Source organism: Pituophis catenifer, unplaced genomic scaffold (genome assembly GCF_029215685.1).
Source record: "Pituophis catenifer annectens isolate HBS135680 unplaced genomic scaffold, rPitCat1.0.hap2 SCAF_3, whole genome shotgun sequence".
In the NCBI taxonomy this organism is placed as follows: domain Eukaryota; kingdom Metazoa; phylum Chordata; class Lepidosauria; order Squamata; family Colubridae; genus Pituophis; species Pituophis catenifer.
In genome coordinates this window covers 77,073,078-77,217,256 of record NW_027256883.1, presented here as the reverse complement: position 1 = coordinate 77,217,256, position 144,179 = coordinate 77,073,078, and the positions used below count along the sequence as shown (strand labels likewise).

The following is a 144,179-nucleotide window of genomic DNA, read 5'->3' as shown; positions in this document are numbered from 1 at the left end:
TTGGGTGGACTTGATATGAACTTTGTGTATTCCTTGGCTTTGGTCTACAGGCTTATCTAGAAAGCATGATCCCTCAGCAGAGGCCATGATATATGATGAAATACTGGAATTTAGGGTTATTTTTGTTGAAGAATCTAGTTAGGGGATGTAACAGAACCAAGTACCTTGAATATGAAGTCTTCACATGGCAACATTTTATATAAGCATCATTTAGGACTGTGATGGTAAACCTATGGAGGAGGCACGCAGGGCCCTCTGTGCGGGCACACACGCCATCGCCAGGTGCTCTTCTGGTTTCTGGTGCACGCATGTGCACCGGCCACCTGGTCTTTGCATGTGCCAGAGCCCTAGAAACCCTAAGACCAGCTGCTCTTTGGATTTCTAGTGCTCCGGCACACGTGAAGACCAGCTGGCCAGCATGCGCCAGAAACCAGAAGACAAGGTGGTCGGCACCCGCATACGAACCAGCCAGCTGGTTTTTGAGTTTCTGGGTTCTGGTGCCTGCCAAGAGCAGATGGATGTCATGAATGCATGCGCCAGAAACCAGAAGACAAAGTAGCCAGCACACACATGTGCATATTCTGCCCCAGCTCCAGATTCCCAAGGATTGTGACACACACCAACGGTCCTTATCAAAGTTATAATGTGCCAAGAATAAACAAAGTCCGGCAAAGGTTGGCAACCAGCCCAGAAAACAAGATACGATAAGACACTCACTCTCCAGAATGCTCTGTAATAATTACACGTTGTTTCCAGCAAGAAATTACTAACTGTGTGACTTAAATAGGCTAAGGGAGTGGCCAATTATCCTCAAGCCTTACTCTCGAGGAGACCTCCTCCTCCTGAGTAGCCACTCCTGCCTTTTGGCAGCCCTGCGTGCTCGAGAATTGAGGAGAGGCTCCTCCACTTCGCTCTCTCCACTTGAAGGAGCATCTGGAGGTTCTGAAGGCCCTGGCTGAGTCTCTGCCTCTGGCACCACATCCTCTTCAGCCTCCATGCTGTCCGACATGAGTGCCGGCTGCGCAGGCTGCTGGCGCGAATCCACACCAGTCTCCTCGTCGTCGGGATCAGTCACGATCTGCGCAGTCTGCTGGCAGGCCACAACAGTGCACCAGCCAGCTGGTCTTTGAATTTCCAGTGCTCTGGCATGCGTGAAGACCAGCTGGCTGGCACACATGCACGTGCCAGAAACCAAAAGACACCGGTGTGCACCGGTCAGCTGGTCTTTGAGTTTTTGGGGCTCCAGCGCACGCGCATCAGGAGTGGGTTTCAAAAATTTTTACTACTGGTTTTGTGGGCATGGCTTGGTGGGCGTGGCATGGCTTGGTGGGTGTGATTTGGTGGGCGTGGCAGGGGAAGGATACTGTAAAATCTCCATTCCCTCCCCAATCCAGGGGAAGGTTACTGCAAAATCCCCATTTCCTCCCGATCAGCTGGGACTTAGGAGGCAGAGAATAGATGGGGGCGGGGCCAGTCAGAATTTTTACTACTGATTCTCCGAACTACTCAAAATTTCCACTATCAGTTCTCCAGAACTGGTCAGAACCTGCTGAAACCCACCTCTGACACGCATGCACATGCGCACACAGACGTTCTGGTTTGGGCACTCGCCATCATGGATTTAGGGCTACCAATCTGAACTGCAAAAAAAAAGAAATCCCTAATCCCTAAACTGTAACCTAGTTTACACAGCTTTATTCTAAGAGCAGTAAGCAAACTGAGATTATCTTGAGTACTATAACTATACTCACTTGTTTGTTTGTTTGTTTTTACCTTGAGGGTCACCAGCAACTGTTTTCTTTTTCTTGCCTTTCCTCACATCCATGCATTTGTTTTTCTCTGTACTGGAAAAGTGAGAGGAAAAAAACCCCAAACAGTGTTTATGTCTATAATGCAATACAATGGCAATATACTGAACTCAAAATAGAAAAAAAACAGAGATGAAAAGAAAACAAAATATGCTGTTCAGCCTGGGAAAGATAGATGGGAGAGAAAAAAACTGTGATCAAAAAGCCATCTGCATGCTAATCTGAACGTTTTTCTAGTAAAACAAACATAAGAGAAGACGGAGGAGGGGAGTTGGAAACCCACATTGAAAAGCTAACAGGATCTGTGAACCAAAATAATTACAAGCAGGGAAACACTGACAAGTGAGAAGTAAAGGAAGGAACAGATTGGATTGGCATGCTCTTCTTCACAACGCTGGGAACATGCATTCAGCAGTGTGACTGTTATAATTGGGGCAGATAACAAATCTGGCAAAATATTTAAACCTGTCTTCTAACAAACCGATAAACTGTTAAAAGTTCTGTCAACATTGTGAAAGGGAAGGGCACTTGGGTCTGAAGTCTTGGGTTTGATTGCCAAGCTTTGTAATCGGGTTACTTTGTGTGTGTGTGCTGTGACATCCTACCTATTCTTTTCTGCTTCTCCCATTTGACTTGAGGGTTGTTTGAATAGAAGGCAGGGTGATTATTATTCTAACCAGGTTCCCTGAAACAAATCTTCAGAGAATACCTCACTCTGAAAATGCACATGATATTGAAATGAATATTTCTGAAGATTGTACTAGCTACAGAGTTGTGCAGATGCAGTAGAATTTACTTATATTATTGGAATGCCGTCATGTAATTACAAGATACTCTTCTAAAAAGAGCAACTGCACCTAACTGCACATAAATGGTTCAAGGATCTATGAAACCAACTTTAGAATGGGGAAGAATGGATGAAGATGTATTCAGAGCTAACTATGGATTGTTAACATCAGCCATTCATGAAAAAAATAAATAAATACAAGGCCAAGTAGTTCAACTAAGGAGCCCTAATGGCACAGTGCAATATTACAGGCAAATTCTGCCCGCAGCCTGGAGTTTGATCCTGATCGGGCTCAAGGTTGACTCCAGCCTTCTGAGGTTGGTAAAATGAGGACCCACATTGTTGGGGGCAATATGCAAATAATGCTTCCACATTGTAAAATGCTCAGAGAGTATATGTGTTACTCTGCCTTTCATCTATTCAGATAATGAGACAGTTGACTATTGTTAAGAAAAGAATTTGAAGAGCATAACATGAACATCTGCAGCCATTGGTCCTTCTAGTTCAGTATTGCTTCACCTTAACTGGAAACAGCTTGGTTGCAAGCAGAGAAGATGTCTCGCTCAGCTAGCTGACATTTATTTTAACCCATAAAACTTAATTTTGGATTTTTCAGTGTTTTATCATTGCATTACTACTGTATTGTTCTCTGGGTGTAGAGACTATATCGCTGAACCAGAAATTATTCCCTAGGGGTTTTGAGTTACTTCTAAAAAAAAAAAAAAACTGTACAGCAAAGGAACTAAAATTATTAAGTATTTAATATATTAACATCTTTAGCAAACATAATCCACTCTGATCAGTGTTTATAGCTTGATACTTCATTACAAAGGTAGACAATGAGTTAAACCCAATATTGTTCTTGAATTTATTATGCTGCTAAAACATGGAATTTTTACTGATATGCCAGTTCTGGGATGAAGACTTCTGGATATCACAGGTGATATAAAAATACAAACAATTCTAGTTTTTGCTGCCATCTTTTGCAGAAATGTAAAATCCAAGTTCTAAACTCTCAAACATACTATTTAGTGTTCAGATATCAAAATGTTTGTTTATTCATGTCAAAAGCATCACAATTAAAATAAGGCATATTATAGGACATCAAATTTAAAATATAAAATACCAGATTAAAATATGACAAGCATTTAAAAAGTTAAACAGATCTTGCCCAGAAACTAGCAACATTAATTGCATATTGTCACACTGCCATGAAGTCTCAAGTGTACATTGATCAGGACACAAAGGGCAGGTATCAGGGGTGAAATCCAGCAGGTTCTGACAGGTTCTGGAAAACCGGTAGTGGAAATTTTGAGTAGTTTAGAGAACTGGCAAATGCCACCTCTGGCTGGCCCCAGAGTGGGGTGGCAATGGAGATTTTGCAATATCCTTCCCCCAGAGTGGGAAAGGAATGGGGATTTTGCAGTATCCTTCCCCTGGAGTGGGGTGGGAATGGAGATTTTGCAGTATCCTTCCCCTGCCAAGCCTGCCAAGCCACGCCTACCAAGACACACCACGCCCACCAAGCCACACCCATAGAACCGGTAGTAAAAAAAATTGGATTTCACCACTGGGTTGGACATAACTGCCCTTTATCCTTATTCTTTTTAGACTATAATCAATAGATTATGCTGAAGTTTGCCAGTGAAAGTCTATTTAGTAGATTTAAATATTCTTCTTTAGTAGATTTAAATATTCTTCTTTAACAAGACTTTTATTTAAGCTAAAAAAAGAAATTTTAAATGCAGCAGTGATGGAATACATGTAATCATTATCTCTCCTACCAAATACCAAACATCAAGAAAACAGGGGAAGATAAACAGAGTCAAAGAAAGAAAAATCCAACACTTACATCTTTAGCTTTCATTCCTACTCAATACAACCTTGTTAACCTGAATCTGTTGCTTATTTACAACAAGGAGGGTTGCAGACAGTGGTAGAAGAAGTTAGGAAACCTGGATGGAAAAATGGGGTTATTGGTGTATATCTTTAATATCTAGATACTAGATATTATTTTATTCGTGTTTCCCCGAAAATAAGACTCCATCTTTTTTTCTTTTTTTTTCTTTTTTTTTTTTTTTTTTGAACCATGAAATAAGCACTTGGCCTTATTGCCATGCACTCAAAAGCCCGATTGGGCTTATTATCAGGGGATGTCTTATTTTGAGGGAAACAGGGCACATCTCCCATGCATACTTGTGACCACGTGTGTATATCAGGGTTTGAGAAACAGACAAATCTACCAAAGAAAATAATAGGCTCATAAAAAAGAGATTGTGTTTTGCAATTTTGTTGCCTTGCAAATATGTTCATTTGTCTTATGTTAATCACACTGATTTGCCAACATAATAATTTCAATTTACCTGATTGTTATGACAATCTATCAACCTCAAAGCTTAATTTAAATCATGTTCTCAATAGACTCCTCTTGTTAAAAAAAAAAAAGCAAATATAATCCACCGTTAAGATTAAACATAGCAAAAATGTTGAAGTTTTACAGAAACGAGGGACATTTGTTTGAGCCACCTTTGGCAAATAATTATATTGTTAGTTAATTTATAAGTAAATGGACATTTATATGTAGTCTCTGATTCAAACAACATATGCTGTTTGTAAAGTTAGACATGTTTTTTTTTTAATCCCTTGAAATTACATTCTCCACCAAAGCTGAACATTTCTCAAGTCAAAAAGTAGACATTACATGCAGTGGTGGGTTGCCCCTGGTTTGGACCAGTTCTATAGAACCAGTAGTAAAACTGGAGGGAGGCTCTGCCCACTGACCCCAACGTCATCAGAACGCTTCTGCGCATGCACAAAAGCTTCTGCACATGCGCACGGCCCCGTTGCAAACCAGTAGTAAAGGTAAGTAGAACCCACCTCTGATTACATGTCAGTATTAATTTTCAGAAGTGCACAATTGGACATAAGCTTGTTTAACTGAAATGGTTAATTGGCCTGGTATTCTCTGGCAGGAAAGAAAGGGAAGAGATAAAAATTTCAGTCCAACTCAGTTTTCTGGTCCTAGTTAAATTGTGTGAAGGTTTGTGTATGCCTCTTTTTTTTTTTAAGTAAAAGTTATTTTACGCATTGTCAGAAGCCACAAAATGAACTCTATCTGCATTACATGTCACACTTTTAAAACAAAAACAAAACAGTAACCATCATCTGAGATTGTTGGTTGAAGGCTGACACTTGTTTTTCTTACATCCTGAAATTATTATGTGAAATGAATGTGTATTTTCTAGTTCCTGGCTTTTGAAAAGGCAACAAATAGATTGCCACTGTCAACTCTGAGGTTTATATTAAGTATGCAAAACAGCTATTCAAGTTTGGAGCTCCCTCAAGTGGATACTTATTCTGTCTAGTGAAAATGAACGTTTATTTCCTGAAAAATTTCATATACAAAAGAAATGCAGAACTACAATATGTAATCTAATTTCCCCCTTGCCCCCTCTGCCTCATTTTACCACTTTCTTTAAAATGGATCCCATGGTACTGTGCACATGGATTTGTGGCCTCATGCAAATATGCCCTCCATATATTTTTTTTAGATGAAAAGAGTGGGAGAAAGGGGAGAAAAAGACAGGCGTTAAAGAGGATTAGGAAATTATTCTTACCACCTGTAAGAATAGATTTGCTGCATCAATTCAGTGCCCACCATCATGTCCAACACTGTGTCTCCTACAGCAATCAGCCATATGGTTGGAATTCAGAAGCTGTAAATGAGTTCAAAACCAATTCTTTAGCCAATTGGTAGCCTGAGATTCTTTCCTGCTGACAGAAGGGAAGGGAAGGGAAGGGAAGGGAAGGGAAGGGGAAGGGAAGGGAAGGGAAGGTTTCTAATAACATTTTGTGGAAGGGTGATTTCTGTAAAATAGATCTTTAACTCAAAGGTGGTTTTTCAAAAGGCAACTGGATTTTCTGGTTTTTCTTTGAAGATGTTTCGCTTCTCATCCAAGTAGCTTCCTCAGCACTTTTGGGACATCCATGACCTGAATGACTGAGAATCTCCATAGACAATAGATCCTTAAGTTAAATTGAATCTAAACATATAACAAAATAATGCAGTTTTCCAAAACTATTTAATCACTTAGGTTGGAGCAAGGTAGAATGCACCCCAATTAATCCCCACCCCCATTATTTACATACATATATACATGCATGTACATACACAAAGACATACACACACACACACACACACACACACACACACACAGTAGGGAGAAGCCTATTCTTACTATTATTCATTTTATTCAATCCCTTCCTTTTTCTTTTATCCATAGTGAGAACAGTTTATTTTGATCCTTCCTAGTTGTAATTAATTACTGGTCTATTACACATGCCATCTCATCTTTTCATGGCTATATTCCATACCAGATTTAAATACTGAAAGCTTTGTGAAACGTTCCACATATCCCCCCGTAAAATAGCCTTTCCTGCATCAGTACTTTACCGACCCATCTGACTGGCCCATTAAGAGAAATGTTATTACTCTTCTCAATATATTCTCCCCAGGCAAGAGTTGCACTGTCCTATCATTGAGAATACAGCTATGTTCCTGGGGTTCTGCCAGATTTGGGAGCACCTGTGCCATTCAGCTTGCATTGGGGTGGGAAGTTTTTTACTGTTGCAAATTCTCATTTTATTGCACCTCCCAGCTCCTCCTGAGTTCTTCATCCTCACTGCTGAAGCTAAGGTGTCATGGCATCTTCCCATCATTTAACCAGAAAGCTACTCCCTTCTATCCCATCAAAGCAGCAGCTGGATTTATCTTTGCCCATCATCCTCTGTCTAACCCTCTGTTTAGAATAATTCCAGCAGGTTTTTGGAAGTTTTTGGATTCCTTCGATAATGAGTTTTTCTCACCCTGTCTCTTTGGATTTATTTTGTCACCTTACTGCCTGTGTATAATTTACCATCTATGCTGTTCTACAGCTTCCTGCAATCTGATAAAATGTGGAATAGAAACGTTTAATATGCAATAAGCAAAATAATATACATTTAACAGCCAGGCAAAATAATTTTGAAGGTTTTCTATTTCTACTGAAATCTACTAATAGATAGATTAAAACTAATTCTCCGGTAACATCAAACTGCAAACTAGGGCATACAAAACCTTTGCCAGACCAATTCTCGAATACAGGTCGTCGGCCTGGAATCCACACTGTATATCAGACATTAATACAATTGAACGGGTCCAGAGGTATTTCACGAGAACAGTACTCCACTCCTCTGCTCACAATAGAATACCTTATGCCACCAGGCTTGAAATTTTGGGCTTGGACAACCTCGAACTACGCCGCCTATGGTCTGACCTAAGTATAGTACACAAAATTGTCTGCTACAATGTCCTACCTGTCAATGACTACTTCAGTTTTAACCACAATAATACATAGGCAAACAATAGATACAAACTCAAGGTAAACCACTCTAAACTTGATTGTAGAAAATACGACTTCAGCAACAATTTCAATGCCTGAAATGCTCTACCCAACCTGTTGTTACATCCTGAAACCCCCATAGTTTCAACCTTAAACTGTCTATGGTGGACCTCACCCCATTCCTAAGAGGTCCGTAAGGGGGCGTGCATAAGAGCACCAGTGTGCCTACCATCCCTGTCCCACTGTCCCATTTATTTGTACTCATTACCTGTGCTCATGTCCATGTTTATACTTATACCTGTTATCTCATACATGTTTGACAAACTAAATAAAATAAAATAAAAATAAATAATAAATAATTGTTTTCTTAAATAAAGACTGAGGAAGGAGTGAGAAAATGCATTAGTAATGTACACAGCTTGAGAGCCAGTTTGGTGTAGTGGTTAAGGTACCAGGCTAGAAAGTGGGAGACCATGAATTCTAGCCCCATTTGATTCTCATGGGTGATCTTGAGATGTCATTCTGTGTCAGCCCTAGGAAGCAGGCAATGGCAAACTATTTCTGAGACCTTGCCAAGGAAACCACAGGGTTTCTTTAATCCGTATAATTGCCAGAAATAAAATAAAAAAAAAATGACTCGAAGGCACACAGAAAAAATGTAGGCAATCTTTTACTCAATAGAGTAAAAATCACTCTTGAATAAAATACTTTCTGAACATCTTTTCAATTCCTACATTTCAATTACAATTGCAATTACAATTCAATTACAATTACAATTTTATCTATTCTTAAATTTGCATCTTGTGACCCAGATATCTCTGGGTTAGTATTATGGTTATGCAAAGAAGTTCTGGTTTGGATTTACTGTTATATATCCTCTAGTATGACACTGACTTTACATTTTAAGGAAGAATGCAGAAAATAAAAAATTAAATAGAAAACACCCACACATAACAGAATTAGTCGAGTGAGCGGGTGCACCAGAAATATCTTCTGTGGTATCAGATGCCAAAAATGACATCTAACATTTAAGCATCATAAATCTTGAAATAAATTTTTCTTTCGTATAGCAATCACTGTCAAGCTTTTCTTTAAGAATGAAACATCAAATATAGCAAGATAGCTTCCCTCCCCTCAAAAGCCCAACAGTTTGGTAGATGTTTTTGTATTGAAAGAAAAACATAAATGTTCTCAAATTTCTTCCCGCTCCCTAGCAATTCTATTGCTAAAAGGAAACAGAAGGAGCTGCAGTTAAAACACAGTTGGAGTCTACTGGACTGGCAAAATCTGATTTAAGACTAGGAAAAATAGACTTTTTGTGCTTAGCTATAAAATTATTTGAATTGATCTTGGAATATATATATATATATGTATGTATGTATGTATGTATGTATGTATGTATGTATGTATGTATGAACGTACATACATACATACATACATACATACATACATACATACATACTATATAATTTCTTAGTTTTCTTGACCCCCAACTATGGGATGTTTTCATTTCCCTTATAGTCAGTGAATGATGTAGGCCTGAAGGATCATGCTCTGCATTTCTTTGCTGCAGAGCAGTGTCAAACTCAAGGCCCGGGGGCAGGATCCGCAGGGTGTTCAGATCTGGCCCACACGGCTGGCCTAGAAACAGCAAAGGACAGACCCATGGTGCCTCTGCCAAAAAAAAATGGGGCTGGGGGGGCATGTGCGCCCCCCCCAGGGCTCCATTTTAACTGGCAGAGGGCTATAAAAACAAAGGGAGAAACGTTTCCCTTTTTGCATTTGAGCATGAAAGAAGGAACAGGAAAGTAGAAAGGGATAGAGGAAAGAAAAAGAAAAAGAAGAAAAGAGGGGAAGAGAGCAAGGAAGGAAAAATAAGGAAAGAGGGGAAGGAAGAAGAAAGGAGAATGAAAAGGGAAGGAAAAAGAAAAGGAAGGAAGGAAGGAAGGAAGGAAGGAAGGAAGGAAGGAAGGAAGGAAGGAAGGAAGGAAGGGAATTGAGTTTGACACCCCTGCTGTAGAGCATTAGACAGTATATAGTATTCTAAGTAGGATTGTCTCATGAATCGTAGAAAGCTATGATGGAGATTTAGAAGCAATAATCTCTCAAAGAATGCCTTGCTTAATGATGTGCTACTCTCACTTACTATAGGCAATAAGGATAAGAGTCTATCTCAACCTTAAAAGAGAACAACTCCTCTGACTTAGAAAGCATCTTCATCAAGGTAATGCTTTGCCCTTGAAGTGCATTTCTGACCACTAGTCCAATTTATGGTGATAAGGACCTCTCTGCCCTATTCCAGTTCAACTGAATCCTTCTACTTAAAAAAGAATTGTATGGAATTCATGGAGTATATTTTTAAGGCTACCAAGTCTGGATTGCTAGAATCCAGTTGTCTACCAGATCATCGCAAATAGGATTTACTGTCTGTCTGGGCTGCCATCTAATGATTGTCTGAATTTGTGTAGAATAGACATGATAGCTTTAGTTTACTTCTCATAAATGGATATAAGATTGCAACTATGGAGCAATAAAGTTTATTGAAGTCTAGATACCAGAATGGTACAGGGATTATAAAAAAAATGCAAAGGGGTTTCCCATTCTACAATATCCAGCTTTTATCTCTAAAACCCTAAAAATACGATTCTCTGCCAAACGAGAGGACATGTACCCTCAAAAATATATTCTTTAAATGTACCTTTAAAAATTTAAGTGCACTTTTTAAAGGCTTGCTGATTTTCTGCATATATAAGGGTCTAAGAGCTCATCCTAAATCTCCTTTAAATCCCCCATTTGTTAAGTCTAATAAACTAGCCTAAGGTGAAATCATTTGTGCTTGTTAAGCAGTTGCTTGTAATACTAAAGCCCTGTCATTCTGAAGATGTTCAGGTGATATTTTTGGCACAATGTCATTAATAATATTTCATGGTGCAGGTCTATATTCTGTAGGTGTACTCAAGGATAAGCTCCATTCCAGCAGTATTGCTCTCCAGGTAAATGAGAAAAGAAATATGATTTAAGGTAAAGGTAAAGGTTCCCCTCACACATACGTGCTAGTCGTTCCCCACTCTAGGGGAATGTTACAAAGCCGAAGAGCCAGCGCTGTCCGAAGATATCTCCATGGTCATGTGGCTGGCATGACTAAATGCCAAAGGCGTATGGAACGCTGTTACCTTCCCACCAGAGGTGGTCCCTATTTTTCTACTTGCATTTTTATGTGCTTTCGAACTGCTAAGTTGGCAGAAGCTGGGACAAGTAATGGGAGCTCACCCCGTTACGCAGTGCTAGGGATTCGAACTGCTGAACTGCCGACCTTTCAATCGACAAGCTCAGCGTCTTAGCCACTGAGCTACCGTGTCCCTTAAATATGATTTATAACAGCTCTAATATAAGAACAGTTCTCCAAAGTTTTGGCCTACTAAGAGATATGGCTAGCAAAGTTGATAGAAGTTTTTTGTTATCTTCTCTAGAATGGGGCTGTTCTGCTTTTGCAGCATTTTTCTTTCAAGAACGCAGATATGAAATCTTTCTCTGTGATATCCTCATAAATGAAATAGTAATCTCTGAAATATTTGCACCTTGGTGAATCAGTCTTCCTCTTTATATCTCCCTCTTTGGGCCAGACCGTAGGAGAACAGATCTGTTTCTGCACTTCATTTTCAGAATAAATTGATGCAGAAATGTAGTGTAAACTAGTACCCTCCAGAGATATCCATACATAAAGATACATAAACCTCAATATAGCTAGTAGTCCAAGGTTTTAGAAAAATTATTATGTCCATGGTTATTTACTTATACTATTAAAGTGTAAACCGAAGTGTGTCTTCTATTTAGAATTTCTTCTGGGCCTTTTTATATATAAATAGTATTAATTAAAGCAGGAACATTTCCTCTGAGTTCCTTTTTCTTCTTTCAGGAACAGATGTATTTGTGCACATTTCCAAATATCATCTCGATGGCCTGAGAAAATGTTTTTATACAAATCAATTCTCCCTTGGTTCGTTAGCAAAACTCTTTCTTTCTGTTTTTGTATGTAATGAATAAATAAAAGTGACAGGAATGTGACAGCAAACAAGTAGCAGCTTTACCATTGTGGAAATAGATGTGTTGATAATAAATCAAGCTTGCACCAATCAAATTCTTTTTGGGAACCATTTTTCCATTTATATTAACTCCAGGAAAAGTGCACAGTTAACATTAGTCACAGAAAAGCATTTTGGTATCCATTTTCAGTGTTTTTAAAAAAATCATTCCATGTTAAGTTTCTCATTCACTTGTGTCCTTATTAAAGGTCTGTCATTCTAACAATCTTTACAGAATTATTTTTCTCTATTAGGGTTTTTTTTTTATTGTGCCTTCTCGATTTTCAGCTTCGCATCTCTTAACAAATTATTGCATCGATAAATCTTTGTGATCCTTTACCTTCAGCTTTCAACCCTGAGTCTTTCCTTAATTATTTTTCTTTCCACAACATTTTCATCCTCTTTCTCCAGGTATTAAGTATCTCCCTACTCTATTGCATTTTTAACTCATCTGTCATCCCTTTTTCATTTTACCAACATCTCTTTGCATCCAAATTTCACAACCTCTTCGTTTTTGTTTTTTCTTCATTTTCACACTAAAATCACTGGGTCCCTTACACCCTTTCACCCATTTGTTCATACAGTATTGAAACATTTCAGGTCTTTCTGTACCTCCAACCTCTATTACTCTCATTTATTGGTGAATCACTCCCAGGAACACCACATGAGACAAGGACTGTGTGCTGATGTTTCACCAGCAATGCGTAGATTTTATTACTCACTATTATATTTGATTGAATTTGCCCAAGGTTATGTCTCTTTTTACTTGCCTAGACTTAACCTTATTTTACCAATTTCATGACTGTGTCCCTAAGGTTAGAGATACTGTTTTGAATGACTGTGCCTGTACTGCTTTAATTGTTGTTAGCAAACTAGTTAGGACTTCCTTGCTCAGTCATAACTTCAGATGATTTGTGAAGAAAATCAAAACGCATCTGTGGAATAGTCGAGAACTGCCTACTAGTCAATATCAAAAAAAAAAATAGTCCAAATGGACAGGCCTCCTAATTCAGTGTTAGAGTACAGATAGTCCTCGACTTATGACCACAATTCAGTCCAAAATTTCTCTTGCTAATTGAGGCATTTGTTAAGTTTTGTCCCAATGTATGACCTTCCTTGATACAGTTGTTGCTAAGTGTTGTTATGTGAATCACTGCAATTGTTAAGTTGGTAACATGCTCGTTTAGTGCTCACAAAAGAGGATCACATGACCAGTGGTGGATTTCAAAAAATTTTACTATCGGTTCTGTGGGTGTGGCTTGGTGGGCGTGGCATGGCTTGGTGGGTGTGGCAGGGGAAGGATACTGTAAAATCTCCATTCTGCCCCCAATCCAGGGGAAGGATACTGCAAAATCCCGATTTCCTCCCAATCAGCTAGGACTTGGGAGGCAGAGAATAGATGGGGGCGGGGCCAGTCATAATTTTTACTACTGGTTCTCCGAACTACTCAAAATTTCCACTACCGGTTCTCCAGAACTGATCAGAACCTGCTGAAACCCACCTCTGCACATGACCCTGGGACACTGCAACTGTCATAAAAATGAGCCAGTTGTCAAGCATTTGAATTTTGATCACATGACGCTGGAGATGTTGCAACAGTCATAAGTGTGAAAAACGGTCATACGTCGTACTTTTTTCAATGCTGTTGTACCTTTGAATGGTCACTAAATGAACATTTGTAAGTTGAAGACCATTTGTAGGGTAGGGCTAAGGTTGCAGTAACATGCTAATGATATATGATATTTATTTGTTAAATTTCTATGGCCACTCATCTCACTTGCAAGCAGCTCCCACACAGAACCTGCAAGGATTTGAAAGTCAAACCAGCATTGAATTATGGGAGTTATAATCTTTCACTTCTTGATCAGTGACTGGTCAAGAAAGGCTAAGCTAGATGATGCAGGAGTTATGGTGTCCTTAATTCAACACATGGTATTCTGCCATAAACTTCAACTGAGAAAAAGTACGGAGAGCTATTTTCAAAAAAGCTACCTAGTGGATTTTCTGGCTCAGAGATACTTTTTAAAAAGGTGAAATATAATCATGTACGTAAGTAAAACAATTCTGCTGCGACTCAAGTGCATCTCTGCTTCAAAGCTGTATAATTGCTACCTTCCTCATTTGCTTTTCTCTCTCTCTCTCTCTCTCTCTCTCTCTCTCTCTCTCTCTCTCTCTCTCTCTCTCTCTCTCTCGACTTGAACAAGTAGGGAAATTAGCAATAAACACGAGGAGGATGCACACGTGAGCACAAACGCTGCTGAAAAATAACCCTTTTAAGCATCTCTGCCTCGTTGGCTCCAATTAACCTAAGTATTTTTTATAGGTTGCCGCTAGCTGCAATCAGTCATGTTTTCCTCAGTTGGAACTAATAATAATAATAATAAAATCCATCATTATTGTAACTTCGCACAAACATATGTATTATTTTTCCTTTTTCCTGAAGTATTTTAAACTTCCATTTACCAATGAGAACTTGAGAAGAAAAGTAGCTCAATTTTCTGTCGCGTTCACTTGATCCTTCATTGTAATCAGGGGTGTGTGGGCCAGGCAAGGTCATGAACTGTAGCTATGTTTGTCCCTGTATGAAATCGCCTATTTCCAGTGCCATTAAGTACTCAGCAGCTTCCCTCTTCTTTGCCCCACTGTTTTTAATCTGCTGGAGCACTTCAGAAGTAGTGCTCCAGTTGTGGACGCCTTTCAGAGATTACTGCTTTCCAGAGAACCAGTCAACTTGCAGCCACCATCTTTTAGAAGGCACAGCAGGGCTTAGCTTTAAAGCTTTCTGACCAAACTCCTGCCTCAAAGAAACTAGGATGGCAATCTTACAAATAGCATTGCCTTTCGTCCCTTTCCTGTCATAGATTTGTTGGCTTTTTATGGGCTGAAGATTACATAAATAAGCAAAAAAAAAAAAAAAAAAGAGTGGAATTTTACTCATTTACCAAAACGGTTGATGTAATGCCTCCTTTGCACAGATATGCCTCTTGGCATATGGAGTATTATAATGAGAGATAAAAGACCTCTTTAGAAGGGATGAAATCCAGCAGGTTCTAACAGGTTCTGGAGAACTGGTAGCAGAAATTTTGAGCAGTTCAGAGAATCGGTAGCGGAAATTTTGAGTAGTTCAGAGAATCGGCAAATACTACCTCTGGCTGGCCCCAGAGTGGGGTGGGAATGGAGATTTTGCAATATCCTTCCCCCAGGAATGGGGAAGGAATGGGGATTTTGCAGTATCCTTCCCCTGGAGTGGGGTAGGAATGGAGATTTTGTAGCATCCTTCCCCTGGAGTGGGGTGGGAATGGAGATTTTACAGTATCCTTCCCCTGCCATGCCCACCAAGCCACACCACGCCCACCACACCACACCACGCCCACCAAGCCACGCCCACAGAACCAGTAGTAAAAAAAATTGGATTTCACCACTGCTCTTCAGGGCCCAACTCCATCAGTCCTTCCTGAATCCTGCAAGCTTTTTTGTGGAGAATATTAGAACCGTGGTGGTACAGTGGTTAGAATGCAATATTGCACGCTAACTCTGCTCGTACTGCCAGGAGTTCAATTCCTTCAATCCTGACCAGCTCAAGGTTGACTCAGCCTTCCATCCATTCAAGGTTTTTAAAATGTTGTTAAAGGTTGTTAAAAACAAAAGATTGTTGGGGTCATTACACTGACTCTGTAAAAGACTTAAAGAGGGCTGTAAAGCACCGTGAAGCGATATATAAGTCTTAAGTGCTATTGCTATTGCTAATATTGCACTGAAAAACAGAATTACATGTGGTGCATGACACAACGGTTGTCTTATTTTCCAAAATTAAGCATTTGATCACAGAAGAAATGATCCAAGACATTCATCCACATTAAATAAAATGCAACAGCAAGATTCAACTAATCCAGTTGATTCCCATTTTTAGGAATGGATGATTGCTGCCTTGTCCATCTTAGCACGAAAATCTCTAGAGCTGGCCCCGTTAACATAGAGTTACTTTAAAATATTCACCTCTACTTTACACAAAAGATAACCAGTTGGCAGGATGAACTTAGTGTTAAGTCTTACATTGTACCTGCAACTGACACTCTTAGCACATAATAATTCCCAGGTGAATGTGTAAAGTGCTTATACAGAAAAGCCATTGCCTTTGAAGTAATGACAGTTGATACGAAATGTCTGTACATAATATGATTTATGAATCATATATATTACTGAAATTTGAATGGCTCTGCATTCTACTTTAGAGGAGAATCCTTCAGCTTTCACTGAAAGGCTGCCAGACTATAATCCTCTACTGAAGATGTCCTATATTTAAAGGGTTGTCTATTCCAATCCAGAATTTAAAAGTTTGGTTTTTTTTAAGGCAGAAAGAAGTCTTGAAGTTTTCCACTAACAACTGACTAACTAACATTAACAGTAGTGTCCAACAACAGACACATTGCAGGAAGAAATGTCACCTGGACATAACAAACTATGATGACATATGTTGCATTTCTATTAGAGAGATTTCTTCTAAATTTATATCTAGATAATAAATAAGTTTAGAAAACTGTTGCACACAGAGAGCGATTAAGATGCAAAAATAAAAATGCCAATTTCACTAATTTTCACATTTTAAAAATGTTTTTTCCATGAAGAAAGTTGTACATATGTATTAAGCATTCTCGTTTCTTAATAATAAAAAGAAAAGAAAAGAAAAAGTAATTCTCACTCATTTGCACCAGCCAAATTCAGTAAGCATTTCCAGTGGGAAAAAAGCCACACTTGTCAGCCCTTCAGCTTTTAACAATAGGAAAAAAAGGGAGAATGGGGAAGAGGAGAATAAAAGATGGTAACTCTAATTTAACATCACAAGCATCATGTAACATATATTCAAATACAGAATTTAAAAGCTCAGGATATGAGCTTTTGCTTAATTGGATGGATCTGTTTTTCTTGGTCCCATTCACAAATTGATTTAAGACAGGTGGGGGGAAGGGAGAAAGAAAGAAAGAGAGAGAGAGAGAGAGAGAGAGAGAGAGAGAGAGAGAGAGAGAGAGAGAGAGGGAGGGAGGGAGGGAGGGAGGGAGAGAGAGCTATCTCTTTGAGTATTTTCATAGATCTTGAGAATCTATCTCCAGATGTTGATCATTAAAGACAAAGAAATCGCTTTTGAAACAGTACATTGATTTATTTTTAATTAGCTGATAACCCGGAGTTGCCCGGGTATTTATTTATACCAATCCCGTATTAGACAGGAAGAGCAACTTCACCCTGAGCCCTGATTTCAGAAGAATTAAATTGGTTAAAAATGTTTTCTCTGTGCCCCCAAAAGCGTCAAGTAAAATGATACCACCTTGTTGTTTTGCTAGCTGATCCATGATCATTTCATATGCGTTTTTCTGATCTTGATTTAGAAGTGGCTTCTTGTCTGCGATATATGCACTAAGCTGTTCAAAGTTGTAGTTCTTTTCTCGTATGTAATCTGTGTGAAGTATGTCGTGTCGGTCTCATAGTGGTGCAGGCAGGCTGAGTTGCAGTAATGTTTTATTGATCATGGCCATACATTTGTCCTCAAGAATAATCAAAGCCTTGTTGAAAATGTCCGGACCAAACGTAATTTCTAATGTTTGATTTTCCCTCTACCAGAGGGAGCTCCCTTGTGGAGTATTGTGAAGCCATTACCATGGCAACTCCACTATACTATACAGTAGAAGCCATTTTAAGGCAGTCCAGTAGAAGCCATTTTAAGGCACAACAGGCTGTATCTTAACAGAACACACTCCGAGGGATGTTAGGGGTGTCTTACCCCCACAGTATTTCTTTCCAAAGAGTAAGTCATCTGTGTACCAAGCTTGATTGAAATTGCTAGGTTGGTAAAAGATTACCCAACAAAGCATTCTGCCAGCACCAGATTTGAAACAGTAACGGCTGTTGCTATTAAAGAATCCTTGCACAGGCCTGATGATGGCAGATGAGATTCTGCTGAAACGTTGCTAAGATACTCTCAATCTTACACGGGAAAAGACCTGAATACATCAAGACTTGCATATCTGTACCCATGAAAATCTACGAAAACAAATATATATATGGCTGTTTGTATGTATGTATGTATGTTCCAGCATAACTCTGGAACACCTCAAGCAATTTCAATCAAGCTTGGTAAAAGATTGCCAACCTAATCCAAAAAGAAACCCCCACTAAAATCCAAGACAGAGAACAAGAAAACGGCAAAGCCCTCCTCCCATACATAAAAGGCACCACAGACAAAATCAGCAAGATCCTCCACAAACACAACATCAAGACAGCATTCTGCACAAACCGAAAAATATCCACCATCCTAAGAAACCCCAAAGACAAAATTGAGTTAGAAAATCAAGGAGTATATGAAATCCCATGCACTGCCTGCCCCACCACATACATCGGACAAACCAACAGAAGAATAAGTGCACGCATTGAAGAACACAAGAACTCAGTCAGAAAAGAGGAACCAACTTCTTCCTTGGTCCAACACCTCAAAGCCACAGGACATGATATTGACTTTAAAAAGACCAGAACTATCGCCAAAACTTTAACAACAGAATAATCAGAGAAGCCATCGAGATAGAAAAACGTCCACACAGCATGAATAAACGAGATGATACCTCCCGCCTACCAGCCATTTGGAAACCCGCCCTTATTGACAAACGAGTCCCTAACACAAAGATTGACACCAGACCCACACTCACGAGAGCCACACAGGATGCAACCACCACATATCCACGCAGAAAGCAGACTCAAACCCACACTAATGATGAGACACGACCCCGGACCAGAAGCCAGACCACAGCTGCATCATTAGCCACTTTAAACCCAATCCATATATGAAGCAGACTGACACCCACCATGAAGAGTTGGCACGGCCACGAACACGAAGCCAAACAGCAACACAGCTCACCAGCTCAAATCCCCCTGCTACTCAGACTAACCAGAGCACAACCAAGCCCCCACCTAAACAGAACACACACCCAGCCAATCAGAACACAGCCAACCCCCCATCCAATCAGAGCACAGCCAAACCCCCAACCAATCAGAACACACCTCCGCCCAATCAGAACACAGCCAAGCTCCCACCCAATCAGTTCACACCCCCACTGGCAGTTAAAAGGAAGAAACAGCTGCGATCACACACATTGCTCCTAGAAGCACGAAGCCGAGAACATCAGCCTGAAGATGACGAATGAGACTTCGTCGAATATATATATATATATATATATATATATATATATATATATATATATATATATATATATATGTTTTCTCAGGTTTTCGCGGGTGTTTGTATGTAGGTCTTTGGTTAGAAGACCTGAATAACCAAAGACCTACATATATATATACTGGCTATCTTATTAATGGACATTAATAGGCTTAGATTCACCAGTTAAATTCACCAGGTAAGGTGTTGTAATTGAAAAGACAACTTACATTTTGTCTCTTCCGTTTCAAAGTATACACCCATCCAAGTGCATCCATATCCAACAGTAGCATTTTGCTCTATACTTTAAGATGATAAAAATGACCACCTGAGTCATCCTGACTTAACCCTCTTTCCATAAAAGTGAGGCCAAAGTGAGTTCTGAACAGCTGTCAAGGAAGGCCCGGTGGTCTTCACTGTCTCGATGTTGTGTCTCCAACACAATTAAGAGATCATTTGCCTTTGAATATAAATCTAGTAGATCAAATCAGTTAGGGAAGCGTGATTCCCAACTTGATTTGAAGGGAAGGGAACTGTACTGGTTTTAAGCAATAAGAATTTTAAAAACATTTTGTGAAAAGATGTCAGTCTATCCCACCCTTTTAGGTTCAGGATGCTATTTCATAAGAGGAAGGAATGTGGAATGAATTATTTAACTCAAACATCTCCTTTTGAAAGAGAAATATGTATTACCAGGCTTTGAGGTTCTCAGGGCTTCTTCTCTGGCAGAAGGAAAAAGCTCCTGACAACTGCAAGGGAGATGTAACCAAAGAGCCCCCCCCTTTTTTTTTTTAAAGTAGAGTGACTGTTTCTGTCAATTGTTTTTCATGAAGTGACTGTAGTGTCAACTGATTTCTTTTCCTCCAACTGCAGATCATAATCCCCACATTTAAAGCAATTTGGATGAGTGACAAATTTGGAGAATAATGCCACCTTGTATTTTTTTTTTCCCAGAGGCTTTTATAGCAAATTTGTACAGGGAGCAAAAATACCTGGGTAAACAGGAGGGGAAAAAAGTGAGAAGGTAAATTGCAGGCATATCTATGCAGCATCTTGTGACAGCCCACATTCTCCTGCAGAATTGTGGATTTGATTTTATGTCGATGCATCAAGATGGTTGATGGGTGAACCAATTGTATTCTATTCTATACTTTTCCCCCCTTCTCTGTTATTGAAGTGTCTGCCTATAACAGGCACTAATAGCAAACTATAGCAGCCCACAGCACATCCAATAGTTCTCAACTGTAATCTTCAGTCACTCAGTGTAGAAGTTTGCTTTTGGTGACAACGGATACTGCTTAAAGAAATAAGTTAAAGCTTCAGAGGGTTTACTCAGCCTTGCCTGCAAAGTTCAGATTTTTCACATTCAGCCTATACTTTGGGGTTAATTTAAATTTCAGTTTAAAAAGGAGACAAGGTTGGTGAAATGCTACTGTAGTTAAAGGAAATAGCAACAGCACTTAGACTGATATACCACTTCATAGTGCTTTACAGCCCTCTCAAAGCGGTTTACAGAGTCGGCATATTGCCCCCGACAATCTGGGTCCTCATTTTACCAACCTTAGAAGAATGGAAGGCTGAGTCAATCTTGGCAGTCACCAGTCACCTCAATACTGCATTCTAACCACTGCACCATCATGGCTCTTAGATGGTGGATGGCTGGCTAGATAGGTTTGAGTGATCAATTTCCAGTTGTTGGCTTAAAAAATTTAGACAGCCACTAGATGGTAGCAGAGAGACAGACTTTTATCCATCTGTTTGCTGCCATTATTATATTATAGAATTACATGTTAGGGAACTGATATCCATGTTTAGTGCAGTAAACGCTGATATTTTCTTAATTTTACCAAGTTGCTTCTTTATTAGAATCACTTTCTACACAGACAGGTACTGCATCTGTACTAATGTACCATATAAGTAAAATATAGCATATTATAATCTATTGCTATTAAGACAGTATCACTTGGCTGTCAATAAGCTAGAGTACATTCCATGCCATCCCTCCTGACAACTCATATCTGGTTTTCCTTGTTATATTCTTTCCACCTTATTGGTGGTGTCACCCTCAAGTTTCCCTTACTCCTTACTTTTCAGTTTGTCAATTCTCAATATAAGTGGATTCTCATCCTATGCCTGTGTCTGAATAGGTGGCTCAGTGGCTAAGACACTGTCGATCAGAAAGGTATGCAGTTCGGTGGTTCAAATCCCTAGTACAGGTCTCCTGCATGAGAAGGGGGTTGGACTAGATGACCTCCAAGGTCCCTCCCAACTCTGTTACTGTCTGTGTCCCTGAAAATCCTCCAGACAGATACACAGCGTCTACGCCCTTCTTGCTCCACTAAAAAATTTTATAGTTAGAAAAGGATATACTATAGAAATTGTTTTATTTTTACCATGTATGTGGTGTGTTGGTTCTTTTACTCGCCAATAAAATATGCAGATTGTGGGATCATTATCTTTCTTATTTCTTAGTGATAGAAAGGAAAATATCAGGTAAAAACTGTTGGCTGCAACAGTAATTAGTAAGCAGCTACAGTATATTAAAGCAAGAATGCTTTCTTGCTTTAATATACTGTAGCTGCTTCCAGAAGCATAAACCCAGAGGATTCTGGGAGAGGAAGTTTGAGACTTCCTTCCTTTCAGTCTATGGTGTTATCCTTGTTGCTTCTATCACAGATTGATCGATGATGTTCCATCAAATTTATTTATTTATTTATTTATTTAATTGGACTTATATTCCGCCCTATCTCCACAGGACTCAGGGCAGCTCACAATAATAAACAAAAACAAACAAACCGTTAAAACAAAGTCCATAATAAAATTGACAAAGAAATCCAATAAAACCCCATTAAATTCTGTTAAAAACCCCATCAGTCTAGGGCGGCTAGGTGAAATAGCCACGTTTTCAGCCCACGGCGGAAGGAGCGAAGGTCGGGGGCCACCCAGAGCTCCAGAGGGAGTTGATTCCAAAGGGTGGGTGCGCCTACAGAGAAAGCTCTCTCCCTGGGGATCACCAGCCGACATTGTCTGGCCAACGGCACCCTGAGTAGGCCCTCCCTGTGAGAGCGCACTGGGCGATGGGAAGCTGTTGCTGGCTGCAGATGGTCCGCCAAATATCCCGGGCCTAAGTGTTAACTCCTTGTGACCATGTAGATTTTCTCCATGACATTCTATTAACAGTCCACCCATCACCAATGTAATGGAGTCCATGCTCTTTGCTGCTGTTCGTCCTTTTCTCCTCTTTCTTTTTTCCTTTCCCAGCATTAGAGCTGTTGCCGGAGATTCACAAGAGAGGCTTTTAAGCTATACTAATAAACTTGATTATTCTGCTTAAATTGTCACCATTAAACAACCAAAACAGTATTTCAGCAAAAAGAGCGTGTATTTCTAAATTGTTAACTACAAATGTTTTTGTTTTTTTTAAAGAAAAAATTAAATAGGCAATTTCAGCTAAGTCATATCTTGGGTGAGTTATGCAACTAATGAAATCTTCTTTGCCCATCTGTTTATGTAGTCATTTGTAGGGAGTGGGGAATGCAAGCTTTCTTGCTTTTAAGTGCCCAAATTCTTTCTCAGTTTAGAATAAATTATATAAAATAATGGGGAGGGAGTTGAAATATCTCTCTGTACCTGAAGAAGAATCTAATGCCATCTGACACAGAATAGTGACTTACTGTAAGTAGCTGTTGAATTTAAATGCTTTGAAATATTCCTAGCTTTTTAAATTGTATATATTTATATATCACAAGTATAGTCAACCAACAACATCCAATCAGTTAATTCCAAAAATTAAATTATGTTGAAATACCATAAATATTATAAAATCATAAAGCAATATATAATCACATAGTAAAAATAAATAAATAAATTCTGGTGTCAGCATTGAAAGGTCAGATAATTAATTACAATGAAGCTCTTGTGGTAGAAGAGCTACTGTAAGTTGTAACAGAAAGTTTCTGAATTCTTCTAATTAATCAATAAATTTAAGAGGAAGATATTTGGAGAAGGGGATTCCAATAGATTTTATCTTCTGTGATCAGTGGAGAGCACTTCAACTAAGTTCATCAGAATGGTGCAAATATATTACACTCATTTTTTTGTTTTTATTCCTTTATCATTTTCCCAGGCACCATATCAATTGAACTACTTTTTCTTCCTTGTATTTATTCCATCCTATACATCCTGTATTTGTTGGCTTTCAACTCTGACCTTTTATCCAGAGAAGTTAAGAGCTCAATTAGATATGAAGGTGGATTTGAAGCTCCCCTTAGTCCTATTAGCTTGTAAACATGGAACATCTAATATAACAGAGTTGGAAGGAATTTTGGAGATCTTCTAGTCCCACACCCTGCTGAAGCAGGAGACCCAATACCATTTCAGACAAATCGTTGTCCAATCTCTTCTTAAACACAATTGTGCACCCACAACTTCTGGAGGCAAGTGGTTCCACTGGTTAATTGTTCTTAATGTCTGGAAAGTTCTCCTTAGCTCTAAGTTGGTTCACTCCTTGATTAGTTTCCACCCATTGCTTTTTGTCCTGTCTTCAGGTGCTTTGGAGAAAAGGTTGACCAGTTCTTTGTGGCAGCCCATTAAATATTGGAACACTGCCATCATGTCACCCCTCGCCCTTCTTTTCATTAGACTAGAAATGGTTGAATTAGAAATAGAAATGGATTGTCATTTTCAACAGTAGCTGCTGTGAAGACTTGAATGCCAAAGTCCCTTCCTCCTCTTCTCCAACTCTTGGAGAATCACAACAACAACAGCAACAACCCAATTTATTTTTCCACTCAATCCAATATTTATTCCCACCTGGGAAAAGACAGCTTTGTACTACATTCAAAAATACTGGATCACAACAGAAGGTGCATGGAATCCTGGAAAGGCACATATTCTTACAGTACGTGTGACTTCCTTCACCACTTTGCCCAAATAAATCTCCTTATGCTGGAAATACATATCAAGGGAGCCACACCTTCCCACTTCTTTCAAGGAAGGAGTTTCCTCCATGACCTCTGTCCTTGCACTCCTATCCCTACATGCAGACTACACACCCTTTGGCAGCTTTTTGAAATAAGCAAGCAGATTTGCTTTGATTGTATTATATGCAAATGACAGCTGAAGACTTGCATTCTAAGCATTAATTCAGAATTCTATGCAAACAAACCAAGCCACATAAAGGAATAGGATTAGAGCACACATACATAAATGTGTATGATGAAGTGGCAGTTTATCACTGACAGTACCTAGAAGAGCATCTCATTTATGCCTTAACTGTCAACAGATTAAAGGTAGTTTAGTCAATTAAGTGACTTTTAAAAATAGATTAATCAAATACTGAACTGAGAAAATAAATATTGCAGCAGCATTAACGCATGATATATATTGCTTTAAGATTAATAGAGGCAATTTTTAGCCATCGTTAATGTGGATAGATCAGTTGTCAAGAATTTTTTTTCTTAAAAACGTATCAAAACTTACTTTTTAGCTGCATGTGAATAAGGTGTATTTTGTATATAAAAAGAGAATAAATAGGGTTATTAAAAATATACAGTCCCTGACTTACAACCATTCAGTCTTACGACTATTGAAGTTAATAATGGCACGGAAAATGGTGGCTTACGGCTAATCTTTGCACTTATGACCATCGCAGATCTCCATGGTCATGTGATCAGGATTCAGATGCATGGCAACTGGCATGTATTTACAGTGGTTGTAGCATCCTGAGATCATGTGATCATCATTTGCCACCTTCCCCGCTAGCTTCTGACACATAAAGTCAATGGGGTAAACTAGATTCATTTCATAAAGCGTGATTCACTCAACTGTGGCAAAAATAGTTCTAAAATTGGGTGTGACTCACTTAAAACCTCCTTGCTTAGCAGTGGAAATTCTTCTTAGCACCTCTACCATGGTTTATTTTGATGTATTAATTTAGATTTGCATAAAATGCTGTAAATTTTTAAATTTAATCAAACATTTTATAATGGGCTATCCTAGTCATAGTGAAGATCACATGATTGGCTAAGAATTGTGATGATGTGGAGTGTTCTTGAATGTTCACACTACTCAGACAAGTCTATGATAATGTTTTAGTTCGATTTCTATGAAATGAAGGAAGAGAATTGCATTAGAGGTGTCTAGCTTTAAAACGTCACATGACTTGGATCCACAGATTAGGCAAAGCCAAAATAAGATTTATTTTAATTCGGGTAAACCTAATCTGTGAATATAGATTTCTAAAATGGGACTTCATGTTACCTGTTTAGTGAGCCATTATTGCATGTTCTACAAACCATATTTGTGGAACTCTTTCATGATACTGTTGAGTGTTATGAGAGCTGAAATCTAGGAAGCTTATACAATAAACTTAGTCTACAGTTAACTATAACAATATCAGCAAAATCTGGATTGGATGGAGCTTCCAAAAACCCTAGTCTTATCTCTCCCTCCTTTTGTTTATAAAAGACTCATTGTGGACAATTGCAATAGTAAGTGCTATTTTGGGGAAGCTATTTTGTTTTTTGTTTCTTTTTTTTATTAGGCAGCAGTTCTTCAGAGGCATAGCTATCAACTCTTGAAGAAGGTACAATATGATGGCAAACTGTAGGAGTTCACATCCTCAGTCAAATTATTTCAAATTACATGGAGTCATATATAAAACACCATTTGTGTATTTCAGTTTCTTGTAATCTAGAAGCCTGAGGGGAATTTTCAGTTTCGGATACGTTATAATTTGCATTTAACCAAAAGTTTATGCCACTGAATACAGATATAGATCAAGATTTGTCCCAAACTTTGTGAATTCTTTCTATTATTTTTAATATATCTCAAGCTTCACATTAAGAGAAAATTGAATTGCAAATAACTGGATTGATGTTTGTTCCCTCATTAACATACATGTGTCTGGGTGATATCTGGATGTAAACTTTTTCATATGTCCACTGTGGTAGATTTTGGAGTTTTGTAACATCAGGAGTTTTCATATCATAATCCAGTAGGAAGAAGAGACCCAAAAGTTTAACTCTAAAAAATTCATCGGTTACCTAATCGCTTGAGTCTTATCATACCCATGCTATGCCATCTCAACTGCAACCAGCTTGTGCTGTCTTTCTCTTTAAATGAATGATTTATCAGTTCCTAGAAGCAAACTTGGTGAGGAGACAACCCCTGTCTTTATATTTCAATTATTCTTCACTTCGATTGTCTTTCACAGCTTTTGTTCCAGTCTCTCTTTCTTTCCACTGATCTTTGATCTACTTTGATGCCTGATTTGTTCTCCCATAAAATTGGATTTGATTAATGAATGGCAGCTCATTTTGGCATAAGTATATTCATAGGAATTGGAGGAGATGATGTAAAAAAAATGTTAAAATGGCAGTCAGAGCATCACGGTTTAAGCCCTGCCCCATTTAAACATACTTGTGATGCAGATACAAGAGTGATCCTTGCTCCGTCTGCCATCTTGCTGATTTTGACCCACCCTTTCACCTCAATGTCCCACAGCATAAAAATATGGAATGGTACATCAATATATTTAAGTCCTCCTTTTCTGAATTATTAATTATATCTCATTAATTGAAGCTTCACACCCATGCATGGGTTTGGAATGAAGTCATTCAGCTCCTTATTAACAGAGGCTTCCCTATCGCTCTTAGCATGAAATAAATGTCGATACAGGCTAGCGATCTTTTGAAATCTGCAAAATTTGCAATGACCTTGAAGAAAAACCAACCCTGCCTTTCTGCACACTTGAACCTCGACAACTGCACACTTGAACCTCGGCCTGCTTTTGTATGTGTCTTTTAATGTCTCACTAAGAGCGACGTTATGCTTCTAAAATTCAGAAGCTCCCAGTGTCTGAAATTGTTCTTTATTTCCTGGTTCATTCTGAATTGCATTTGCCTCCCACTGCTTTTCTTAATTGAATCAAATGCAGAGGATAACAATAACTACGATGATGTTAAGGTGGGGTGAAGACTTAAGGGACAACATGAAATACAATTAATTGAAAGAGAATATATGACTCATCTTCTCTGTAGTCTCTAAATTGAAGTGTGATCATGCCAGCTCACTAGTACAAGAGACAGGAAAGAATTGTTTACTGTGAAGCTCCTTAAATATCTGCTATATTTCTGTTTATGGAAAAAAAAGGGGGGGTAGCAAACAGTTGGGTCCATGTTGAGCAGGCTTTGATGTCCCATCTTCCTCCACGTTTGAGATGTTTTCCTTTCTTGTTTGAGATTTTCCAAATCTCTTAACAATCATTCCTACAGTGGGGGGGACATTATTCTCAGCTGGAAGGCTGCCATTTGTAGCTCAGCATTCCCTTGAAAAGCCAGACCCTTTTAACTATAACCTTTTATTTTTGAAACTTTGTTACTGAATAAATAATCTACAAAATCCTTTGATAAGAACATGAAAAGGGCTCGATTCAGCAGATCAAACATCCTCTTCTCTAAAGTGTCCAATAAATATCTCTGGGGAAGATATGGGTGCAATAACCCCTTGTAGTTTCTCAGCAATTAGTACTGAGAGCCATACCCAGCTTGGCACTTGCAGATATCTATAACCATCACGTCCAGTAGCCACTGACAGGATCACTCGTGAATCTGTCTAATCCTTTCTTAAACCTTAAAGAAACTGGGGATCACTATCACCTTTTTCAGAACCAAATTTAATTTATGATAAATTCAAACATTGCCTCATCTTCTCATTGTCTTTTGGCTACATAGGGTTTGCTTTATGAATAGTTTATGGTGGAGTGGTTTTATTTTTCATCTTGTGTATTACATTACTATCTGGGCATGTAAAACATGTTATATTCTTGACCTGCAAGAGGCTATTCTATTTTTTGTTTATTTTGGAGTGGAAAGGCTAAATAAACAGAATTAATTTTCTTTCAGGATTGATCTTGCTGCTCAGATACAAAGGATGGAGGATTTGGGGCTCGTATCTTCTTTTAGGAAATAAGATTTGTAAGAATTATATTGCTGGTAGAATGCAATTATTTCAGGTTATTGGATCATAATGACCTTTGTTTATTTGAGTTTATGTCCAAATAATACAATATTTTAGTCTAGAATATGGGCAGTCTAATTTGGCCACAGCAATTTCCAGTTCCAAAAATACATTCCTTTTTTCATGAAGTGCAATTTTTTTCCTCACATGACTTCTTATCCCAGGAGTTTCTGCAGACATTCATCTTGCACATCTAAAAAGTGTAGCAGTGACACTAGTTTCTGGTGTCTCACACTCCCTGCTCCTATGTTGTGTTTTACAATGAGTCTTGCTTGGCAACCGCAGTTCCCAGCACTGTTTTATTTCTTTTCTGTTCCTGCAAAGGGGAGTGACGATGCTGGATTTCTTCTGGCTCACATCTTGTGGAAGACATTGGTTAAACCATAAAAATGACCGGAGATATTTCAAAACATTTTACACTCATGCTGGGAAGAGTCGTTTATGCAAACCGAATAATTTAAGAACCACTTTCCAGCTAGCACATCTGTCTTTCAGTGGGTAGACCTAATTTTAATGCTAATTAATTTTGGAGTTTTGTTCCATTTGAAATATTCCCCTCTATTAATAAGTTTTTGGTGACTACAAAATACCATGTCGCCTCTATTGTTTTAATTATTATAAGTTTATGCATCCTATGCATATACAGCTGATTATATGACCTCAGATAAACTTGTTTGTTTGCTGACTAAATCTTAGTTCAGATACTGAAGCAGTTCTGCTCAAATTAATTGAGCCATGAGACACATTTAATTCCCAAACCTACTGCATGAATGTTATCGTTTAATTGATTTCGGGAGGGAGGGAGGGAGGGAGGGAGGGAGGGAGGGAGGAAGGAAGGAAGGAAGGAAGGAAGGAAGGAAGGAAATTTTAGTCACTTAGCTAATGCTAAAATAGGAATGCAGAGAGAGCATAGAAATGGTTTATTCCCCAGAAACATATAGATTGTATGTAGGTCAGTGGTGGGTTTCTACCAGTTTGCCCCAGTTCAGGTGAACCGGTAGTGGCGGAGGCAGAAGGCTCCGCCCACCTTCCTAGACATCATCACGGACGCTCTGCACATGCAAAGAAGCGCCACGCACGAGCGAAGCAAGCGTGCACATGTACTCCCGGTTCCGAACCAATAGCGGAGGTAAGAGGAACCCACTACTGATGTAGGTGCCAGGGAAGATGGGGGGGTTGTCTCCCCGCCCTCTTTCCCACTTCCCTCTGGTCCTTGTGGCCAATATGCTGACAGCAAAGTGAGCAACCAATGGTAACTTTGGAAAGAAGCCCAAAATTTGAAATCTCTTAATAGCTAGTGAAAGAAGGAGAAGCGGGAAACATGGATAGCTCTTGATGAGTTAGGGCTGGCTGGGGGGTGTTGGCAGTCAATGGGGAAATTGCACTGGTCTATCTTATATATGAAAAGAAGTTGTCTAGTTTTTCCTAAGACTTAACCTCCATTCTGCTTAATGTAAAAAAATCTTAGTTAATCTTTTGACATTCCTCCCTTCATTTCAAAATGTGCTAGCAAAATGTGGTAAAGATTGCAGGAATGATATATTGAGGATATACTATTAATCTGACAGCCAGTTTGGTATAGTGGTTAAGGCACCAGGCTAGAAGCCAGAAGACTGCGAGTTCTACTCCCGCCATAGGCATGAAAGCTGATTGGGTGACTTTGTGGCAGTCATTCTCTCTTTTCAGCCCAACCCACCTCACAGGATTGTTGTTGTGGAGAAAGTAGGAAGAGGAAAGAGAAGTTCACTGCCTTGAGTTATTTATAAAAATAATAAAGGTGGGATATAAATAAATAAACAATTTGTGTAACCAAGGAAATTACATCACAAATCAAACATCTGTCTATGTAACACAATTGCTTTTCAGAGTATCTGGCTGATGAAATGCTTAATGACAAATTAAATACTTTCAAGCCCTTCTAAATGGAATTAGCAAGATTAGTTTGGGACTTTCTCCAGACAGCTTGTGTTGGTTTGTAGCTAAGTGGTGACCTCTTTTTCGTTTAGAAAGTCTGATTTATCCAGTTGTGTTATGTTTGGATACAATAAAATGAAGCAAGCCACAGAGTGTTTATTTAGATTTATAGCTTGCCTTGGCCCCAAGGGCTCAAAGCAAGTTATTGCTAACATCTATCATATATAGATTGAATTTCACAGCATAAAAACATTATGCATTTCATCCCTCATGTAGTCCTCCTCTTCCACATGTATATTGAAAGGGCAGAAGGCAGCTCTATCCCTTCAAAGGTTTAAATCATAAATGCTGAAGAGAATTATCTTGTCAATTCTCATTCATTTCTTATTTACCAAGATTGACCTTGGGTCCCTAATCCAACCATCCTCTAGCATCATCAACCTATGTATTGCTGTAAGTGTAATAATTCCTTGGTGTTGGGGGAACCATTCTGTTTTATCCCATAAATTTGTGCAGCAAGAAGATGGTCAAATGTAACATACTGATAATAAGAAAGTAAGTGAGCACATTCACACCAAACCAGAATATCTAGTTTGATTTTTTTTTTTACTTTTTCTTCTTCTTAAGAGATAAAAAATATGTGTATTAATGGTGCAAAAGCAGATATATGGGTTAGTAACTCTTCATCCTTTCTCTTTTCTGCAGGTTTGACTCCATTTTTCTAATCTGTGATCTTAAGAGCTGCTTAAAGTAATTAATAATAATAGTGACATTTAGAATTAAAACAAAATAAATTGATAATGTTAAGCTTTAAAACATAATTTAAATAATCCTCTACCTAGAAGAATGGCAGAAAGACAGTTGGGAGAATAGGTAATTAGTTTCAAATTATCTTCTGAAATGCTGATGGCTACAACCGGAAAAGCCAACTGGGAAAGCAAATGAGATGCCATTTTCTGGAAGATTCACCTAAAGCTTTCAGGATAGGCTTCCAAAATTGGAGGAAGTTAAGTTTACTAAGGACCAATATTGGCAAATCGTGAAATAAATTCTGGTAACTGAAATAGTCTGTTATTGTCCTTTGGTTCAGATCCTGTTAGATTTTGTCTTTTTATGGCTCTGGGGAAAAAGTACAATGTGTAAGTTTATATACAATTGTCAAGTCTGAACCTTGAAATCAAGCCCACAAACATATATTCTAGCGATGAATTAAGCTAATTTCTGTAAAAATGTGTACTTCATGTGTTACATGAAGAAAACCAATGATTTAAATGGCAAGTAAGTAATTTTAAACCCCAAGAAATGTGAACTCCAGATGACCAGCAGATGGCAAAATGTTATTGAAAACGCTAATGTTTTGCTGCCATCTACTGGTCATCTGGATTTTGGAACCCACAACATGGTAAATTTAGAAATAAGACTGAGATTGTTTCAGTGGCATTGATATTAAAGACATTTCCTTCAGAATGTGCAATTTTTTTATTGCTTTAGAAAGACAATGATAAAAGTAGCTGGAATTATGTACAGGTCTGGCTAGTCATAGCATGTTTTCAATAATGAAAAGAGAAATGATCTCATTCTCTTAGTTCCATCTCATTCCTGATACCTGAAATGGCCTCAGTGACTTTTCTTTGTCAGAGGAAGAAGGGCCTGATTTAACCAGTGGTCAGCTTCAATAGCCAGCAAGGGATTTCTCACCTGAAGCAGAAATAAGCAGCTGGAGCAGACTGAGATAATGAGGGGAAAGATCCTAAGACTTGCCTAGCCCAGGAAGCACCAGGAACTTTGAAGGACAAAACAAAGGCAATATGGTCAGCTACATGGCAAGCAAGAATGACAGCACACATAACTGAGTCATTCCCTTATCTATTTACTTTGCTGACCATTGGAAATAATTCTCCCACCTTGTAGCTGTTTTGATGTATCCTTGCTCTGTCTCAGATTCTAGGACAGTGATGGCTAACCTTTTTGCCATCGCGTGCCAAAAGCGGGGGGAATGGGGGGGTCACATATGTATGTGCCCACACCCATAATTCAATGTCCCCTGCACTCCCCCCACTTTTGGCACGCGATGGCAAAAAGGTTACCAGTGGGCCCGGTAGGCCCGTTTTTTTGCCCTCCCCAGGCTCCAGAGGCTTTCTTGGTCTTCCCCACCCCCGGAGACCCTCTGGAGGCCGGAAATGGGCCATTTCCTGACTTCTGGTCGGCCCAGAAACCCGAAAATCAGCTGGCAGGCACACGCATGCATGCTGGAGCTGAGCTAAGGCAACGCTCACGTGCCCACAGATATGACTCCACGTGCCACATGTGGCATGCATCCCATAGGTTCTCTATCATAGTTCTAGGATTTACAACTCGTGTCAGCTTGTCTCACCCCTTTTTCCTGAACTTGCATGCCATTGGATAGTTGCCTTTCACACTTGCTTCTTGTTTCTTATGGCTGCCTCTGGACTGGACTTTGGGAGCTTCTGGCTCTGGATCTTTGAAGTCTCAACTTTAGCATTATTTGTATTGACACTGTTGGTGCTTCACCTTGGCTACCAAGCAAGATGTCACCTTCTCTGCTTTCCTCCTGAAACCTGAATGTGACTGCACACAGCCCAGCTTTCTACCTGCCTTCTTAGCTGAATTTCAATCCTATCCAGTTATAAATTGCCACAGTGTGATTGCTCGATGTAGCCAAGAACATTATTTACTTACTTACCTGTTTGCTTGCTTACTTACTTACTTATATCTAGCGTAAGTGTCATTGGATACGAGATGAGCAGCAACTAAACAAAGAAATCAATAAATACTGCCTTTAATATTTATCATTATTATCACAATTCTTGGCAGTGCTATCATCTGTTATTCTCTGGGGTGGAGTCACATAGGCTATGCTAGCTACAGGGTTCAATCCTTGCTGCACCCTTGAAGGGATTTTCTGGTGCCCCTTCACCACTGCTGGGCTTTGAGAAACTGCAGCTGGTGCTGCACACAAACTGAATCAGGCGGCCTTTTATTCAGTCTCCCCAAAATCATTGCAATTTCTTGTATCTTTTGTTTAATGAAAAAGGTATAAATTTCAGCATACTTACGATGTAGCGCATCAAAGCAGTAAACATTGCAGTTAAGGTGTCAGAGATCAGGCTGTTTCAGATTGGAAAGCCTAAGTGGTCATGGACTGTTGGATGACTTTGGGGCACTCTCTTCCTTAGCTCAAGCTATTTCACAGCCTACTGCAGGGATAAAATGAGATAAAACCACATTCTACCAGATCTGGGGTGTAGAAATATAGATGAGCACCAAATGGCATCAAAGAGTTTAGAATAGAATAGAATAGAATAGAATAGAATAGAATAGAATAGAATAGAATAGAATAGAATAGAATAGAATAGGAATATAAATTTTACTACGGTCATCGATCAGCAATAGACATACAATAAATTAAAAATAACACTGACATTAATCATGAATAATAACATCCCTGTTATGAAAATACATGATCTAAAACCATTAGGGTCACTCTCTAATTTACATGAGTGGAGAGCCGATAAGTATGTGAGTAAATGTATTTTTCCAAAAATTGTTATAGATATCTCCAAAAAATTGGCACCAGTTGATATCTATAATTCTGTAACAAATTTTTTTCTTGTGGACATTGCAGCGACACAGAATTTTGCCACTGCACGTGTGGTAGCTGGGTTTGAGTCTTGGAGGAGAAATCCTACATAAAAATTGTCTGTCCTCCCTGGCCAAAGAGTTATAAAAACATTACATTTCCCTCTTATCTCACATTCATTTGGATTTTTACAGCCCTTATTTGATAGTTGACAAAAGAACTCCATGAACAGCATCACCTTGAGTTTGCAGGAGAAAGGCAAGATACTACACAGATAGTCCTCAACTCACGACCGCAACTGAGCTCATTTTTTTTTAATTTGATTTATATTTGTTAAGCTGAGACATTTGTTAAGTCAGTTTTGCCCCATTTTACAGCCTTTCTTGTCACAGTTGTTTAGTGAATCACTGCAGTTGATAAGCTAGTAACACGGTTGTAAAGTGAATCTGGCTTCCTCCATTGGCTTTGATTGTTAGAAAGTAGCAAAAGGAGATCACGGGACACACCAATGGTCGTAAGTATGAACCAGTTGCCAAACCTCTGAATTTTTGGATACCTGATCATGGGGATGCTGTAAAAGTCACAACTGTGAAACATGGTCATAAGTCACTTTTCTCAGCGCCATTGTAACTGAACAGTCACTACCGGTAAGTCAAGAATTATCTGTATACATACAGTTATATTGCCTTTAAAAATCTTGGGCAAAGAAGACAATGAACAGAATGACACTGTCACATCACCTAGCCAAGCTGGCTCAGGAATTTTGGGAGTTGAAGTCCACAGGTTGTAAAAGAGCTACATTTGCCCACCCCTGACCTAGGGCTTCACATAATAGTATGATTCCTGAGTGGAAAAAAAAATTGTGGCCAACACTTTTGTAAAATGAAGTAAGTGTCGAGAGTCAAGTAACCCCTCGACACAACGCCAGCATGAACACCCAAGCGAGGGGGCTCCGAAACAAGTTCATCAACAAAACACGGTGGAGGGGGTGTGTCGTGCCTAGACTTGCTCACACGGTGATATTAGGTGGTGGGCGGTATATGGAAAGGGGGGGAATCAGCGGTTAGTGGTCTGACGCTTAGCATTTCGGTCGGGGAGCTGTGGATGACGTCTTGAAGCTGCACCCGATGCTGACTCCTCGAGCACAACCATGGAGCTGCAGATGACATCATGATCTTGTGCAGCTGAGAGGAAATAGAACAAGCGGCAGATTCAAAACTGTGCAGCTGTGGAGGATATAGGGTGGTGAAAGCCACTCTATAAAACTACGCTAGCGGACTAAGCAAGCGTCTCCGACTTTGCTCTGGATGAGGCTTCAGCGCCTACTGTAAACCACCGCGTAAACTACAATTAAACCGGGTTTTGGAGAAATTTCCTTGTGCGTATGTGGTGTTTGCCCAGCGAAGCACAGGTGATTCCAGAGGGGCTGACAGTAAGAATAGGCTGTAGGTCGAGACTTAGGTCCGAAATAGAGAAGTCAGTATTTTTCCTGTCACGGTTCTAAACAAAATCATTCTCTGTTGATCCTTCTAAAAGATGACTTGATCAGTTACTTTTCCTTTGACCAAATACTTCTATGACCGTGACTACCTTGTGATGACACAAGGTATATTTCTCACCACGTTGCAGCTCCTGCATTGAATTTCATGTGCCATTGGGTTTGAAAAATTTGCATATATAGCTTGAATCTAATTACAGAAATACAAAAAAAAAAAACCCTCTGGAAACTTATATAAAATCAATCCCATGCCAGAAAAACAGCTATCATCAAAAGTATGGCAAGGGGAGGAGGGGAATAGCAATTGCAAAGAGTAATATGCTGGCAGCAGCATATTTGCTCCAACCTTTCTGCTAAAGATTTTCTCATTATACTTTAATGAGGTTTGGTGGAAGAAACAAAAGATCAATCCTATAAATTAAGGGCTTAAAAGCTAGTTTAAGGAGGGAGGAGAAGGAGTTATCGTCTATTGCAATTTATTTTGGTGGGGTAGAGTGGGTTGCCATTTCCATTCCACTGTGAGCCTTATGCTCCCCTCCCCCACCCCAAAATGGAGTTGGAGCAGGCAGGAGGAAAATGGTTCAAAAAGTATTAACTTTTATTTTAAGGGAAGTAATGCCAGTGTTAAACTGTGGCTGACAATGCCGTGGTAATAAGGAGAGATGTGGTACTTGAAATTTAACTCTTATCACACTACAGGTAGTCCTTGGCTTATAACAGTTCATTTAGTGACCTTTCAAAGTTACAATGGCATTGAAAAAAGTGATTCATGACCATTTATCACACTTACGACCGTTGACACATTTCCATGGTCATGTGATTAAAATTCAGAAGCTTGGCAACTGACTCATATTTATGACAATTGCAGTATTCCGGGGTCAGGCAATCTTTTGTGACTTTCTGGCAAGCAAAGTCAATGGGGAAGACTGATTCACTTAACAACCCTTTACCACATTAATAACTGAATAACTTAACAAACGTGGCAAGAAAGGTTGTAAAACTGGGCAAAATTCACTTATTTATTTATTTATTTTTATTTTATTTTATTTATTAGATTTTTATACCGCCCCCTCTCCCGAAGGACTCGGGGCGGTGAACAGCCAAAATTAAAAAACATACAATATAAACATTAAAATACGTTTAAAACAGAATTAAATCCAAAATGGCTCCCCAATTTAAAACGCCTTACCCATGCCCCTATAAATAAGATGAATTTAAAATTTAAAAATTTAAAATTTCCACATTTAAAAAGGGGGAAGGTTTAGGCCAGGCCAGCTTGATAAAATAGAAAAGTCTTAAGCGCGCGACGGAAGGTGTGCAGATCCGGGATCCTACGTATCTCCGGGGGGAGCTCGTTCCAAATTGTAGGTGCCCCCACAGAGAAGGCTCTCCCCCTAGGGGCCGACAGCCGACATTGTTTGGCCGACGGCACCCGGAGGAGCCCCTCTCTATGGGAGCGTACTGGCCGGTGGGAGGCTATTGGTGGTAGCAGGCGGTCCCGTAAATAACCAGGTCCTAAGCCATGGAGCGCTTTAAAGGTGATAATCAGAACCTTGAAGCGCACTCGGAAGACCACCGGGAGCCAGTGCAGCTCGCGCAGGAGAGGTGTTACATGGGAACTCCATGTCGCTCCCATCACCACCCGCGCGGCCACACTCTGTGCCAGTTGGAGCCTCCGAGTGCACCTCAAGGGGAGCCCCATGTAGAGAGCATTGCAATAGTCCAGACGAGAAGTAACGAGGGCATGAGTGACTGTGTGTAGGGAGTCCCAATCTAGATAGGGATGCAACTGGCGGATCAGGCGAACCTGATGAAAAATCCTCCCGGACACGGCCGTCACATGCTCCTCTAACGACAGCCGTGAATCCAGGAGGACACCCAGGTTGCGAGCCCTATCCGTGGGGGCCAATGATTCGCCCCCAATAGTCAGCGATGGCACTAGCTGACTATATCGGGACGTCGGAAACCACAGCCACTCGGTCTTGGATGGATTGAGCCTGAGCCTGTTCCTCCCCATCCAGATCCGTAGGGCCTCCAGGCACTGGGACATCACTTCAAGGGCATCGTTTGGGTGGTCCGGGGTGGAGATGTACAGCTGGGTGTCATCTGCGTACTGATGGTACTTCACCCCGAAACCACGGATGATCTCGCCCAGCGGCTTTACATAAATGTTGAACAAAAGGGGCGAGAGGACCTTTTGGCACCCCACATATGAGGGGCCTCGGGGTCGACCTCTGCCCCCAGACTGCGACCGGTCAGAGAGAAAGGAGGAGAACCACCTTAATACGGTGCCTCCCACCCCCAACTCTTCCAACCAGTGCAGCATGATACCATGGTCGATGGTATCAAAAGCCGCTGAGAGATCTAACAGGACCAGGACAGAGGAGCAGCCCCTGTCCCGAGCCCTCCAGAGATCATCAACCAATGCGACCAATGCCGTTTCCATGCTGTACCCAGGCCTGAAACCTGACTGGAACGGATCCAGATACGATGCTTCATCCAGGTACTGGGGAAGCTGTCCCGCAACCACACTCTCAACAACCTTCGCCACAAAACGAAGGTTGGAGACTGGACGATAATTAGCCAATATTGCCGGGTCCAGGGAAGGCTTCTTGAGGAGGGGCCTCACCACCGCCTCCTTAAGGGCGGCGGGGAAGACACCCTCACCCAATGAAGCATTTATAATCCCCTGGAGCCAGCCTCGCGTCACCTCCCGGGAAGCCAGCACTAACCAGGAGGGACACGGGTCCAACAAACATGTGGTCACGTTCAATCTACCCAGAATCCTGTCCTCGTCATCTGGGGTCACAGGATCAAACTCATCCCAGATAACAGTCTCAAGACCTGCCTCCGTCACTCTCGCTGGATCTACCCAGTCAGAGTCCAGACCTTCCCAAATCTGAGTGATTTTGTCATACAGATACTGAACAAAGTCCTCGGCTCTTCCCTCCAAGACAAATATCTCACTTAGCAACAGAAATTTTGGGGTCAATTGTGATCATAAATTGAGGATTACCTGTATAGCTGGAAACTCAGAATTACTGAAGGGCTGTTTTTACCCATTTGTGTGACTCCTAATATCCTGTGATGAGGAGTGAATTTGGGCAAACAGGAGTAAGAGCCGCAGATTAGACAATGGTGGACAAGTCGTAACTGAGTCCACAGAAGCAATGGGGGGCGGGGCATAACAAACCTCTCAGAAGGGACCCATCCACTTGAGAGGGGGAAAGATCTACTTTCAGAATTGTAAGATTCTGTTAATGTAACCTTATAGCAGGGGTGCTATTCAGCAGCTTTTGACAGGTTCTGGAGAACCAGTAGCGGAAATTTTGAATAATTCAGAGAACCGGCAAATACCACCTCTGGCTAGCCCCAGAGTGGGGTGGGAATGGAGATTTTGCAATATCCTTCCCCCAGGAGTGGGGAGAGAATGGGGATTTTACAGTATCCTTCCCCTGGAATGGAGTGGGAATGGAGATTTTGCAGTATTTTTCCCCTGCCATGCCCACCAAGCCAGGCCCACTAAGCCACACCATGCCCACCAAGCCACGCCCACAAAACAGGTAGTAAAAAAAATTGAATTCCACCACTGCCTTATAGTAAAATCAGAGTTAGCACTTCTTGGGGTGCTTCTTGTCTGGATTACCACGTGAGGCTGACAACTATCTTTCAATTGAAATATATGTCTCCTCCCTCACCTTTTCAGCCCAATAAACTAGGGAGGGTCCCTTTTCACATTGTCTCACATCCTGGACATAAACTGTTTCAACTTCTCCCCTCAGGATGCCGCTAAAGGGCATTGCATGCCAAACAGCTAGACACAAAGGTAGTATCCCCCCCCTCTGTGCCATTACTCTGCTAAACCCTAACTCCCACAGCACTTTCTTATGCCTAAAGATATTTACCCATGTAGTAGGGCTGTATTGCTATTATCATTCTCATCTTCTCTTCTTCCTTCTCCTATTGGTATCTTATGATTTATCACTTGTTTGTTTGTATCTTATGCTTTATGAGCTATGATCAGAGGTGGTATTCAACTGGTTCTGACCAGTTCTGGTGAACCAATAGCAGAAATTTTGAGTAGTTCGGAGAACCAGCAAATACCACCTCTGGCTGGCCCCTCCCCTGATCTATTTGCTGCCTCCCGAGTCCCACCTGATTGACTCCCAGCTGATCAGCTGGGTCTTCTTTTGTTGCCTGCACAGGAGAATGGAGCTGGAAAGCCAGTTAGTGGAGTGGGGAGGGAATGGAGATTTTGCAGTATCCTTCCCCTGCCACACCCATCAAGCCATACCCACAGAACCGGTAGTAAAAAAAAATTGAATCCCACCACTGTCTATGATCTATTACTTTGTTGTTTGTATGTACACTTGAGAGCCTATGCACCAGAGACAAATTCCTTGTGTGTCCAATCAGACTTGGCCAATAAGAGCTCTGGTAGCGCAGCAGACTAAAGCACTGTTATTAACATCAGCTGCCTGCAATTACTGCAAGTTCAAATCTCACCAGGCTCAAGATTGACTCAGCCTTCCATCCTTTCTAAGGTAGGTAAAATGAGGACCCAGATTGTGGGGGCAATAAGCTGACTTTGTATAAAATATACAAAAGTATGAAGGCTATTGCTTAACGCATTGTAAGCCGCTCTGAGTCTTCGGAGAAGGGCGGCATATAAATCAAAAATAAATAAATAAATAAATAAATAAATAAATAAATAAATAAATAAATAAATAAATGAATGAATGAATGAATGAATGAATGAATGAATGAATAAATAATAAATAAATAAATAAATAAAGAATTCCATTCTGAAACATTTGCCATGTCCCCATTTCTTCTGGGGACACAGTTGCAACTTGTTTGACCCTTCTATAACCTGCAGTTCTTCCCCCCGTGTCCCAAGACTGTTTCCACAAAGTATTCCATAATCATAAAATTCTAAAGTTCCCTGGATCCCTCGACACATAGTGTGTGGTCACAATTGCTTTCCTAGCAGCTTCCCTCTTCTGAATAATATTTAATTAATACATTTGAATCTCAAAAGCAGAGGTAGACTTCTTTTTAATGGCCAAAAGCTAAGCTCCTGGAAATCAAGGGCTCCAGTGGATGAGACATGGGCAATGCATGTTTTTTCCAATTTCTCTCGCTCCATGAGTCCTGGACATAAAAGATAGTTTGCACATATCTTGTAGTACCAGATTACCTGGGCTACAAATAGTAGACTGTAACTCGTACTGTTTTCCGTTGAACAAAAGAGATATTCTCTTGAAATGCCACATGCCGTTTTTAGAAAAGAAACCCCCGTAATAGCATTGTACAAGCAGAATGAATAAAGGCCTGATGAGATCTGGAACAATAAATAAGTTGACATCTCCTTTTTGAGGCCTTCCACCTCCATATCCCTAACTTTAATGCAACCTACCGTTAAAAGGGAGGAAAATGCATATGTCAGTTATCTGTCTGATTGTCATCCCACGCTCCAAACAAAACTAGTAAATTATACACTAGCTACAGTCACAAATCTCCACACATTTGATAATAACATCTCTATATTTAAGTGGATTTAAAGTTCTTAAGCATGATATTAGCCTCAATCTTTTGAGCTTACTGTAGCTCTTGAGTTACGGCTGGGGAATATTAGCTTATTCAGTAAATCCTAAAGCCCCTGAAATGGTAGACTAGTAAAAAGTGGTATTAAGTAAGCATCAAGATTTTAATATAAAAGTGCCTCTCTGTAGAAGTCAAGATGGGTGAAGGTGGGGGGGGGGGACAGAGGGGGGAGGGGGAGGGAGAGAATATCTAGTGGGGAGTAAAATTTTGAAAATGATAGTGTTCTTCAGATAGTAAATAATTATCATGACCTTTGGTGTATCAATAATCTGTCTGTGAAAAAAAGTAAGCTGAGTTTCAACCATTTCTTTGGGCATACCCAAGAATTAGTATGATTTTTAAAACTTTTCCTTAAAGAACAACTTGCTGAAGTTAAAAGAAAACCTGAAGACTCTTTATGAGATAGTAAGTGCAGGATACTCAATCCTACACTTGCTATAATTAGAGCCATGATTGTTTGCATTGTTATTATGAACTTTTCAAACTTATTTGGCCTCTCTAGCTCAAAATAGCATATTTGCAATCAACTGACCCTTTCATTTTTATATGTGTTAATATAAAGGCATGGGACACATATTAGACAGGTTTCCTTGCCTCCTGGTAGCCCGTACACAAACAACAGAAAAAGAGGAAATAATATTGTGTTTTCTAGTAATGGAGATTTTTTTTTCTTTTGAGTGTTGATTAATTGTGGATGATTTCTGAAACAAAGTGAGCAAACAGGAAGGTTTAAGACCCCCCTAGAACATGTAGACCTGATTTTCATTGGAATATTAAAAAAAGAAGTTCATGTCTAACATTGAACAAAATGTGAGTTTTCTGGTTCTTACAATTTTAATTCTAAAGGAAATCAAGCCTGATTGTTCTTTGAAAGGACAGGTACTGAAGCTTGAAGCTCAGATGCTTTGGCCCACCAAATGAGAAGACAGGAAAAGATCCTGATGTTGGGAAGGACTGAAGGCAAAAGGAGAAGGAGACAGCAGAGGATGAGATAGATGGTTAGGCAGTGTCATCCGCACAATGAACATGAATTTGGGCAACTCTGGGAGATGGTAGAGGATAGGGGTGCCTGGCATGCTGTGCTTCATGGGGTCACAAAGAATCAGACACAATTAGTGACTGAACAACAGCAAAAGTTCTTAGAACTATGCTGTATGGGAGTTTAAGAACATAATGTGGATTTCAATGTGTGCTAAACGACAAGAGGAGAAAGTCCAGTAATAATCATCTACACCATCCTGAAAAGCCAATAGGTCCATTGTTTCAAACCCTCTAGGTAATCAAAATGCAGGATACATATTTTAAAAGTCAATATGCCGTACAAAACAGGAATAAAATAGCCCTAATTGTGCTTCTCTTCCAGTCCTGCTTTCGGCAACTACCCATATACTGTTTGAATGATTGCTGCATTTTCAGGGGTAAAACAGTCATTACCAGCACAATAAGTGAAAATGTGATTTATAAATTGGAATTCTCTGATTGCTAACTGCCATTCTCATTTTCGCTATTTTCAAATAGTTCATTTAAATGACATATTTATGGGGCTTTGGAAATATTTGAATTTGACTAGGAATCATGCAAAGGAAATGATTCGTATGCATAGAATTCACTCCAGCAATAACCTCTTATATTCTGCCATTTTCACTGCTGTATTTCACTGATACTTAAATTAAGGATGGGCATCATCTTTACTGCTTTAGTATGAGGTACTTGGCCTCTTAGCTTCATCCAGAGTTCAGACCACATTATTTTGCTCACGCTTTGGGGAATATGGGTTCAGCACCTTTGGATATGTAGGGGTCATTTTCTTCAGTTACTGCAGGGCAGAATCGGAGGCATGTGAAGAAAACAAATCTTGAAAAATGCATTTTGTAGATTTCCCCCCCCCCATAACTTTCATTAGATGTTTTACATTATACCTTTTCATCTTGAATGAACTTGCTGACGTTGATATCTAAAACTAGAGAAGGGAGAAGGGGAGGAACAGGCTTCAACTTTTTTTACTTGAGAGAAAATCCCAGATTTTCTTTGCAAATCTTTGCAACAATTACATAAAGTAGTCTTTCCCGAGCTGGTGCTTTCCAGAGAACTTGGACTGCAGCTCCTAAAAGTCACAGTTGTTTAAACTTCCTAAGTATGGTGGTGAAATATTAAAGCAATACAAGAAATAGCTTAAAAACTAGGAAATCAAGCACACAAATATAGGGAGGGGGCAATGTAAAATTTGTTACTACCGGTTCTGTGGGCGTGGCTTGGTGGTGGTGAGGTAATGTGACTGGGTGGGCGTGGCCAACTTTTTTTTATTTTTAAAAGCATTTTTTTCTACAACCTTAAGAGGTTGCAGAAAAAAATGCTTTTAAAAGCCTCTGACAATCCCAGCTGAGCTGCGCGATCATCAGAGGCTTTTTTTTTTACTTTTAAAAGCATTTTTTCAGCTGAAGAGATTCTAGAAAAAATGCTTTTAAAAGTAAAAAAAAAGACCCTCTGATGATCGCGTGGCTCAGATGGGCATGGGGGGGGCAGGGATTTTTGCTACTGGTTCTCTGAACCACCCGCCGCCATTGCTACCGGATCGGGCGATCCGGTCTGAACTGGGAGCATTTCACCCCTTGGAGGCGGGAATAAAAATCCATTAATGCAGGGGTGAAATTCACCAGGTTCTGACAGGTTCTGGAGAACTAGTAGAGGAAATTTTGAGCAGTTCAGAGAACTGGCAAATACCACCTCTGGCTGGCCCCAGAGTGGGGTGGGAATGAAGATTTTGCAATATCCTTCCCCTGGAGTGGGGTGGGAATGGAGATTTTGCAATATCCTTCCCCTGTCATGCCCACCAAGCCATGCCTACCAAGCCACACCACGCCCACCAAGCCACGCCCACAGAACTGATAGTAAAAAAATTTGGATTTCACCATTGCATTAATGTCCTTCCAGGAGAGGGAATCTGTACCTGTAGCAGAGTTCCCCAATCCCTGGACTGTAGCCTGGTAGCAGGACATGGCCCTTTCGGAACCAGGCTGTGTAAGCAGTGGGTGAGTACGCTCATGCACACAGCTCTACTTGTGCGAGCAGCAGGGGCACCCACTTGTGTGCAAAGTTCCATTTGTGCGAATGCCAGATGTGTGTGCCCGCTGCTCACGCAAATGGAGCTGTGTGCATGAGCGTGCATACCCGCTGCTTGCACAGAACCATCCCTTCTTTCCCATTCCCAGTCCACAAAGTCAGAAAGGTTGGCGACCGCTGACCTGTAGGACAGGAGATCATTCCAGAAAGTTAAGATTTGAGCTAGTGCTTTGCTACCTTTATATGAATCTGATACTTGTTAATAGTTAGCCTCCTAAAGAAAGATGGAGTATTGTTTGGGCTACATGTAGTCTTCGATTCCCACAATTGGGAATAGAATTTCTGTTATTAAGCAAGCCAGTTGTTAAGTGAGTCATGCCAAATTTTAGACCCTGGGGAACTTATCAAATTTGCAGATGATACTAACCTGGCAGGAATAGCCAACCCCCTAGAAGATAGGCTCAAGATCCAGATGGATCTTGACAGACTTGAACACTGGGCCCTAGCTAACAAAATGAAATTCAATGTAGAGAAAAGTAAAGCCTTACACTTAGGCAAGAAAAACCAAAAGTACACATAGAGATTGGGAGAAACCAGACTTAATAGTAGTAACTGTGACCCAAGTAGTATCTTGGGTCTTAGTGGACAGCCAATTAAATATGAACCAATAATGTGCAGCAGCAGCAGCCAAAAAAAGCCAATGCAATCCTAAATTGCATTAACAGGGGGATTCATCAAGATCACATGAGGTCCTAATATCACTCTATAAAGCCTTAGTAAGACCACACCTAGAACACAGCATCCAGTTTTGGTCAGCACACTATAAAAAAGATGTTGAGACTCTAGAAAGAGTGCAGAGGGCAATGAAGATGATTAGGGGATTGGAGGCTAAAACATATGAAGAATGATTATAGGAACTGGGCATGGCTAGTTGAGTGAAGAGAAGGACCAGGGGAGACATGATCGCAGTGTTCCAATATTTGAGGGAACAGCTCTATTTCCAATAGAGAGGAGAGGGTCAACCTATTTTCCAAAGCACTTGAAGGCCAGACAAGGAATAATGGATGGAAACTGATCAAGGATAGATTCAACCTAGAAATAAGGTTAAATTTTCTGACAGTGAGAACAATCAACCAATGGAACAGCTTGCCTTCAGAAGTTGTGGGAGCTTCATCATTGGAAGCTTTCAAGAAGAGACTGGATTGCCATTAGTCAGAAATGGTTTAGGGTCTCCTCCTTGGGCAGGGGTTGACTAGATGACCTCCAAGTTCCCTTCCAACTCTTGTTATTCTATTCTGTTCTGTTCATACATTCATATTTTTTATAGAATAACATTTTGTAAGTGCTTTTAGTGCAAGACTGGAAAACATGAATTACCAATTATTGTAAAATGTACAATAAATAGAGTACCTGTAGCTAGTGCCTTTCCTCACAGTCTGAAAATCCTAAACCAATTAGTTTCTCTGCTATAACTGCCTAATTAAAAGGGATTTAAGGTATGCAGTGTAGTCCCCCCCCCCACAGGTTTCTTAAGAATTTACAAGTGTTCAGTCATAAGTATTATTGGATATGTGAAGTGTCTAAGATCCAAAGAAGCTATCCTGGTGCTCTCTAGATATTTTGAGTTACAATTCTTCAGTCTTTCATCATTCACATGGCGCAAGAGCATGGAAATGGAGGAGCTTATTCTTGAATTGGAAAATTTATTCAAGAATTCTCATATTAATTATCTATGTAGTCCAAAATTTTCTGTAGCATTTTTCCTATTTATTTACCAAAGAAGACAACAGTATGAGTCTGTAAATGTAATTTCACAAATGCTGGTTTTAACTCATGATAACTGAAATTATAATGGAAGGTTAACCTCACATTTACAAACCTAGTTGCATTCACTAAATCCTATTTATTAAATAATTTTCAAATCCTTATGAACTTGATGCGAATATAATCAATCTTTGATACTGACCTTCAGATCTACTTAAAGAATTTGCAAACAAAAACACAAAAAAAATAAACAATCTGATAAAAATAAAAATTGAACCATTCTTTCAGAAAAACAAATGACCCTTATACCTAGATTTAAAATAAAACAAAAAAAGTTGATCCAATGACATCTAAGTTTGATCAAGGTATATTTCAGTTTTCAAATGAGAGAAAATTGCTTTATTTACTGTAATAAAAAGCAATGGTAAATCCCAAATAAAAATGGATTCATGTCCTACAAGAAAGTGCCAGAATTAATCTTTAAAACCAGGACTTTCTAGATATTTTGCTTCTAACTGCCACAGCCTTTGCTTGCAGAGATCATGCCACCAGAAACCGGTGGGTATTCAAGTATAAAACATCTAGAGGGCATCAGATGCTTACCCTTGTTTTAACATTTGTTTTAAAAAGCTTCCAAATCCTCTATTTTCCTCAAAGCTCTGAACCATAAAGAATGTACACTAAAATCTTCCCCTCAGATAATTCCAATGCTGGAGGCAAGAAGTGACCTGCTCTAGTTTTGAAATATATATATATATCCAACAAGTTCTAGAAGTAGCCAGTTGGTGTATTTATGACCATACAAGAACAACTTTTCTTTAAAAAAAAAAAAAAAGAACACTCAAGTATGTAGATGAGAAACATAGTACAATTGAATGGTTATCCAGAGTTCATTTATGGAAATTGCTTCTTCCAGTTTTCATGGTGTTGATGGATCAGGAGGGAGTGATTCATTATGAGAATACACAGATGGTATGGAGTCTTTTGATGGTTACCTGAATCATCATTGTATATGTTGTTTTATAGCTTTTTATAAGCCGTCCAGAATCATTTTGTGAGTGTGTATGAGATGGGCAGCCATATAAATTTGTGCAATAAATACATGCATAAATACATATATTCCATTTGATAATCCAATACCCTTTACAAACATATATCTTTCTTTGCCAGGCAATTTCAACCTCAAAAGGTCTAGTAAATTGACATTGGCATAGGGAGATATGTGTGTGTTTGTATATATATGTATGTATGTATACATGTATGTATGTGTGTGTGTATGTATATATATGTGTGTGTATGTACATATATATATGTATATGTATGTATGTGTGTATATATATATATATATTTATATATATATATATATATGTATATGTATGTATGTGTGTGTGTGTGTGTATATATATATATATATATATATATATATATATATATATATATATATATATATATATATATATTTCAAACTATTCTAAAAATACGAGTTCCAGGTATATTAGTAACAAAAGAAGCAGGCATACTGCGAACTCCGGAACTTAAGATTTTAAAATTTTAAAAGAATTAAAATTTTATTTTACTAAGCTTTCGTCAGCCATCTGCTGACATCGTCAGAGTATTAAACTACCATTACATTGCTGACAATGTCAGCAGATGGCTGACAAAAGCTTAGTAAAATAAAATTTTAATTCTTTTAAAATTTTAAAATCTTAAGTTCTGGAGTTCGCAGTATGTAATATGAAGTTACTGGTATTTCCTGATCCAAATATTCAATATGATTGAACATCCAATTGGCCTTTTTTTTCATTTCTTTTTCTTCTTTTCTGGAAATAGCATTTTCGGTATATGTGGCTATAATTTAGAAAGGGCTGATCCATGGAGAAGAAGAAAAGGAAAAGTAGTTTAGAATTTAATTTATAATGCAGAAAATGAAAGAAAGCTTTCAGGGTAATGCTTGTAAGAAACATAATTTGAAAGCTGCCTCAGAGCTGCTTATTTGCTATTTTAAATCAAGTTCATTATGAATGGCTCTGCAGTGCTATGTATCATCAGGAATGGAAACATAAGCATTATTCAAGCTATCCTTTAAAGCGCTGTATCTTCATATTTAAGTAAACAGAATTGGAGGTTTCTTGTTCATTCTTTTTCTGTATCAGGCTTATATCCTTCAAGTTCATACTATGTTCTTCATTTTCTGTTTTAACTATATTAAGTGTTCCCAGGCAATTCAATCAATTCATCTACAATATTTATTGAGTGTACCCTGCACAATAACTCACCCCAAACGTTATTCAGTGTTGGAAAGCTGAGTGAAGCAACCAAACAGGGACAAATTAGGAACTGTTATAGTGATAGTGATAGATGTTTCTTCCTTCTCTATCTGAGTGTGTTTGTGTACATGCAGGAATGGCTTTTTCCTTTTACGACTGGACTTCCATTTTTGCTTGTACTTGACCCCAACGTACAATGGCCCCATTAATTTTTTAGCATCTCTGTGATATCCATTTGGGCCCATTTAATAAGTTTGAACCTTTGGAGGGAGGTAAGGAATAGATCTTATAAATATAGATTCATACATGTGACAATTATGAAGTTGTGCATTTATATATTTAAATTATGGGCATATCTGCCTTGCGACCTTAAGTTGCCCCTTTCCTGTGCTGATGCCAGTTTGCACTAAGCTGGTTTAAGAAAATCTTGTCTGGACTGACATACCTGCTTATAAGCCACTGCAGGCTATCATATTGTCCCCAGTTAATGTGCCCTTCCACTTTCTGTTCAGGAAAGCAACTGCCAATCATCTGTGCACCCATGTGCATACACATATATACACTTATATACCAGTGGTGGGTTTCAATTTTTTTTTTACTTGTGGGTGTAACTTTGTGGGTGTGGCATGGCTTTGTGGGCATGGCTTAGTGGGTGTGGCATGGGAAGGAACCTGTAAAATCTCCATTCCCTCCCCACTACAGGGGAAGGATATTGCAAAATCTCATTTCCTCCTGATCAGCCAGGATCAGCCAGGACTTGGGAGGCAGAGAATAGATGGGGGTGGGGCCAGTCAGAATTTTTACTTCTCCAAACTACTCCAAATTTCCGCTACCGGTTCTCCAGAACTGGTCAGAACCTGCTGAAACCCACCTCTGTTATACACCGTACACACACACATCCATATACTCTTAACTTAAGCTATTTTTATTTCTAAAGCAAATGCACAAATAAATAATAAATAAATAAAACTGATGCAAAAATGTATTTTTTGAAATTAGGAGTAAATGAGTTCCCTATATCTTCGTCCCACAAATTCAGAGCAATGGAGATGAGGTGGCTAGTGTCACAATGTTCTACAGCAGGGGTGTCAAACTCACGTCATCACGTCGTCTTCACGTGACATATCGTGACTTTTTTCCCGTTCGCTAAACTGGGCGTGGCCAATGCATGACGCATCCAGCCCGCCGGCTGTGAGTTTGACACCCCTGTTCTACAGACACAATTCTCTAGATATTCAGATGTTAGGTCTTGTTTTTGATTTTGGGTGCCGGGACAAGTAGAAACTGCCACTGTTGTATCATCAGCCCCTAATGCTTTGCAGTGTCCTCTCCACTCAAAGTCCTTTGAATTGGAGTAGAATATGAGCCCCATCAAATAAATATACACAAATAAATTTTAAAAAATTAGACAGGGTGACTGTAATTTATTGATCTGTATTAATTTGAGAACAGGACTTTCTTCTAAGGAATTAAAAAAGACTTAAAATAGTGAAATAAATCCCCAAACTCACATGGCACTATTATAAATCTCTATGGAGATAATTTCCAGTTTGCATATCTCTGCTGACACATGAATTTGTGAAAAATCTATCTCTCTGTAGCAAGAACTTCATAGGTATTTAAATCTTTTTAGAAGTTCTTCTTTCGGGTGTGCCCGTTTTTAACTGAGGCAATGAGGTGCAAGGGAAGCTAGTTACCAAGAAAACCTCAGACGGTAAACAGTTCAAAGGGTTAGATAAAAACTTGATTTATCTTTCTAAAATTCAACATGCATGTTTCTTTTCTCCTGTTGATTGAAACAATAAATCTACCCTACTGAACACCTGAGTGCTGAGTTGAGCAATCACATATTTGAAGATTTTCATACAACTTGATCAAAGCAAATGAGGGCTTGAGCATAATCCTATTAACAAGAAAGAGGGCTTCCGAGACTGTATGAAAGCTTCTTGGGAGATTAACTGGGGCTTTTGAATACTTCTTGTCCAGTTGATTATTGTGTTTGCTCTGAAATAGAAAGTATCACTGACTTCTTTAATTACTCCAGGATCTGAATTAGTACTTGGGTACAGTAGCCACAGAGTGTGATGCCCTATTAAATTTGATGTAAACTTGGTATCTTGATTTTCAGAGGGTTTTCAGATTTAGTTGATCCAGTTATAGAAGTATATATAATCTCACTTAATTTGGAGTCTGAAGTGGAACAAGGCTCTTCACCAGAGTTGGAGTTTTCTGATATTTCTTCTCACTGGTAAGTATATACTACAGCTTGCAGTAGAGACCCATACTTACTATACAGTACTACACAATATAGGGATGGGGTGGCTCAGTGGCTAAGATGCTGAGCTTGTTGATTCGAATCCCTAGTGCTGTGTAATGGGGTGAGCTCCCATTACTTGTCCCAGCTTCTGACAACCTAGCAGTTCAAAAGCACGTAAAAAATGCAGGTAGAAAAATAGGGACCACCTTTGGTGGGAAGGTAACAGCGTTCCATGCGCCTTTGGCATTTAGTCATGCCGGCCACATGACCACTGAGATGTCTTCTGACAGCGCTAGCTCTTTGGCTTTGAAAAAGAGATGAGCACCGCCCCCTAGAGTTGGGAACGACTCTATGTGCGAGGGAAACCTTTACTTTTACTACACAATATGCTCTCTTTCTTTTCCAACTTCTGCTCTGTGCCTTATCTTTTGCTTGTGGAAAGTGAGAATATATGTTAATATGGACTATGGGGAATCTGAAAAAAGATGTACACTTGCTTTGTAAAATATTTGAAATGTCACATACTACCTAAATACTCTTTTGAATTCTTCAAACTGTTTTATTTTTAGTAAAAAGCTGGGTTTAAATAAGTAGTAAGCTTAGTAAGCACTTCTGAATTAATGAATACCGATATTAATTATTGGGTTGATTGGTATAATGGAATATAGCTGGGCACATTAGAGATGTAAAGATAAGCTTCAATTCCCAAAACTAAGATAGGAAGTTTTGAGCTGAATTACTGTATCTAGGTTAAGTTTTCTTGCATATACTTATCTTAATTCTCGGCCCTATCTAAGAAGCTCATAATGTTTGTCATTGCTTTCGGTAATACTGATGGTAGGAGTCCAAATTCATTAATCTAACTCTGCACAAAGTTTGGTATCTTGTCATTCTTTTTCTTTAAGGTACGTATATCACCGTATTATCCATGAAGGCAATTATTTAGTTTTATTCCACTAAAGAATGCTGTCACTTTCCACTGAAACATTTCAGAAGTATTATCTATAATTCCAAAGTGCAAATAATAAAAACAAAACCTCCTAAAGGGCAGAATGAATATGGTTTCTTTTGCTCCCTGGATTTAAAGGTTTTTGAGAGAAATTATTTATAGATATTAGATTTAGAAAACAGTTTAATTGATGTCAAGTTGGAGGAAAAAATGTGAAGTCCGTTTTTCCCTCCTAACAGTTTGACTAAATTTGTGCTTATAGCTAAACTCCTGTCATTATGTCAGAAAAGGATTTATGTTGTGAAGATAGCAAATAAAAAGCTAGATAAGAATACATTTATATGTCTCTCTGTGTGCGTATAATTTATTATAATTTTAAGGTATCATTTTATGCAAATAAAAATAATTGAATAAATTGACAACTTTATGGCTTAGAAATAGATAGATAGATAGATAGATAGATAGATAGATAGATAGATAGATAGATAGATTGATTGATTTACATTACCAAATGAGTTATGTCTCACTAGAACACCATAGGCCGTTGGGACAGTCCTTGTCACTCATGGTTCAGATTGCCTTCATTTAAAAATGGTATCTATTGGGTGTCCCAGAAATATATCTTCTCAGTTATAATGCCTGCCCTTTGGAATGAGGTTGCCCTCTGAGATCTGGATGGCCCCCAACCTTCTGGTACTTTGAAGAGCTCTAAAGTCATGGCTCTTTGGCCAGCCTTTGGTGAGGTTCATTGAAGCCCCCTATTGGTTGGGGGTGTCTGTTACTTTGGTCCATTCCAGTCTGGTTTCTGTCACTTTTGCTATCTTTTATTCTTTATTCGTGTTTTATTGTATTTGTACAACAGTTTTACTTGTGAGCTACCCAGAATCATTGGGAGTCAAGTGCTCTACAAATGTAATTAATTATTGACAAACAATAGAAAAAGAGCGAACAGCCAAGAAGAAGATAACTAATTTCACTAATTGCTTCTTCAAAAAAGAGAATTTTGGAAATATATCACTCTGCAGGCATGAGAACAAGCTAAATCTATCAGATATCCTCCAAACATTTGGTGTCCTATTGCTTTTTGTCTCACTTTCCATGCAGAATATTTTGTTCATCGTGTATACAAATCCCTCCACTTTCTCTTTTGCTAGGGATCCAATCTGGTCAAGTGGCCCAGAATTACAGATTCATTTCTTTTTATTATTTCCATGAGTTGAATTATATAGCCATATGATACTGAATAAAGGAAAAGATACCATGTTTTATTTAATATGCGGTGCTCATGTAAATCCTGATTTGTAAAGTGGCTTGGATATGTGAAGACCCTGGATTTCTGTCAGATAAAGATTTTGTGCGAAAATAAGATCTTTCATGATTAACTCCCTGCTATGGATATCCGTAGCATATTCTAGCCAGGGAGACATTAAACCATCACATTTAACAGCTGTGGTATCTTCCTCAAAAGCCATATTTCATCCAGGACTGCTCTAAAAACCTCTTCCACGATATCAAAGCGGTGAAAAACGACCAATCTGAAGTGCAGAAAAGTCCCCTCAGAGGAGCCATTGCTCCCTGCCAATTGACATTTGGAGGGCTGTTCCTTTAAATGGGCAGCCTCTCCATCTTCCTTGGCTCTTTCCAGCTTGACTGAAAGAATAATGGCTCACCGCTGGTTTCATCTATGGGGGTAATGAAAAGAAAAGAAAAAGATGGAGATGCCTCAGACAGGGTGAGCTCCACTACCTCCTCCCCATGCCATCCAGCTTGGACTAATGACAGAATAATCAGTGGGTTCAGATGCTCAGCTCCATACATGCCTACAGAAGCTTTCCTTCCCAGGAAGAGGAATCCAGGCACCTGGAGCGAAAACAAAACTCTTCATCAGTCACTTTCCTTCTCTACTCAGAGCAAGCGAGATGACAAGCCTGCTGTTTGCTGGCAGCCCGCCAGGACTTCAACCCGTGGCTGCTCTAATTAACTCACCTGTGGAATTCCTCTTTCCCAGGCCCAGATGGGGAAAGTGCGTTCATCCAGCCTACAGTCAAAGCTTCAAACAAAAATAAAAGAGAGAGGAGGAGTTCCCTACGTCCTATAAAGTTACCTTGTTTGGGTTTAAATAACTCTACCACACAAGTATGAAAAGAATCTATCACAAACCCTCTCTTAAGAAAGTGGAGGTTCATTTTGAAAATAGGAGAATAAATCAGAAGGCTGTTAGTAGTAGTATTGTGGGCATCAGCACTGCCCTCCTCCATTTCCTTTATGCCATTTAATTCTACCAATTTAATAGAAGCCTATTTGTTTTCCCAGTCACATATGCACATTGACTGCTGTGAGTTGATTGATAAATAGCACTTTCCTGGGATATAGTGAGTTACTTGTTCAAAGAATATTTGATAAATTTGGGGCCTTATTTGTTTGACATTTGGAAAAATAATCCACACACATGCACGCACGCACGTGTGCACAGACACACATATACCATATTCATTTTAAAATTGTTCATTTGTTCTGAGGGAGGGAGGGACAGAGGCAGGGGTGAAATCCAGCAGGTTCCAATAGGTTCTGGAGAACTGGTAACAAAATTTTGAGTAGTTCGGAGAACCGGCAAATGCCACCTCTGGCTGGCCCCAGAGTGGGGTGAGAATGGAGATTTTGCAATATCCTTCCCCCAGGAGGGGAAGGAATGGAGATTTTGCAATATCCTTCCCCTGCCAAGCCCACCAAGCCACGCCCAGAGAACCAGTAGGGAAAAAAATTGGATTTTACCCCTGGATGGAGGGAGGGAAGGAAGGAAGGAAGGAAGGGAAAGAGAGAGAGAGAGAGAAAGAAGAAAGAAAAAAGAAAAGAAAAGAAAAGAGAAGAGAAAAGAAAAGAAAAGAAAAGAAAAGAAAAGAAAAGAAAAGAAAAGAAAAGAAAAGAAAAGAAAAGAAAAGAAAAGAAAAGAAGATCAGGTTCTTTTGAATATTGTTCCATTAACTGGTTCAGATTTATATGATCATTAGCAGTTTTTTTTTTAATCTCAGTTTTACCTCTGGTTTATTGCTATTCCATTAATATTTATTTACAGGTAGTCCTTGACTTACGACCATAACTGAGCCCAACATTTCTGTTGCTAAGTGAGACACTTGTTAAGTGAGTTTAGCTCCATTTTACAGCCCTTCTTACAACAGTTGCTCAGTGAATCACTGCCATTGTTAAGTTAGCAACATGATTGTTAGTGAATCTGGTTTCCCCATCAACTTTGCTTATCAGAAGGTCACACAAGATGATTGCAGGACCCCAGGACACTGCAACCGTCATAAATATGAGTCGGTTGCCAAGAGTCTGAATTATTATCATGAGACCATGGGGATGCCGCAACAATCATAAGTGTGAAAAATAATCATAATCAGTGCTGTTGTAACTCTAAATGATTACTAAATGAACCATTGTAAGTCAAGGACTAACAAGTAACTCTGGGCAGCAATCATAAAACAATTAAAAACAGTTACAGCGGAGTACAAAATTAAATATCTATGGCAGCTGAGAAACAATGCAAATATAGATGCCACTACAGCCAGGAAACGCATCCCATATTTGGGGGCCCAGATCTTCAAGGCCTTATGAAAGGCCAACAGGATCAAAATCGTCCTCACCTCTGAAATCAGAACAGTATGAAATAATAATAATTTATTAAACTTGTGTGCCACCCTACTCAGGGCGGCTCACAACAATCAAGGAAATTACCATAAAATCTGTAAAAGATTTGTTTTATTGTTGTGTGTATTTCACATGCACACACATACATTGCATTTATTATTTTTTTAAATCCATAGAATGCATGTGCAGCCATACCAATGTCTAAAATATAAGGGATTTGCTTTCATCTTCATTATCTATCAAACTTTTCATAACCATTCATCTCTATTTGAAAGTGAATTATTTTTGCAGTAGGACTTCAGCCATAAGCAATAGCTTCCAACCATTCTCTGTGACACATTTATCCATAGATACCCAAATGAGATTTGAAATGGATTCAGTGCCCAGAAACATTTTAGTAATGGGGGGGGCAGGACACTATTGCCAGTCCTTTATTTTGTACTGATAAAAATTAAAATTTCAGATAATAAAACTTCCAGAATTCTTCAGAGGCATCAGCTGTAATGCTGTCTGATGGACCTCAAAAGCTGCAGAAGAGAAATAGGTAGCATTTATCTCCTCCTGTCTCAATTTCATAGCTTGGCTGGTTGCTATCTGACTTATTGCTTCAGGAAAATAGAATTCTTCTAACCAAATAATGTATTTGAAAGGATAGCCATCAGGTGGGACAAATAAAAACAATGTGAGTTTATTGACTTTGGAACCATTAATATCTTTTTGCAATAGCGTTTTAGTATTCTTTCAGTGCATTCACGGTGAAATCCTTAAATGTTAAAGGTTTGCATGTGATGCTGACTTATTCCTCAAAACTTTTTTACTCTGTCTTTGAAGAAATGATTATTGTATGAGGCATGGGTGGTTGTCAGAAGACTTTTTCTGAAAAATGGAAACGTGATATTATTTTGGACATTTAAGGATTTGTTTTTTGGAAATATGTAAAGTATCCTTTTTGGAAAAGGCAGTGTTACAACTGATAAGAAAATGAAGCAACATGTTTTTCTTTGGCATAATTTTTCATGATATTGTACAACAGTACAATAGCACTTTTGAATAACTTTTTTTTACTCTTTTCTATTTGTTAATAATATAGCTTTATAAGGTACTTTCTGCAGATCACCATTCCCACTGGTGGAGAGAAGAAAAAGAAACTGAAGTAGAACATGTTTTTGGATCTTAGCCTGGCAGGGCCAAGCTAAAATACCGTATTTTTCAGAGTATAAGACCCACTGGAGTATAAGACGCAGCTTAGTTTTTGGAGAGGAAAATAGGAAAAAAATAATCTGCCTACCAGGTATTCATCTGGCTAGCGTCCTTAGTCTGGTCAGCTTCAACAGATTAGTTTGCTGGTTTTGAGAGAGCACACACACTTTTTATCCCCTGCTTGGGGATAAAAAACAGCTTCTAAAGCACAACTGATCTTTGGAGAGAGAAGCAATGAGAAAAGCAGGCAAAGCACAGAGATCGCTTCACTTGCTAGCACCTCATTAGGGCTGAAAAAAAGCTTTTAAAGCACATCTGAGAGCCAGAGGGAGCAGGCAAAGCATGGAAGATCACTTCACTCGCTAGCACCTCATTAGGGCTGAAAAAAGGCTTCACAGCTGAGAGTCGGAGGGAGCAGGCAAGGAAGATCGCTTCACTCGCTAGTGCCTTGTTAGGGCTGAAAAAAAGCTTTGAAAAAGCTACATTCGGAGTTTAAGACAAACCTACGTTTTCAGCCTCTTTTAGTGGGGAAAGTGTGTCTTATACTTCAAAAAATACAGTATATGATTCATTGAAAGGGCTTTGTCAAGCGCAGGGAAATCAGGAGATTCGAGCAATTCAAATGAGTATAAAGATTTATTGCAAGTTTAAACTGTCTACAAAAATCTGACCTATTAACAATCAAGAAAAATGAGTGGGAATAAAAAAGCATTCAATTGGGCTGGGTTTAGAACTCTTGTGGGCATGCAGGGACTTGTGATTTATGACAAATTTGACCCCTCCCTCAGGCTCCGCCTGATCCTCTCCTACAGATTTCTTGTTACTGAACATTTTTGGGAGGTGAAAGATAACATTTACACACCATATCTCTTTGACAGTTCAATTTGCAATGCTTGCATAAGACCAAGCTGCCACTAACCATGCAATCAGACGTATAATCTGCTACCAATTCTGATATGGAGGGGCAATAGATGTTATTCGAGGGGGAATATAGTTGTATGATTAATGAGAGGTAGATATTATTCCACCCAAAGATTATGAAAGGAAGAATTCTGAATGTGGGGTATTCCTGACAAAGTAGAAGAATTGAAAATAATTTCGTTCCTTCCTGCTATCTGTTGCTTGAAAGAGGAGGGGTGAAACTGGGGAGATTCTTACCAGTTTGAACCAAAGAAGAAATGGAAATCCCTCCCCCTTAGGTGGACAGTTAGGTGGACAGACATAAAAGGAGGAAGGTATTACCAAGAAGAAATGGAAATGGAAGAGGAGCCACTTATGTCCTAAAGCAGGCAGAGTGAGAAGCACTTAATAACAGCAAGTTCAGAGAGGAGAAGGAGAAAATAGAAAAGGAGGTGAGCTAGAGATGAATCTGGCAAGGCAGCAATAGAGAGGCATTATGTCAACAGAGTTGAACTACTTCCCACAACCATAAAGAAAGGGACCAAGCATCTGTTAACTTAGAAAGGCAGAAGGAAATGTCTTAGTCTTAAAACTGAAGCACAGACCTTATATACAGGCTTGCCTTATTTGCTCTGCAAATGGCAAACCATCTGTTGTGTCTGAGTCTTCCTTCTTGTCTGTGACAATGAAATATGGCTTCCATTCCTTGAAATCCACGAATATATGACCTAGGTGTTTTTATTCCTTTTCCATTTTCTTTTCTTTCTTCTTTAAAATTTCATACACTGTCCTTTCTCTTATTTTGTTTTTGTAGTCAGTCCATAATAACTTGAATCTAGTTGAATAATATTGAGAGTCATTGCTGAATAAAGTTTTAAGTGTCTGGAAAGCTGAGATTTACTGTGGTAACCTGATGTTAAATTGTCTGAGGGAAGTTGATAAAGACTGCTGTTATTCCGGTCTTCTTCTGTCTAGTACAATTTACTAATATGTCCCATTTTCAAGTCCTTGTGTTTACTAATTTCACTTCTTCCAACAAATCATATGAAAGGTTGGATTCATTTATCTTCCATGCCATTTCCTCCTCAAACATAGCAATATTGCATATGTAGGTCTTTTCTAAATGAAAGTAGTATTATTACACTCTTATTTTACAGTACATTTATTCGGTGTCCTTCAAGATAAGAGATAGTTTGATCCTCACATTCTATGTCCTATTATTAGCTTCTGCTGGTATGAATTGAATGTGACAGATAAAAAAAAACATAATTTACCAAGATATGAGTAAAATGAAATTCTTCAAATATATAACACAAAAAAATGGAATTCCTTTCCTAGAAATGGATTGCTCAATCATTAAAAGGATGGGAGATGAATCAATATATTTTTTTAAAAACCCTACAGGACAAATGCTAAAAATGAACCACCAAAATACCCAGGGTTCTAAATTATTTTTTCAGTTCTATTCATTAATACAAACAGGCACATAGCTCCCTAGGGTACACTGATTAGACCATGCTCCACCTCATTATCTATGGCTAATCAAGAAATGTACAAATGATACAGTGCATGGTTTACGCATCTGGAGGAAGTCTTCACTTATGCCATATGGTTCTCAATTAGCACCAACTGAAAACCAACTTTTTTTGTTGTTAAAATAAATAGAGTTATCATGAACCATGTAAAAGACATAATCAAATTGCCAAAAATAATATATTTCAAGTAAGTAGAACAGCAAACATAATAAATTACACAATTATTCCTCCTACTCAACAGAGATGTTGCATTCGCTTCATGTAAATGGCAATCTGCAACTAAGAGACATATAATATTCTCTTTGTAGCAATGGCATCTACCTTTTTGTCATCTCTGCTATTGCACTGAGTGCTAAATAGCCTTTTCTAAATGCTTGATAAATTGTCATTTCTTTCTCTTTCAGAATTCCTCTGAGACTTAAAGGAAAAAAAAAAACATTAAGGAACAAAGAAGGAATGTGATTGGCCTCAGCACAGAGAACTAGCTTCCATTTGAGGTTGGGGGAAAATCATCACTTCAGCATCGTTTTGTACTGCCATCATGAGAACTTATCATTGCTTCTGGCTCCTGTTTTGGTTTGGTCCTCTTCACCAAAGTTATTCTATACCATTATCCCAAAAAACTACTGGTTTTCCCGAAAACCCAAAAGTTTTGGATTTATCTAGAAACAGCAGAAAGGAGCTTAGTCGTTCCAAAAGAAGCTGGATGTGGAATCAGTTCTTCCTTCTGGAGGAATACACAGGCTCTGATTATCAGTACGTTGGCAAGGTAGGATACTTTAATTCTTTCCTAATGGTTAAAACAAATATGGCATGGGTATTGTGCCACCACACCAGCTGTCTTTAATCAATGTCTCTAGGGGTAGAGGTACTTCTTGTGAAAGTACTATGGGGAGTATTTAAGAGCTTAGCTAACAACTTGAAAAAGATGAAAGAAATTGTGATATTTACATAAACAACCATACATGTTTAGAATAAAATCTGCAATTTGAGTGCTAAAAAAACATTTCAGAAATTATACATTGTTGAGTTCCAGCATAGGAACTTAAAACTTGCCCTTTTAATTTCAGCAGAGGGACGTTAACTTAATACTATTTAAGTTTTAAGGACCTATTAAAATGTATTTTAGTAGAACTTCTTCCTTCATGAAGATACATGTAAATATTCCTGCTTTTATATACAAGTGAGTCAGAAATACATGTGAGGTTGTCACCATTGATTGTTAAATTAGCTGCTTGTAAATCTGGAAAAAAGTTGTTGGAAGATTATTTTTTTCCCCTTTACTGATGTATACTATCTTCTAGACTCATTGAAATATCACTGAGCTAAAAGAAAGGTAAAATAACAAATTTTATTTACCGACATTTTCAGGAGAGCAAAGGGGCTTAAGTGACGATATTCTGTATGACAAAATGTCACAATGCAAACCATATGGCTTACATGCTTGTATCTAATACCAGCATGCAAATACAAAAAGAGATGGTTTGTCTTATGATGATGTGATGATTGGGTTTTTTTTTTTTTTCATTTTTGGATTATTGCAATTGATTCTACACACCTATGACTTCATATCACTTCAGTGATGGCTAAGTAATGCCATGAACATACTACAAGCCACTGCAGGGGTGGGTTCTACTTACCTTTACTACCGGTTCGCAACGGGGCCGCGCTCTTTAGTTCTTCTTCGCTTTCTGCCATTAGAGTGGTATCATCTGCATATCTGAGGTTGTTGATATTTCTCCCTGCAATCTTAATTCCAACTTTTGATTCATCTAGCCCTGCCTTTCTCATGATGTGCTCTGCATATAAGTTAAATAGGCAGGGTGACAATATGCAGCCTTGCCGGACTCCTTTCCCAATTTTGAACCAATCAGTGGTTCCGTGTCCAGTTCTCACTGTTGCTTCTTGACCCACATATAGGTTTCTCAACAGACAAATAAGATAGTCTGATACTCCCATCTCTTTAAGAACTTGCCACAATTTGTTGTGATCCTCACAATCAAAGGCTTTAGCATAGTCAATGAAGCAGAAGTAGATGTTTTTCTGGAACTCCCTAGCTTTCTCCATGATCCAGCGTATGTTGGCAATTTGATCTCTAGTTCCTATGCCTCTTCAAAATCCTGCCTGTACTTCTGGTAGTTCTCGATCCACATACTGCTGGAGCCTAGCTTGTAGGATTTTAAGTATAACCTTACTAGCATGTGAAATGAGTGCAATGGTACGATAGTTTGAACATTCTTTGGCTTTGCCTTTCTTTGGAATTGGAATATAAACTGACCTTTTCCAAACCTGTGGCCACTGTTGAGTTTTCCAAATTTGCTGGCACTTTTACTGCACTTTTAAAAGTGCACTTTTACTGCATCATCTTTAAGATTTTGAATAGCTCAACTGGAGTACTATCTCCTCCACTAGCTTTGTTGTTGCTCAGATTTCCTAAGGCCCATTTGACTTCACATTCTAGGATGTCTGGCATCATGGTTATCAGGGATGTTAAGCTCGTTCTTGTATAGTTCTTCTGTGTAATTTTGCCATCTCTTCTTAATCTCTTCTGCCTCTGTTAGGTCCCTGCCATTTTGGTCCTTTATTATACCCATCTTTGCATGAAATGTTTCCTTCATATCTCCAATTTTCTTGAAGAGATCTCTGGTCCTCCCTATTCTTTTGTTTTCTTCTATTTCTTTGCACTGTTCATTTAAGAATGCATTCTTATCTCTTCTACAGTAGCTATTCTCTGGAATTCTGCATTCAACTGGGTGTATCTATCTCTTTCTCTCTTGCCTTTCACTTCCCTTCTTTCCTCAGCTATTTGCAAAGCTTCCTCAGACAAACGTTTTGCTTTCTTGCCTTTCTTTTTCTTTGGGATGGTTTTAGTTGCTACCTCTTGTACAATGTTGCGAACCTCCGTCCATAGTTCTTCAGGCACTCTGTCTATCAGATCTAATTCCTTAAATCTATTTGTCAGCTCTACTGTATATTCATCAGAGATATGATTTAGTTCATACCTGAGTGGCCTAGTGCTTTCCCCTACTTTCTTCAATTTAAGTCTAAATTTTGCAACGAGAAGCTCATGATCTGGTCTTGTTTTTACTGACTGTATAGAGCTTCTCCATCTTTGGCTGCAGAGCACATAGTCAATCTGATTTCTGTGTTGACCATCTGGTGATATCCATGTGTAGAGTCATCTCTTGGGCTGTTGGAAAAGAATATTTGTTATGACCATCATATTATCTTAACAGAATTCTATCAGCCGGCGCCCTGCTTCATTTTGTACTCCAAGGCCAAACTTGCCTGTTATTCCAATTATCTTTTGGCTTCCTACTTTAGCATTCCAATCCCCCATGATGATAAGGACATAATTTTTGGTGTTAATTCTATAAGATGCTGTAGGGCTTCATAGAGCCAGTCAATTTCATCCTCTTCAGCATCAGTGCTTGGGGCATAGATTTGGATAACTGTGATATTGAATGGCTTGCTTCAGATTCAAACTGAGATCATTCTGTCATTTTGGGGATTGTATCCCAGTATTGCTTTTCCTACTCTTTTATTGATGATGAAGGCTACTCCATTTCTTCTGAGGGATTCTTGCCCACAGTAGTATACGAGATGGTCATCTGAATTAAATTCACCCATTCCTGTCCATTTTAGTTCGCTGATTCCTAAGATGTTGATGTTCAGTCTTGTCATCTATTGTTTGACCCCATCCAGCTTGTCTTGATTCATGGATCTTACATTCCAGATTCCTATGGAGAAAAAATCTTTACAGCATCGGTCTTTCTTTTCACCACCAGATACATCCACAGCTGAGCGTCCTTTCGGCTTTGGCCCAGTTGCTTCATTCTTTCTGGCACTACTAGTACTAGCCCTCTGCTCTTCTCCAGTAGCATATTGGACACCTTCCGACCTGAGGAGCTCATCTTCCAGCGTCATATCTTTTTGCCTTTTGGTACTGTCCATGGGGTTTTCATGGCAAAGATACTGGAGTGGATTGCCATTTCCTTCTCCAGTGGATCACGTTTTGTCAGAACTCTCTGCTATGACCTGTCTGTCTTGGTGGCCCTGCATGGCATAGCTCATAGCTTCATTGAGCTATGCAAGACCCTTTGCCACAACAAGGCAGTAATCCATGAAAGGGTTTGATCATATGTTGTATGAATTATTTTGTTCTGAAATAATTAACACAGACACTGACTATTATTACTCTTGTTAAATGGGTTTATGAAGTTTTTTATGGTGAATCATCAGAAATGTTTCTATGGAAAGACAACTGTATGAGCTTGTTGTCTCCATATTTTTCATTTATCATGTGAAAAATAACAAAGATCTCAAGCACGGGTTTCTGGATTTATGTGTCCCTTCAGCTAGAATGAATGAAAATGTCCTTGGAAGCAACATTCAGAATATTTCCCTGACACATAGTTAGAAGGCTTTGCATTGTTGGGATCATGCTTTGCATCACAATATTGCAAAATACAGAAGGCAAAGGGAAAAAAATCCCATATCATGTGGCTTCTCCAATTTGGGGCTAGTTAATTTGATAAATCATAATTTTCCTGTTTGTTTGAGAGCTCATTATATAATAAGAGCTAACTGCTTCAGCAAATTTGTGACAGAAACTCAAGAGAGAAGCATTGCTTCATTTACCAAAATATACAGTTTTTGTTAATGGATTGGGCAATATGGTTTAGATATATAACAAGAGCCTCCTTTGTGTCCCAAAAAGAATCAGAAAGTGCTCCAGCACTGCTAACATGTCCATCAGAACCTTAGTAATTTAAAAAATGATCATTTTTTAATCTAATGTATCTCTTTGGAACAAAAATCGTAAAACACTTCATCATTTTGTTTCCAAAATGATTGCCATTCAAAAGGCTTAATTATGCTCATAAAATTACAAGGAAACCTTGTTAATTAAAATATGGATAATAAAACCCAAGACTGAGTTTGGGAAGCAAAGCAAGGAAATGGCATAAGTGTAAAGCTAGAAACAGATACAAGTTGTGTAAGTGTTATTAATGCCATGGCCAATGGCCCTTCACAGTTGGCCTTTTATGTGTTTTTGGATGCCTGAGCAATTCATGTCTTGGTAATTGAACAGTTAGCCATGAGGTATGAATGGGAAATACATGGAATATGAAGACTAAATGTAAGTGTCCCATGATTTAGAGCAAAGTCCATATAAGTGCGTCAATAGCTAAATGTGCAAGGATCTTATATTGTTTATGTTTACAGCTACTCTTTAATCTAAAAGGTATTCTGAAGAGTTTCCTTTAAGTTAGAAACAGTTCTCAGTCTTTACAAGATCTTTTAATTAATGCCCAGATGAGATTACTTAAGAACGGTAGTCCCTGCTGGACTGATACGTTATGTGGGAATTAATATGCAATTGAGATCTTCTAACTAAAGAGTGTTTTAAAAGAATAAATTCCAAATTTTAAAGAAGTAGGAGGAAGAGAGTCATACCCTCCTTAGTATTTAGTGGCAAAAATTCAGAGGAAAAAGAAAATGAGAAACTTTTCCATATGTAAATTCAAATTGTAGATGGGGTGGGGGAGGTGGTAGATGTTTGATAATAATAATAATAATAATAATTTTATTTCTATACCGCCCTTCTCCCGAAGGACTCAGGGCGGTGTACAGCCTATTTAAAAACACAAACAAAACAATGATATAAAATTTAAAATAATTAAATAAATGGCTCAAATTTAAAACCCCAATAAATTTAAATACCCCAATTTAAAACTATTGTATTGATAGTCCGGCCTGGCGGAACAACAGGGTCTTCAATGCGCAGCGAAACACCCGGAGGTCAGATATCTTATGAATTTCCGGGGGCAGTTCATTCCACAGGGCTGGGGCTCCCACAGAGAAGGCCCTCCCCCTGGGCGTCGCCAGCCGACATAACTTGGCTGACGGCACCCTGAGGAGACCCTCTCTGTGGGAACGAACTGGTCGGTGGGAGGCTATTGGTGGCAGAAGACGGTCTCGGAGGTATCCGGGTCCTATGCCATGGAGCGCTTTAAAGGTGGTAACCAACACCTTGATGGCAGGCAGACCTCCCAGGAATTTGAAGATGGAAAGAAAATAAGATTGGTGGTGGGGGGTGTCTTACTGCTGGCTGGTGTTGTTTGTGTGAGTCAGTTTAGCAAGCTCTTTGGAATTCTGAACCTACAATCCGCTGTTTATTATTCATTTATTTTATTATTCAAACTTCTATACCGCCCTTCTCCTTTCGGACTCAGGGCGGTGAACAGCCAAAATAAAAACATTTATACATAACATTGCAATTAAAAATAGATTTAAAATAATTAATAAATTTGGCCCATAATTTAAAACTTGTCAATTTAAAATCAGTATCAAAATTTTAAAACCAACCCTAAAATCAAGACAGACCGGCTAACTGAAAAAAGTAAGTTTTTAGGGCCCGACGAAAAGTCTGGAGGTCGGAGATCACTCGTATCTCTGGGGGTAGATTATTCCAAAGGGTAGGTGCCACCACAGAGAAGGCTCTCCTCCTGGGGGTCGCCAGCCGGCATTGTCTGGCCGACGGCACCCTGAGGAGTCCGTCTCTGTGGGAGCGAACCGGCCGGTGGGAGGCTATTGGTGGCAGAAGGCGGTCCCGTAAGTACCCCGGCCCTAAGCCATGGAGCGCTTTAAAGGTGATCACCAACACCTTGAAGCGCACCCGGAAGTCCACTGGAAGCCAATGCAGCTTGCGCAGGAGAGGAGTCACATGGGAGCGCCCCGTCGCTCCCATAATCCCCTGCGCGGCCGCATTCTGCACCAGTTGGAGCCTCCGGGTGTACCCCAAGGGGAGCCCCATGTAGAGAGCGTTACAATAGTCCAGACGAGAGGTGACGAGTGCTTGAGTGCTTGAGTGACCGTGTGTAGGGAGTCCCAGTCCAGAAAGGGGCGCAACTGGCGTATGTTGCTGGGGTCTCACACTTGTTCCACCAGTCGCAGCTGATAACTCTTTGAAGTAGACCAGGTCAGGAAACAGATGCTGCAAGGATTCCAGGAATGCTACTTTGCTGTGGTAGGTATGATAACAGGATTTTGAAAGCCTGTCAGAATTGAAAATTTCACCGGATTCTAGCGCCTGTTGGGAAAGCCAATTTGAATCCAACTCTTTGTTCAGAAAGAATCTTTCCAAAAGAAGGAAATACAGGCTAGCTACAGTATGTTTGAGTTATAAGCGTAAAGACAGAGGTGCTGACTTGACTTCTTCTCAATTCAATAAGCCCTGTCCCTCATTTAAAACAACAGACTGATGTAGATGAGAAAGGATCTTCTCCCTTGAATCTTTACCACTCAGACACATTTTTCTGTGCAAATTCTTTTCACTCGTTAAAGCTTAGTACTTTCTAACTTTCTCCCAGATGAAAATACCCATCTCTTCACCTGCTATTCAATTCACAGCCAGCCTTAAATTTTGTTTGTCAGGCTGTTTGGGTGGCTGGCTTTATTTTATTTTATTTTATTTACATTCATGGCTAGCAAAGAGAAAAATCATAAAACTCTTATTTTTTTTTAATTTTTGCATTCTGTACACCTTTTTTTCCCCTAGCCTTCCTTTTTCCCCCTGTAGATACACCCACTTGATTTCTCTGCTTTTTCCATCCTTAAGTTACTGACATGAATAAAAATTCCCTGTACCATCAATCCATAACAATGTAGTGAAATCATAGGCAGCTACAATGTTTGTGGATATGAAGAGAGGGGGAAGGGTTTTATAAAGAACCTAAACATTTGATTTTGTATTCACAAAATCAAACACAGAGCCTCAGACGTAGAAGAGGAACATAAAAACAGAAGTTGGAAAATGGATCAAACCTCATTTCTTCAAATTAGATGCATAGCTCCTTAATACTGATCTCTTTCTTTGGAACCCTCTAGGCAACCTAGAAGAGTTCATTAAACCAACCATCATTCAGTAACAAGCATCTCATTACACCATCTCTCTTCATTTTCTTCTGTCAAGTATTCGTCTGAAGCCTGCTGCCAACATAGACAAGGCTGGTTGAATTCCAAGTTTTAAATTAAAACAGCAACAAAAATGTAAAATGCTGTACCAGGAAACTTTGCATTTGGCAGAGGTAATGAAAGGTGTGAAATATAATACACAGTGATTCTAAAAAGGGCAAGATTCAACTTTCTAATAAATTACATTTAACAAAATCAAATCCACATTAGCTGCTATTTATTCTTTGTTCACGTTTTGAGCCTTGGTAAGCTCTTTTGAAGTAGTGAAGGAAAGTATATAAGCCATATGATATTTATTATTGATCCATGTTAAGTTAATAAGATACTCCAGGAACAAATCAGTGCAAGGAAAACAGAGGTTTTCCCTCAAGAATAAGAGGGGAAAAATGAGGCTGACAAACTTATTTCTAATTCTAACAGCAGATAAATCCTTTGGCTCAACCTCCAACATCTCACAGGTTCATTCTTGCAATCTTCTTATTCTCAGATGACAGAATCAGTCTGCCTATCTTCATGCACAAATGGCCTGTTCCAGCCATTCAGCTGAAAGTATGCAAGGTTCGTACTGGGTGTGATACACGATTCCTCCACTCCTCCCTTTGCACTGGAGGAAAGAACAACACCATGCTCCCCTACTCCTAATCCTCAAGTTGGTCCACCAAAATACCACAGTTGATGGTATTCTGAAGGTTTTTGAGAGCCAAGATAGATGCACCATACCCATCCTAATCCCCTTGAAGATCAACAAGTATGATCAATGCTGTACTATAGCTGTATGTAAAACCCAACTGAAAGAAATCCAAATAATTTGCTTTTTCCAAGGTCTTTTGAAGCTGTATCCTAATCAGCTTGGAGAAAAGGGAAAGTTTGAAATAGGACAAAAGGTTTTCCATTGGATCCAGCTATAGCTTCTTGAGGAGGGGATGTACCACTTTCTTTTTAAGAACTGGCATGACCACTTTTCCCTCAAGGTTGTATTTACCATTGCTTGGTTCCAACAACATGTAGTTTCCCAGGAATCCTTGACATCCAGGCACATGGGAATAGTACACAGATGGTCACACTTACAGCCTCAAGGACTGTGTCTACTTCATCAAGATCAACAAGATCAAAACCTTCCTAGATAACCAAGACTGTACTTTTGTCAACTCCATAGGATCTTACAAGCTTGACTCCAGCTCACAGCAGATACAGGCAGTTTTATCTGCCATGCTTTGAATAATCCTCACAATAGCCTCTTAAATGTTCTTATTGCCCCTCTTTACAATGAAGAGACCAGTGATCTTGAACAGGGCCACCAATTGGCTATCTGAAACTATGGGAAGAGCAGAAAATAGTTAACATTTTGCTGCTTTTATTGCCACAAGTTAATTCTTAATAAAGGATCACATCCATGCTATGTTGAGTTTACTTTTCATTTTCCTCCAGCAGCACTCTATCTCTTATCTGTTCTGTTTCCATGGTTTCCATGATAACCATTAATTTCCAAGTGACCTCTAAATGTGTGCATCCAGGGAAGATGGATTTAAGGTAGATAATGCCATAAGTCTGAGGAGCACCACTGCCAATGTAGTTACGATACTGAGTAGCTCAGACAACCACCTCCTGCCACCATCATCCATACAAACACTACATTACACTCCAGCTCCCACCCTCTCTCACCTGGACAACCAGTGATAAAAATCAGCACTTTCAAGGATTTTTTTTTAAAAAAAACTGAGACAAACTAAGAGTCATCACTGCTGACTGTTCCACCTTGGTTGCCACTCATCTCTTCTCACCATTCACCAAAATGGTCTCTGTTGATCGTAAGTCTGCTCTGATTTACAAACCAATTCTTTAGATAGCAGAAAGATGGAAGGCTCCAGGAGCATTTACCAACAGATGAAATAGACAAAAATATTCTTCTAGTCTCACAACCACATATAGGGGACAACTTGACTTCTATCCAGAGTGGAAGCCTGGCAACAACTATAGGATGCAGAATGGTCCTCCAGCAAATCATTAACCTCTTACCAGTGGGTGCTATCACCTAAGTACCTGGACTTTTCAAACACTGTGGTTGAGCAACCTTGGCTCTCACTGCCACCACTTTGCTAGGTTGGCCTCTGCTGAACATACTGCTAGCACCATTACTGCCAGCAGCCCTTTTGCCTCTGCTGCACCACCTGATCTTTAATATCTGTGCTGTAGGGCATTTAACCTACCATGTTATAATGCTACTATCAGTCTCCTTTGTCAGCTCTCCATGTGACCTGGTCAGCTGCACTGTCCAGTTCTAATTGAATGCTGTTTGATGAACACAATATCCTCCTTGGTCACTCAGGAAGCTCTGCTTTTGTCATCTCCTATACTACCATGAATTTTTATCTCAAGGGTATTTGGAGACCTTCTAGATCTCCCTCAATCCTTCACACAACATACACAAAGCACCAGGAATATGTTTCCTCAACAATTTAACAGAATAACAGAGGTGGAAGGGACTTTGGAGGTCTTCTAGTCCAACACCCTGCTTAGGCAGGAAACCCTATATCATTTCAGACAAATGGTTGTCCAATCTCTTCTTAAAAACTTCAATGGTTGAAGCATTCCCAACTTCTGGAGGCTGGATGATTGTTCTGTCAGGAAATTTTTCCTTAATTTTAGGTTGGTTCTCTCCTTGATTAATTTCCATCTCCTGCTTCCAGATGTCCCATATCTAATATTCACCTTGTCTTAGCACCATTGCCCCCCCTTTCTCCCTCTCTATGAGATAAAATTGTATCTTCTTTAGCATCTAATAGAATGCTTAATCATGCTATATGCTTAGCATCCTTTAGAACACCTGAAACTCAAAACTCACCTGTAGAAGGAATTTTAGAGAGAAGGGCTTAGAAAAAAAAATGTGAACTGTTTTTTTCTGTGCTTGTGTAATTGAGTAGGGATTGACAAAAGGTACATAGGTAGGAATCTATTAGTTGATCTCCAGCTCTCTACGGCATCACAATAGAAAATCAGACTAACTCTGCTTCATGGCTGGCCATGTACTAATCATTCACTTCCCAGCCACAGTTTCAGATTAGAATTCTTGAGTTGTAGCAATTTAGATAGATTTTTACTTGCTTGGGCAGGTCAACAATAGTGTTGGGGCTCAGGGAGTACACAATGGTAACTGGCTCTGCTTCCTACAGTACCATTTTGCCTTTGGCTTTGTGTTTATTTATTTAGTTCTGCAATTTATATGCAGCTCAGTTCCAATAAGGCTCCAAAGAGCTCACAATAATACAGTAAAAGAGAAAAAATTAAATGGAGAAAAGAAAAAAACAAAACAAAACCCAATTGAATCCATGGCGACACCAAGGCCAACAATGCCAACAGCAACAGTTGCCTCCTGTTGAAAGGAGACTCATAAAACTTCCAAAAACATTCTGGAGCATTTCCTGAATAGCAGCATAGTTGGTGCTGATCTGATCTTTCATTGAACACCATTCCAAAGAAGAGAGACCACTAGAGAAAAAATATATCCCTTTTTATGAAAAAAAGTGATTCATTAAAACTGGTACTCAAAAGGTGCTTTTCCTACTAGATCTTATTGGACAGGCAGAAATGTCTGGTAGAAGATACTCTAGAAGATTCTCAGCAATGAATGATACCTTTAATAACCTGCAAAACTTGAATACAGTCAATCTATTCTCCAAAGCACCTGAAGGCGAGACAAGAAGCAATGGATGGAAACTAATCAAGGAGAGTAGCAACCTAGAACTAAGGAGAAATTTCATGACACGTTAGAACAATTAATCAATGGAACAACTTGCCTCCAGAAGTAGTAGATGCTTCAACACTGGAGGTTTTTAACCTCCAGAACAACTATTTGTCTGAAATGGTATAGGGTTTCCTGCTTGAGCAAGAATTGCTTCCCACTCTGTTATTCTGTAATGGAGGATAATGCAGAAAACCAGTCATTTCCCTGCTTGGGTTGCTACTGGTGGTGACCCAGGAACCATAGCAATAGCACTTAGACTTATATACAGCTTCATAGTGATTTTACAGCCCTCTCTGAGCGGTTTACAGAGTTAGCATATTGCCCCCAACAATCTGGGTCCTCATTTTACCCACCTTGGAAGGATAGAAAGTTGAGTCAACCTTGAGCCTGGTGAGATTTGAACTGCCGAACTGCAGCTATCTGTCAGCTGAAGTAGCCTGCAGTGCTGCACTCTAACCACTGCGCCACCTCGGCTCAGTCGACCATGGTGGTTGACTAAATTTATCTCAGCAATGCCAGGAAAGAGCAGGGAGAAGCATAAGGCCTTTACTGTTCCTGCCCTATTCCCCTCAAGTCACAGACCTTGAATTTGTAACCCTCCATTTCAATACAGCAAATTTAATCCCTGAAATACTGTACCATGCATACCTCTAAGAAAATTTACGTACATCAATGCAAGCACATTCATCTTTGATTGTAGGAACTCAAGATTCCTAGAAGTGCAAAAATGAAGGAAGAAAAGGAGAAGTGAGCATGCGATGAGCCAAAGAATAATTATTGGAAGAAGAGGTGGAAACTGGGATACACTATTTTAGAAAAGGGCACATACGATAGGAACATTCTGCACCGCTCCATTTGTTGTAGATGCAAACAGTGCTTTTTAGGCAGTCTTTCTAAAGCTTGCTCTGCAACCATTTGCTCTCCTCTGTGTAATGCACATTATTATAAACTCCAAAGTTGTCCTCCGAGCCCAAGTGCATGAACGTTTCACCAACTTGGCTTGCAAAGTTTACACTGCAGTGTCATACTCCGTGCACTCTTTGTGTCTTATAAGCCTCATTGGGCAAATGGTGGCAATAACTTTAAAATTTTGGAACCCTTGGTGATTGTGATTCACTGATTTTAAAGTCTCTCTGCAGCCTGTACTTAATATAATGAAATTCAGACTGAGAATAAACTTTAGTTATTTTCTCAGAGAACACCTAAGCTATATGCTTAATTTCATCTCCTCCAGATAGCCCTGCATTAAGGATGAATACAGTCGTGGAGCTTCAGATGCTTATCATTTCAGGATTCGAACTCTATTTGATTTTTCATTGCCCTGCCATCAGGGAGGAGACTTCATTAAACCTTGTCTCTAATAATCAAATTAGCATCATGCAGAGGATATTTCTCATGGGGCGGTATTAGAACAAAATGCAATATTTGCTCCACAATTTTACCATTTCATCCTTCACAGCATGCGTATCAGCTCACCTACTTTAAAAATTAACAGTCTGCAGCTTCCTGTGGCAGATAGTCCACTGCCTAAAAACCTATGATAATGCCTATCTTTTGCAGTCTTAGCAATACATAGCTTAGCGTATCTCTGTGTTGTGCATGCATATCTGCAGAGCGGACCAAATTTCTCATTTTGGATCCGAAAGGTAATAAGAGTATTGCTAAGGGCTTGGGCTCCAGCGTCCTTCTCTTTTGTTCTCAGCACACCTCCTCCTCCTCCCTTATTCTCAGTATATGAGTAATGTATATGTCTACAGAGTGGCCAGCATTGAATGCTCAGCTTCCACTGGGTCACCTTTGTCAATAAGAAAAAGATGAGATTTTCTTTCAAGTACATCCATCATCTAGTAAGAAGCTGTAACCTGCTGCTGAAAGAAAGAGATGTTTTATTCATTTGCTTCCGGTAAAACATTTGTGGATTTTTTTTTAATGTACTTTTACCCTCTCCTTCTGAATTCAGATGTTCTCTACAGCAGCTTGTGTAATGTAGAAAGCATTACACAAGGCCCTCTCTCTGTAGGGAAAGATTCTATGGTGACCAACTTCTCACTAGGTACAAGTGAATGATCTTCTCATATCAATAAATAATCTTGACAATGAAGTAGTTAGAAGAGCAATCCCTTCTTCATACTCATCCAGCCAGTCTGAAAATGAACCAGCTAAAACTTGCATGGTCATCAGTGGACAGAAATAGGACTAGGAAGTTCATATTGCTACCAGATTTGGAATGATTTCTTTGGAATACATAGAAGGGAAAATATAGTCCATCTGATAAGCAAAAATATTCTTGACTATGAAATAATATCCAAGAACTTTGTGCCGCTTCTAAGAAAATATTTTTCCTCTCATGTGGAAAGTTCCTACTCCAAACTTGAAGTATTTTTTTGTCCTAGATTGGTAGTATATGAAATATGATGTGCAAATAAATTAATATTTATGGCAGAAATAAAAATCAACAGCAAATATTGGCCACCAGGTAATATAATAGGAGGATATTTTTGAGATTTTACAGCCCTTGGTTTTTCAAAGCTGTGGAATACAGTACTCATTTTCTTTCTTCTGTTCATATGTGTAATCTGATATTGACAATGCTTAATTCTAATTATGCATTCATTCCATAAACATTTCTTTATAATGAATTTGAATTTACATAATAAAATACAGAATAACAGAGTTTGGAAGGGACTTTGGAGGTCTTCTAGTCCAACCACCTGCTCAGGCAGGAAATCCTTAACCATTTCAGACAAATGGTTGTCTAATTTCTTCTTTAAAATCTTCAGTGTTGGAGCACCACAACTTTTGGAGGCAAGCCATTCCACTCATTTAATTGTTCTAACTGTCAGGAAATTTCTCCTTACTTCTAGGTTGTTTCTCTCCTTGATTAGTTTTCATTCATTGCTTTTTGTCTTGCCTGCTGATGCTTTGGAGAATAGTTTGACTCCCTCTTATTTGTGGCAGCCCCTCAAACATTGGAACACTGCTAACATGTCACCCCTAGTCCTTTCTTTCATTAAACTAGACATGCCCAATTTCTGCAGCTGTTCTTAATATGTTTTAGCCTCCAGTTCTCTCACCATCTCTGTTGCTCTTCCCTGTACCCTTTTTAAAATCTCATTATCTTTTTTATAACATGGCAACCAAAACTGGATGCAATATTCCATGTGTGGTCTTAGTTCTGGTCTTGTGGCTGAAATTCCTATTGTAACTTTTTTCCCCCCCTTCCAATTTTTTTTAAATGTACAGTTAAGTGTTTTAAAAATTTTAAAGGCTTATACTTCTTTTTTTTGGGGGGGGGGTTGACATTTCCATTGATCTTCACAAAGACATTGCTCAGCTATGGATTTTGAATACTTTCTTCATGGCTCAACATGACTGTGATTGTTTTCTAAGCAAGTAAAATAATAGATTATTTTTCTTCCTCAGAGTCTCTCTGAAGAAAACACATTAAATTGGAACTGATAACGAGCTATTTAAATCTCCAAGATAGGCAGCTAATGAAAAGAACTTTCATAGAGTTGAAAAAGTTACGATGAATGGGTTCTGTGCAAAAGTCTTAGAAAGAAAAAAGTGTAATCTTTGTTTTATTAATTTTATTGTCTACTTGATGGTCTGCTTTTGTATATAATCTGATGGAGATTACACAAATATGTCAATTTTCCTACAAGTGTATCATTATATGTATCATTCTACAAGTGTATCATATATGAAGATACCAATTGTCCTACAAATTTATCATCAATATGTATATGCATAAAATATGCATTTAAATATATATTAAATACAAATTAAATGTGTATACTTAATTTGCACATTTCAAATGAATGTGTTTAATTTACAAATTTCTTACTCCCTGTAAGCGGAGGGTATATACCGGTCTAGTATCTGGTTGTTGTTTTTTCATATAAACCAGAGGTGGGTCATTACAGCCCCTTTATAACTTGTGGACTTCAACTCCCAGAATTCCTGAGCCAGCCCATAGTCCACAGGTCATAAAAGGGCCATAGTTCCACACCCCTGATATAAATGATGCTGTACTTCAATGGTTAGATGGCCTAGACCAGTGATGACTAACCTTTTTGCCATCGCATGCCAGGAGGGGGGGGGCGGGGGAGGTTCACGTGTCCATGTGCCCACACCCATAATTCTATGCGCCCCGCCCCCACACATGCGTGCACAACCCCCCTCCCTACTGGCATGCAACGGCCCTGTACACCTGTTTTTTTTCTCACCTGGCTCCAGATCTTCTCTATGAGACTAGGGTGGGTGAAAACAGCCTTCCCCACCGCCTTGGAGGCACTCCGGAGGCCAGAAACGGCCCATTTCCCAACTTCCGGTTGGACAGGAAGTGAAGTTTTATGCTGTCATATGTTCATTTAGTGACTGTCCGAAGTTACAATGGCACTGCAGTGACCTATGACCGTTTTTCACACTTGTAACCATTGCCGCCTTCCCATGGTCACGTGACCAAAATTTGGATGTTTGGCAAATAATTTCATAGTTATGATAGTTGCAGTGTTCTGAAATCATGTGATTCCCTTTTGTGACCTTCTGACAATCCAAGTCAATGGGGAAGCCAGATTCACTTATAACACTGTCACTGACTTACGGTAACAACTGCAGTGATTCACTTAACAACTGTGGCAAGAAAGATCGTAAAATGGGGCAAAATTCATTTAAATCTTAAGTGAGACTTAAATGTCTCACTTAGCAACAGAAATGTTGGCCTCAATTGTGGTTGTAAGTTGAGGACTACCTGTACAAATGGAATGGAAGGCCAACATTACTGTAGAAATCATAAAGGAACTCCAGCCAATATACACAGTAAAACATGAATTCTTACATACACACATACACGCACACACACACACAATTGAGGCTGTTAGAATCTCCCTCCCCTCAAAATCACATTGTACTTACAAGATCTTTAGGGAGAAACAGCTTCTGCGCTTAGAGTGCTGTTCCCTACCATAGATACTGTCAAATACAGGTGAATATATTTTTGAGGTTACATCAGGGGTGAAATCCAGCAGGTTCTGACAGGTTCTGGAGAACCACTAGTGGAAATTTTGAGCAGTTCGGAGAACCAGTAGCAGAAATTTTGAGTAGTTCGGAGAACCGGCAAATACCACCTCTGGCTGGCCCCAGAGTGGGGAAGGAATGGGGATTTTGCAATATCCTTCCCCTGGAGTGGGGTGGGAATGGAGATTTTGCAGTATCCTTCCCCTGCCACACCCACCAAGCCATGCCCACCAAGCCACACCATGCCCACCAAGCCACGCCCACAGAACCAGTAGTAAAAAATTTGGATTTCACCACTGGGTTATATATATATTATTTCATAATGAAGTGCTGTACTACTTATCCAAACTGCCTCTCAAGGCAAAAATGAAATGGGATATGCATCAAAAGCACTATATGCCACATCACTCTGCCTCATTATTGACTCCAAAAGAAGGCTATGGTTTTAAAATCTTTCTCTTAAAAATGATAATCGCCTAATGTCTGGTTTAACTCCCGATTTTCTACATTAGGATGTTCTGCCTCATTAGTTAAAATCTGTGTTAAGAAAAATGTAAAGCCCATAGACAGTGTATTGAGATCAGCATACCTTTTTTTTTTGTCCTATAAGAATGTTCCTGCTTCTTTATTCACTCTTTATCCTTCAAGGATAATATTATCTCTATAGTATTCTACTTGCACAGACCTCTATATCATAACTCTTAGAGCATCAGATTTAAAATTTTGCTACTTATCTCAATTTATATTGGCCATAAACCAAAGATGTATTTTTCTTTTGTTATTAATGGCCCACTCTTCTAGCTCCCATTGTTCACATGAGTGCGATAGCCATTTTTTAAATGAATAGTCAGAGGATGGTAACATTTTGCTATTGAGTCAAGAGAAGTGGGAACATTATTTCCTTTCTGAATTACAGGGAATAGTGGATTTATAGAGTTTCCCTTTTACTTAAAGCACTTAACTGAGAAGTTCAAAGAGAGTTGCTAGTTTTATTCCAGAGGATCTTTTTATACCGTCTGTTTTCAGCCATAGCTGAAAAATCTTAGAGTGAATAAAAGTGAAGTTCCTCTAAGGAATGGTTTAATAGAAAAGATTTGCTTTCTTCTTTTTCAGTTGTGTTTTGAACGCATTTCCACCAGCTGTCTGCTTATTATATTACAGCATTGTACCACTGTTTGATTTTTCTAGTGAATGCAGGCAAAGACAAGGTGCAGTTGGTTTAGGCCAGTAATAGCTAACCTTTTTGTCGTTGTGTGCCAAAAGCGGGGGGAGTGCGAGGGGCTGAGCGCGCACGGGCCCACACCCATAATTCAATGTACCCCGCCCCCACGCATGCACGTGTGATCTCCCCCCACGCTCCCACCGCTTTTGGCCCGTGATGGCCCTGTGGGCCCGGTAGACCTGTTTTTTTTGCCCTCCCCAGACTCCAGAGGCTTTTTAGGAGCCTGGGGAGGGCAAAAACGGCCTTCCCCAACTCCCCAGAGACCAGAAACGTCCCGTTTCCCGATTTCTGGGAAAGGCCCAAAAGGCCCAAAAATCAGCTGGCTGGCATACGCATGCACTCTGGAGCTGAGCTAGCGAAACGCTCGCGTGCCCACAGATATGGCTCCGCATGCCACCTGTGGCATCGCCATCACAGGTTTGGGCTATTGTTAATTTCCATGATAAGTCACCAAATCCTTCTTCTTCAACCCTGCATTACCTTCCTTATGTTTTCTGGGGAAAGCTCCAAAGAAATCCCCTCTGCCACTGATGTACCAGGAGAAAGGAAATGCTCAGCTTGTTCCATCAGTAAGATACTTGCTAAAGACTAGAACAGAATGAGCACCACTTGTACACTAATGCTGGCTTAGGGATTCTTGGAGTTGAAGTGCACACTTCTTAATTTTGTTATGGTTGACCATCATTGATATGTAGACAGGTTAGGGAGCTAAAAGGAAGCCAAAAGAAAAAGGGTTCTGGAGAGTTTAGTCTCAACCATTATCAGTTCAAGGACCAGTTGCTCTTCAATCCCAAGATCTCAAGTAAATGCTATACATTTGCACGACATGGGTTTCATTCTATAAAATAACAGAGAATCTATAGAGCAACTAGCTTTACTAGGTCTATCTTGTTGTCCAAATGACTAGACTCAAACTTGGCTGTTGTCGGCTAGGCCTTTGCCTTTATCCTACTTTCAACCAGTATCAGCCAAAAATACTCAAAGCCCCACCTAAAAAAGCAAAAACAAGATGAAAGCTGCACTCTCTTATTTTAAACATCCATCTAACTGGTAAACTAATCTTTCATTTTGATTCTTGCATTTGATTTTCTCAGATTTTGATTGTCATGCCCAACAACTGGATGGACAGGTCAGCTAATTTTCCTTTAGCTGGAAAGGGGGCTGGACTTTTTGAAGTAGAATTGCTCCCCATTCCCTACAGAAGAAAGCAACATACGGGAAAGCCAGTTGAATGTATGTAGACTTTTCCCATCTGTGCATTTAGAAAATAACATCTGGTTAGAACTTGGATAAAGCAACAGTCTCAAAGAAAATTGGTAATACTTTCTAGCTTTCTAGAACAGGGGTCGCCAACCTTGGCAACTTTAAGACTTGTGGGCTTGAACTCCCAGAGTTCCTCAGCCAGCTTTGGAAGTTAAAGTCCACAAGTCTTAAAGTTGCCAAGGTTGGAGACCCCTGTTCTAAAGAAAGCCTTATTCTGTTTTGTGTTGAAATATTTTTCAACATCTCTATAATTTAAGTTACACTTGTCCATTTTTAATTAAAAATAAAGTTAAAAATATACATAATTTAATGCACCTTGTATATTTTTCCTATCAGACTTACTTATAGTTGCTTACTCATTTATTCGTTACTAAATCTTTCCATTTACCACAGTTTCTTTTGCTGTGTAGTTATGTTAAAAACATGCAATCTAAAACTACATATAGTGGCGCTAAATGGATGCTATTTTATAAGATATAAAATTAGCAATGTTGTAAAAGTGACTATATAAAATACATTGATCATAATCATTTAATTATTTTCAATTAATACTTTAATAATTAATAACTGCAAATAATAAAGCAAACTTCATTATTTTGTCAAACAAAAAAGCACAAACCATTTCTTCTCTGGAAATCATCTCTTCAACATATTTTGATGAACTATGCAGCATGAAAATAATATTTTTAATATGGCCTTAATCTGCTACCATTTCAGTTTTATTTAATGGTTTGACATTCTTGTATTACATAAGAAAGTGTTGGAAGGAAAATCCATCTGCTTCAGTTCCAATCTGAGAGAAAGATTCTGGAAACAAAATGGAGGCTGGAGGCTGATTGGAAAGAAGGTCCATTTACTGATGAACAGGACCACCACATGTGATTCTGGGACAGCTGACAAAATGGAGTCTAAAGTGGGTGGGTTTTTATACTTTCTGGATTCCTATGGGGGGTCATGTAGGGATTATGTAGAGGTCATGGCTGACTATAGGCAAAAGGGAAATACAAATCCTAGGTGTTTGTCAGAGCTAATTTTGTCAATCTTTGGCTTAATTGTGTTGCTTATTAGGTTTCTGCTTGTGGAAGGGAGACTGGGACTGGTTTCTGCCTCCCTTAAGGTTTTTTTTCCCCCATTTCTCCTTTAGGGGAAATATTCTATTCTGCCTTTTTAATATTCCTCAAAAACATTTCATTCTTGGGGGGAGGGTTTCCCACAATTGGGAAATCCTCTCTCTGATCATTCTCCAATATACATAATTTTATTAACCAGTATCAAATCTCCTCCATAGAATAGAATAGAATAGAATAGAATAGAATAGAATAGAATAGAATAGAATAGAATAGAATAGAATGGAATGGAATGGAATGGAATGGAATGGAATGGAATGGAATAGAATAGAATAGAATAGAATAGAATAACAGAGTTGGAAGGGACCTTGGAGGTCTTCTAGTCCAATCCCCTGCTTAGGCAGGAAACCCTACATCACTTCAGACAAATAGTTTGTTTATTTATTTATTTATTTTATAAAATTTGTATGCCGCCCTATCTCCAAGGACTCAGGCCGGCTCACTACGACAGTCGACCAAGCAACTGTTAAAAACAACAAATATACATAAAAATCAAGAAAGTTTTTTTTTAAAAAAAAAATTAAAATATACTACCCCATCAGTCCAGGCCGGGGGACATAAATAGTCAGGTTTTCAATTCACGGCAGAAGGTGCGAAGGTCAGGGGCCAACCGGAGCCCCAAGGGAAGTTGATTCCAAAGGGTGGGGGCGCTCACATGGTTATCCAACATCTTCTTAAAAACTTCCAATGTTGGAGCACTCACAACTTCTGGAGGCAAGTTGTTCCACTGATTAATTGTTCTTACTGTCAGGAAATGTCTCCTTAGTTCTAAGTTGCTTCTCTCCTTGATTAATTTCCACTCATTGCTTCTTGTCCTACCTTCAGGTGCTTTGGAGAATAGCTTGACTACCCCAATTAGATCTTGAGGAATCTTTAAATACTGTATTGAGATTTGTATATTCCAGTCATGGGTTCCTCCCGGTTCGGCCCGGTTCGCGAGAGCCGGTAGTGGTGACGATATGACGTCACCGAATCGGTTCTCTGTCTTTGGGAGCTGGGCTCTCCCACCCGCCCCTGCGTTATTCTGACCTTATATGTTTGCTTTTTTCGCCCAGCTGAGAGGTGCGGTAGAGCGGATTGCCGCACCTCAGCTGGGCAGATTCGCAACGCGCTTGCGCAAAGCTCAAGTTTGGTGTGCCTGCGAGCGAACTGAGCATGCACGCAGCAATCGCGCACAAAGCGTGCGACCGAAGAGGCGATCGTGCGCAAAGCGCGCACACATAAAGAACCGGTAGTAAAGCCGGTTAGAACCCACCCCTGGTATATTCCTTATTGATTACTGAAGTGTATTTACACTACTCCTTCAGAGACTTGTGGGAAACTGAATTTCCAGAGATTTTTCTTATTGTTGATATCATGTTTTCAAATTCCAGCTGGGTGGTAAAGCATTGCTTTGAAAATTAGTCTGTGAACTTCAGATGGCAAGGATCTGTATTTATATTATGAGAAGTCAAGTAAGGGCATACAGAGAACATGTTCTCCATTTATTAACTTAGTTTTGGGCTATGAAGTAAAGGAAAATCATTATCATGTGAACTTTTATTTCAGATGTTTAGATCTATGAGAAATGAAAGGTGGTCAGGCAAGGTTGATATTCTTGGATATCTTCAAAAATAAATAGCACAGTGCTTATTTTTCTTAACCAAATTGGCTATGCTAACTTCGGCATCATTAACCATTATGATGCCAAAACGACAAAAATTGCATCATGGCATCACAACGGAAGCACCACTCTTTCACACTTGCCTTGCAACATCCCATATAGGTAGAAAGTGAGCAGAACTTGTGCCTTAATACCTATTTTACCCAGTGCCTCCCCACAGATATCTGTGTATGCTAACTTTCTCCTATGGGTATGCAGTGGCTACAAGCAGAGAGCAGTTTAATTCAGTATTTCAATCTTTGCTACAGATAAACACCCTCCCCTTCCCAATCATTGTGATTGGAGAACCCCTGGTGAGCATTTTCAGATGAAAATGAAAGTATTCATTCCGTGATGTAGTCAGTCATTTGACTGTATTCTTTGGTATTACTTCACTTCTCCTCTCCTCTGGTATTTCACAAAGGGAAAAAAATATATCTATTACTTTTTTGCAGGCAAAATGCCTTCCTCTTTTGCAGTTGTCTCTGGTTCATTTCAGAAATACCCTGTTTCGCCTATCAGAATCACAAAAATCAATGCAGTACAGCCCAATCCATATAGGCTTCTGAGATTCAGCTTAATTCTATCTATAATCCTATTTATGTTCCTATACTTCTCACACTACATAATAGCCACCTATCTCTTATAAAACATCTGTATGCAAAATCATGTTCTTTTTTTTCTAAAACAAGGTGCATTATTAAGATACACAATTAACAGTTAAATCATCCCATTGAGTTCAGGGGAGCTTAATCTCTTTAAGAAATATGCTTTAGGAATATGGCATAAGTATATGTAAGGAAAAAAAGACCCAGTTTAGTGTAGTAGTTAAAGCGTAAGGCTAGAAAATGGGAGGCTGTGAGACCATACGTTCCAATCCCGCCTTAGGCACAAAGCCAGTTGGGTGATCTTGGACCAGTAACTTTCTCTCTCGGAAGGAGGCAATGGCACAATGACAAATTTTGCCAAGAAAACTGCAGGGGCTTATTCAGTTAATCGCCATGTGTAACCAGATTACGTAGGTAGGTAGGTAGGTAGGTAGGTAGGTAGGTAGGTAGGTAGATAGATAGATAGATAGATAGATAGATAGATAGATGATAGAGATAATAATAATAATGATAGATAGATAGATAGATAGATAGATAGATAGATAGATAGATAGATAGATAGATAGATAGATAATGATGATAGATAGATAATGATAGATAGATAGATAATGATGATAGATAGATAGATAGATAGATAGATAGATAGATAGATAGATAGATAATGATGATAGACTGATAGATAGATAGATAGATAGATAGATAGATAGATAGATAGATGATAGATAGATAATGATAGATAAGATAGATAAATAGATAGATAGATGATAGAGATAATAATAATGATGATGATAGATAGATAGATAGATAGATAGATAGATAGATAGATAGACAGATAATGATGATAGATAGATAGATAGATAGATAGATAGATAGATAGATAGATAGATAGATGATAGATAAATAGATGATAGATAGATAGATAATGATAGATAAGATAGTTAGATAATGATAGATAGATAGATAGATAGATAGATAGATAGATAGATAGATAGATAGATAGATGATAGAATCAGTGATCAATCAATGAAGAAAAAAGAAGTATCAAATAAATATGAATAACAGATTAATGGCCCAAAAAATTCTTAAGATATAAAGAAGTTCTCTTAGCCTACTTGTTTCACAAAGTGGAATCATTTGCTCATGTACAGGTAGTTCTCAGGTTACGACTACAATTGAGCCCAACACTTATGTGGCTAAGTGAAACATTTGTTTCACTTAGTGAGTTTTGCCCCCGTTTTTATGACTTTTCTTGCCACAGTTGTTAAGTGAGTCATTATGTTAGTAACATGGTTGTTAAATGAATCTGGCTTCCCCATTGACTTTGCTTGTCAGGAGGTCGCAAAATGACCAGTTGCCAAGCCTCTGAATTTTGATCATGTAATCATGGGGATGCTGCAATGGTCGTATGTGGGAAAAACAGACATAAATCACTTGTTTTCAGTGCTGTTGTAACTTTGAACAGTCACTAAGTGAACTGTTGTAAGTTGAAGTTTACCTGTATATCACTTTCAGCCACAGCTCTTGGATTCATAACTCATCAGGTTATGACTTCCTTATTGAATACTGAAACTTCCGTTCCACATCCTTAGGTCAGGCATTCCAATTCATGGTACCTTGCAGCCAAAAATGTACAATTCAAAGCACTGAAAGTACCTCCTAAGAACCATACTTTTCCCAAGAAGAAGAGGCATTCCTTTACTCCTGTCTTGAGAATATTCAAGGATCATGTCGCACATCAAGCTGACATTTTCATGCCTGTTGGGCTTACCAATATGTAGACTAGCATCAAGCTTATGTCTGAGGAATGTTCTTGCTTAATTCCGTAATTTGTAGCTATTTGTTTCAGAGGCATTCCTTTTTTTGACACATTCTCTATGAATTAATTGATCTGCCAGGCAAAATGGTTCTTTTTACACAGAACTGTTGAAAAATTGTGCCTTGTTATATTACAGTATAGATGGATAGATGACTGATTCAACCAGAAAGTCGAAGATTCTAGAAGCAGATTCAGCAACTTGTTAATGGTGGTAGTCCCTGTGAAAATCTAAGCATCCCTCAAATGGTTCTTTTGTATATTTTCAGGACTCTGATGGCTGCTTAAGTCATTCCTAATTAGTCAAAGAACTTAGGTCCTTTGTCCTGACCTTGATGTGTGACTGATCATTTTTCCTGGATTCATCATGAATTTTCCATGACTACTCCCTGGTTCATCCTGAAAAGATCCTGGTTACACCTATGCTGCTTAGTCCATATTAATAAAAGGATTCAAGAGCTCCTCCTATTTTTATCAATCTTATTCATTCTTTTTGGCTCTTCTGTTAAACTCTTATATGCAAATTATTTTCAATCCCAGCTCCCATAATTGCAATTAAACTCAAATTAAACAACAAGTAAATTATGCAACTATGGCCTGCTAATCTAGTATTTCCACTGAACCCATATTCTAATACTTCATGTACTAGTCCTGTAATACAGAGGATTCAATAAAGTCTTTAAACCAGGCATGTCCAAACCATGGCCACAGATCACATGAGGCCCTGGACAGCTAGTAATACATCCCCCCGCCCAGATTGTAATAAAAATATTAAAAATTAAAGGAAATGTATTATTTACATACATTAACTACTTCATATATTTTATATGAAGCCCACGGCAAATTTCTCTTCATTCAGTACAGCCCAGGCAAGCCAAATGGTTAGACATGCCTGCTGTAAACAATATGATACAAATATTTATAGTACTATGTTTCCCCAAAAATAAGACCCTGTCTTATATTTTTTTGAACCCCGAAATAAGCACTTGGCCTTATTTTCAGGGAGGTCTTATTATTTTGGGGCGAGTGAAGCAAGATGGGGCTCCTCTTGCCGTCTTACCTGATTTCCAGCTCTGCGTTTAAATATTTTCATGGAGGGCTTATTTTTGGGGAGAGGCTTATTTTAGCGCATGCGCTCAAAAGCCCGATTGGGCTTATTATCAGGGGATGTCTTATTTTCAGGGAAACAGGGTATTACATTGTACATAGTACAGAGAGATTTTGAGTGCAGCGTTTTAATTATTGCTTCAGTTCTTCGCTCTTTTTTTAAAAAAAGAAATATTAGTTAAAACTTAGCTAAATAGTTTTGTTTGAGAATATGACTTTATGTTTTATTTATCTCCATTTAAAAAGCAGTACAATTGTTTTTCAGATTTAGAAATACCCTATGTAATGCGTAAGGTATTGGATATGAATTTCTGCAGTGCAGTGCAAAGCAACATTGGATATGCTGAAGTTTCTTGTGTCCACTGTGATTCCTTCTGTTCAAGAGATCAATGGTAATAATCTTCCACACTAGGAGCAGCATATTTAGATAAGGTTAAGGAGAGACAGAGAGCAATTGGCATATGTTCTGAATCAATAACTTGTAACTATATGTTTAGTCCCTCAAGGTTAATACCTTTCAAATGGTTGGAAATTGATTTAAGTCTTTTCTCAACTGGGGTCAAGTCCCTTTAGTGTAAATTTGCATGAATCTTTGAAGAAAAATATGCTTTCCTGATTGGTATTAGGCCTATAAATATTCAAGTCTTGGTGTTGTCCAAATGGTGAGTTTAATTCATCTCAGTCCACTAAAAAAAGAAATGAGTAAAATCGCTGTCTGTGATATATATTGTGGGATAACGACAAGGGCAGTTTAAGAACTAAGAACACTGGATGGATTTTTTCATTAAAAACTGGACAACTTGGCATAATAACTTTTTAAAGATAAAACAGGCCTGATGTGCAACATCTGGCATCTTGAAACATTTGCCTGACCTTGCCCCTTAATATGTATCACCACCCCTTTGGGTCTCCCAGAGCAGCGATCCCAAACCTTTGGGCACAGTGACTGGTTCTGTGGAGAAAGTTTTTTTCCATGGACTGGAGTGAGCGTGGGTTTGTGCATCCTGCATCCCACGAATGGGGCTTCGCTTGTTTGCACGGCCCAGTTGCTGGCATGCCATGGACTGGTGCTGGTTCACAGACCAGGGTTGGGACTCTATCGCACCGTATCACTAGTACTTCTGTTAGTTCTACCTGGCAAGATGATGGACTTATTCAGGTGGTGGGTCTTTACAGAGTTACTTGTTAGATAAAATGGACCAATCCAGGCCATAACATGGTACGTTGATATATGTAACCATTACACCACATGGCGATCTTATTTTACTTTGCAAAAGAATGCAGACTAATAAATTACCTTTCCCCTTCCCCACCCTGTGAATCAGAAAAGCCCTCTCCCTAATTTCAACCACTTCAGCATTATTCATATAACCTGTATTTACCAAGGAAGTAGGCTTACAAAGCCATTTTGGAAGGAAAATCCATCTGGTTCAGTTCCAATCTGGGAGAAAGATGCTGGAAACAAAATGGAGGCTGGAGGCTGATTGGAAAGAAGGTCCATTTATTGGTGAACAGAACCACCAGGGTTTGTGGTTCTGGGGCAGCTGACAAAATGGAGTTTAAAGTGGGTGGATTCCTATGGGGCGGGGTCATGTAGGGATTTTGTAGGGGTCATAGCTGGCTCTATAGGCAAAAGAGGAAATGCAAATCCTAGGTGTTTGTCAGAGCTAATTTTGTCAATCTTTGGCTTAATTGTGTTGCTTATTGTGTTGCTTATCTGAAGTTTCTGCTTGAGCCAGTCTTTCTGAATGGATTACCAAATCTTCATTTCTAAAAGCTGGCCTCCTCAGTTTCTGCTTGGGGCAGGGAGACTGAGGCTGGTTTCTGTCTCCCTTAAGAAAACATTTCTCCATTTCTCCCTTTGGAGAAATATAATATCCTGTCTTTTAAATATTCCTCGAAATATCTCATTCTTCTGGGGTGGGAGGGCTTTCCATTGCCATTTGGTATCAATGTGGTTATGTCACATGTCACGAAAGATGGGAATGAATGCTACAAAGCTTTTACATAATGTTCAATAACTGATATTAAGAAGAATGCACAAATAGGCAGGGAAGTTTGGTTTGGGAAGCCGAACAGGTTAACTACTTGTACAGAAGGGAGTTTACTCTCATCACTGTTCATCAGCCTCAACTGTCAATTCTTACTCACCCCCACCCCCCAACAAAGAGATTATGTTTACAGCAATGACTTGAATACAACTTGTCCATTGGGAGGCACACATACAGACTAGAATTCAAAATGACATGTAATCACACAAATTGCCTTATTTATCTCTACAGGGCAAATGATCTGGAAAATCCACATCAGATGGATTTTTTTTTTTTTTGACATGTTTCTCTCACAAAGATTGAGGGTTTTCCATTACAACCAAGAAGTTTCAGAGAAATCTGCCTAAAATCTATGCAGCAATCCCAGAATGATTGGAATAAACTGCAAAAAGCATATTTTATGGAGTTTTATCAAAGCTGTGATAAACTGACAGTTAACAGCAGTTGTACCAAGTGGGGACTGAGAGACATCATACTATTCATACTTGAAAACTCAAGTATTGAAGGAGGTGCAACTCAGAACAGTAAAGAGCAAAGCAGTTCACAGGTGTAATGGTAGTAGTGAGCAGTTTGCAAAGTTTCTCAGGTTGCTAACAGGTCCGCAAACACCAAAAAAAAAAAACCAAAAAAAAAAAAAAACTGCACTACTTCACCGGAAGGATTGACCTGTCTTGCAAACAATTCATGAAGGTTTTGTAATATTAATGTACTGATGTAGCCTTTCATGGCCAGTATCTCACAAGAAAAGTTGGGCTTCAGGATTTGGTGACCATAGTTTGAAGAACAGATTGTCTGATGTTTTGCTGGCAACTGTGTTTTGCATCTTTGGAGGCAAAGGGGTTTCCTGCACAGAATTGTTGGCAGGCTTGTTATGAGCACAATCTTTTTAGTTGTGGTGGAAATCTATACAAAATGACAAGATATGTTTTCTGTATCCGTATTATTGTCTGAAATAACTCTTTGGAAGTACAGATGTTCCACAACTACCTGTGAGTGGCAAGGGATCACAATCTGAAGTGGAAAAGTTTTGGAACTTTCTGAAAAAAAAATAGAATCATGCATGTAACAACAGTACCTTATCATCCAGCTATGAACAGATTGGATGAAGTGTTTCTTCAAAGCAAGGGTGAAATCTAAAATTTTTTGCTACTAGTTCTGTGGGCGTGGCTTAATTAGTGGGCGGGGCTTGGTGGTAAGGTGACTGGGAGGGCATGGCTTGTTGGTCAGGTGGGCGTGGCCAAGTCAATGTCACTTCTTTGCCCTTTTTTAACCTACAAAACACAACACAACACAACTGGCTCACCCACAATATAAAAGCAGCTGTGCTAGACCCAAAATGGCCCCTGCAACAAGCAGGAACCTCACACAGCCACAAAAAGCCCAAAAAACCAACTTTCACACTTTACACACACAAAATTCCACATACAGCTTTGTGAGATTTTGTGTGTTTGTGTAGTTAGAGTGAAACACTACAGAAACACACTAAATCTCAGAAAGCTGCACAAATATTATTTTATTTTAATTTATTTTTATTTTTATATAAAAGCAGCTAAATTTAAAACTTCCTAAACTTTAAATGGCTAGGTCTAAAAAAAGAACAACTAAAAAAAACCCCAATTAACTATTTTCTTAAAGCTCCCAAAGGGGAAAAAAACTTACCCAATAGAACAGGGGTCTCCAACCTTGGCAACTTTAAGACTTGTAGACTTCAACTCCCAGAATTCCTCAGCCAGCTTTGCTTTGCTGGCTGAGGAATTCTGGGAGTTGAAGTCCACAACTCCCTGCCTGCTTGATTGCAGGCAGGGAGATTCAGTTGCTTGCTGATGCAATGGATTGCAGGGATTACAGCAAGGCGTTGCAACCAGAAGCTAAGGTAAGCAAGCTGAGGGGGGGAGGGAGAGGGATTTTTGCTACCAATTAGCAGGCAACTCAGCTGGGGTCGTCAGAGTTGGCTCGTCAGAGCCATTTAAAAGAAAAAAAGGCTCTGATGATCGCGCAGCTCAGCTGGGCATGGGGGGTGGGGGCAGGGATTTTTGCTACCAGTTCTCCAAACTGCCCACCGCCATCACTACCTACTCTCTCGAGCCGGTCCGAACCGGGAGCATTTCACCCCTGCTTCAAAGTTTTAAGAATGCTTTGTGAACAAAGAAAACATCATACTGAATCAAATTATTGCAATGCAGTGCACACAACACAACTCAAACTGCAGTAATGTTATTCTTGGGATTTACTTTGCATACAAAGTTGGATCTTCTCTAACCTAATTTGACTAGAAATGTTTGGGACAAACATCTGAAGCAAGCTGAACAGTCATCTTACACTGAAATAATAAAGAGTAACCAACTGAGAAGAACTCAGATATACACAAAACAGTTGTGGACAATCAACTAAAATTTCTGAGTTACTATCAAATTAACTGTACACCAATTGTACACCAGTATCAGACAAATCAATCATTCCTGTTTGTTTGTTTGTTTTTGTCACTATTGGCACCATCCAGGGATGGGTTCTACTTACCTTTACTACCGGTTCGCAATGGGGCTGCATATTTGCTTCACTCGCTCGCTCGCATGCGTGCGTGTGTGCGTGCTCTTCTGCGCATGTGCAGAAGCATTTTGATGATGTCAAGGTCGGTGGGCGGAGCCTCCCGCCAGTTTTACTACCGGTTCTATAGAACTGGGGGCAACCCACCACTGGCACCATCCCATTAACATTTGAAAGAAAAATAGAACTGTGCCTAGTTTTTAAATGCAATACAGTTGATATCTTGATGGAACAATTTTTGCAACTTTTACCGACTCACTGGGATTAGCGTTCCTAGATGTTTTAATAAAACAAACAGCAGGAAAACAAAACTCTAATGTCTTTTGTTTTATCAGTAGGAAAAATAAAAAATTTTAAAGTAAAAAGGATATTTTAACATGAAAGAAAAACTAGGTGTAAGCTGACAATTTCATTTATTCAATATTGTTCAGTCTTGATATGATATATCTGGTTGAACTGCTTCCTTTTACACAACAAACTGTTTGCTGTTGCCACAGAAATCTTAGATTTAAAATGAGCATTTTGGAGAAGTAACAATGCAAATGAAGTCAGCATCTGCCATGTGCAAACCAGTATTTTAGCCTGACAGCAAATCACCTAGCTCCCATTCAGTGTTTGAAATACTTTGTTCTGCATGTTGTTGGTACCAGCAAATCATAAATCTGATCACCACAGAAACGAGAAAACATCCTTAGTATAAATAAGCTGTAAACCGTGACATATCACATATAGGTTTGTGGCAATTCTAAAATGCTTGCCTGCTGTGCAAACTCCTGAGTTTTATCATTTTCAAGCCATCAGTCATCAATGAGCATAAATTTTCCCTCTCCACTTACATTTGAAAAAATATAAAATGTGCCTAGATTTTAAATATAATATTGTCAGTGTTTTGGTGGAAAGAGGGGTTTTTGCAATTTTTTACAGAAGCCACATTCACAGATAATGCTAAGGCATCATTGTTAATACATCTAATACAGTGGTGGAATTGAATTTTTTTTACTACAGGTTCTGTGGGTGTGGCTTGGTGCATGGCTTGGTGGGCGTGGCAGGGGAAGGATACTGCAAAATCTTCATTCCCACCCCACTCCAGGAGAAGGATTCTGTAAAATCTCCATTCCCTCCCCACTCCAGGGGAAGGATACTGCAAAATTCCCATTCCCTCCCCACTCCTGGGGGGAAGAATATTGCAAAATCTCCATTCCCACCCCACTCTGGGATCAGCCAGAGGTGGTATTTGCGGGTTCTCCAAACTACTCAAAATTTCCGTTACCTGTTCTCCAGAACCTGTCAGAACCTGCTGAATTTCATCCCTGATCTGATAGCTCTTACAGATAATACAGTAACAAATTAAACCATTGCTTCCTCTGTCTCATCAGGGTTTGGGATTCCTTTGATGCTCACCAGGCACTTTAAGCTTCAATTCTGTGTTTGATTGTTTAAATGTTTAAATGTCCCAAAGGTGTTTTTTTTTCCCCCAAGACTTTCTTGTTTTTCTATGAAGACATTTTGCTTCTCATCCAAGAAGCTTCTTCAGCTCTGATTGGATGGTGGAGAATGGAAGGATCTATACTCCTTGTAGACAGCTGGTCATTTGCATTCTTTTAGAAAGTCATTGAGGCCTCTTGGAGGTTTATCTGTGTCCTCAGGGTCACCCGAGTAGTGCAAATGAGTGTGGAGCCTTCTTGGAACTGCTGAAAGGACAGTATTGTAGATTGGAGATAGATGATGTCATTTCCCTCCCCCTCTGTTGAGAGAGGGCTGTTCAATTTTGACATAGATGGCCACTTTGATCCCTCTTTCAAACCAGCAGTCCCCTCTGCCCAAAATGTGGAATTTTCTATCTTCAAAAGAGTGGCATTTGTCTTTTAAATGTGCCATGTTGTGCCATGTGATTATGAAGTGGTTGTTTTGTTTGCCCAATGTACAGATCTGCACAAAGCTCACTGCATTGCATATACCACTGAGCAGGTAGACTGGTTGCCATCTCCCCCTACAGTGAGATTAATTATATTCTGTTTAAATTATGGCAATTCTAAATTTAGATAAAGGCATATAAACACACCTCTGCAATTTGTATCCTCTTTTGCCTTTTTTTCTTGTAATGCATTTCTTCTATTTTAGCAGTTCCTAAGTGCTAAAATAGTACAAAGAGATTATAGATTGCAACAGTGTATTTGGGAATAGCTGCCAATAGAGCTGGATCTTTATCTGCTCCTTGCAAGCACAGCCAGCTGAATTGCTCTTCTAGTCAGTATAGCTTTCTCATTTAGTTAACAGACATGGGAAATGAAATAAAAAGATCAATTTAAACATCACCTGTGAACAGAATATTTTACTTCACGGAGGGCTCATTGATAACTCTCTGAGTTTGCATAAACTTAACTTTAACAGCCATGATGAGTAATACAGGTAGTCCTCGATTTACGACCACGATTGAGCCCAAATTTTTTGTTGTTAAGTAAGAATTTGTTAAGAGAGTTTTGCTTCATTTTATGACCTTTCTTGCCACAGTTGTTAAGTGAATCACTGCAGTTGATAAGTTAGTAACCTGGTTGTTAAGTGAATCTGGTTTCCCCATTGACTGTCAATTGTCAGAAGGTCACAAAAGGGGATAACATGACCCCGGGACACTGCAATGGTCATAAATATGAACCAGTTGCCAAGCATCTGAATTTTGAGCACATGATCATGGGGATGCTGCAAAAGTCGTAAGTGTGAAAAATGTTCATAAATCACTTTTTTCAATGCTGTATGTTACTGGAATAGTCAGGGGAAGTACAGTGATTTTGAAATGGTAAGAGTTTCTTAATGTTTCAATTAATTAATCAAAAATGTCTCCAGGGCAGTTTATAAATTTCAACCTGATCTTTTTCTTTGGAATAATTTAGAAGGAAGATATACAGGGGAAAGGAGGGTCATATATGAACAGCTGAAAATATATGCTAATGTTCATTTGCTTCGTAAGTGCCATGAAACTTTAGCAGGCTCTAGAATGTAGAAAAGAAATAATTCATCACTTCCCTTCTGAAACTTTGTCTAACATTTAAAGAGAAAGCGAGTGAGAAAATAGCTTTTTACCTATGAATTAAAGTGATTGATCACATCCTTGGATGAAATGGATTTTGCACACCTTTTCAATGAGGCTTTAGACCTGGATTTGGCACTGAAGTTGTCTAGTCCCCTATTGAACAATTAGCGCCAAAGAAGAAAAATGGAGAGAGCAACTTGTTGAATGTTCTGGATCTCTTACTGGTTTTCAATACCGTGACATTTTTCTGGGTCTGAGTAGGTTAACTCTGAAATGCTTCTCCAAAAGAAAATTCTTGAGGATTTTTTTCTTATGATTTTTATTTGATGGGACTCTGTATCATTTTCTCCCCATGTTGTTCAATCCTTGCAAGAAGAGAGAGAGAGACCATTTAGACATTAACAGTAAAATGTCATAAGATTCAGGTGAGGCCTCAGAATTGTTCAACTGGTGCTTGGCTGCTGTAATGGGCTGGATGAGGACCAAAACCCTGAAGATCATTCCAGAGAAGATAGAAGTGCTAATGATAGATGGGTTGTACCTCCATTTTAAATCCAGCTTGTTCTGAATAGTGTTAAATTTCCTCTAAAGTTTAAAGTTTGGATAACTTTTCTGTCCATTTTTGTCTGTCGTGGTCTTCTAAAGAACATAGCACCTTTCACCACTTCACAATCTATTGGGATACTAGAAGGGAAGGGAAGGGAAGGGAAGGGAAGGGGAGAGGAGAGGAGAGGAGAGGAGAGGAGAGGAGAGGAGAGGAGAGGAGAGGAGAGGAGAAGAGAAGAGAAGAGAAGAGAAGAGAAGAGAAGAGAAGAGAAGAGAAGAGAAGAGAAGAGAAGAGAAGAGAAGAGAAGAGAAGAGAAGAGAAGAGAAGAGAAGAGGAGAAGGTTGGAAGGGACCTTGGAGGTTTCAAGTTCAACCCCCTGCTCAGGCAGGAAACCCTACACCATTTTAGGCAAATGGCTGTCCAATCTCTTCTTAAAACCTTCCAATGCCGGAGCATTCACAATTTCTGGAGGCAAGTTGTTCCACTGATTAATTGTTCTGTCAGGAAATTTCTTCTTAGTTCTAGGGTGCTTCTCTCCTTGATTAGTTTTCCTCCATTGTTTCTTCTCCTGCCCTCAGTGGCCTTGGAGAATAGCTTGACTCCCTCTTCTTTGTGGCAACCCCTGAGATATTAGAACATAGCTATCATGTTACCCCAAATCCTTCTTTTCATTAAACTAGACATACCCAATTCCAGCAACTGTTCTTTATATGTTTAGCCTTCAGTCCCCTAATCATCTTTGTTGCTCTTCTCTGCACTCTTTCTAGAATCTCAACATCTTTTTTACATCATGACAACCAAACTGGATGCAATATTCCAAATGTGGCCTTACCAAGACATTATAAAGTCGTATTAACACCGCATGCAATCTTGATATTCTCAGATATTCTCTGTGTGGTAACCCATAAGCTAACAACTTCCTCTTTAGAGTACTGTAAAGTATTGAGCTGACTTTGATGATGGTTCAGAATCTTCAATTTCTACAAAATTCTACGCTGTCACATGCCCAGAAGTGGGAAGTGACTACCCAACAACACCTTTTCAATTATAGCCTTCCCCTGACATTCCCTAGCAAAGTAAAGTTTGAAAAGACTAATTTTTGGCATCAGAAAAAAACAAGTGTTCATTTTACAAAGTCTTTTAATGATGTGTTAATGCGGCTGTTCTATAAGTAGATTACTTATTTTTCATTTGTTCTATAGTTGAATGAAAAATAAGTAATATTTTTTGTTCTATAAGTTTTATAAGTAAAACTTTTGTTCTATAGTTTTCCGTACGCCTTTGGCGTTTAGTCATGCCGGCCACATGACCATGGAGATGTCTTCGGACAGCACTGGCTCTTCAGCTTTGAAACAGAGATGAGCACCGCCCCCTAGAGTTGGGAACAACTAGTATATATATGCGAGGGGAACCTTTACCTTTACCTTTTATATTACTTATTTTTTATTTTTTTCTATAGTTAATAAAATGTCTCAATGTAGATTTTCATTAATTGTTGTAACTAATTGTTTTAAACATAAACTTAAAACTTTTTTTCATGAGAAGTACTATAGCAAGAGATCAGGCTAGCTCCTCCTTGCTTTTTTTTCTTTTTCTTTTTTGAAATTGTTAAAAACTGAAATACTTGAGAGGGCACTCTCTTACCCTTACATATGACTCATTTTTTAAAGTTTGTTTCTCCAATTTTTATAGCCTGTGTTTATGACTTTTGAATAGCCTCTCTTGCTTTTTTATTCAGACTGTGGATGTTTAAATTTGTGTTATATTCTATGCAATCCATTGAGAGTCATTTGATTGGTAGGGCGCTAGACAGGTTGATAGAGCCTGTTTGCAAAGCCACATCTTATTTTGAACAGCTTATTGTATAGGATGCTAATGCCAGATGATATTAATATGAGAAGTGGAAATCACACATTCTGTTTTTACAGAAATTTACTCTTAACCATGGCAAGAACATGATCCAGTTACTATTTATTGACCCCCTGTCCTTAGGATGATGTCATCTCTTTCCCTGTTCATAGCTGAGGCAAGTTAAAAAGGGGTGTTTTGGGAGCATTTTCTCTTTTTTTCCAGTACAGTACTTAGCACAGTGATGGCTAATCTTTTCCAGATCAAGTGCCCAAAGTATGCCCAAACCCTCAAAATGCAATGTGCGTGCGGCCCCTGTCCCTGTGTCCCCTGTGCATGCACATGTGCCCCCTGCATGCAGCCCCGATGAATGCACATGCAGCCCGTGCATGCACACGCAGCCCCCACGCAGCCTCACGCATGCTCACGCAGCCCCACACATGCGCACGCAGCTCCACGCAGCTCCACGCATGCACATGCAGCCCCGCACATGCACATGCAGCCCCCACGCATGCATACACCCCCCTTGTGCCCCACCCCTCCACATATGTGCATGCACCACCACCACCCCGCATGCGCCCCACTCCACACGCATGCACGGCAGAGACCCAAAGACCAGCTGGCCAGTGGGAGGCGCGCGTGCATGCATGGTGGAGCTGAGCTGGGGTGACGGCTCTCCTGCCCACAGAGAAGGCACTGCTTGCCACTTCTGGCACATGTGCCATAGGTTCGCCATCAGGGGTATAGCATCTGCCATACTTCATCAAAGATTTGGTTGTAGACAGGGTCAGGAGTTGGGATATGCCCATTCCTATTGGCCACTTCAGCCTGTAATGGACCTGCCCTTTTTCCTCCAGTCACTGGACATTGCCTTCCATGATTATTTTGTTTGCCTTGCAAGAAAGACTGAACATCTGGCTTCCACTGGTGCCATTGCTCATTCTCAAGCACTTGTCCAGTTTCATGCACATTCCCTTATGTACAGGTTTGCTGATATTTTGAACAAACATTAAACTTTCTCCAGAGAGAGGTAATCTGTACTGCATCGAAAAACAATTTAAACTAGGAGATCCAGCTTCTGCTAGGTGACACTAATGATTGTGTTACAGGTTTTTGTTGCTTCAGCCCACATGGTATTTCACATGACCACACTTTTTCCCATTGCTATTGCTTTAAGTTTGGAAGGGATGGGAGTCTATTTTTCCTACTCCATGAGCTACATCTGGATACTGCCAGATCCAGCCACTTACAACAGCTCCCTTCTCTTCTTAGCCAAGGATAATGCTCACACATTATCAATTCCTCCCAATCCATTTGGTCTTGAGACTTTCCTCCATGCCTATGACCTATCATCATAGTTATTTCTGCATTTTTTCAGAAGAATACGAGACCCAGATTCAGAAATAGCCTGACTGACTCCATTTCTGCAACCTGCCACCTAAGCATTCATCTATATTCACCTCCATACTCCTATACATATTAAGGAGAATGGTTGATAGTTGTTTGTACCCTAGCATATTATGGGGGGATGGAAGGAAAAACAAAAGCAGAATAGCCCATATATCATTTTCCTTAACTTGTCTTGCATTAAAAGAATGAAGAAAATACATTTACTGATATATGTTCGTGAACTGGAGCCAAGCAGTTTAACCTGACCAGCTGTCTGTGCCCAACATGAGATCTCAATATTAGATCTTGTTGCCTTTTTTCCATGGGTTATTGAAATAAAACATTCCTAATATGACCAAAGTTTTTTATGTGGATAGTTTATTTTCTCCTTTAGTGAATTTCCTGAACTTAGTAAAAAGATGGAAAAAGCATGGGAAAACGCAGACGGTCACAAGTGGAAGATAATTATTCTGGACACCAACATTCCCCTTCTAAAAAAATAATAAATGAGGCAAGGTGATTGTCCAATAAACGTTTTAATTGGAAATACCTTAGAAGAAGTTGCCATCGCAAATGGATTAACTGACCAAAACAGACTACGCTTATTTATTTATTTTTTTAAGCATCTGGTACTGACTTTCAATTGATATTGGCTTAATTTGAAAAGTGGCTATACCATTTCACGAAACTCCAAGAAATCTTGGAATAAAAGCTGAGTATCTTGGTTTCAAATATTGCTTTTATTTGTGTGTGTGTGTGTGTGTGTGTGTGTGTGTGTTTCTGTGTGTATGTTCTAGAAATGCTTTATGCTAATATGCTAATGTATCACATAACTAAAGCAGCATCCCATCCCATAATGAAAAGAGTTAAAGTCTCTGCATGAACAGCAATAACAACTAATAGTCAGAGGTGGTATTCAGCCGGTTTGGACTGGTTAGGGGTGAACCAGTAGCGCCGATGATCAGTTGGCCCCACCCACCCAGCCCCGCTCTATCCTGTCCTTTATTTCCTGCTTTGTAGCTGATTTTCCCCCTCCTCACTATTCTACTTACCATTGCTGACTTGGAAGGTAAGCAGCTGAGCTTCTAAATGCTCCATTTTCAACGCAAGCGCAAGCGCCTTAGGCACGCATACAAAGCACACACTCACCAAACCGGTTGTTAAACCAGCAGCATCCCACCACTGCTAATAGTCTATGTGAAGCATAGGACTAGAGCAAGGACAAATGTAGGAAGAACAGTCTGAAACAACTGCAATATCTTTGCAAATGGCATTTTTCTTCTGGTACTCTGTTCTATATCATATTAAAACTGAAAAATCAAGGATCTCCTAGTAAACCTTCATGGTTCAGGTCTGTGGAGATTCTCAGTCACCCAGGTCATGATTATCCTCCCAAAGGATAATCATTTTTCAAAAAGCAACTGCTGGACTTTGTTTTTCCTTTCAGCTGTTCCAAGAAGGTTCCACACCCATTTGCACTATTCAGGTGACCCTGAGGGCACAGATAAACCTCCAAGTGACCTCAGCAACTCTCAGAAAGGGTGCTAATGACCAGGTGACTGCAAGAAATATAAATCCTTCCATTCCCCCAGCATTCCGTCAGATCTAAAGAAGTTTCTTGGATGAGAAGCAAAACGTCTTCAAAGAAAATGGAGTCCAGTTGCCTTTTGGAAAAGAACTGTTGGGACTTCACGAATCAGGGCTTCTCATACTTTTGGGATTGCCTTTTTCAGTGGTCTCTACCTCTTCGGTAAGAAGTGTCAGCAGTCAGCATGGCCCTGGTCTCATCATGTTATTCTTATCTGGGGCTACTCCTTGTCTCTAAAATGGTATCAAATCCCTCAAAATTCACCCAGCCTTGACAGTGCTGACCATTAGGAAAACTCTAAAATCCTAGTTCTTTCAACAGCCCTGGGATTTGCTTGGGACGTGTGTTGGCTGTGCAATAGTATTATTTCCATCACATGGTTATTCCTTAATTCTTCTTCCCCATTGTCATTATAACTTGTATTCTTTACATTACTGTATATTGGCCCGAATTGCTTGTGGTGATCAAAATTAATATAATTGGAATATGATATATCAGTTGATATATAAATTGATTGAATGAATAAGCTTGCTTTAGGTTCAAACTGAAAATGCATATCAGTTTTTCCTTCACCTGATGACCTCAAGCAACAACGGACAGCAGTTTGCACCAACCAATAAGCAGAGAATGCAGGAGTGGGGGAAGGCTGACATATGGTTTGAATGCTACATTGTTATCATATTTACTAGAGCTTTGCAGGTTATCAGATTTAATGCACTAAACTGATTCAATGGCATATTCTTACCATAGTACCTCTCAAGAGCACCTTAAAACAACTTTTTCCGGACCAGGGGTGAAATCCATCAGGTACTGACAGGTTCTGGAGAACCAGTAGTGGAAATTTTGAGTAGTTCAGAGAACTGGCAAATTCTGCCTCTGGCTGGCTCCAGAGTGGGTTGGGAATGGGGATTTTGCAATATCCTTCCCCCAGGAGTATGGAGAGAATGGATATTTTGCAGCATCCTTCCCCTGGAGTGGGGTGGGAATGGAGATTTTGCAGTATCCTTCCGCTGCCATGCCCACCAAGCCATGCCCACAGAACCAGTAGTAAAAAAATTTGGATTTCACTACTGTTCTGGACTCACAAGTTTCTTTTTCCAGGTGATGGGTGATTGTGGGAAAAGACCCATTTTATTTAAGCTATGCTGGATATATTAATCTACACCTTTGTGTTTAGTTTCATCACATGTATTCCTTATATTTAAAGCGGGTTATTTTCTATAGAACATGAAGGTGACATACATATCCCATTTTATTTTACAAAAATCAGAGAGAGTCATTATGAGCAGATTTATTTCACAGCTGGCTAGAATTTTAACTTTGGTCTCCTTGCTTCAAGTGAAAGATCTCTTTCACTTGCTTTAGATTTTAATTGCAAGGAAATGTATAACAATTATTCTGGAAGATTGCATTGAATATGATGGCTTTACAGCTCTGCCAAATGAGCTCTGCACAATGTAAAATACATAATTCATCAGAATGGCGTGTGGATTTTAATTGACTCCACAGATTTTTACAAGTAAAACAGCATATTATGGACATAATTATAATAATGCTATAAATAGAGTAATTTAATAATTATGACAGCAGCATCTACGACAAGCTACAGTGATCCAAAAAAAATGCCAACATATGCATGGTGATGTCATGATGCAAATCCCATCCTTATTCCCAATGTCTGTTGCAAGTACATATGCTACCATTCTTTGAAGATGAATATATGTAACTCAAAACTGCCTATCCAGTACAAACACATTTTCCTCCTGCATAAATTTGACACAAACAATTATGGTGACCAAAAAATACTACTTGTCCCATCTCTTGGTCTCAGCAGAGACAGGCCTCCCAGTTGTAAAATGGCTTCTTGCAATGTCCCATATTTTGTACCATAACTCAGCCTGGAATTCATCAGTTCTAAACATAAATATTCTTTTTAAAAATTTCATCTTCTGTATTATTTATTCATTCCAACATAAATAGGCTACCTATCTGTGTTGTATCTCAGGCATTCACCTTTCCTTCTTGCATGTGGAATATATTTTTTCTTGCTATTTTCTTGAGCAGTTTTTCATTTTATAGAGTAAAGTATGGGAAAATCAGGGCTAAACTGTTGGTTTAATCTGGCATCTTTAAAATTGTATATCAGAAAAAAAAAAACTCAGGCGTCTTCTCTGTAATTTCTTGTTACCACTCTAAATGAGGTATGGAATAATTTTCTTATTTTTGGTTCAATAGTATATATATTTCATAAGGCTATTTAAATCTATATATATAAAAGCCAAATACCACTCATTCATCACAAAATCTCCAGAACAGTAAAGCCTAAAAACTTGAAATTTGGCACATATGTTCCTCTTGGCTTCTAGGTGCTCGCTAAGAAAGGATTTTTCAAAATGACCATCAGATCATTAGTATTTCATATACAGTATTATATTCACATGCTCTGATGCTAAGGAGTTAGATGTTCTACTCCCCCTCCCCACCTGAAAGGAACTCTGTCCCAACTGCCAGTTGCCTTATATTAACACTCTCTGATTCTACCCCTTCGCTAAACCGAGCGTGGGTGTGGCCAGCGCATGACTCATCTGGCCTGCGGGCTGGGACATTCTACTCCCCTCCCCCTCTGTTCCAACTGGCAGTTGCCTTATATAAACATGCTCTGATGCTACGGAGTTACACATTCTACATTAAGTTTCAGGCTTTAAGTGTCAATTTATCACACCCGATCACATAGCTTCATAGTGAAGCACGGGTGTCCAGCATTCAAGATTATGTATTTGCTCTAGGAGTAAAGGTGGTAACCAAAGGTTTTGGTTACCACCTTTAAAGCGCTCCATGGCTTAGGACCTGGTTATCTACAGGACCGCCTGCTACCACCAATAGCCTCCCACCGGCCAGTACGCTCCCATAGAGAGGGGCTCCTCCGGGTGCCGTCAGCCAAACAATGTCGACTGGCGGCCCCTAGGGGGAGAGCCTTCTCTGTAGGGGCACCTACGATCTGGAACGAGCTCCCCCCGGAGATACGGAGGATCCTGGATCTTCGCACCTTCCGTCGCGCACTTAAAACGTTTTTATTTCATCAAGCTGGCCTGGCCTAAATCTTCTCCTTTTTTAAATTTAAATTTTAAACACAAATTTTAATCTGTTTTATTATGGGGTATTTTAAAATTCAGCCTAAACTATTTAATTTGTTTTAATCTATTTTAAATTTTGTATCTCTGTGTTTTATCCTCTGGCTGTTCACCGCCCTGAATCCTTCGGGAGAAGGGCAGTATAGAAATTTAATAAAATAAATAAATAAATAAATAAATAAATAAATAAATAAATAAATAAATAAATAAATGCATTGAAGTAAGCACACAAAATTTAAAATCAGAGATAAATTGGCATATTTAGCATATCTTTGTATTTAGCATGCTAGATTTTAAGGGAATTTTTTTTCCCTAATACAAATAGCAGTGTCTTAGGAGGGGACAATTACTGGGATAATAGCAAGCAAAAAGAGACAATTGAAACGTTTCTTTCCTGAAGAAAGTCTGAAGAAAACTTCTAATCTGAAATTGGTATTTACACTAGAAAAAAAACCATCCCAATTTGGGATTCTAAACAAAATGCCAATAATAGGGAACTTTACTTTTATGCTGGTGCCAATGCCATCTTCGAAAGAGGGTTTTCCTAACAAACAAATGTCTAGTTTAATTTGCTCCTTCAGTCGATTTGGTGTAGAGCTTACAGCATCAAGCTAGAAATCAGGACATCATGAATTCTAGTCTCACTTTAGGCACTTAGCCAGTTAGGTGACCTTGAGTGAGGTCCTCTCCCTCTCAACCCCAGGAAGCAGGCCAGAGCAAACTACTTCTGCAATCTCGCCAAAAAAACTGCACAAACCTGTCCAGGCAGCTGCCAGGACTCAATACTGACTCAAAAGTACTGACACACACAAATTGCTCTTTAATGGCTGCTTTGGTCCCAGCCATTATTATATTCATGAATATATTATTATGATGATTGATTGATTATGAGCCATCCAGTGGATGTCGACTCTTAGCGACCACATAGATTGATTTTCTCCAGAATTATATTATTATAGTCATAATCATTTTCATTACCTATTGATGTTATTGGCACTTTGACAAGCCTATATATGAAACGAAAAGCCATATTTTGCGGTCCACATACTTGGATAGTGAAAGAAATTAAGTTTCTTGGCATCCCAAGTACAGAGTTGCCCATTTGAATGGATGCTACATAGTAAAATTAAACTTTAGCAAGAGCTATCACCATCCAAACATTTCAGAGTGTCTAAACTGTCTTACAATAATCCCTTTCCTTTTTTAAAATAATAATAATAATTGTGTTAATAAGACTAGAATGGCTGGAAATTGCTCATTATAGAAATATTCTAGAGAGGAGTGAGATGTACAATGTAATAAATAATCTCCCTGACTTACTCTAGCCAAAATATTGTGTGACCATAAATCTTGGTTGACAGAGGTGAAGCTTTGGAAGAATTTTCCAGATATGCTTTTGTTTAAAATTCTTGTTTCTCTCACAGCTTCATTCTGACCAGGATAAAGGAGATGGTTCACTCAAGTACATCCTTTCTGGAGATGGAGCAGGTGACCTGTTCATCATCAATGAAAACACTGGAGATATCCAGGCCACGAGAAGACTTGATAGAGAAGAGAAGCCTGTTTACATTCTTCGTGCTCAGGCTATCGTCAAAAAGACTGGGAGGCCTGTGGAACCAGAATCAGAATTTATCATTAAGATCCACGATATCAATGACAATGAGCCCCTGTTTACAAAGGACATTTACAATGCCAGCGTCCCAGAAATGTCTGATGTAGGTAGGTGTCAGATCACTCAACCATGCTGGGATTAGTTTTCATTAGCTAGTCAAATGGCAGTGCTAAAATTGGGATTACAAAGATCAAAGCAACGAGTACTTAACATGTCCAGCTCTGCGTTTTTCTGCTCTACAGTAAGAGGGGGAAAAAGATAAAGACAGAAGATCTGCATTAAGTCACTTGTGTTGGAAGAAAGATGACAGAGAAAAGTAGTTTATAGATGCAGATAAGCATCTGGTATCATTGTAGGATCCATTTGATAAAATGGTGGTTTAGTAAGATTAGATTATGCAGCACATGGTCATAAAAGAAAGAAGGAGGACAATTCAAAATTGTCCTTACTACATAGAAAGTATATTCTGTATAACCAGGTCCTCTAATAGTTAATTTTCAGATTAGTCTAAATTGTAATAAACATGTATTTACTGCCATTTATTTGGCAACTGTTTTCACATATGCCCTTCTACAAATATTACAGTAATTTCTAGGTGCTGATTTCTAGGTGCCGATGTCTACTCGGAACAGCTTTCTGAACAATAACAAAGATTTGGTAGTTGGAACTGAGATTATATTGCAATACATGTTTTAATTTGTTTTAATTTTTGTTAAATGGAAAACTATTCACAAACCCATGCTATTTTTTTCCCTTTGGCTTTCTTAGTATTTCCACTTAAATCAAAATTCAGTAGCATCAATCATAGTATACACATTAGAGGTGGGTTTCAGCAGGTTCTGACCAGTTCTGGAGAACCGGTAGCAGAAATTTTGAGTAGTTCAGAGAACCAATAAATATCACCTCTGACTGGCCCCACCCCCATCTATTCTCTGCCTCCCAAGTCCCAGCTGATTGGAAGGAAATGGAGATTTTGAAGTAACTTTCTCCTGGAGTGGGGTGGGATGGAGATTTTACAGTATCCTTCCCCTGCCACGCCCACCAAGTCATGCTATGCCCACCAAGCCACACCCACAGAACCGGTAGTAAAAAATTTTGAAATCCACCACTGATACACATATATTGGAATGTTTTTGCCTTGAATGAAGATAAACTATGTCTATTTGACAAAAATAAGGAGAATTCAGCTGGGCACATTAGCATCTGATTAAGTTCATGAACTTAATAAATAACTGATTTTCATGTGTCATGCAGCTATTTTATTGTAGCATTCCCATGTACCAGCATTGGGATCTATCTATCTTTGGCTGATCTTAGAAAACTAAGCAGGCGTGAATCTTGTTTAATAGTTGGATGAAAGACCACAAGGAAATTGCAGGGCTGTAAGCTACACTGAGAAATTTAAAAACTATACCCAGTAGGAGGCAGTGGCAAACCACTTCCATATTGCACCTGGATGTGTCCATAGACATTGGATCATATTCAATCATCCTGGTTGGTTTTCTCCCTTCCATTAAATTCTGTTTTGCCTACTATATCAATATTCTGATGGATTTAAGAGATTCTTTCACAATCGTATTTGGAGGATTGTATACATATACATACATACATACATACATACATACATACATACATACACACACACCGTATTTTTCGGACTATAAGACACACTTTTTTTGTCTCCCAAAAGGGGGTGAAAATGTCTGTGTGTCTTATAGACCAAATATTGCCGAAGCCCTGCCCACCTGCCAGCATTTTTGGCCTACGCATGCTCTGTTTTCGGGCCCTTTTTCGCCCTTTTTTGGCCCATTTTCGAGGCTTTTTTTGGCATGTTTTCAAGGCTTTTTGGCCCATTTTGGGGGCTTTTTTGGCCTGTTTCAGGGCTTTTTTGGCCCATTTTTGAGGCTTTTTTCAGCCTGTTTTTTCAGCTTATAAGACGCACCTGACTATAAGACGCACCTAAATTTAGAAGAGGAAAACAACAAAAAAAAGTTTTTGGCCTTCCTTTTTTGGGGCCTTTTTTTATGGCCCTTTTCCAGTCTTTTTTCGGCCTGTTTCCGGGGCTTTTTTTGGCCCATTTTCGAGGCTTTTTTGGCCTATTTTTGAGGCTTTTTTCCATTTTTCCCCTCTAATCTTCTCAATGTTCAATCCAATCAGTATTTTCTTTTTAGAAATGATTGTTTTATCTTAGAAAATAATATATAAAACAGGAAAACAAACAAACAAAATGAAGCAAAACAAAAACATACATTCCACCCTAACAACTATAACAACAACAATAAAAATAGTGTACAAAAAAAGGGGGGGAGAAAGTGGTCAATTAAATTTAACATTTAACATGTAGGATCCACCCTGGCTGGGTTCTGAAAGAAAGGAAAAAACAATTAATTCTCCTCCCCTTTTACATATATATGGTATATATAATCAAAGCAGTTAATTTCGCCATCTCTGGTAATTCAGTCAATTTCAAAATCCATTTTTCAACAGTTGGCATCTCTTTTTTTTTTCCAATGTTTGGCAAGTACAATCTGTGCAACCGTCACCATGTGAAGGAATAGCATCCCATTGTTTTTCAATTGACTTCTTCATCATACCTAAAAAAAAGCTTCAGATTTCATTAATATTTGTCTCTTAAATATTTTTATATTGTCATTCTTATGTTTATCCAGTATGTTTGAATTTGATACAAGCTGCATTAATTTGAACTGCTTCAAGAAGGGTTTTTTCCCCCCCAGACTCATAAAGGTGTCTGAAAAAACGTAGGTTGTTTTAATGAAATAGAGATAGGTGTTATGCTTCCAAGACACTATCCAGGGTCTTGGATAGTGTGACAGATGGAATATAAATGGAATATAAATAAAATAAATAAATACATTTTTCATTCATTTTTAAGCATCCATCACAGGATGCACAGTAGTGGGTTCCACTTACCTTCGCTACTGGTTTGGAACCGGGAGTGTATGTGCGCTTGCTTTGCTCGTGTGTGGCGCATCTGCACACATGCAGAGCATTCGTGATGACGTCCGGGCGGGTGGGGGGAGCCTCCCGCTGCCGCCACAACCGGTTCGCCCAAACCGGGGCGAACCAGTAGAAACCCACCATTGATGGGTTTCCAGACAGGAAGAAGAAATCCAGTCACCAGGCCAGAAAGAGTGCCCACTTCTATAGGACACTGCATTTAGAAAGAATGTGCATGTGTATACTATATAAACAAATAATTGTTGGAGTATTTATAAAATCAGTTTCAAATCAAGCCAGGCTTGTGCTGATTTATATAGATATCGCCATGCAGTTTCTTAGTATCATGCCAAAAAAGTGTTTGCCACCTTTTCTAGCATTGTGTTTTGATCTTCAAATTTTGCCTACAGATCTGGATTTCTTAGGGGACCCTCAACCAATCTTCTGACTCTGTTTTTGCTTTTTAGATTAGCCAAAATGCTATCAGTTACTTGGGATCTGGTTCTCTGGGCTTGTCTGTATTGTATGTTCTTCAGCACACTCTCTTTTTGCTATTACCCCAGAAGCAATTTTCTCATATCAGAAAAAAATATATTTTTGTCTGTCTGAATTTGGCCATTTGCTTGCCTGTTCTTTAAATTGTTTGATCTTTCAAGAATAGCCATATGGGGAGGAGACGGAGCGAGAGAAAAAGCCATGATAAGCAGAAATTTCTTTTCTCCTCCTGTGGCTTGTCAGAATTGCCCTTCTTTCATTGTTTCCAACAGGAGAATAAGGATTTCCTTTTATTTCAAACAGCAGGCACAAGCATGAACTGATTCCATTAAAGAACATAGAAAGCCCCTTCATACCGGTTAAATCTCCTTTTCAGCTTGATAACTGCTATTTGTAAAATAAATATCAATGAACTGAAAAACGAATGACACAATGCCATTGTGTGCAGTTTGATTCCTTTGAGCCAATTGCAAAACATTGGAACAACTCCATCTTTCAAAGCAGGGTGGGCATGCTTATATTTACAGCTAATTTTCATAAAATTAGTCGAGCCAGTGCTCCAAGGGCAGACTTTCAAAATTTGCAGTATCGGACTTGTCCTCATAAATTCTATTCTCAAACCCAAATTCTGTTAACTCTTGACAGCAGTTGAAATGGCATCCTTTGATCCACCAGTTTATAACTCTGTATTTCATTGTCACAGGTACATTTGTCATGCAAGTCACTGCAACGGATGCCGATGACCCTACATATGGGAACAGCGCTCGAGTTGTCTACAGTATTCTCCAGGGACAACCATATTTTTCTGTTGAGTCTGAGTCAGGTCAGAGGACTTTAATCTGTCATACTCTGATAACCTCCGTAATTTAAAATGACTTGTTAAGTCAAGCTAGGATGTCATTAGGCAAACTCTTCAAAGAAATCCATTTGACTCGATGCAGGCTTTGCGAGTTTCAACAGAGCAATACGTCTATAAGCATGATACATTTTTTAATCAGAATATCTTAACCTAATAAGCAAAACTTAGCTTATTAAATGGATGCAAATCCATTTAGCAAACATTGGGTATGTAGATGCTTCCATTAGAGCTGTGCTTAGCACAGTCATTTGACTTTGAATGTGGAAGAAAAAAGAAAAGAAAAGGAATTATATGCAGGAAAAAGATCTTGCTAATCGAAAGTCTTTTTACAAATGGAACTAGACTTACCAAATTTCTCCTCCTATTTAGTTTGCGACCTACTTCAGCTTTGATAACAAACTTTTCCTCATACATTCAAAGTGCCTTTGTGGCACTCCCTCCTCCAATTTTTCCCTAACACAAACTTGTGAGCTAGATTATGACAATGACTGATTGAATGTCACCTAGTGCTTTCCCAACATTTAACAAGGATTTCGGACTGGGTCTGCCTGATTCTATATCAATATTGCAACACACTAGCTCATATGGAAGAAATGAGAGAGAGAGAGAGGGAGGGAGGGAGGGAGAGAGAGAGAGAGAGAGAGAGAGAGAGAGAGAGAGAGAGAGAGGGAGAGGGAGAGAGAGAGAGACCTGCTAAAATTCATATTAGAATATGGGTTTTGTTTTGTTTTTTCATTTTGAAGTACATGAGTTACCCTATTAAGGAGTAGGGGCATCAAAGCATTAAGTATAGAAATTACTGAATTCCTTTACGGACATATTTGGTACACTGTAGATACTGTCATCATAACTGTTGGTCCAGCAATTCACAACTGGCTCATACTGAGAGGTATAAAGCAGAGGCATTGCATTATCTTTGTCGCCATCTCAATCTCTATCTAATCTCTATCTAATTTCTATCTCTGTATCTCTATCTAACTATTTATCTCATCTTAGAGGCACTGCATTCTGACTTATGAAGTATTACTTAGAACAGGGATGTCAAACTCAAGGCCCGGGGGCCAGATCTGGCCCATGGGATGCTTAGTTCTAGCCTGCAGGGCCACTCTAGAAACAGCGAAAGACTCGCCCGCGGTGCCTCTGCCAGCAAAAATGGAGTTCGGGAGGGCCGAATGGCTTCCTGCTGCCCTCTGCCAAAGAAAACAGAGCTCAACCCACCCACCCACCCACCCACCCCGAGATCCATTTTCATTGGCAGAGGGTGGCAGGAAGCCATCACAGCTGAAAAGATCTCATATTAAGAATTACCTAGTGGCGATATATTGCTGCTCTTATTGTGTCATCAGATAACTGTCCAGCTGCCCTGTTTAGAGTGACCCACTCCCTGCTCCACCAGGGAGCGCAGGAGGACCCCTTGGAGGGTAGAGCTGAGGACTTTGTACAGTATCTGTATGACAAAATCACTCAGATTCAGAAAGACCTGGACTCCGACTGGGTAATTTTGGGGGGATGACTGAGGCAGGTCTTGAGAATGTTATCTAGGATGAGTTTGATCCTGTGACTCCTGAGGACGTGGACAGGATTCTGGGCAGACTGAATGCGACCACATGTTTGTTGGACCCTTGTCCCTCCTGGTTAGTGCTGGCTTCCCAGGAGGTGACGTGAGGCTGGCTTCATTGGGTGAGGGTGACTTCCCCACCACCTTGAAACAGGCGGTGGTGAGGCCTCTCCTCAAGAAGCCTTCCCTGGACCCGGCAGTGTTGGCAAATTATTGTCCGGTCTCCAACCGTCGCTTTGTGGCGAAGGCTGTTGAGAGTGTGGTTGTGCAACAGCTCCCCCAGCACCTGATGAGACGACGTATCTGGATCCATTCCAGTTGGGCTTCAGGCCTGGGTACAGCACAGAAACAGCATTGGTCGCATTGGTCGATGATCTCTGGAGGGCTCGAGACAGGGGTTGCTCCTCTGTCCTGGTCCTATTAGATCTCTCAGCGGCTTTTGATACCATCGACCATGGTATCATGCTGCACCGGTTGGAAGAGTTAGGGGTGGGGGGCACTGTGTTGCGATGGTTCTCTTCCTTTCTCTCCGACCGGTTGCAATCTGTGTTGGCAGTGGGGCAGAAGTCGACCATGAGGCCCCTCATATGTGGGGTGCCACAAGGGTCGGTCCTCTCGCCCCTTTTGTTCAACATTTATGTAAAGCCGCTGGGTGAGATCATCCGTGGTTTCGGGGTGAAGTACCACCAGTACACTGATGACACTCAGTTGTACATCTCCACCCCGGACCACCCCAATGATGCCCTTGAAGTGATGTCCCGGTGCCTGGAGGCCATACAGATCTGGATGGGGAGAAACAGGCTCAGGCTCAACCCATCCAAGACCGAGTGGCTGTGGTTTCCGATGTCCCGATATAGTCAGTTGGCGCCATCACTGACTATTGGGGGCGAATTGCTGGCCCCCACAGAGAGGGCTCACAATTTGGGCGTCCTCCTGGATTCACGGCTGTCTTTAGAAGAGCATTTGACAGCATGACCGGGAGGATTTTTCATCAGGTTTGCCTGATTTGCCAGTTGCGTCCCTTTCTGGATCGGGACTCCTTACTCACGGTCACTCATGCCCTCGTCACTTCCCGCCTGGACTATTGCAATGCTCTCTACATGGGACTCCCCTTGAGGAGCACCCGGAGGCTCCAACTGGCACAGAGTGCGGCTGTGCAGGTGGTTATGGGAGCGACATGGCGTTCCCATGTAACACCAGCTGCACTGGCTCCCGGTGGTCTTCCGGGTGCGCTTCAAGGTTTTGGTTACCACCTTTAGAACACTCCATGGCTTAGGACCTGGTTACTATGGGACCTCCTGCTTCCACCAATAGCCTCCCACCGGCCGGTACGCTCTCATAGAGAGGGGCTCCTCCGGGTGCCATCGGCCAAACAATGTCGACTGGCAGCCCTCAGGGGGAGAGCCTTCTCTGTGGGGGCACCTACTATCTGGAATGAGCTCCCCCCAGAGATACAGAGGATCCCGGATCTGCGCACCTTCCACCGTGCTCTTAAGACCTTTTTATTCCATCAGGCTGGCCTGGCCTAATCTTTTCCCTTTTTCCCTTTTTCAAATGTAAATTTTAATCTGTTTTAAATTATTGGGGTGTTTTAAATTTGGGCCAAAATTGTTTAATTCAGTTTTACTTTGCTTTTAAATTTTGTATTTATGTGTTTTATCTGTGGCTGTTCACCGCCCTGAGTCCTTCGGGAGTAGGGCGGTATATAAATCAAATAAAATCTAAATCTAAATCACAGCTGAAAATGGAGCTCTGGAGACCGTTTTCACTGGCAGAGCGCTTGGGCCACCACAGATGCCTCCGACACGAGTGATGTCAAGCTGGACATTCCCACCCTGGCCACACCCACCCCTGCCCCCAAGGTCACAACTCTGATCACAACCCTGATGCAGCCCTCAATGAAATCAAGTTTGACACTCCTGACTTAGAATAACATATTTAAAAAATCTCTTTTTTTTCATTCCTAGGTATCATCAAAACAGCTTTGCTAAACATGGATCGAGAAAACCGGGAGCAGTACCAAGTAGTCATCCAAGCCAAGGATATGGGAGGTCAGATGGGAGGATTATCAGGAACCACCACGGTGAACATCACATTGACTGATGTCAATGACAATCCACCCCGCTTCCCCCAGAGTATGGGAAAGATACTTTTTTTCCTTATTTAGTTACATCCATAGAACATTTTGGCAATCAAATAATAGGACCTTTATGTACAAATATAGACATGGAAAAGTCAATGGACCTAGCTGAGGGGAAAGGAATGGCTTTTTACAATTAATGTCAACATTAGGCTACAGATCTCTGCAAGCACCAAAAAAAACAGCTAAAGCTCTATTTCATAATGTATTTATCTTCTTTGAATTCACAGATTTCATTAAAAAGGAAATTTAGACCTTATGATTGCCAACATATCTTTAAAATGTTAAGTAACTAGCTACCCTAATGTAGAATTTTATTTTATTCCCTGTTTGCATTGTGGGAAAGCTGTTCCCTACTTTTTTCCTCTATTTTTCAGTTTATTTCTCTGTTTTCTTTAAAAAAAAAAACCTCTATTTTTCTTGTTATTCAAGGCACAGATTAGTTTACATCTTAACTACTGGCAATTACTTATAAGAGTTTTCTTTTCAGCTATTCTGGTGTTGTAATGTACCATTTTAAAGAATCAAAAGAAATCACTTAGGAACCAATTCAAATATAATAGGGAAAATTAGTCCAATTGTTAATCTATGTCTACATCATTTATTTTTGTCTCCTTTTTTCACTAGTTAAATCACCTACATAAGATGCATTTTTTTGGTTCTTATTTTTGCCAAATACTGTGAAAATCACACACAGATCCATAGATCACTTACCCATTTGGGAGAAGGTTGGATTAGAATCCTTTGGCCTGAAATATTTGCTCTCCAGAGGCAAGGAATTCTCCATGCATTGCAAAGCACTACTACCCAAGTAGGCATTGTCAAGTTCTTTTTTCTACAAGGGAAAAAAAAATTCAGGAGAGAAAAGTATGAGAAATGAATTTATTTTTTTTATTTTTTTTCCCCCTGCTGAAGAAATATTCATAATATAGGGCAAATATCAGCCTGTGGGTATGGGGAGCAGGAAATTCCTGTTGACATGAGCTCTTTATAATGTTAGATGCTCTGAAAATGCCCCAAGCTTTGCAGATACTGTAAAACAACAATTCAGAGGCACAATAACAAAACAGTCCCCATCAAAGTATCTGTGGGTCATTTGCAGTGCAGAACATCAGAAGGCGGTCTTTGGTGGTGCTCAGTTTTAATTACTGAAATGTATTGCAGTTTTTACTTGATATCATAAATATTTCTAGTTTCTTCTTTGGGTAAAAATGGCTTCTTATGTTGTGCTAAGAATAAAGAAAAAAAGAGAACAGTTTGGCACAGTGGTGAAAATCAATTTTTTTTACTACTAGTTCTGTGGGCATGGCTTGGTGGGCGTGGCAGGGGAAGGATACTGTAAAATCTTCATTTCCTCACCGCCCTGAGTCCTTCGGGAGAAGGGCGGTATAGAAATGTAATAAATAAATAAATAAATTTCCACCCCACTCCAGGGGAAGGATACTGCAAAATCCCCATTCCCTCCCCATTCCTGGGGAAAGGATATTCTAAAATCTCCATTCCCACCCCACTCTGGGACCAGCCAGAGGTGGTATTTGCGGGTTCTCTGAACTACTCAAAATTTCTGCTACCGGTTCTCCAGAACCTGTCAGAACATGCTGGATTTCACCCCTGGTTTGGCACAGGATGAAATTGGCTTTAAAGAAAAGATAATGGCTATAGATAAAAACCCATGTTGGACTGTGCACCCTTCTCTATCCTAAAAGGTTTGGTCACCTAATGGTTTCTGAATATTTGGCTGTCTGGCAAGCTTGTAAAAAACAAATGAAGTTAAAACAGTTCCCTTTAAGTATAAAGAATATAATCTCCTCAGACTGAAAGAATAAATTGAGCCAGATTCAGATTTCTTCTTTGTGTCACTGATTCATGCTAAATTAGTTGATGTAGTACCATTTCCCTGCCACAGGTAGTGCTGTCGGAATGCCAAGATTCAAAAGCAAGAGCTGTCTCTTTAATCTGCAGCTGCCATTAAATTGCTCAGAGTAAAGTACCGTGTATCATAGTCACCAGTTTGATAATCCTCATGCATCGTACTACTGCAATTAAAGAAGTCTTCCACCAGTTTTTATTTACAGAAACCCCACATTTTAATGCTTGTGCACTTTTCAGTTTGCATAACTAATCATGGAGCTTGCTTGGCAGAGAGATAATGGTGAGGGGGAGGACCCTTTTGTCTTAGATCACATGATTTGCATCAGGATGTTCCCAGATTTGATCCCCAACCTCCCTAAATAGGTAGAGGAAAGATAGTTGTACAGTCTAAAGAGCCACCTGGAAGAGACAAACAATTATGGTGAGTTATTTGTATGGTGAAGATTTATTTAGCCACAAACAAATCTGTAGCCATTTGAGGTTAAGACTAATAATGTCAAGTTAACTATATGGGTTAATGGCATATAATACTCATGTAATACTAAATCCCAGCCCTGCCTAATTCTTTGCAGCCTGTCATGTGAAGCAGGCCACGGATTTGCAGGAAGAAAGTCTTCCCTGTTTTTAAAGGAACTGCAATCTAGTAGTAACTATCGGTGTTTTTACAGGCAACTAACAGGTGTAACAGGAAAATTTAAAGAGATTGTTGAAAAATGCTGAAATAATGTAGTTTTATCATATTTTATTTATCTATATGTTAAATTATTGTATTTTATTCCAATTTCATTTTAAATCATATTTTATTCCAATTGCATTTTAAATTGTATTTTATCCAAGTCCATTTTAAATTGTTTTTAATCAGATTTTAGTAATAATTTGTGTCTGGCACTCTGCACTTTGATATGGCTCAAGGGCCAATCAATAAAGTAAACTAAACTGAAACAATGTTAACTGTGTCTGATGGAATTTTCCATCTCTACCTTTAGGTGCCTATCAATTCAAAATAGGAGAATCTGCACCCCTTAATTCACCAATTGGACGGATAAAGGCTAATGATGCGGATGTGGGTCCAAATGCTGAGATGGAATATAGCATTCTTGAAGGGGATGGCTCGGAAATGTTTGGGATTACAACAGACAAGGAAACACAAGAAGGCATTGTAATTGTAAAAAAGGTGTGTATTCTAAGATGCTTCATTCCAGCTTTTATTGTGACCTGCAAAATGAAGTTTTTAAGAAGTTCTTAAACAAAAGATCTATTGGATTCAGAAACCTAATGAATAATATCAATAGGATTCCTACAGTTGTATGTATGGTCTAATGCAAGATATGTAGTGGGGGGGGGATAATACTTTTTAAGTTTTATAGTGCAGTCCTTGAGCATGTTTTGAATACCTTGGCATGGTCTCTGAAAATATTTTCAGCTAAGCCTGATAGAACGATTGTGGGTTGTTTCAAAATTCTACACTTCAGAGGTATGCAAGGAATATTTTTGCATTCAGTTATTACATTAATTCTCAACATTTCTGCCCCTTCGCATTTGTTTTGAACACAAAGTATTGTTTAAATAATTCCCAATACATTCTAAATTCATGGGAATGTTGTAGAAAAAGCCAGGTTCTCAGGGAATAGATACAAGTGGAAAACATTTCGAACTTGATAAAACTAAACATACATAGACCAAATATAAATGTGCACACACAAACACACACACACACACACACACACATGCAATCTGCACACAAATAAAATTGAAGAGGCAAAATAAAGTGTATTAAAGATAAAAGGGATTTAGCGACTATGGCAGTAAGAGGACTGTATGTCTTATCCAGAAAGATATTCTCATTTTTAATGTGTCTTCTGGATAAAATCCTTAATATATAAAAGATCTTTGGTGACAGTTCTAATTCCACAAGGATAAAGTCATCCATTAAACAGAATCTTGTTGAATCAATCAATTAACAATTCAGAGTGCAGCACATTAAAAATAAGGGAACATAAAATACCCTCCTGTATTTAAACAGTTGATGTGTGCAAATACAGAGCTTTATCTGTTCCATAATTTAAAAGTTATTTAAGGGTAAAGAAGAACAAGGTTTACAAGATGCAGCTCTCTTATTTTGTAAATTTAGCTCTATTAATCTCTACATAAAAGAGAGCAAAATGTTCTTTAGGCTGTAATTACTCAAAACCTCAGGAGAGAAATACAGTATTTTTTTTCCATATCCCAGATTCACACACTGATTTAAAAAAAAAAGAGGGAAAAACTAAACCCTGAAAGCAATAAATAAATAATAACAAGGAGCAGTAGTAGAAAAATGAAAAATGAACTATCATTTCAAGCATTTCATTTAACGGATCATAGATTTGCTTCCAGTCTTACACTGGCATTTCTCATAAGGGTGGTATACTTTAAAATTTTCACTATAAACTAATTAGATCCCTTCCAGTTATCCACTGAATCTGGAAATCCATATGAGAATGTCAAAGGTAAATTAAAGCTTGAGTTATAAAGCTGAAGAGCAGAATGCCACCAAGGGGAAAAAAAAGAACCTTGAGATGGATTGATGACAAAACCATAATTTGCATCTGAATACTCAAGTATTTTTTATGGGTGACTTGTTCTTATTTCATTATCATTTAAAACTAATTACACCTTTTATGTCCTTTTGAACAATCACCAAGCCCTTTGGCATTGTACACTATGATACAGAATAAAATTATAATATGGCCTTAGAGTTGACTAGAAAGACCATATTAGCATTATATTTATAATTTCAGCAAGCTTTCAATCCTAATTGAACATTACTGGCATCTGTCTTGGGCAAGCTGGTCTATTCTAATTGATTTAGCTTTTTATATATGTTTTAGTCTGTTGTGACTTGTCTAAAGTCTTTTGATTGAGGTGAGTTATAAAAATTGTATCATAAATAAACAATGTTATAAGAAAGTTAATAGATAATAAACCATGTCCTGCCTGCTTTTTTTTTTTTTTTTTTAAGGATTCTGTAACTCCCTTCCTGCTAAAGGTATGGCCATGGAATTTCACTGACATATTTTTCAGAGTATCTCTATTGTGACAGCTGACTCCAAGGCCCAGGAGATACAACAAAATTAATTTGGCTAATATATTTCCACATTGCCCTATCATTTGTTGAATGTCCCCAGTGGAGACTCTTCAGAATCCATTCTAGCATTGAAATCCTCAGCCCTGTGGATTTCTAAACCTATCGTAAGACTTCCATTTGTGCTTCATCTGCAGTAACTGTTCTTGTGAAGGCTAAATATGAAATATGGTTGCTTGAATACCAGAGGCCCTGCCGGCCTGTGAATTTTAGTTAATGATTTGAATCATATGCATATACATTTATAAGGTTCATAAATGAAAAAAAAAAGCATTTAATTACCCTGAAATGAAAGTGGAGCCAAATCCAAGTATATATCCAATTTTTTTAGACGGTACAAAATGTTGAAGGATCCAATCTGGGTCAGTTTTTTTGTTGTGATTGGATCCTGCAACATTATCCTTGGACATGTATATTTGTCTTCATTGTGTACAAAGAGTTGTTTACTTTAAAGTCCTTGCTGTCTAAGTTGATGCCCCTGGTATTCAAGATGTGCCAAGAAGACACATGTTCCATTTATTTATTAGATTTGTAAACTATTGAATGTCGGGGCTCACACTAGCTTATAATAATGAAACAACAATAAGCTAATAAAATACAAAACCAAAACATAGTAAACATGTTATTTTGATAAAACCAAATGATAAAGCCATGTACTGTAGTCACACAGATACCCTCTCAAACCTGGATGTCATCCCTCAAATGCCCTGGGGAATAGTCTAGTCTTCACCTCTTTAACACCAAAGTACAGAGATCAGTCTGACTTCTCCACCCGAATTGAATGTCCCCACCAAGAAACATTGTCTTGGACCCCCATCATATACCAGGGATATCTCCAAATGGGATCCTTATACTGAGACTTATACATACCAATTGGTGAAGTTATGTAGGGCTATAAAGAATTCCAACACTTTGAATAGATCCCAGAAACTGACTGAGGAAGTCAGTCAGTGGAAGCCAATCTAGCACTCTCCTAATGGTGATGGCAACATAAGTGATTGGTGCCAGCTGCTACTGCATACGGCACAAAGTAGGGCACCAAGGATATTTAATTCAATACATTTGTTTTGCCATGGAGATTGATAGCCTCAATTAAATAATTATTTCATCAGCCTTATCTTTCTTCCTTAACCTTAATTCTAAACCTAACCCTTCTTTAACAAAGATTAAAAATAGCTGGTTGCTGATGTTTACCTGAATGCATGAGGGTAAGAACTGAGTAATGGATGCTTATGTACATCCCATTCCCTCCGCCTATCTTTTAATTCATATTATTGTACTTTCATTGTTGATTTTTATTGTTTCATTGCTTTTGTTATGTTTATATATTTTTTAATCATTTCTCTTTTCCGCTTTAACTGTTGTAAGCTGTTCAGAGTAGCCCCATGGCGAGCTGGGAGGCCAATAAATTTAACAAATAAATAATTCAAATTTCAAATTTCAAATCTTAATTGTCACTGTACAACATATGTACAATGAGATTGGTTGAGCTCCCTAGTGCACCCACCCCAACACAATACAACTCACAGTGAAAACAGAAAATCCCTAGCCCAATAAATCATATTAACAAAACACCCAGTTTTGTTAATTGGAAATAAATATTTCCAATGTCTCCACATGCCTGGGCACTTCAGAGATCTAAGCTAAAGATTAAAAAAAGGCTCAGGAGTGTTTTTGGCTGATAGAAAAAGGCTCTCAAGTGTTGTTGTCTGATAAGGAGAGATTCAGAGTCAGAGGGTGATTTGTCAGCGTGTATTTTTTTTACCAACCTTTTCCAAACCTTAGCACAAACACACAAGCATATTTAAAAGTAGCCTTTCAGCCTTGAAATAAGCAAGTTGAACAGGATAACAAACTGAACAAGCAGTGTTTAGGACTAATAATGATGTCCCCTTCATGATTACCACTAGAATTACTAAAAGAGTTTTTTTTTTTTTTTTTAAAGGTTCATGTACTGAATGCTTAACATAATTAAACTAGCTGGCAAAACACTACATCCCTGAGAAGACATAAGGTGTACATATTATTTTCTGAAAATAAGAGTTTTATATATTTGTTATCATATGCAGGAGGCTATTGTCTAATTATACCTGTCACACACATATTTCCACTTCCAAAAGCAGTAGGAATTTGTTCAATTGTTGGAAGAAATGTCCATCTGGGTTCAGTTCCAAGTGGGGAAAAAGACACTGGATTCATGGAAGTTGCTTGGAAAGAAGATTTATTGATGAACAGGATCACATGGCTTGAGTTCCTGAGCAGAATCACATGGCCTGGATTCCTGAGCAGAAAAAAAGGGGGCGAGATGCTGAGAGTGCCTTGGTTTTATGCCCTCTGTTGGGCATTGTCTTTTAGCTTGTATTCTGATTAGTTGTCAGACTCCCATGGGGCCATGCAGGGGTAACTCTGTAGGCTGTGTTTTGAGTCCAAGTTTGGTTGAGCCTTGCTGGGTGGTGATGTAATGAAAGGACTTTGGGCAATTCCTTATATAGCTCTGCCTGAAGGAGGTTATGTAGGATAGACTGGCCCAGGCCTTAATGGCCCATTAACAAAGGTGGGGGGCTGAGTTTCTGCTTCTATTTAGGGGAAATATTCTGCCTAGTGGACAAGTAACGGGTGAGCTCCCGTTACTTGTCCCAGCTTATGCTAACCTAGCAGTTCGAAAGCACATAAAAAATGCAAGTAGAAAAAATAGGGACCACCTTTGGTGGGAAGGTAACAGCATTCCATGCGCCTTTGGCGTTTAGTCATGCTGGCCACCTGACCACGGAGACATCTTCAGACAGCGCTGGCTCTTCGGCTTTGAAATGGAGATGAGCACTGCCCCCTAGAGTCGGGAACGACTAGCACATATTTGTGAGAGGAACCTTTACCTTTACCTTATTCTGCCTTTTTAGTATATCCTAAAATATTTCATTTTTCTAGGAGAGGGATGGGTTTTAACTTCGAACACATTCAAATAACTTATGCATCTTTATTTACAAACTCACTGAACTCACTGCAGATGTGTTATTTTCTCGCAGATGTTTCATTATCAAAATTAGGTAACATCATTAGTGTACTGATGACGTTACCTAGTTTGGGTAATGAAATGTCTGCGAGAAAACAACCAAGCTCACAGAGCACCAATGACCTCTCATTTCAACCCTGAGCTACAAATATTCTCTTGTATCAGTTATTATCTGAACAGATAAAGTTCACTGATGAGAAACATAAAGACTTTTAATCATTAAAAAGTTTGCCTGTAACACATCAGTTTACCAAAATCTGCTGAAACTTATATGGCAACCTCCTTGGTTCCTGGTTTTCTACTTTGATTCTCTTCTACACTCCTAGTATAAAACTCGAAATAGTGCTTTTCACTGATGGTACTATAACGATTACCTACTACCAAGCATACAGGTCATCCACAAACCTAGTAGATGCCATTAAGGCTGATGCACAATAATCTTGTGGAAAGCAAAAGCCATTAAGGCAAATTCCTTCAGCTTCTTCTAGAAACATTAATTCACCATCAGCACTTGTTAGTAAGCAATCAGAAGATGGTTATCATTTTGCTTGCTGATAGCATTTCTGCTGCACCAATTTACTGAATATTACACTTGATTGCTTTTGACTGCACAGTATACTATTTGGGGGGCTGTGCTTTTAAGGAAAAGAAAGGGCCATTCCAAACGAACGCTATGTTTTCTCATTTGTGAGGGAAATGTTCTGTTATGGCAAGGAAGCTGATAGTCTTTTGCAAGCCTATATGGGAATGTTCCTTTCAGAAAAGATGGGAAAGTGTGAATTTGAACTCCTGCCAGCATGCACTCTTGATCTACTGTAAATTAAGTGTGTCAACATCATTCTGTTGACTTAAACAAAGCTGATGCCATTAACACCTTGCTAAAAGTGAAATGGTGTTTGTGCTTCCGATAAGAAGATGAACCTCTCACTATTTTGCATCATATCCCAGCAGATTCTGGATGCTGACAATCTTTGCCACAGATAGGATTAAAGTTGTCATGAGTAATGGACCAGTTTTGTTGTTTCAGAATCTTAATACAGTAAGGATAGTTTCTCTATTCCAAATGGAGATGTTTTAACAAGTCAGAGATGAGGAACACCTTTATCTTAAATCAGAGTTTTCAGAGGGGGGGGATTACAGATGTATTGTAGGTGTTTGCATATACCTGCACAATTCATGAAATACTGAATAGAATGGAAATAATCAGCTGTGCAGCATGGCCCATCAGGTGTTCAATTACACCTTTATACTGCTTGCTAGTGATTACAAAAGCAAGTCTGATTAGCCTTAGGCATCTCTTTATTTCCAAATTGAGCCTTTAGACTGCACATCCATCAATTTATAATGACAAAGAGATGATTGTTAGGGAATGGTCATTAAAGTCTTCTTTGATTATAGTCAAAACAAACATTTATGTTTTCCAAGTTGTATTCAAGGGAGGTTCATTCCGAATTGGACTGCAAACCTTGAGATTAAATTATTCTTTCTGGATGCTTTCTCAAAATTCTTCTTAATATATACGTATATATATATTTCTCTTCTTAGGCTTTGGATTTTGAAAAGCGGAGACAGTTTACTCTGAAAGTGGAAGCCAGCAATCCACATGTGGATCCCAGATTCCTCTATCTGGGACCCTTCAAGGACATTACTACTGTCAGAATTCAAGTAGACGATGTGGATGAACCTCCAATCTTCAGCAGACCAGCTTATATATTAGAAGTAAAGGAAGATGTCCCGATAAATACCGTCATAGGAGCTGTAACAGCCCGGGATCCTGACAGTGCAAAGAACCCCATCAAGTAAGCATACAGACCAGAGATCTCTAACTGGCAAGGGTCAGTTGAGAAGGCAGTGGTATACAAACATGATGAGAAAATTGTATTGTAGTAAAGGGAGACCAGAAAGCATGTGCCATTGTACACAAGTGCTTTGGTAAAATGACTTAGTGTGGACATACAAAAAGTGAACTGGATTCCCCCTCCCCCTTTCAATATATGTGGGAACATAAAAGTGAGACAAAACACTAAAGTCACACCAGTGGTGGTTTTCAAATTTTTTTACTACCGGTTCTGTGGGTGTGGCTTGGTGGGCATGGCATGGTTGGTGGGCATGGCTTGGTGGCCGTGGCAGGGGAAGGTTACTGTAAAATCTCCATTCCCACCCCAATCCAGGGGAAGGTTACTGCAAAATCCCCATTTCTTCCCGATCAGCTGGGACTCAGGAGGCAGAGAATAGATGGGGGAGGGGCGAGTCAGAATTTTACTACTACCGGTTCTCTGAACTACTCACAATTTCCACTACCAGTTCTCCAGAACTGGTCAGAACCTGCTGAAACCCACCTCTGAGTCACACATTACGGCCGTGATGGCGAACCTATGGCATGCATGCCAGCTGTGGGCAGCAAGCCCTTCCTGTGGGCACGCGAGCTGTCACTTCCTTCCTTCCTTCTTTTCTGTGACTTGCCATCTTGGGAAGCAAATAAGAAATTAAATTATAATTAAATTATAGGTAGTCCTCGACTTATGACCACAGTTGAGCCCCAAATTTTGGTTGCTAAGTGAGACATGTTAAGCCCCATTCTTTCCTGGCAGAAATGTTAGGCGAATCACTGCAGTTGTTAAGTTAGTAACACAGTTGTTAGGTGAATCTGGCTTCCCCATGGACTTTGCTTGTCATTGCATAATGAAAGAAACTCTTGTTGCTGTGGGAAACAATTGGAATTTTAAAAAACGAAAAGAGAGATGTCACGGAGGTCATTAAAAAGAGAAGGATGACTTAAGGACTTAAGGTATAAATTCTAAAAAGTATAATATATAAAATGTAAAATTTATAAGAACTATATGATATTGATTTGTGAGTAGATATTATTATAATTTAAATAAGGATATAACATAGGATAGTGATGTAGATAAATAGAATTTTTGTAAATATGATTGTTGTGAAAGAAATTGATACTGATATGGAAAACCTGTTATAAGAGTAAATACGTGTTTTGTATTTTAAAGTTTGGAAAGTTCAATAAATAGTATTTTTTTAAAAAAATAAATAAAAAGAGAAGGATGAAAATGGAGAGAGATGTATAAAAATAGACTCAGACAAAATAAACAAAGTTAGGGACAAAGAAAGAAAAAAATATGCTAGAAGAAAGATGAAGGAAACGGGTTGTGTTTCCGTGCAAGCTGCATGCCTGCAATAAAATGTGATCTGAAAGGACCTTTTTGTACAACGTTATTTTGTACCTTCCGAGATCTATAACGGCTGCTCTGTGCTAACAATACTTCCATCTTCCCCCACCAGTGCATACCCTATTTCAAGTGTAAATGCTAGCTCTAACTTTTCCTCTCAGCTTGAGGGAGGACGCAATTAGACCATTATATGTAGTACTTGTCACTTATTTGTCAGTTTCCTTTGACAGTTAGGAATAAAACCTTCAGACACCGGGTGTTACATTGAAAACCCTCAATTTTTCCCTTCTTAACTGTAGCTTTAAAAAGAAAAATCTAATCATGGAGCACTGTCAGTTTGAAAGTCCTTTGATCTCCCATTAAAGAATGTTTCATAATGGCATTATGAAAATGCTTAGTGAGAAGGGGGGGGGGGAATGCCACTCACATACACGTCTTGTCGACCCAGAAATCTATTCAACTTGCAAGTCGCATTAAACATGAGGGTGCTGTATTTAAAAAAGCAATTAAGAGAAGATCTCCAAGGAACCAGATTTGTAAAAACCTGCTTTTGGCAGGAACAGATTTGAGTAACATGTACGTTAGTCAATAGAATAGCATTTTAGTTGCCATCTCCCACATCTACTTAGTTGCTGAATGTTTTTTTCAGGCATAAATAGCATGATGTACTATTAGAAATGACAGTTTCTAGTCATAGGTGCAATGAGCTCCTTGTCCTTTGGCTCAAGGAGCATCGCTATGAAGGAAAAACACTGAATGACAATATTTTACTTCGTTTATCAAGGCGCTCATAGAATGCAGCAATCTGAGCTTGAATAAACTGGCCAATACAACTATATGTAATGGACATATAGATAAGCTTTGCTTACTGACTGCCTCATTTAGTAACTGTTCAGAGTTATAACAGTGTTAGAAAAAAAAAATAGCTGCGTGACCCAACCCTTGCATCTACGATGGTTGTGGCATCCCAGTCATAACCAGCTGGCAACAAGCAGAATTAAGGGACATCATGGAAGCACAGGAAGTCCTTGACTTGCGGCCACAAGGGAGCCCAGAATTTATGTTGCTAAGTGAGATAGTGATTAAGTGAGTTTTGCCCCCTTTTACGACTTTTCTTGCCACATGTGTTAAGCGAATTGCAATAGTTGTTAAATTAGTAACACGGTTGTGAAGTGAATCTGGCTTCCCCATTGACTTTGCTCATCAGAAGGTCGCAAAAAAGGTTCACACAATCCCGGGACACTGAAATGGTCATAAATATGAACCAGTTGTCAAGCTTCCAAAAGTAAATCATGTGACCATGGGGATGCTCAACGGACATAAGTGTGAAAAATTGTCAAAAGGCACTTTTTTCCATGCTGTTGTAACCTTGAGCGGTCACTAAATGAATTGTTGTTTATCAAGGATTACCTGTAAAAGTATATGTCACGATTTCCTGATGTTTCCTTAAGGGCTGAATGAGGGGTGATGATATAAGTCTATCATTGTAGTGTGATTTTCCACTTAGCGACCATAGTGCTTAGTGACACAGTTGCCGATTTCATTTGTGGTTGCTAAGCATGGACTTAGTACAATACATGTAATATAATATAGATTGCTGGAACAAAGGTATGATTCAGACTTCAATCCACTTGTCTACTTTTTTTATCTGCTTGCTAGCTACAGTTGAGATCAGTGGTGAAATCCAAATTTTTTTACTACCGGTTCTGTGGGTGTGGCTTGATGGGCGTGGTGTGGCTTGATGGGTGTGGCAAGGAAAGGATACTGCAAAATCTCCATTCCCACCCCACTCCAGGGGAAGGATACTGCAAAATCCCCATTCCCTCCCTACTCCTGCGGGAAGGATATTGCAAAATCTCCATTCTCACCCCACTCTGGGATCAGCCAGAGGTGGTTAGCTGGTTCTCCGAACTTCGCAAAATGTCCGCTGCTGGTTCTCCGAACTGCTCAAAATTTCCTCTACCGGTTCTCCAGAACCTGTCAGAACTTGCTAGATTTCACCCCTGGCTGAGATGCTGCTTGATTCAGTAAGACTCAACTTACTTAAAAAGGAGGGAAAAAACATTTTAAGAACATTTACTTCATAAAGTATAAGTGAACCAAAACAATGACACTTTCATTACTAGTCTATTCACAATGACCCTGTTTTGCCCCCACTCCCTACAAAAAAAAATGAATAGGGTGACAGTCAATCTCATCACAGGAAAAATGTTGCTCCACATATTTGTGGCCAAAATCAAAGCCAACATTAAACTCTGAATGAGATGTGAACTTTGTCATAGTCATTTACAATGGAATCTATGCCTGAAAGGAAATCTCAATCAGAATAAAAACATGAAGATAAGAACCAGCTCAAGTGAAATTTAGTCCTTCAGATGTGATCAAAAATGTCTCTCCAGCATCGTGGGGGAAAAAATGTAATTGAAACACTGAAACAAGGATAAGAAGATGATAATCAGCATATAAATTAATGGCTGTTCCTGAAATTTACTGACCAGATGCTGTCTCAACATTCCCCAATCATTTGTCTTGTCTGTGCACTCCAAGTACAGCAAAGCTTTGCGCCATTGCAAATTATATCTTCCAATTTAACCATTTCCCAGGATTTAAAAAGAATAAAATTCTGCAGTCTGACAGACACACATAGTAATTTATAAAATGTACAAACAAGTTTGATGTCGTCAGCTTAATTCTTAATAGGCTATGATCTTTTCAGTCATAGTCACCAGCAGCTCAACCAAATTAGCAGTCTTTGACCAAAAGAGACCTAGGATTCTTTAAACAGGATGAAATTAGTGACAGGATAGCGGATCAAATGTATCCTCTAGATCAGGGGTCCCCAACCTCTGGTCCGTGAACCAGTACTCGGCCATGAAACCACACCCCTTCCAGTCCATGGAAAAATCTCTCTCCATGGAACCGGTCCCTGGTGCCCAAATGTTTTGGGGCCGCTGCTCCAGATCAAGATCTACAATACAATTGGAATATATATTTAATTGTTGCAAATCTGCTTTTCCTCTTTTTCCATCTCTTAATGTAAAAAAAAAAAAAACCAAAATCAATATTTTCTCAAACTTATAGTTTTTTTCTATAGTAATTCTAAATCTTTAAATTCTGTGCCCCGTGGTGGTTTATTTCAATCATCATCATTAATGTAAAAGAAAAAGGAGCATAGGGAGGAAATAAGACAGCACCTTTCTTATTATTGATTAGTTCCTAGGCAAGATGAAAGATAAGTTTTTTGCTTTTTTTTCCCCCTGCCTAACTTTACTGAGAGATAGATCCTATGTTCCTATTGCTTCTTCGGGGTCACCATTAAGAGCTTATCCACTTGTTATGTTAATCATTTGAATAGGAATTACTTCCCAATTTTTTTTCAATTAAATACAAGGCAGGGAAAAATCAACAGTGGGATCATAGAGAAAGAAGTTTAAACTTTCCCTTATTTATTTATTTATTTATTTATTTATTTATTTATTTATTTATTTATTTATTTGTTCAATTTATATGCCACCTTTCTCCAAAGACACAGGGTGGCTTAGCTATGAACTTATTAAAGAATCAGTCTTTCACACATTAACAGAAAAATCCTCCATTGCCAGATAAAAAGACATCCTATGCAGTGGTGGGTTGCCCCCAGTTTGGACTGGTTCTATAGAACCGGTAGTAAAACCAGTGGGAGGCTCCGCCACTGACCCTGACATCATGAGAAGCAATCTGCGCATGTGCAGAAGCAAGGTGTGCACGCGAGCAAAGGGATCGTGCAATGCGCGATCCCGTTGCCAACCGGTAGTAAAGGTAAATAGAGCCCACCCCTTATCCTTTGGTACTTATCAAACTTTCAATAGAAGAGAATATAGTTAACTTGGGTTTGAATTGTGGTATCCTTGATGCTCTCTGAGTTTGCTTGCAAAAGTGTGAGTACAATAGAACATAGAACAATAGAGTTGGAAGGGACCTTGGAGGTCTTCTAGTCTAACCTCCTGCTCGACCATATATATCATTTCAGACAAATGGTTGTCTGAAGTGTAGGGTGGGCTCCCTATTTATATACAGTAGCTTGTCCTACTGGTGGCGTGAGGGCGTGGTTTTCCCTTTGATAATTTCTTGATTTTCTGCTTGATTGTTAATCCTTTAGTATCTAGATATAGGAGCTGTAAAGGCTATGTTCTGGTGGTTTTTGTTCTTAATTTTTTTTTCCACAAGTGAGCTTTTTTTTTTTTTTTGCAACTGTTAGCAATTGTTTTATACCTGTGAACATCCTGTGATACACATGTGAGCAGCCTAGACCAGATAATTCCAAAATGCTAGGGAATTCCTGGAAGCTTGGCATTCAGACAAATCAGTCACCTTAACCCCATGAGCCATGGTGGCACAGTGGTTAGAATACAGTACTGCAGGCTATTTCTAATTATTGCCGGCTGTCTGCAATTTGGCAGTTCGAATCTCACCAGGCTCAAGGTTAACTAAGCCTTCCATCCTTTCAAGGTCGGTAAAATGAGGACTCAGATTGTTGGGGGAAATATGCCAGCTCTGTAAACAGCTTAGAGAGTAAAGCACTGTGAAGCAGAATATACATCTAAGTGCTATTGCTATTGCTAATGAAACATCTACAAGCAGACATCCAAGGCCAGAGAGCACCAAGGACTACACACAACCAAACTTCTTCTTCATTTAATTTTCATGCACCTACAACATGACTCTTAATAATTTGGTTAAAATTTTACATAACTAAGCTATTCCCACCCACTTCTCCTCTTTTAGAGCCTGTCTTGTCATAGCACTGATTATTAGACTCCCTGTTCAACAGAAACGGCTCTTTGATAGGGCTGCCATAGTATAAGATCAACTGCGTGAAAGAAAGTGAGGCTAGTAGTGACTCAGCTGCAATCGGCTTTATAAAGCCACCCACATCAATCTAGTGACCCCAAGCAGCTAGCACTGCATAAAATATTAAAAACAGGGGAAATGAAAGAAATGCAATAGAATGCAACGCAGTTAGGGGCTGCAGGCAAAATTCTCCCTTAACAAATCGTAAAAATATACATAATGGTTTCCATGACCATCCTGACCCCAGAACCCAAGACAAAAGCTAGGACTTCCTTCCAAAAAGCTAGCAGGGTAAAAGCTCTCTGAATCTCAGGGGGAAGACTATTGCAGCTGAGAAGGCAAATGAAGCACAGCAAGCACTATGTACCAGGGGTGCTATTCAGCAGGTTCTGACAGGTTCTGGAGAACCAGTAGTGGAAATTTTGAGTAGTTCGGAGAACCGGCAAATACCACCTCTGGCTGGCCCCAGAGTGGGGTGGGAATGGAGATTTTGCAATATCCTTCCCCCAAAAGTGGGGAGGGAATGGGGATTTTGCAGTATCCTTCCCCTGGAGTGGGATAGGAATGGAAGTTTTGCAGTATCCCTCCCCTGCCACACCCACCAAGCCATGCTCACAGAACCAGTAGTAAAAAAAATTGAATTCCACCACTGCTATGTATGCTGACAGTCATAAAATACAAGTAGCCCTCGACTTACAACCACAATTGAGGCCAACATTTCTGTTCTTAAGTGAGACATTTGCTAAGTGAGTTTTGCCCCCTTTCCTTGCCACAGCTGTTAAGTGAATCACTCCAATTGTGAAGTTAGTAACAAGGTGGTTCAGTGAATCTGGCTTCCCTATTGACTTTGCTTGTCAGAAGGTCGCAAAATCCAGGGATCACGTGACCCCGGAGACAATGCAACTGTCATAAATATGAGTTAGTTGCCAAGCATCTAAATTTTGATTGCATGATCACGGAGATGTGGCAATGGTCGTAAGTGTGGAGAATGGTTGTAAGTCGTTTTTTTTCAGTACCGTTATAACTTCGAACAGTCACTGAATGAACTGTTGTAAATCGAGGACTATCTGTACTGCTTTTAATCTGATGCAAGATAGATAAAAGTCCTAATGGTGGGTTTGAGGGCTGATTAAGAATGGCATTGGCTATTCCTGTCCTTGAGACCTAGTTAGTATACCATGGAATGAATGAATGAATGAATGAATGAATGAATGAATGAATGAATGAATGAATGAATGATCTTTATAACTTTAAGCTTTCTGAAAGCTTCACTGTTTCCCTTAAAGAATGGAACCAGCCTCTGTTGTGATTGCCAAAAATACTTTAAAATTCTTATTTAAAAGGAGCTCTAATTAGCAGTATTACCTTTTAAAGTGTTTTGGTAGCTTTATTTTCCTCTTTATGGATTATTGCAAGCTGCCTAGAAGTCATATGAATGAGTGAGTGAGTGAATGAATGAATGAATGAATGAATGAATGAATGGTTTCAGTGGGCTGAATGATAGCTTATAAATTTGTAGTGCCTGCAAGCCAGCAACTCCTTCCTGAATAGCCATCATCTGCCACATAATCACTATGAATTTCTGGAATAACATATGGAATAAGGGCTCCTGAAACATGACACAGCCTCACATGTTCCCATTACTGCAGTGTCTGGCACATTTGTATTACAGATTCACCACCTGTTATTCCCACACTCCTTCTGCAATTATGTCCTAATGAAATTCAAAACAGTTGGATTGCTACTTTTAATTTATTGTAATTGGTATTGCTGTAGATACATAATCACTGTACGATCTTGTAATGCCTATCAATTGGAGAGTTTTAAAACATTGTGACTTTCCTTTCAGTTTATCTTGGACCTAGGAGTAGAGAAAAGACTTAACAAGCCAGGAATTAGTGCTTATCCTTCATTTCTGCTTTTTTTTTTTTTTTTTTGGTATCATGTCAGGCAACTAATTTTTGAGGGGAGAGGTTACATTTCAATCCAATCATAAATGTACGAGCAAACATAGATTTTTTTTTAAAGAAAAGGACCCCTCTGTTTCTGAAGCTGTAGTGTCATGCATGTGCTTCAGCCCTAAACACGTTATGTATCTCGGTGTTATACTTGATCAAGTGATAAGTATGGGTATCATGACTTTGTATTAAGTGACATGAACTGCAATTGTACCATGTTTCCCCGAAAATAAGACCCTAACATATTTTTTGAACCCTATAATAAGTGCTTGGCCTTATTGTCATGCGCTCAAAAGCCCGATTGGGCTTATTATCAGGGGATGTCTTATTTTGGGGGAAACAGGGTATGTGCTTTAAAAAAAAGTCCATTACAATGGAATGCAGCTCTAGTAACATAAGTCTGCACTTTTTAGTTTATTGACCACCAGAGACAAAACAGTGTATAAACAGACTAAATAGTTATGTTCCAATACATTTTCCAAAAGCCAGCAGAACAGGAATTAGAATGAGACTTTGGATACAGAATTAAGCTGAAAAATAGATCAAGTTTATTGGTTTTTCCCTACCAAGGTTTAGAAAGCAATGGGAATTGAAAAGATCTGTGAAATGGAAATGGTACTCATTTCTTATCTGTCTTTCTATTTGTAGGTATTCTGTGGATCGGCATACTGATATGGACAGAATATTCAACATTGATTCTGGAAATGGATCAATATTTACTTCCAAACCTCTCGACCGAGAAATGTTATTGTGGCATAACATTACAGTAATAGCTGCTGAAATCAGTAAGTTGCCTGTAAACACACATACACACACACACACCATTGCTCTAACAAGTGCAGCGTTTTAGCCAAGCATGGCTGAAAAGAAGTCAGGTCTATATGCTTTGGTTGCTTGCCGTTAGTTAAAGACATAAACCTAAAAGAGCTTATTTATTTTTTCTCATCTTTCCCTTGGCTATAATTTATGAAGAGGCAACTGAATGCCTGAACAGAAAGAAAATGGAGAGGCTCCTCATTTCATTTTATTTCATATCAAACAAGCCAGAAGAATTCTTCTGGTTATTGACTATCAGTCAGCAGTTGCTGATTTGCAAAGAGGTTATATAGATTAAAAAGATACAGATATATCATGTCAGGGAGGAGAATGAAATTCTGTATGTTTTTCATTCCTGGGAATTTCAGGCCAAAACCAATTGACCAAAATGAAAGAATAAAATTTAAAAGCCACTTACTTCTGCCGAAAGCCTGTCAACTTAATTAGGATCAGAATTAATTAGGAGAAATAAAAACCAGCTCATCACTCTTAAATCCATTTATGCCATAGTTGTTATTGATGGGACTAACTTTCAGGTAGATATGCTTCAAGAGCTAGCGTCAGGGCAATTAGATTGCAGTGAAAGCAAAATGCATGTTTTGTCGTCTTTGAAAATGTCAGCCACGTGTATCATCCTTCACTGTGTCCAGTTTTGTCCAAGCAAAGGTGATGGAGGAAGGAGTGATATTTCACTCCTTCAATTGATAATGGCAATTTAATCAATCAATCAGAATAGAGCTGGAAGGGACCTTGGAGGTGTTCTAGTCCACCCCCTGCTCAAGCAGGAGAACCTATACCAGTGATGGCTAACCTTTTTGCCATTGCGTGCCAGGAGTGGGGGGAGCGCGTGGGGGTCGCATGTGTGTGTCCACACCAATAATTCTATGCACCCCGCCCCTATGCTTGTGTGCATGACACCCCCCGCTCCTGGCATGTGATGGCCCAATGGGCCTGTTTTTCTCTCTCCCCAGGCTCCAGAGCCTTTCTAGGAGTCTGGGGAGGGCAAAAACTGCCATAGGTTCACCATCCCGGGCCTATACCATTTCAGATAGGTGGCTATCCAGTCTTTTCTTTAAAACTTCCAGTGATGAAGCACCTACAACTTCTGAAGGCAAGCTGTTCTACTGGTTAATTGTCCTCACTGTTAATCTCCTTAATTCCAGGTTGCTTCTCTCCTTGTTTAGTTTCCATCCATTGTTTCTAGTCTTGCCTTCTGGTGCTTTGGAAAATAGATTGACCCCCTCTTCTTTGTGGCAGCCCCTCTAATACTGGAATATTGCTATCATGTCACCCCTAGTCCTTCTTTTCTTTAGACTGGCCATACCCAATTCCTGCAACCGTTCTTGATATGTTTTTGTCTCCAGGCTCTTAATTATCTTGTTTGCTCTTCTTTGCACTTTTTCCAAAGTGCAAAGAATGGATATATTCCATTATATCTTTTTTTGTAATGAGGTGACCAACCTGGATGCAGTATTCCAGATGTGGTCTTACTCAGTGGTGGGTTTCAAAAAATCTTAACACCGGTTCTGTGGGTGTGGCTTGGTGGGCGTGGCATGGTTTGGTGGGCATGGTTTGGTGGGCGCGGCAGGGGAAGGATACTGTAAAATCTCCATTCCCACCCGATCAGCTGGGACTTGGGAGGCAGCTGAGGCAGGACCAGTCAGAATTTTTACTACCAGTTCTCCGAACTACTCAAAATTTCCACTATCAGTTCTCCAGAACCTGCTGAAACCAACCTCTGGTCTTACTAAAGATTAATAAAGCGGTACTAATATATCACATGATTTTGATTCTAGGCCTCTGTTTATACAACCAAGAATTATATTAGCTTTTTTGGTGGCTGCTGCACACTGATGGCTCATGTTTAAGTGATCGTCCACTAGGACTCCAAGGTCCCTCTCAGTTACTGTTTTTGAGCCAGGTTTCACCTAATCTGTAGGTGTACTATTGGTTTTTTCTTGCCTAGATATAAAACCTTCCTTTTCTCCACATTAAATTTCATGCTGTTGAATAGGATCCACTATTCAAGTCTGTCTTTTTGAATCCTGAGACTGTCTTCTGGGGTGTTGGCTATTCCTGCCAGCTTAGTGTCATCTGCAAATTTGATGAGTTCCCCTTTTATTCCCTCATCTAAGTAGTTTATGAACATATTGAAGAGCACATTTGATGAAAAGCAGAGCCTTGTGGTACATTAAAGAGTAACATATTCATTACTGCACAATTATAAGTTTCCATGGTTCATAGGATCAGAACAACTGAAGATAAATGTGAAATAAATTAAACCATCTTCTTTTTCCTATATAATATAAAGCTATTATATCTGGGCTACAAAATTCTAGAGGATGATGAGATGACAGTAAACAAAGATGTCTTTATCTCTTTATTTGCTACTATTGCCCTTTCCCCCAGATTTTATAGCTCAGATACGGTATGCCCATTAAAGGTAACTACACATAAAAGATACTCTTCACTTACAAATAATAACAATCATACATAGCAATAGTATTAAGACCCACTGTAATAATTAATATGGGTAGTAAGGAGTAAATTCCAGTATATTTCTTTTCTCCACAAAATCCCTTTTGCTTCCCAACTGCCTCTTCCTACTATGTATTTCTCTGTGAGGAGCACTTCATAATAAAGTACTTAAATGAAGCCAGTATGATAGTTGAATTCTATGCAATAAGTATTTCTACATTTTAGGTGAAATTACTATGAATTGCAATTGAAAATATCTACAGAGTACCAGGATGTCATATTCAATTTTATCTATTAAAAATGTGAATTGGGGCAAGAGCTGTGGTGGCACAGTGGTTAGTGCAGGCTAATTCTGCCCGCAGCCAAGAGTTCGAACCTGACCAGTTCAAGGTTGACTCAGCCTTCCATCCTTCTGAGGTGGGTAAAATGAGGACGCAAATTGTTGGGGGGCAATATGCTGACTCTGTAAACTGCTTAGAGGGGGCTGCAAACAATGGTGGGATTCAGCCAGTTCTCACCACTTCGGGAGAACCGGTTGTTAACTTTCTGAACAGTTTGGCAAAATGGTTGTTGAAAGAAATCATTAGGGCAGAGAACCAGTTGTTAAATTACTTGAATCCCACCACTGGCTGTAAAGCACTATGAAGCGGTATATAAGTCTAAATGCTATTGTGATTGTGATTGCTATTGATAAGGTGAATAAGAAAACAGAGCTAAAGTTAGGAAACTTGTCTTTAAGAGGCACTGTGGCTTCCAGGAAAACTCATTTCCAACAGGACTTCTGTTAAGATACAGATAGGTTATAAGTCTGAAACTAAAAATAAAGAAAACTGATATGGAAATGGAAAGCTAAAATTTCATTATAGTAAAGTGGACCAAAGCATTTCAGATTGCCTATGATGAAGAGAAAAGATTAACCTGCCCACTATAAAGTGAATATTATATCAATGCTTCCTTTGAAGTTCACCCTTGGAAAAAGAGTTGCAAGCAACAGCATGTCAGATCTCTGTTTATGTTACCACAGATAAGAAAAATAAAAGCAGGTAAAGTTTGTCTTTCAATTTTACTCAAATCAAAATGAAAATTCTAATAGTAAATCCTCCCCCACTTGCTCCCTTTCCTTAAACCCTTGGTGATCACTGACTCACATTCCCACTTGATCTGTTTATATTAATCAACCACATATGTTCAAATAGTAGCATCTCAAGAATTACAAGAAGAGCTCTTCTTTAATATTGTAATTTTTTTTCCTTTCTTTCATTTTTTATTTGTAGTAGTAGCAACAGAAGTAATATAGATGAGGGGAAGATAGTGTGAAAAAGACTCCTATGGATTTGTGGCGATCTCTTTGGTGACATTATATCAGAGAATTATACAGATGGAAGGGAAAGGGAAATCATAAGATGGAATTTGAACCAGTCATATTATTATAAAGAATGAGGCAGCTATCTCAAGGAGCAGATGGAAAGGAGAGGAGATAGGCCAAGCCTTAACCACTCTCATTCTTCGAAGGACAGGATTGTATGCCATGTCACACTTAGGTGCAGTAAATAACATACTATCCATTCATCTGCTAGTCTATTCTGCTTCTGTTATTCCTCAGACAATAAATTGTCAGTCCTGGGTAGTAAAAGAATGTTATCACTCATTGCTTGAATTCACTTCACGAATGTCTTGCGCCCTGAAAAAGCAAAAAACAAACAAACAAACCCACAAACAAGCAAACCTCTTTGTCCTCCTGTTAAAATACCTTCCCTTTGTGTTATTACAGACAACCCAAAAGAAAGCAGCCAAGTCCCAGTATTTATTAAAGTCCTGGATGTGAATGACAACGCTCCAGAGTTTGTCATGTTTTATGAGACCTTCGTCTGTGAAAATGCAAAAGCTGAGCAGGTTAGCAGTTTGTGTTTTAAAAGAAATAAATATCTGGTGTTTTGTGCCTTTTGTGTTGCAAGGAGCTGTCAGCAATGGTAAATGAAATCAACTCATCATTTCTTGAACCAGACTGTAACTGGCATTTTGCATGGTTTAGATGGCTCTTTCTAGCACTTTGTTTCACTATCTGCCATTCTGCCCTTCGTCTGTTCCTTTTGACAGAAAATTCTCTTCCTTTGGATAAACCAGTGGTGAGTATGTATAGAGAATCTGCAGCCTTAATAGGGCAAATATCACCAGATCCAAACTCTGGTTATTCAACAATCCAAACAACCAGTTAGTATTATTTTATGTGTAATCTTCTATTTGATTCATAAAGCAGAGACTGGCAAAAACATTATAATTCAAGTCCTAACCAAGGATATACTGGTGGTCTTCAACTTATGACCACAATTGAACCCAAAATTTCTGTTGTTAAGTGAGACATTTGTTAAGTGAGATTTGCCCCATTTTATGATCTTTCTTGCCACAGTTGTTAAGTGAATCACTGCAGTTGACAAGTTAGTAACCTGGTTGTTAAGTGAATCTGGCTTGACTTTGCTTGTCAGAAGGTCACAAAAGAACACATCAGTGGTGGGTTTCAAATTTTTTTATTACCGGTTCTGTGGGTGTGGCTTGTTGGGCGTGGTATGGCTTGTTGGGCGTGGCTTGGTGGACGTGGCAGAGGAAGGATATTGTAAAATCTCCATTTCCTCCCAATCAGCTGGGACTCAGGAGGCAGAGAATAGATGGGGGCGGGGCCAGTTAGAACTTTTACTACCGGTTCTCCAAACTGCTCAAAATTTCCGCTACCGGTTCTCCAGAACTGGTCAGAACCTGCTGAAACCCACCTCTGGAGCACATGATCTTGGGGCATAGCAATGAACCAGTTGCCAAGCATCTGAAATTTTTATCACATTATTGTGATATTATGGGGATGCCGCAAAAGTCGTAAGTATGAAAAACGGCCATAAGTCACTTTTTTCATTGCTGTGGAACTTTGAACGGTCACTAAATGAACTGTTGTAAGTTGAGGACTACCTGTGGACAATTCTAAGGAGGGTATTTTTTGTGTGTGTACCATAAGGATGTTCAGATCTGATAAATTCAATATTTCCAAATATCGAGGGAATCTTTTAGGTATTGGTGCCAGCCAGGTCTCCAATTGTGATTGGTGTTACAATGGAGGTTTTTTCCCCCATAAGTGTTCAATTTATGGAAAATCTACAAGTCCTTTTATTTTGCAGTGAGGGAGGGAATGTTTTTCCTCAATCCTACTTTTATGATGTGGTGTGTGTGTGTGTGTGTGTGTGTGTGTGTATGTATGCATGCACAAACACACGTGCGTGTGCATAATATTTTCAGAGAAATAAACATATAACAAGAGCCAGACTGGTGTAGTGTTTAAGGCATAAAGCTAGTAACTGAAAACCATTCTATTCTGGCCTTAGGAACAATGCCAGCCAGGTGACCTTGAGCCAGTCTCTGTCTCTCAGCCCTATGACACAAGCAATGGCAAACCACTTCTGAAAAAATCCTTACTAAGAAAATTAAGGAACTAGTCCAGGCAGTCTCTGAGCATCATACATGATTGAATGGAAGAAAAAGAGACATAGCCTGAGACAGATATGTTAATCTCTGACCTTCAGTGATGCCTGAAACATGCGAATATGTTGGGGGATTAATAAATCTCTCTCTAATTACAATACCAATACAAAAGCAACAGTAAAAGCCTTTTTCCCCATCCAAGTTCCCAGTTTTCATGGGGAAAGTGTTCTATTCAGAGGAAAGATTAGTATACAATAAAAAAAAATATCTTATCCACCGCTATTTGTTATCTTGTTTGTTATTATTAATTGATTGCTTTCAGCCTATTTATTATTTCTGATGAATAAAAACAAGGTGTAGATATTGGTCTGTGTGCCATAAGTAAAGATAAAATGACAATATTTTTTACTTTTCTAGCTCATCCAGACTCTCAGTGCAGTTGACAAAGATGATGCTTTTGGTGGGCACAAATTCTCATTCACTTTGGCCCCAGAAGTAGCCAGTAGCTCCAATTTCACCCTTCACGACAACAAAGGTATCCTTGGGTTTTGTTTTTGTTTTTTATTGCATACTTTCTCTCTTTCTTATTTGGCTTTGACATTCAGAAAGAACTCATTCCTTACCACATTTTTTTTTTCTATTTTACTCTGACACGAGTGATTTATTTTTTATTTTATTTTTTTTTAATATTTTTTATTAAACAGTTTTTTAAAAAACAAACAAACAAAAACAGATATTTACATCTTCTTCTTTTTAACATCTTCACTCAGTAATCCATATTTATACATTTTCTCTTTCTTATATCTTTTATACATATATTTCTAGTATATCATATATATACCATTATAATATATTCTTTTAATCTAAATATTTTATTTACATTTAACATAAACAGGTACCTAATTTCCTTTCCACAATTAAAACTTCCCATTCCTTACCACATTTTTACATTCTTTTTTTTTTTCAGATAATACAGCTGGAATCTTCACAAAGAAAATGAGATATAACCGTCATGAAATGAATATATACCTCCTACCAGTGATAATCTCAGACAATGAGTATCCAGTTCAGAGTAGCACAGAGACGGTGACAATTCGAGTGTGTGCCTGTGACCAAAGAGGCAAAATGCTGTCCTGTAATGCTGAAGCACTGATCCACCCAACTGGCCTTAGCACAGGCGCATTGATCGCAATTCTCCTTTGTATAATTATATTGTTAGGTAAAGGACTTTGCATGAACTCAAGGGCTATGGGGAGTAGGATGGAGAACATAAATTGTGCTAAGGAACAAAGGAAGCATATTACACATGAATATAACTATGACAAATTATTAGTAGAGTCATCTTTTAGTATAGATAGAATTAGCCCATGATGCATTTTTTACTTTCTGTGTCTTCTGAGAATTCATCAATAGTGATACCCAATACATTGATTGTGATAAAGAGAAAACCTCTATTTCAGTTTCAGCTATCTCCATACTCATGCCATCTTTCCTATTTCTACACATCAATCAAATATCGCAAATTTATTTTGCTGACTTGTTAGTTACAGTGGGTTTGCTATCTAATCAACAAACTCAAGTACATATCCTCTATAAACAGTTCAGAATTATTAATCCTAAATATGTTCTGCAGTTATAATTATGGAGGAACTCACATGGATCAATTCAAATACATATAATTTAAAGTTCACCCACTAAGAAGCTGTGGGCATACTAATTCCTTAAATGCAGCTGCCACAAATATCCTTCTACTTCCAATCAGGACATTATTATTCCTATCATTCCCCAGCTTGATAGAGGTATTGCTGGGTTGAAATGCTAACCAACATGACAAGAAAACTATGCTCTCATAATTTTTGCTGTATCTATTTCTGATCTTTCTTTACCTCTGCTTAAAGTCAGCTAATCATACAACAACAGCAAAATGCTGTCAGGACATGTTTGGTAGATGCAGGTGGGAAAGGTTCATCAACTGGAATTCTAAAGTGTTTTCAAAAAATTCACCAATTCATGAGATGATCTGTAGCTCAATGATTGAACTGTGGATGCTCTCTGAGCTTAGTTGCCTGTTTGCAGATATTTCATTATCCAACTAGATAACTTCATTTGTGAGAATGAGTGTGGGGTTTTCTACCTATTTGGATATAAAATCTTGTCTTGCCAGTTTTGGGGAAGAGGGTGTCTTCTTGACAGTTTCTTGATTTTTCCCCTATAACTCTATAATCTAGGAATCAATAAATTATGTTGTCAGGATGGGGCTTAAAATAATAATTATTGGCATTGTGGTGCTATAGCCTGCAGTGGAATGCAATTAATAGCTGATACCATCTTTCTCTTCTCCTTTGATCCGCAATACAATATTAATGCCAGGTAGTTAACCAAAAACAGCAAAAATAATTAAACTACAAATTCTATTTTTAAGAGTAACAAAGCAGATGATTTGATCATTCATTTGCTTTTGGTTATATATTTTATTTTCAATCTTAGTAGACCCAGCTTTAATGCTAAGAATTGCTGAAGAGCCAGAAGAAAAGCAACATCTCAGCTTTGCTTTTAACATGTTTCTTTTTACCATTAAGAAGACCTATTCTACAAGTTCACATTAAAATGAAGAAAAAAAAAACCAGCTTGAGAACTGAGAACACAATTATATTTTGAGCTGAATTACTTAGTACTTTGCACAAATTCAATTTGCATATTTATTTCTTTGAATGAAATCTCATTTCTGGTGATATTAGAGTACCAGACTAAAAATAAATTTAAAAATGCAAATTAGCTCTGTATTTTTACACTGGTTGGTAAAGTATTAGACGATATATAGAGCACAAATGACTGGACTGATACAGAATTTATATGGCACAGAGATTAACATTTTGATCAAAGGATGAGATAAGTTGTTAAGGCTATGCAACTTTTGCATGATCCTTTCCATATCTTCCCATTTCCAAACAGTTATTTTAGGGATACCTTATTTGTATATTCAACACCATAGGGTTTTCCCATGTGATCTGCATTTAAGAGGAAAAAACTATTCCTGAGAAGTTCTGCTAGCCAAAAACGACAATTCTAGGTTGGATGGATAAGCAGTCTCATTTGTGTAAGACTCTCTATTTTTCTTCATTTATGATTTGAAGACTAAGCTAAGGGACTCAGTAGAGTTGTCTTCCTTGAGGATCTTCTGAAAATCATGGAGTAGCTCCGTTAACAACGTGAATATTTTTGTAAGATTTTTGTAAGAAGATGATAATTTCATGATTTCCATCAATAAGAAAACTAGTATTTTTATTTCCACAGTCAAGTATTTTAGTGAAGTTGGGAAAAGAATGGGGCAGTCAGCTTGAGACTATAGCTAAATGTCTATTTTTATTTTATGCCAATCATCTTTGAATTTGGAATTTAGTGAGAATTATCTAATAAATATTCCAAACTAAATTATTTGGATTAGTTATTCTTTAAACTAAAAGAAACTAAGTTTAAATTAAAGCGAGAAAGACCTTATTAAGAGTATATTGAGAACTTTGGTAGTTGTGTGTTTGAAGCTTTATTTATGCCAGCACTCACATTCAAATATTGTAATTCCTGAAATGGTTGGAGGTAAGTCCACATTTTAAACCAGGGGTTCCCAAACCCCGGTCTGTGGACCAGCATTGGGCCACAGCATGCGAGAAACCAGGCCGTGCAAACAAGCCAAGCCTATTCGTGGGATGCAGGCAGCTTCTGAAATCACACCCCCTCTGGTACCTCTCTCCATGGAACCAGTCCCTGGTGCCCAAAAGGTTGGGGGCTACTCGGGGAGAAATGCTCCCAGTTTGGCCTGGTTTGGCCGAACCGGTAGCGATGGCGGCTGGTGGTTGAGAGAACTGGTAGCGATGGCGGCACGAGGCTCCACCCTCCCGCCTGGTTGTCGGCATGTGCACTTCCGAACTGGTTGGGAAGGTAAGTAGATTTCACCCCTGGGGCTACTATTTTAAACCACCAGTTCTAAATAATAGTTCCTAATTTTTCATACTTAGATTTTGGCAGTTGGCCATTTGAGAGCCAAATCTGAGCTCCCAATTTTTTAAGTGTCAAAAAGAAAATATAGCACCAGAGGCAACTAGAAAAATACTCAAATTGCCTATTTTTAAATAACATAGATTAAAGAATTATAATATACTTCAATAAATGTTTTAAAGGAAGACATTTTTAAAGTGTTACTATACCTTTTTTCCTTGTATAATATTGATACTGTCTCACTTTAAAAAAATCCTTAGAGAACAAAATTCAAATAATTTCAGCAGTTCATCATCAACATTTGATGTAACTGAATTTTCTTGTTCTTTTGTCTTGCCTCAAAATAATCACTTCTGTGATTTTAAAAGGATTGCACTGTTGCAACAGGAAACCAAACTGAAATTCATCTACATTTTAGCTTGAACCCTGCATTTCACCAAACCTTTCTTGTACTTAACAACTCCTAAAAGGATGAGTTCCAAAGTGAGAATGAGTTATGGATTGTACTATTTTGCAGATCTTCTTGCAAAAGAAAACAAAACAAGTTCCAAAGAATACAAATTTCATGGTAGCTTGCTTTCGTTTTAATTAGCTGGAGAATTAATGTCCCTCTCAATTCAGCCGACTTTGCTCAATTTATTTATTTATTTCTTCTTACCAGTTACTGTGGTGCTGTTTGCAGCTCTGAGACGGCAAAGGAAGAAAGAGCCTTTGATCATCTCTAAAGAGGACATCCGAGATAACATTGTCAGTTACAATGATGAAGGCGGCGGAGAGGAAGACACTCAAGCCTTTGATATTGGCACGCTGCGAAATCCTGAAGCCATAGAGGACAATAAATTGCGCCGAGACATTGTGCCAGAAACGCTGTTCATGCCACGCCGGACTCCAGTGGTACGAGACAACACTGATGTCAGAGATTTTATTAGCCAAAGGTTAAAGGAGAATGATACAGATCCAACTGCACCCCCTTATGACTCATTAGCTACATATGCATATGAAGGCAGTGGCTCAGTGGCTAACTCTCTTAGCTCTTTAGAGTCGGTGACCACAGATGGAGACCAGGACTATGATTACCTCAGTGACTGGGGGCCTCGTTTTAGGAAGTTGGCCGATATGTATGGTGGTGAAGACAGTGATAAAGACTCCTAATAATGTTGCCTTTTCCTTTTTCAAGAAACAGCAGTGAAATGTGTGATGTCGCTACTTCTTTCTATATATCAACCATTCTCGGAAAGGGTTCTCTAAACCTATCGGTTTGAATTGTTTCTTGACTGCAGTCTTTGTGGATCTGATGTCATTCCCACTGTAATTTCAGCTTCCAAGAGAGGAAGAAACCCCACCAAACCTTTGTTATTTTTTCAATCGCGTTTTTATTTAGGCAGTTCAACGGCCAAACGGCAAAGCAATTGAGGGAGAACTTCCCCCCCCAAACAGAAATGGAATACTAGTTTTAATATGTTTCTGCTAATTTTGTAAATGGGATTACCTTAATGTTATAGCTCACCAAATAACCTATATTTTAATTATTCACCCAAGACACATTTTTATGCAAATTATATATATTGAACACCCTATTTTAAGGAAATGATATGGCTTATATATTATAGGAAAAGAGTATAGGTCTTTTAAAAGCTACAAGGGAGCTGTAAATTGTTCTCACTTGTTCAGTGGCATTTGAAGTTAAGATGGCACCAAACAAGGGGGTTTATGGCCAATCCAAGCCTTGAAGTTGTGCCATCACAGAATTCCCATGATAACTTGATTGCAATTTGGGCACTTGATTGCATTTACAGTTGTTGCAGCATCCCATAATCATTTGCAACCTTCACTCTAGCTTCCCACAAGCAAAATCAATAGGGAAGCCAGCAGTAAATTGCAAGTCATGATCACATAACATCTGGTTTAACGACCATGTGGGATTCATTTAACAACGGCAATTGGAAGTGCTGGAACTGCCACTGTTAAGTTAGCCTGGTCAATGTGGTAATTGGCTTTACAACTGCATCACTTAACGATGGGCTTGTTGGTTCCAGCTACCATCATTAAGTGACAACTACCTGTAAGATACTTTTTAAGTAATTCAATGGTCTTTTGAATGCTAGGGTTAATTTTGAATTGGTCACTTTCCTCAAACTATCAAAACATAATAATAATGGACAATCAAAAGTGAGAAGAAATGAGAGATATGTTTGTGTATATATGTGCCTGGTAAGTGGTCCTAGCCAATTCAGTATGTGGGTTACAGTAATGTAGTGCAAGAGATATTCTATTTCTGGAAAGTAGTCTATTAGGTAAGATAATGTATAGAGATTGTAACAGTGTGTATCAAGGAAGCAGAGTATTGCTGAAAATACATGTATGGATTTCAAGTAAACCAACTTAATAATAATAAGAGTAGAATAATTGAAATCAATGAATTTCAAGTTAGAAATATCTAATTAATTCCCACTGATTTAAGTCACTCTATTTTAAGCAGGACAGAGTCTGGATCCAATCTATAATATATGAAGAGGGTTTCTACTCTGTATTTTGTGAGTTCAATTCATATTAATTATTTCTCAATACCAACTCATATCAGCAAAAAACAAAGGCTGTTATGTTCTCTTTATCACTCCCCACTTGCTCAGCTGGTGGATTGCTATTATTTCTACCTCCTCCTCCTTAACAAAATACTCTGGTACTAGTGCCTAGGATTAAGCCGACAGCAGGTACTATATTGTGCAGCAAGGAAAAAACATGGGAGAAATAAGGAACTAGTACTACAGTAGTGCCTGGCTAAGCAAGCAGCAGGAAATTGCATTTGATACAACTTGCAATAATAATTCAGTTGAACACTGGTTCATGCTGCTAAACCACTGCTGAGCAAAGGGTTTCAGCCACACCAATTAACAAGAATTTGCATTGGCCATGAGGTGCATGAGAGATGGCTCTGCATAGGATTGAAATATGAAACAGGGGCAGATGTTACAGAGTCAAAATTTAAAAGAAAAAAAAAAGCAATGAAATGCAAAACAAAAACAAGACACAAAGCAAGGCTGAAGTGCTACTATCTGAAACTCAGTTGCATGCTGAGCATGCTGAAAAGAGCAGGGAAAGCTTTGAGCTACATGACATGCTTGAACTCCCTTGGCTTTAATGTCTCCTTGATCCACTCATCTGCCTCACAATCAGCACCAAAAAGAGGTCTAATAGGAGTTCCTTATGAGCTCTCTGATTTATTTAATGGCCGCATTTTAAAATAAATGTTTGTATTATTATTATTATTTTCATTTTTGCGTATTGTAGATCCAAGCTTATGAACATGATATAGCTTCTTTTAATTGCAGAATTTCCTCTTCTGTAATTACTATTGCAATATTTATATTATTAGGGGGGTGCATGTGTGCACATGCACACGTACACAATTACATTTAGGTGTTCCCAATAATGGGTTTCAATTTTGGCCGCTACCGGTTCACTCGTGGGTAAACGCTCGTGGCACTTCTGTGCATGTGCAGAGACATCCAGGCGGGTGGCCGGAGCTTCCCACCACCACCGCTACCAGTTCACCCAATCCGGGGCGAACCGGTAGCAACCCACCACTGCGTGTTCCTGAATCCCTTTGTCTGATATAGTTATAAAACAGCTTTTTAGTATTACAGTTAACAGAAGTTTACTAAGGTCCAGTGGGCTGGAAAAGTTGTTTTAAAAAACTTGTTAAGGGTTTACATAGAAAGTCAGAGGGACACTGAATCAGACCCACCTATTTTGCTGTGTTAAAAAATACTAAACTGCTATCAGAAAAACTCAATATTGGAATCCTAGGCATATCTACTCATAACTGAGTCGTTAGAGACTTCCAAACAGTACTGCTTTGTAGCCTAATTGTTATTAAAACATTAAGCCAGTGGTTCTCAACCGTGGCCTGTGAACCTTGGGAGGGGGCGCAATGTCATCCCAGGGGATCCACAACATCTTGAAGATATGGTTTAAATCTTGAGTTGAGTCTTGGTGGTCTGTGGCCGTGATTCATGGCCACGAAAGGTATTTAGAGGGTGTCCGTGGTCAAGAAAAGGTTGAGAACCACTGCTTTAAGTCATGAACCCAATTACTCGTTATTCGATTGCCAGAATCTCTCATTTAAATCTGTCCAATTTTAAGAAACAGATTTATTATTTTTTTTAAAAAAAAGATGTTTAAAAAAATTACTGAATTGTTTTTTTTCAAACCAGCAATTTTTGCTTTTCTTTAATAACATCTTAAAGATCTGAATACAAAAATATGACTCAAAAAGTAGAATTTGTAAGCATTTCCAGAGCAGATCTGCTGTATCTACGTATAAAATAATAATAATAATAATAATAATAATAATAATAATAATAATAATAATAATAACAACAACAACTACTGATTGTTCCATTTGGAAGTAGATTGGCAACTTCGGGACCCTCCATCACATAGCACTTGCCTTTTGTGTATTCTCACAACTTAATCAAGCTTCTACAGCTGAGTCAATACTTTTCAGCTCTGCTGAGACTCAGGAACACCCCAGAGAACAATTCTTCAGAACTCCCACAAGAAATTTGAGATAAGAGGTTTCAAATTGGTAGCTATTGCCCAAATCTTCCAGTCTGTCCTTTCCTGCAGAAACTAAGTTTGTATGGTACTGTGCCATTTCCCTCTTGAGAGTACATTGAATTGAGAAACAAATTGGCCATTATACTAAACAGTGACTAGGGTGTATTTTTGTTCTTGTTGCAAAAAAAGGAGAAACCCACCACCACCACTACTACAAGCAGATTTGGGACACTAGTTACATACTTACCCTTCTGTTGCCTTATTAGTAAGCTGCAGGGAACATGGGCAGCTGGTAAACACAGAGTGGCATAGTGATGAGAATATAGTATTTATAGGGCAGTATGGAAAAAATTAATTAGTGGGTAAAAATGGCTATGTAGAAATTCCCTTTGTTTTTGGACATTATGGTTTACTATTTTTTTAAAAAAACTCCTAGGTCTGTTTTGGCAAAGAGATCAGTAGGACTGAGGCATGTATATGCCCTATTATATTTCCCAACCTGATGTCTTCCAGATCTGTGGTGCTGCTACTGTTATCATTTTCCGATAAACTATCCTTACCGAGAAAGGATGGGAGTTGTAGGTAACCCAATGAAGAAATTATTCATCATCTGTTTTCATTAAAAAAAAAAAAAATAGAACAAAATAAGACCAGTGTGTTTCTGATCTTATGATGCAAGTAAGAAAATCAAATCAAAGAGTGCATAAGATTCCAAAGTAATCAGTTAAATGTTTCAGGTTTTGTACATCTCTTGACTTATGTTATTTTAAGGAGATTAATTCCACAGAATTCTGTGCTGCAAATAACCAAATAGTAATTTTAGTGTCATTTTAACAAAAGAGTAAAATTATAGGTACTGAGAGCGTGAAATTTAGGTACTGTCTCCTGACAGTAATTTTCAAATAATTTATTTTATGCTACAAATAGATTAATTTGTTTTGGGGAACTAGATTATTAATATTAAGTATGTGTACACTGATCTGAAGTAAAAGATATAAATTTGGAGTTGATCCAGATTAGTTTGATAATGAAGGAGCAATAAGGAACAATCAGAGTGAAATTTAATTTATATGTAAGACATTTTGAGGGATTTCTTTGAAAAAACCTAAGCCATAGTTATTTAGCTATATTATTTAGTTTTAT

At 39.0% G+C, this 144,179-nt stretch overlaps 1 protein-coding gene across 2 annotated transcripts; it reads left to right on the top strand.

Moving 5' to 3' along the window:
- The first annotated feature begins 59,018 nt into the window (after positions 1–59,018).
- LOC139316026 (cadherin-6) lies at positions 59,019–139,628 on the top strand. 2 transcript variants are annotated; one of them, XM_070942572.1, is made up of 11 exons: positions 59,019–59,246; positions 101,551–101,845; positions 105,895–106,014; positions 109,576–109,743; positions 112,607–112,794; positions 119,300–119,553; positions 128,376–128,512; positions 132,793–132,914; positions 134,901–135,018; positions 135,451–135,702; positions 139,138–139,628. In XM_070942572.1, the coding sequence occupies exons 1-11, from the start codon at positions 59,019–59,021 to the stop codon at positions 139,626–139,628; spliced, it is 2,373 nt and encodes a 790-aa protein (XP_070798673.1). The 2 variants fall into 2 exon arrangements, with proteins under 2 accessions (XP_070798673.1, XP_070798674.1); XM_070942573.1 differs by lacking the exon at positions 105,895–106,014.
- Positions 139,629–144,179: the final 4,551 nt, after the last annotated feature.

What these genes read in the sequence shown, in the direction of transcription:
- LOC139316026 (XM_070942572.1), top strand. Translation starts at nt 59,019, where the DNA reads ATGAGAACTTATCATTGCTTCTGGCTCCTGTTTTGGTTTGGTCCTCTT. An exon ending in AGTGCAAAGAACCCCATCAA is followed by an intron (nt 119,554 to 128,375) that starts GTAAGCATACAG and finishes TTCTATTTGTAG; the next exon opens with GTATTCTGTGGATCGGCATA. An exon ending in CACCCTTCACGACAACAAAG is followed by an intron (nt 135,019 to 135,450) that starts GTATCCTTGGGT and finishes TTTTTTTTTCAG; the next exon opens with ATAATACAGCTGGAATCTTC.